Genomic DNA, 114,274 nt, shown 5'->3' with positions numbered 1-114,274 from the left:
CAGATAAAAGATTTTCCATCTTAAATTGCTTTCTAAATTGGTTCCATGTTCTGAGTGAGTGAAGCACAATTGGGTTATTAGTATATTTGCGATAACTTGCATTTGCATTTCTCCATTTAGCTTGTTACCATTTACACCTGTGTATATTTATTATGCCCTACTGGATTTCATTAACTACTTGGAAGGAAAGTGAAGAGAAAAAAGTGAAGGACTGAGAATTACTCATCCATTTTAGCCTTGAAATCATTTGGATGATATCCTTAGAAAATCTAGGATATGAGAATTACCTGACATAGCAGAGTTAAAGTATTAACAGGCCATGAAATTAAATTATTGGCAAGAATTGCTTTCTAATTAAGCAACTGGGTTAGAACAAAAACCTGCAGCCACTGCAACCCTCCAGGACTGTGATTGAGGACCCCTGCTTTAGAGTTTTCCAAACACAGAGTGATGCTTAGGCCAAAATACCATTATAAAAGTGCACAGGGTATTTGTGAATACAAGGGGTTGGGGGCAGAAATTACATATAAAAGAAAAGAAAGTCTGCCTTTAGTCTGGGTCTTCCTACAAAGGTGATCTTCCCCTACATATCACATAGGGTGGCTAGCCCAGTTGCCCCAGCACTAATTCACAAGGATACTCCTCTGCCTCACCTCTCACACCTTTCTCCTCACACCTTTCTCTGGAGCTGTTGAATTGGCATGGCACATGGGCAGAGAATAAGGGACAGGAAGATGGAACATAATCACTACACAAGCCAAGGTTGAAGCCAGGACATCAATAGCTAAAGTCATCTGAACAAAATTACAAAAACAAAGGCTGTCAAAAATTCAAGAGCCAGAAAACTGTTCATAAAAATACCCTCTAGGTTTGTTTATTGTTCAGGATCCTTCTATTGAGAAACACTAGTTTAAATACCATCACTTTGGTGATGTAATCATAGAACAATAGAGTACTGTGTTCTTGGAAGCTGTACTGAAAAATACAGCATGAAAAATGGCATAACAATCTTTTTTAAAATATGACAATAAAATAACTTTTAGAACAACAAAATGCGAGAAATAAATGACAACAACTGTAAGTTCTCCATTATTCTAAACCTTTACAAAATACTAAAATCCAGTAAAGAATTTCTAGAGTTCTGTAAAAATATTACAACAGCAGGCACAACAGATAACTTTGTAATAAAGTTTTGTCCAAAGGGGACTTTGAAGTCTTTTCTTGGGATCACTCCCTAACTATGTTCAGGGTTAGGAATATCATCTTGAACACCTAGAACTGTTCTCATATCATTCACTCTACTAGCCTCAGGTGTTCCAAAGGCTCTCCTTAAGGGCCTGAGCAAGACCCAGGTAGCATGTCAACTATAACATGGAGACATCCTGTGATATCCCATGTGGTGGGAAAGTAGCCCCCAGCCTACACTGTGGACATCTGATAGATCATGAGCTGAAGGGGATCAGAGGAGAGAAGAGACACAGACCAAAACTGAAAGGTGAAACGTGCAAGTTTATTTATAAGAGTGTTGTGACTTGTCAGGCAGACTTTGTTTCATAGTCCTTCATAGCTGACACTCCATCAAAAGCAAACAGAAACAAACACAAAAAAAAAACAGGACAAATGTGTGTGTTTACAGTAAGTACAGTGCACTGCTACAATCCTCTACACAAAAACTACACACACACGCACACGCACACACTAGAAGTAGTCAGTGTCCCTTCTCTGAACACGGCGCAGGAAGCTATTCAAAAGGGAACAATAGGAAAAAATATTTACAAGAAAAAGCGTGTGTATATAGATAATGAAAAACAATTGCACCAATTCCTGAAGAAAAAAATATCCTAAAGCCCAAATATGTCTAAATACCTCCACCAAAACTATCACTCGGTGATGTACACGTACAAAAAAAAATATTTACAAAGCCGTCAAGAATCAAAAACAACTGCTCCTTCTATAGCTCAGCAGTGCTTATCATAGACATAGAATTACTAGAAGCCGCATGACCATCAGCATCGCATGTCAATGTCGCCGCCATATTGTGAGTGGCACTGCTGTGGAGTGAAGAAATGGATAAAGATGCCTCACGCATGTGCTGCTTGGGATTGTACAAACCGCTGTACGTTCCAAACCAGATCCCGGGGGATTACATTTCATAGGTAAAGCTGAACAATTGTTTTGGTTATATTTGGCCTTTAGAAAATCCCATTTTATAATCTTAACTTTAGCAAGCTACCACTTGCTCACATTAAAAAACAAAGGAGGTCTGAGGGTACAGTCAAGGTGGTCAAAGTAGCTGAGCGTGTTATCCGACAGTCGACATTAGGGCAAGCTGTCAGTGTATCTTTGATCAGTCAGTTTGTTCAGTCTGAGATTGGTTCAGATGATGTGTTTTTTCTCAAGGAGCACATTGAGAAAACACAGTTTGAAATCAACAACCATCATTTTATGCTCATGTCTTTAGTTGTGTCTGTCTTCCACAGACTAAGGCTGCACCATATTGCCAGACTGAATACTCTCAAATTATAGAATGGCAACACACAGAAAAAGAAACGTAAGACAGTTCTGTTTCAAGGATTTTAGATCCCATCCTGTATATATTTAAGTAACCACATTGTGTGTGTGTGCGAGCGCGCGTGTGTGTGTGTGAGAGAGAGAGATTGAGAGAGGAATGAGTGAAATGTTTTCAGAAATTATTAAGCCAATTTGTATACAATGAAGTTGTTTATTTTTGTCATTGTGTGTATCATTTCACTGTTAAAAGAAAGACCAGACTGCCAGTTGCAGTCTTACTATTTTGACTTTCAGACATTGGTCAAGTTTTTGTCTCAATAATTAATAATAATAATAATACATTTTATTTAATAGGCGCTTTTCTTAGCACTCAAGGTCACCTTACAATAAAATTAAACAACATTAGTAAAATTAAAACAAGAGAATGATAAATCAAAAAGCAATAATTAGCAAACAAACAAAGATAACTGGCAGTAACGGTGCAAAATTCACAATTGGTATGCCAGTTTGAAAAGATACGTTTTGAGGGTAGTTTTAAAATGTGTTATTGAATCGAGCTGACGTATAAGAGAGGGAAGAGAATTCCAGAATTGAGGAGCACTATGAGAGACGCTCAAGCTCCCATAGAACAGAGTTTGATGTGCGGTACAGAAAGTAGAGCTGCAGATGAGGATCTGAGTGTAAGTCTGTAGGAGATCAGTGAGGTAGGGGGAGCTTTAAATGTTAACAACAGTATTTTGTATCGTATTCTGTAGTGAACAGGGAGCCAGTGAAGTTGAGAGAGAATAGGTGTAATATGTTCAGTGGATTTAGAACAGCAGGTTATTATTCTGGCCACAGAATTTTGAAGAAGTTGTAAGCGATGGATAGATTTTTTCATCAGAAAACCCGTTTTCCACGTCTACCTGTATTAGTTTAAATGGCACTTTTGCCACTCGCAATATGGCGGACGCGCTGATGTATCATGTTGACTGGGAAACACAATGAATGCGGCGTCTATATATACTGTATATGTCTATGGTGCTTACCCCTACCTCGCATTTAGGTACACTGATGACTCCTGTTGGCCGGCAACTACTTAATTATAACCAGGAAGATTATCCAGCCAATCCGCCACCCCCGTTTGCGCTACTCACCTATCAAGGCAGACGCTGGTGCATTCACACCGCACGAGCAACTTCTATTTGAAATCGGACAAACTGCCAATTGTGCGTGCAAGCCCCACGGATGGCTAACTGCTGTGCTGAGCTCACATACACCTTAGCCGTTGCTTAAGTAAGTAAACCCTTATTTACTTAAAATACGAGATCCCCTTCTCTTACTTACTACTTCATTTACAAATGCAAATGCCGGCATTTTCTTGCAGGCGCGCCACACCTCAAAACCATAAGGGCTATTCCTTTAAGCTGGCTCACTTTTACCTGTAAAGGTAGAAATGTTCTCGTTTAGCACTACATTAACTTACATTGGTAAAACTCAAGGCCGCACATTACCACACATCCTTACTGACGTTCTTTAACTTTACCTATTGACCACCATTGCTGTTCTGGAAAAACTACTTCTTAGGCTTTCTCACTATATGCAGGACCTACCCCATCCAGTTCTATATCATCTTCTCTGTTTCTGAGTCAAAGTGGATGGAAGATATTAACAGGACTAAAGGCAGAACCAGTGGGATGTTTTTTATCATTCTCCAATGGAATCATGGACCTTATCCGGCAATGTTTCTCTCGCTGTCGGTTTAACAGCCATTTCCTGGGTTAGCCCAGGTTGTCAGACTGACCACCAAATTTTTGGGGTATTAGAGCAGATGTTTTTGCAGCTGGTTGCCCTTCCTGACACCATTTTCATTTAATTGACTTTTATGAGATACAAGAACGGTGGACCTTATTCTAACCCCAGGTCACAAGGCCTGTCTCTAGCCTGCACTTTACTACACTATGGAATGTCCAAGAAAACCTTAACTGATTGGTTTTGGTTAGATAAACTTTGGCTTGCTTTTAGCTAATGATTATGGGTCACAGGGGCCGATTACCGGAGAAGGGTAACGTGTTACATGTTGGTCGGACGTGCAAGTATTACTTTCACTGTTCTCAGTACACATGACTACCACTTTACAGAAGTTTTCTTCTACTTTTTATATATATATTCTATTGTTGTGGTATTCTACTGAAATTCATTCCAGTCTCCTCATGCTTCAGTGCTTTGGTTCATGATAATCTCCATAATCCTTTCAGTCATGTCTGCTCTGAGTTGAGCTCCTTTTTTGTCTTGAAAGTGAAAGAAATCAGAGAAGAATTATTTCAGAAAGATAAAGAAGATAAAGGTTAAGATAATGCTGTCTTGCAGTAAGGAGGCCTGGGTTCATGTCCCAGGTCCTCCCCGTGTGGAGCTTGCATGTTCTCTCTGTCTCTCTCTCTTTCTCTCTCTGTGTTTCAACTGGGTACTCTGATTTCCTTCCACTGCCCAAAAAGATGCAGGTTAGGTGAATTAGCGATGTTAAACTGGCCATAGTGTGTGTTTGGTGTGTATATGTGTTGTAACAAGAAAAACCCAAAGACATTGGGAAGGTTTGGGGAAGCCACCCGTATAATATTTCCTGGCTGCAAAATCTGTCCAAATACAAAGACATGTTCACACAATCGAGTCCAAAACAGAACTGAGTATCATCTTAAGATGGCGGCTTATAAACCTTCGCAGGGGAAGTGATGTCATCAGGACCAAAAGTGACGTCGTTGGCTGTCCCAGAACAGGGTGGGATTTCCCTAGAATGGTCTGCAAGGAATTGAAAGAGAGAATTAGTGCACTTTGCCACCCCGTGGTCCGGCGTGAAACTACATTTATTCAGGCCCTTCGGTTGTCCCCTAAACACATGTGTGTGACAGTGTATATGTTCACCCTGCGGTGGACAGGCACCCCTGTCCAGGGTATGCTTTTGCCTTACGCCCAATGCCAGACTCTACCCAACCCCACTGCGACCCTGGTCTGGATTAAGAGGGTTAGAAGATGACATAACCTATAGCCATAAATATAGAAGTAGGTAATTTCCATCAATCCATTCTTTTTCCATCATTTATTGAATTATGGGATGATGGAAGATGAAACATATCTTTAGAACATCTGGCACAAAGCAGAAAGCAACCTTGCATGGCATACCAATCTGAAGCCACAACATTCAGACACACTTCTTAATTTACAGTTGGTAATTCAGTTGTGTAGACTGAAACAGGCTATTGTGGGACACTAAAATGATCTGACTGTTCTGTCCAGGAGGGGTTCTCAAAAATTTTGTTACAAGAATCTAGTAACCCATCTAGGAAACAATTTGGAATGCCTCCTACATGGGATGCCCATTTAAAAGCAGCAAAGAAGACTTGGATAGCACAAGTCATCTAGGTAAGCAGGAGGCAGATTTTGCCATTTTCCACACTCCCTTATGGTTGCCATGGAGTTGTAGCTAGAAGAATTATCTGGGGTCATTTGGAGGAGCTCCTAGGATTCTTTCTCAGTACGTTTCTGGGCTTTCAACTGACCTGTAGAATGCAATGCAATGGTGGAAGTAATTCATATGAATCTAGATTGTGGAGCACACTGGCTCAACTGGCAGAGTAGAGCAGGAAGGACAGAAGGCCAGAGTATTACAAGGAACCTATGGGAGATGTGTAGGAGTGGAGGAGACATGAGGGGGGCATGTTCGTACTTCTAGTAAGGTTATAGTTGTGGAAAGTAAGGCCCAGAAGGTCACCATGTTTCAGTTGTGTTTACCCCTTTGTCTCATACCTTTCTTTATATCCTTTCTTGTACTCCTCATTTTCCTAAATATATATGAAGATCTGGATGAGTCTAATTGTGTTCTTTATTCAGGAGTGGCTCACAAACACCCCTGCAAACCACAAGTGACATACATATCTTTGGGATGTGAGAGAAAAACAAAGAGAATACTAAGAAAAGCCCACACACGATGGCTAGCTGAATTAACTTTTAGAAATATCTTAAAGTGAATTTTAAGGTAACATGAAATAAACATCTCTGTTCATGACTTAAAATGAAATATACAATCTGAAAATAAGTCTGTTTCAAGATATCTTATATGCATTTTCAGATATCTCAAATATATTTGAAGACATTTTATAATGACACTTAGTTACATTCATATATCTGAAATTAATTTATAAAATCCAAAATGCATTCTATACTGTAATCCCTTGAAATAGCTTTCTGCCAGCCTGTGAAATACTCCAAGGTTCCTGCCAGTGCTTCAGGATTGACTGAACACTAAAATCGTATTCCAGTACTATGGAATACAATAAATTAGCTATGAAATGCTATCAGTTAGGATATGCATATTTTACGAAGACATCATGTTGTACAAGGGTGCAAAATCGGCAAACACAAGCCGCATCACCTTGTACTTATTTTTTATGATTTTATTTATTTAAGGAACAGATCATACTAACAAAACACAACCTAATCAAATGAAAAGAACACACATATACTGTAAAATGATATGTTTCAAAGACAATCCTATAAAACTCAGAACTACAACTAGAGAGCTCCTTCACCATCTTGTACTTCTGAAAGGCATCATGCAAAATGGCAACTCTTCATGAGACTTGCACACGTGGACACTGCATGGGCAAAGCGAAAACTGCCATTTCACTGTGTGGATTTAAATAATTGTATTGACTCTGAATTGTATCAATTCACCACTCTGGCACAGACCAATACTGCATATCTAGTTTACAACATAGAAGACAAAAGCAAAATGTTTCAAGAGTAATTCAGGGTTCTCCTGCAATGTGAACACTGTCAGTGTCACAAAGTCAGCAGTCTCTGTTACTTTCTGTTATCCACCTTCACTCTCTTCAGCATTACTAAGACCAAGAAAATCACTAACAGCTGCAGTTTTTCTCTGAAAGTCTCTGTCCGCCTCACAAGGCTTCTCTAAAGAGGTGCTTCCCTTCCTTGCATGGCTGGTTTCTTGACAATTAAGCCCCTAGCCTCGCCAGCCCATGAAGTGTTTGTAGATTCCTGCCTTCCTATCCTGCCAAGTGAAGAGCTGTCAACTGGCTGCTTCAACGCAACCCTATAATTGTTATGGAATAGCAATGGTGTTTCCCTGGCCCAGATGCCTTTCCTTTTTACTTGTCATTGTTTAAATATAATTTTATCATTGACTATACTGCATGTTTGTCTTCTGGTTTATATTATTGTGTTAAATATTATACTATTATGATTGTGTCAAGTAGGTATACAGTATGTTTCCTGTGTCCTTTGTCTTTTATATACTGAGCCCAAGGAGGTGGGCCCCCAGTCGCAGGACCACACTGCTTCTCAAATTTGGGGTAAGGCTGACTTTGGTTTTAGTCCTTTATGTAGCCATAAGGCCTACTTTTGGAAGTGAAGCCTTATTTTGCGTTTGTGGAGCCTAATAGATCATAACAATAATAACCATTAGATAATTTATAATGTGGGCGTCATGGTGGCGCAGTGGGTAGCGCTGCTGCCTCGCAGTTGGGAGATCTGGGGACCTGGGTTCGCTTCCCGGGTCCTCCCTGCGTGGAGTTTGCATGTTCTCCCTGTGTCTGTGTGGGTTTCCTCCGGGCGCTCCGGTTTCCTCCCACAGTCCAAAGACATGCTGGTTAGGTGGATTGGCGATTCTAAATTGGCCCTAGTGTGTGCTTAGTGTGTGGGTGTGTTTGTGTGTGTCCTGCGGTGGGTTGGCACCCTGCCCGGGATTGGTTCCTGCCTTGTGCCCTGTGTTGGCTGGGATTGGCTCCAGCAGACCCCTGTAACCCTGTGTTCGGATTCAGCGGGTTGGATGATGGATGGATGGATAATTTATAATGGTATAACATTGAAAATATTATTAATATTTTCAGAGATATCCCATAGTTTTTTTTATTTTCAAGCTTTCAGTGAGTCTAAAGAGTTGATAAGGAGGTTCTCCCATATTTTGCACCTTCTTTTCCACACATTTTGAAGCATCTCAGATACATTTCTGTGTATCTTAAAAAAAAGCCATGTGAGGCATTTTGAGATTTCTGAAATGCAGTTTAGTATAATCTTAAAAGAATACTACACCTAAAAATCTTATTTTTTATATGTTACTTACCCTAAGTAGTTTGTAGTGGTGGTCGAAAAAAAAAATTTTGTGGAGAAAAGACATCATAATGTTTCTAATAGAATGGGACCCTATTGCAACCAATGGTGGACACCATCAAATGACATATAAAATGTCCATGGAAAAAAAAAATGTCATGCTACTCCTGTCACATAATCTAGGAGGGTCTTCACTTCAAAAAGTGACTCATGAGGCTTTTAGTTTCCTCTTTAATGTTTGCTCTGTTTAAGTAACTAACACTATCTTAGCAAGAAAGCATGCATTTTGCACATTTTGAGCATAGGACTAGATGACTGACATGTTGAGTATGTGACATGACTAATGTGACATCTTTGTTTTCTTTTTTCCACGGATGTTTTATACATTGTTTGACATTGTCCAGCATTGGTTACTATAGAGTCTTGTTCAATCAGAAATGTTATGATGTCTTTCCGTCATGAAACCATGAGAATAAAAATTTCTCTCAGCCACCAATACAAGCTACATGGGGTAAGTAATATATGAAAAATAGTTGTTTTGGGTGGAGTATTTCTTTAAAATAAACAAGTCAGATGGACACCGTAGGAGATTTTACAGGACTACATTGTCAATTTGAGATATCTTGAAGTGCCCAGGAAGTTATTTTGATATATTTTAAAATGTGCTACAGAAATCTTAACATATAAAGGAACTTATTTTGATATTTCTTGAAATGAGTTTCAGATATGCAAAAAAATGAGCTGCATTTAAAGATATCTGAAATTTGGTCTTAGATACAGCATCTCTACCATAAATGTTCATTTGATTTGCCATACAAAGAGTTATACCAAACCATCTCATAAAAAACCTGAAGCAAAATACTAAATCAATACCAAAGAGGCACAGCAGATTATTTTACACAATGCAATAGTTTCAAACCAGAGCCCATAGGCTTAGGGCTATTAGGGATACAATCAACTGTAGAAACATCAGCTTAAAAAACAAGATGTAAACAGGGAACAAAATCAGAACTTTCCATCTGAGAATTAGTCCTTGCCATCGTTTAAGCCAATTTGTTTTGGAAACATTTTCCTTCAACTGGGCCTGTTGATCAAATCCTCTTTAAAAACAGACTACCATTTTTTACAAAGCCATTATAAAGGAAAGTTCTTTCAGAGTACTTACATGGGAGACAAAGCCTAGTCTGAATGTCATCATTTAGGGCTTGGGGGGGTTCTTAAGAAATACAATGTCTCTCAGTCTTCAAGCATTTACAGTATGTACTGCTAGATTTACTTCCTAAGACCAATTAAGGTCATATTAATCTACTATAATTAGGTCAAATGAAGCCAATAAACTACACTGAAATCTCTCCAGATCTAAATACCTTGAATATGTAACAATTATACCCAATCAGAGCTTTTTTATCTATATAAATAAATCAAGTGCCCCAAGTATTAATTACAAGCAAAACAATGAAGAGACAGTCATAAGGGCTAGAACATAAAGTTACACCAAACCATACAGATGGTAGTCCTCAGGAATATTGAGTTAACAGTCACCATGCAGCTTGAAATCCAGTCAAATAGGGTATTTGTAAATTATTCATTCTAAATATTATATAATTAATTGTTGAAAAGTAAAAGTAGCACCTGTTAATGTCTACCATGTCTGAATTCAGTAACCCTGTTAATGGTCTTCCAGCCTCTTTGCTTATCGATGGCTCCTCCTTTACTCTTTTTAGGCTGCATCTTTCTTACAGTATGGGCCTTATATTTTATGAGTCTCAATTGCCACCTAGGTGGGCTTTAAATACTTATATTAAACAACTTAGTAAACACATCACTCCCTGTGCTGTGGAAAAATTGAATTTAATTTCTCTGTTTTCCCTTTTTATTTAAAATTTAACAAATTCCAATTGTGCTTTTTTTACAGTGATTCAGTGGGGAAAACCAAACATCATGCTGGCTTTTGAGTGTAAAAGAGCTCCAGATTGTTTCCTGACAAACATCATACCAGGTGCACTAAAATGTTTTCCTTGATTTTTGACCAACATCTTATTTTCAGTTATTAAACTAGCAACCTCATTTTGAGGAAAACATAGCCAAGAAAAAAATAAAGTTAAAAATAGATGTTCACTCTAAATGCAGAATATTTTATGGGCGGGAGTTTGGAGAACAAGCAGCGACTTTCTGGCTCAGACATACTTGGAACAACACCTGTGGAAAGAAGGCAGTCACAGAGCACACTGAGTAATGGCCACCCTCCTTTGACTTTATTCACATATTTTTGGATGCTTGTTCATGTTGTCATTTTTTAAAATCAGCCAAAATGCTCAACTGAAAGCTAACAGTATCAACTATTCACATTACAGATAAGCTGCCTGGGAACTCAATGTAAGCAAAGAAAGGCAAATTTAAAATACAGGCAATTATCTGAGGTTCAAAAAGAGCTCTACCCCTTTACCACTTTACCCCTATTCCTGTTACTTCTTTTCCCTTTGGACCATTCCAATTGTACAAATGCCAAAAAATGCTGCATTACAATGAGGACAAAACAGATCATTTGCACCTTTGGCATTCATTCTCTTTAACTCTTTGACGGCTGAATATTTATTTCAAAAAACAGTTTCTGAAAAGCAATGGTTTCACACAGAAATCAACATAAAACGTCTGTTGCTGCATGCTGTGGCTACCAGTTTGCCAAGAATGTGCAGCAGGTTTGCTGCCAGGCGGTCTTTGTGTGACTGGGACAAAGTTGTGGTGCATTGCAATCTGTTTTCTACCTCTTATCATTGTTAAGTGGCAGTCCTCCCTGGCAAACATTGTCAATACAACGATTAGCTGGGGACCAATCAGCTGAAACTGGAACCTCACACTCGTTTTCAATCACTTGTACTAACAAGTCATAGTTCAGTTCAAAGATAATAGGCAAAACGTCGTCAATGCAGCATTTTGCTTTATGCATTCGCTTTGATCTCTCACAAAATGACAGTGCCATTTTTGCCGTTGTTTGCGCCTTGCTACTCACACGAGCGCAGGAAATCTCGGTCAAACCAATGAATCTAACTTTCCTTCTAGCAACAAGAGTTAAACTAAAACATAACGGTTGGTTTTGTCACAGTTTACAGTCAATTACTATCGTCAACTCCTCCTTTTGACAAAAGTCGACATCAGCCCTGAAAGCGTTAATGACAGAATAACTCATGCAAGACCTTTCAATGATTAACTACTTCAAATTAAATTTATATACATGAAATGATGAGACAATCTGAGCTCCTGGATGATTTTTTTTGAAAAGTTCCTTGCAAAAATGTGTCAGCACAGTGGTTAGTGCTGCAGCTTGACAACTTTAGAGTTCTGTGCCCAGATCTCAGCATGGGCATTGTATATGTGAAGTTTATATGTCATCCCTGTGCCTATGTGTTTTTTTTTCAGGTATTTTTTTCCTTCCGCATTCCAAAAACATAATTCTTAGGTTAATTGGTGACTCTAAATTGGCCCCATGTGAGTGTGCCATGCAGTAGATTGGCACCTCTCCATTGGCACCTGAGGCCATTATGACTGCATCAGGCCCACCAAACTCTGAACCAAATTAAGTGGTTTTGATATTGGGAAAATGGAAATCTATTGTTTTTCAATATTATTTTTTACTCTGCATTGCTGAATGTGTTTTCTTTCTGTTTATTGTCCAACTTCTTTCTTCTTGTTACTGGTATTTACTTCTTAATCATATGACCACATTAATTTTCAAGTGTTAAACTGTTGAGTTTACATTGATCTTCACCTCATGCTTAAGGCAATTTGGGATGCAATAAAAAAATGTCATATTTACATAATAAAATGAAATTTGTCATCTGACACAACTAATGGGTGGCGCTAATTTCTGACAGCATGGAAATACAAGCATTAGTAAATACTGTACCATGAGACAAATTGTCCATAAACAACTCTTGGCTCATTGTAAACTGAAAGGTGTTTTAACTTAGGAGTATTAGAAGGTATTTTAAAGACTCCATGTCTAAGTGAAAGAGAATTTTATACCAAGATGAGAAACTGATTTTTCTTTTCTCAGCATTGTGTTTTATGAATGCAAACATAATGCTGCTCATCATCCTAACAGTACCTACCCTGCCATAAAGCATGATGGTGCCATCATGAGGCCATGGAGATGTTTCTCCGTGTCAGGGTCTGAAGACTTGATTTTAATACACAAAGTACTGAAAAATCTGGAGTAAAACCTGTTACATTCTTCAAGATATTTTGGGTTTGGCTTAAAAGTTACTTTACACCAGGATGTATCAATATATAGTTTTAGAGTCAATTTAGTGTTGGGTTTTCTTGACAAAAACGCAGTGGCCTAGTTAAGGTCCCCATTTAATAATATGTGACAAGAGTACAAAATTGCACTACACTGAACACGATCAGTCAGTCATTCCCATTTGCTTATTTTTCCTGATGTCCATTAAGGTTGGAGCTTGGAATAGCATCTCGATGTAGACAGGAGACTTAAACATGGTCAGTAACAGACCTTTGTCATTTCCAGTCTGAATTGCTTGAGGCACCAAAACTGGATTTCCTTAGTGTGATCACCTAAGAAGAAATACTAGATGGTTTCAGAACCAAGCGGGCAAAAACATCATAATTTGTGTTTGCAGCCTGAACTTTTGACTGTGAGGAGTGCAATTTATCAGAGAAAGTTTGAGCTTCAGTATTCTGACTTGAAGTATCACAAGAATATTAACAATTGCTCAGGACTCACTTATAAACAGGTCTCAGTTTCTGTTCAGTCTTGTGTATCAGTTGTGTTCTAGAAGTACATACCCTATGATACTCATGAACCACTTGAGGATTCTGCTATCATATATATGATAATTTTAATTTTAGTGTTGCACAGTGGTGTTGTTGTTAATGCTGTTGCCTCACAGATCCACCACCTTGTGTATGAATCACTTGAATGTCTTTGTGGAGTCTTCACACTCTCTTCATATCTCTGTGGGATTCTCATTACAACTTCAAAGATGTACAGTACTGTGCACAAGTCTTAGGCACTCTAGATCAAGGATGTCCAGCTCCGGTCCTGGTGGGCTGCAGTGGCTACAGGTTTTCATTGTAACTGTCTTCTTAATTAGTGAGCCGTTTTCGCTGCTGATTAACTTGTTTTGCCTTAGTTTTAATTAACATGACTCAGGCTACTTAGTTGTTTCTTTTTCCTTAATGAGCAGCCAAACAATAATGAGACACAAAACAAGCCGCCACATGGCCAGCTAACCTGAAAATAAAGAAAGGTGAAGGTCTCGGTCATGCTGGTCCGCTCAGGTCACCAAAATATCTTGACGCTGGTCTTAGAAAAAAATCAGTAAATCAACAGTCTGTTGTGGCAGAATGAGAGCAGCAACAAGTCCTGATATTTAGTAACAGCTTTAAATAACAGCAAGAATTGGCTTCTCATTAAGAAACTGGTTGGAGTGAAATTGGCTGGAGTTTGACGTTCCAATTTAGCTGGTCATCTGTTGGCTCGTTTCACATCTCATTTCTGTTTGGCTACCATTTAGTGAAGAAACAAATCAATTCAGAGGACTTAATCTTTAAAAACAAGGATATTAAAATGAAGGGAAAAGGAGTTAATTAGCAGTGAAAACTGCTCGCTGATTAGGACAAGAGTTAGAATGAAAACCTGCAGCCACTGCGACACAACAGGACGGGAGTTGGACATCTCTGCTTTCGATAGTTCACAAAAATAATTGTCTTAGACAGATATCTTCTGGTCTAGTGTGTCAATAAAAGGAGCATATGCTAGAGTTCCAAACTCTCCTTTCACAAAAAGTGAAGCAACGCAACAACATATTTGAGTGTCCTTAAAGAAATACATTTAAATAGTAATAGACCATTTTTCAGTTAAAAAAACAAAATCTTTGTACGTATGAAGCACAGTGTTTGATTAAGCAAATATAACAAACAGGTGCTAATGATCAACGACACTAGGTGGAACCAAAGTTATTAACTGAAAAAGAAAAAGCTGTGTAGAGGGAATAAAACTGGACAAGAGACTGACATACTAAAGAGGTGAGGTAGATGTAGCACTGCAGATCTTACACCATGGCAAAAGTGAGCACAGCAACATGACACAAATTTCTCCCAAGTATGAATTTCATGGAAAAGAGGTGTTTTCAGATGTGCTGCCCAAGCTCTTTTGCAGAAGCACAAACAAATGGGCAAGGCTAAGGACTGGAAACACAACGGTCAACCATGGAAACTGAGCGCAGCAATTGAGAAATAAATCAAACTTACTTCCCTTCAAAATTGGAAGATGTCAAGTTGGCTCCGAACCACTGGGACCCTGGTACACAATATCTATAGTCTGGACAAGTTTTATCAAACCTGGTCTTCATTGAAGAGCCGTGACTAAATGGTCATTCCTCCGCTGTGGAAATAAAGCCAAATATCTCATCAACAATACACACAAAAACACAAGTACTGGGGTGCTGAAAAATGACAGCAGATGCTCTGGACTGAGGACTCAAAATTTGAGATTTTTGGCTTTAACAGAAAGAAGGTTATCTAACTGAAGGAGTGGAAAATGGTACATGGCAGGCAACAGTGAAGCATGGTGATGGTTCCCTGCTAGTTTGGGGCTGCATTTCCACAAACTAAGTTAGTCATGGATCACGGCTGAGATGTACAGGCAGATTTTTATCCATCATTCAGTACCATCAAGGAGGTATCAGATCGGCCCCATATTAATTATGCAGTATGACAATAACCCAAAAAAAGCACATCCAAAATAGTAAAACCTATCTACTGTAAAAAGAGAAACAGAGAATTCAGCAACTGATGGTATGACCCCCAAAAACCGAAATCATCGACTCAGTTTGGGGTTACTTGCAGAGGAAGTAGACAGCCAAAATCTGCAGTGAAAGTGTGTCAGGTTCTCTATGATGTTTAGAGCAGACAGCCACGTGAGTAAGAAACTGCATGCAAAATGCTGGCCATCCCCCAAATTTTCTTCTGTTTACTGAACTTTCTAGGACGTTTATTGAGTAGAGAAAACTATTTATGACATTAATTTTAAAAGCATTCCCACTTTACCGGACCTTTTCACAAGCGCCTAAGCCTTTGCACAGTGCTAGTCATGATAAGTGAAGTGTTGCCTCTGATGGCCCGTGAGTGTGCCCAGTGATACAAAACAGCGGTTGAAATGTTATGACAAAGCGTGCGGTACTGAGACAGCAGTGCTTGGCTTTAGTCGAATCCACAGGTCCGGGTCTGATTATTTCGTCAGCTTAATGACATGCTGAGTATGTTTAATGAATTATACGGAGGACTTTTGGTATGTAATAAAACATTAAAGTCGTACATTAATACAATCTCATCCCCACTTAATATAATTCGTGGCCGTAGCGGAGTACGAGCCCACAAAACGGGGCGTTAAGCGGAAAAAGTCCCGCACTTCAAGCAAAACTGTGACATCGGGAAAAGAGCTCATAATACAGTACGTGCAGTACAAGACATACACAACCAGCAAATTTTAATGTCACACGTGGCAAAACAATACTGCGAGAAGTTTTACACAAAATAAGATTAATGTGTTTTTGCTATATTTCACAGGTTAGTGCTGGCGAAATTATGTGGCCAGTGATTTCGTTTTACATAAACCAATGGCGCCCTCAATAGCCCACTCGTAGGATAGACGCTGTTTGGAAGCAGATTAACTGCTGACATTGCATTTTACCTTCTCAGTAGTTGCAAACACGTTAATGAGCTTAACTTTGTGATCGTCAGTGCTATGAAAATAGAAATGCGGTTTAGAGCAGCCAGTTTAACCGGCCAGAGTTAAGACTACAAGAAGGGTCGCCGCCGAGCCTATCGGGTCAATCTGTAGCCGAGCAGGTCGTCGCTCTCGAGCTCAGGAATCGGGTAAGTTTGAATGATGGTTTTGGTTTAAATGATGCGTATTGAGGCACCGGAACTATGACAGAAGACACTTCCCTCATATGGCTACTTATTCATTGTTAACAAATACAATTTATTTGAAACTATACATTATATTACGTAAATAAAATTTACAATTCGAGAAGGAAATATTCCACATACACTAATGAGATTTCATGGCACACTTGGCACACATTTCTGTAGCACAGGATTCACAATGATGACTAACAGTGAATTTAAATAGTGTACCTGCATTGGCACCAACCAGTGTATACTTTTTAAAGCACTGAATCATCCTATTAATTTTAAAACGATAGAAGTTAGCTTGATAGCGACTAAGTTAATTGCTAACTTTGACTTCATGGATCGTTTGGATCCTCCGAAGTTTCACTCCTTATCAGGAACTATATAGAATTTTGAAGGCATTGTTAAAAAATGTAGCCGAAAGGTAATTTTTTTATAAGAAAATAACACGAGTCAGTTTCAGCTAATAATTATGTAACGCCTAAGTTATTAATATGACAAGAAGCTAATGCAAAACTAGATAGATAGATAGATAGATAGATAGATAGATAGATAGATAGATAGATAGATAGATAGATAGATAGATAGATAGATAGATAGATAGATACTTTATTAATCCCAATGGGAAATTCACATAACTATGTTAGTGTCTTCTGTAACCTGACAGTACTTGAGTTGCAATGAAAACAGGATATTATCTATCTATCTATCTATCTATCTATCTATCTATCTATCTATCTATCTATCTATCTATCTATCTATCTATCTATCTATCTATCTATCTAATGAAATAATTTAATTTCTTGGAGGGCTGACTATCCTCATTTTTTGTTGTACTTCAGCGACATGGGTAGATTTATTTGGGTGATTTACATTTTTCTTAATTGATTGTCAACATTTTACCAGCTACACTTAAGTGGAACACTGTATTAATTTGCAAAATCATATATATAAGCTGTTTGACCAACAAACTGGAAAATTAGCCATGGAATAATTCCAGAAGGTAAAAAATCCTGTCCATTTTATGTTTTTCATTTTTGCTGGAATGCAAAGAAAATCTGAATTGGTAGCAAATGCTGAGAAAATGTAGGCATAACAAATGTATTGGTTTTGTTAGAGAATTCCAAAATTAGTGCACTAAATGGATAAAAGATATCATCAAACTCTGATAATTGAACAGTTTAGTGTAATTTTTCTCCTCAAAGACTTATCCAATTCTAGTTGCTTAAGTGATCTTTGAGCAGATGAATAGCAAATCATCATCAGTCAGTAAGAACTTGTGTAAAAAGATAATCCTATGATTAAAACATAACCCTTTTACTGAACATACACACTGGTAGTTATCATAAAGGAATCAAGAATAAAATCACTAGAAATGGTATACACATCGCCATCTATTAGCTATTGCTTTTTTCCATGTTTGAAATCTATGGTAGTACAATGTATCAAAATATAAACTAGCAAAAAGGATATGCTGTACTGTATGACGGTTCTTAATAATGAGTTCAGCATTATCTAAAAAGGCTTTCAGCTGCACCGATTGTTAACAGGTTCATACATTCAAGTGCATACCCATACAGTCTCCATTGGCAGTACAATGGAATTGAAGAGCTCAGTAACCTCTAAACATGACACTATTGTGGGATGCCCCGGTCAACTGTAAATGCTATTTTTGTGAAGTGGAAATGTCTGGGAACAACAACTTCTCAGCTACAAAGTAGATCATGCAGACAAAAAAGGACATGGAGAAACTCAAGTGGCCTGCACAGAGCACTGACCTCAATCCTACTGAGCACCTTTGGGAAGAACTGGAACAGATTGTGAGCCAGGTCTTCTTGTCCAACATCAGTACCTGACCTCACAAATGCTCTTTTGGCTGAACAGGCACAAATTCCCAAAGGGCAAACTTCAAATCTTTTGGAAAGCCTTTCTAGAAGAGTGGAGACTGTTATTGTTACACAGGAGGAACAACTCCATAGTAATGGCTATGGGTTTGGAATGGGATGTCCAACAAGCTCATAGGTGTGACAGTCAGGTATCCACAAAACTTATATAGTGCATGTTGCATGTGTTTTATTTAAAAAATGTATGTATACAGTAGAGGGCAGCATGGTGGTGCAGTGGTAGCGCTACTGCCTCGCAGTTAGAAGACCCGGGTTCGCTTCCCGGGTCCTCCCTGCGTTGAGTTTGCATGTTCTCCCCGTGTCTGCACGGGTTTCCTCCCACAGTCCAAAGACATGCAGGTTAGGTGCATTGGCGATCCTAAATTGTCCCCAGTGTGTGCTTGGCATGTGGGTGTGTGTGGGTGTGCCCTGCGGTTGGCTGGCGTCATGCCAAGGGTTTGTTTCCTGCCTTGTGCCCTGTGTTGGCTGGGATTGGCTCCAGCAGACCCCTGTGACCCTGTAGTTAGGATATAGCAGGTTGGATAATGGATGGATGGATGTATACAGTAGGAATGTAAATAATATATATCTAAACAACAGCTTTTGAGCATATTATTCTACTTTATTTACACAAGAAAACTACCAGTTCTATAAGCTGAATTTGTATGTAAAAAGTAATTCCTATAATTCCAATTCCCCTTGGGGATTATTAAAGTATCTATCTATCTATCTATCTATCTATCTATCTATCTATCTATCTATCTATCTATCTATCTATCTATCTATCTATCTATCTATCTATCTATCTATCTATCTATCTATCTATCTATCTATCTACAATTGTGAATGGACATGTGTGACGAAGTACATGTGTGAATGGAATGTATGACAGAGTGGCAAACTGTCTGGGGATGATTCCCGCCTTGTGGCCAATGCTGCCGTGATAGACTCTGACCTCCTGCAACCCTGAATAGGATTAAGCAGGACTGACAGTCATCTGATGTGATTTTAAACTCGAATGTAATCTTACCTGTATATAGCACAACACATTTCTACACTAACTCTGAATCAGTATTGCTTCATCGTAACCATAACAGGTAGAAATAATATTTACTTGCAGATTGCAAATATATTTTGTATACATCGCTTAAGAATATGTCCATTACTGTTGTAAATTGTGCTCATGCTGTTCAAATCCCTGAAATTTCAATATCTTTTGCATGAAAATCGTTGTTTTAATATATCCTAAGGAAAATGAATGAATAGTAATAATGAATGTCCGCATAAAGAATTCTTTTTATAGAAGAATCAAATCACGTGGTAATCCAGCTCAATATTACACATATATTTTATCCTGTGAATTAATATATCTAATTGACACACAAGGTCCCCAGCATAGCATCAGCAACACACATTTAATGCAGTCTTCAAAGAGATCTTCCAGACCTTTTGACAACAGAAGGGTCTAATCAGAAACAAGATTTTTAATGCAAGAAGCTTTAATAAGGGTATCAATTTTGCTGTCATCTTTGGTGTTCACGTCTATCAGAATTAGAGGAGATAGCTGTAGCTGTTTATGCAAGGTTGTTTAGAGTTTTTCCTATAGCTATTCCCATCAATTTTAACTGTGTTTCTATTTTTATTACTTCAGTATCATCTGAAGGTGACCAGAAATGAACAATAAAATATTTATTTTTTGCAGTTAGAATGGAGACATATAGATTCAAATATTTCTTTATGTGTCTTCCATAAAAGTAGTGATCATTTTGATGGTTTATAGATGCAATGAGAAGTAAAGCAAAATGAGACCTTTTATTGGCTAACTAAAAAAGATTACAATATGCAAGCTTTCAAGGCAGGCCCCTTCTTCGGGCAAAATGTAATCATAATGCTTTATATACAGTATATACCAGTAACAGCAAACTGCACGATAACGTGCAGTGAATACACTTGACTTGAGCATTCATAGTTTTCATACTTTTTCTCTTTATTTTTTTTCATTCGTTTGCTCAGAGGTTGATGTGCTTGCCGCTTCCTGAGCAGCTCTTCTTTTCTCCACCCTAACGGCCCGCTTCTTCTCTTCTTTCGTCGGCATCTTTTCTCATTAAAACTGATTAAGTCAGTATTTGTGCTGCAATTACTTAGTACGTTTTCCTTAATTTTTTACTTAAGATGGCACTTAAGTCTTCAATCTGCCTCAAGAATGATTTAAGATATGAAGAGGTAGGGGAAGTAACGGCGAAGGTGGTAGAGATGAGAATGGCGCCTGTACACATGCGCCACACGGCCACCCTGCTACGCACTGCCGAGAGTTGATTTTACAATAAAATAAAATAAAAATAAAAAGAGGAATAACCTTGGAGGTCAATCATCACCCCGAAAGCGGACAGTAGAGGTCACATAGTATATGTGTATCAAATTTCAGGTCAATAGGTCAAATGGTATGCGAGCTACAGGTGATTTAAAATCCTGGACAGACAAACAGACAGCCATGGTAGCGTATTATATATAAAGATTAGTAAATGTAGAGATATTAGTAAATTGAAATTTTCTTACTTCTTACATGTGTCAAATAATACATATTGGAGCAATACTGTATAACAGTAAGTGTGCTGGTAACATGCATATTTCAACTTTAGATATTCCATATTCACAAGGAGCATGTCAGCTTGTTTTCTCACACAACTACTGTAAAACAGTTTTTGGAGTGTTAATTGTCCAGTAGGCAACAAGCATAATCTAATCAATAGAGAACATCTTGTAAGGTAATTGTAAAACTGAAAAATGATGTGGTGTTCACTTCGATAATATTGAATAAAGTGAAGCATCTAGGAGAAAAACAGAAACGTTGAGTCCTTGTGTTGGTTTTGTCTTTTTATCATTTATTTTCTTTGCTTTTCCATTTTGCTTCGGAGACCCATGTCCACCAGGGCCATGACTTATGATATTACAGGGTGTTTATGTGGTGGGAGCGGCCACATGGCTAGAAATATAAGGTTACAACATTTCATTCCTCTCAATGATCACTTTTCAATTTCCTTTTAATACTCATACTGTATTTGTTGAAGAATATTTTCTGTCTGACCTGATGCATTGTATACATTGTTTTTGCCAACTAAGGGCAAATCAGTTTTATTTCAGACCTTACTTCATTTGTGTATTTCAGTATTATGGTGGTTGATATGGACAGCTGCCTACACTGACTGTATAGCTTCCATTGGGTGAAATGAACTCTTGCAAACTTTACATAAGACCATCATATTTGGCTTCATTTTGATATTAGGGTTAAAATTTTGGTGACTTAGTAGTATCTATTATTATTATTATTATAGTATCATTTTGGCAAAACATTTTTTAAGCCTGTTGATTGTATGGCCACCTTAACAATAGTAGTTTCATACACTGCGCATTACTCCTTAATAAAAATAATTCTCTTGCAATACTTTGAGTAAGTACTTTGAGAAAAGCACTCCAACAGAAATCAATAAATTTTGGAAGGCCTACTCGCCAGCCTGAAATAAAAAGTGGCATTTCTTCGGCAGTGACTAATGGTGCCCATGCCAAGGCCAAAAAAGTGCCCAGTCACCCTGGGCAAATATATCTGCTTATTTGTTAATATGGATAGTGAGAGGTTCAATAGCAGTGGCAAATAACTTTGATGACAAAGGGCTGATCAATTTTTCTTCTGCATTCTAAAGCAAAATATTTGCATTTCATATTTACACAAATAGATACTTCTGGTTTGGAGTATAATAGTTTAACTCATGCACATAATTTGGGTACAATTGGGATTTACTTACTTTTACTACTTGATATTCTAGTTTGTCTTTAATGTAATCATGATTGTGTTATTTTTTTCTGTATGTGAATTGTGGGTTCATATGGTGTACATTTTAACTACATTTAATCAATCCTCTTTTGCTGAAAATGGCTAATAAACAACTGATTCACTAGATATTATCATAACAGTAAGGAGAATGTTTGGCTGTTGGACAAAATTATCTGACCTGCCCAAGAGGATGGTAAGAAAGTTTGATATAATCAATAGGAACCCATAGGAAATGCCATTCTTATTAGATATAAATATCTCCTAACCGTCACATAGTTTGGTAACTAGCAATCAGACAGAAACTAAAGAGCAAAAAGTGAAGTTAAAGTAACAAAAAGTGCATTCTTTTTCTTTTCTCTCAGATGTTTTGAATGGCCTATTAGGAACCTGAGGAAAATGAAGTTACTCTTTACTATCATAGTTTACTTGACTTGGCTGGGTGCGTCCTGGTTCATTCATGCTCAAAATGAAGACAACTTTGTTCAGGAAACTCTAAAACGTATGTATCATAAACCTTGAACTCTACACAATATAAAGTTCCCTAAGGCACAAATAAAGTTACATGCAGGCATCTACTGTGAGCATTTCCAGATTTAAACATAAGCTAAACAAGCTACAACTTAGAGCCTCGAATAATTTTAGATTTTTTTTTTGACTTTTAAAAGTTTATCTGTCTTTTTATGTGTACTGTGGCTGTAAATATGTAATCAGTAAATGCATTCATTTAAAATTATATGTAAATGAATATAGTAAATGCTGTACTATTAAATCATTAAAAGGCATACATATTTTCACATTTTTGTGGCAATCCAAGGTCTTGTTTTGGTATGTATCTTCTTGTGTAACTTTTTAACAAGGGCCTTCAAACTTTGTATGGCTTAGGGCCTCACCAAGTCTAAATTCGGAACTACCTGTACAATTGCTGCTGCTGTCTCCCAGCTTCCATTCTTCTTCATGTTTATAAAAGGAAAAGGCTAAAATCGTCTCAGAATTCAGACTGCCACTTAGAATCTGATGAGGAGGGAAGCTAAGGTTGTTTTGTTAATCATTCACTTACCACAAATACTCATTTAATCAATTAGTTACACAAGAATATTAACAGTGATAGTCAAGACTACTGATGTACAGCATATTTTATGTTGGTCTCATTAAGAAAAATGTGTGGATAGTGGTAAAAGGTATGTGTTGTATTATACCCAGAGTACTGGGATAAAAATCAGTACTGGTACTGGAGATTGTGGAGGATTCAGTTCAGCTCAGTCTTATAAAATACACTTCAACATATAGCACTAAATCACTTTACACAATTATAAATATAATATATAACCTAACAAGACAATGACTAGATGCAGAATTCAAGCCCATATACCAAATCTTTGAGAAAATAGCTCTAAACTGTGCCACCATGTTATCCTATTTATAAACACAGTATAAAACTACTTGCCAAAGAAATATAATATTGAACACAAAAAATTACATATATGCCTGCATTATCAAACTTACTTAATTCAGTCAAGGATCAGAGGTTGTAGACAGTAACATAAAAATTAATTTGTCCATTCTTGATTTCCTGTGTAATTACCAATTATTGACAATAAATGTCTTCAGGTCAAAACATAAGGTAAGTAGAACATGAGTGAACAAATAATGTTTATTGTTTTTAATGTATTTCACTTATCTAATGTACAGAGTTAGCCAACATCATACAGATCTAAAAAAAAGTAATTGCTCCCTGGTTAAATGGGTTGAGCCAACCGGTTGAACATAGGCAGGATAGTTTATTGCCAGCCCTACTCAATATCAGCCTCACTAATTTTAACCTTTAACATCTGATTCAAGTTGCTAGCACAAAGACCCAACAAGTACATAATGTCACAAAGGAGGAGAATATCAAAAACAAAAGATGATAAAAATGTTGCTGATACCTATCGGGAAGAAGCAACAAAGCCCTTTCTAAGGGGTTGGGTCGCCACCCAAAATAGTGATAGACATAATCTCTAAAAGGAAAACAGCTGAACAGTACTCAACTTTCCCAGAAGTGGCCAACCTACTCAAATGACTCACTGTTCAAGACTGATAGTCAGAAAGACACTAGACAAAATGAGTTTCATGGGAGAGCAGCAAGGAAGAAATCATTGCTAACAAAAGAAAACATAAATTGTCACCTCTGAGGAAGTACTGGAATGATCTCCAAAACCTTTGGGAGGATGTTCTAAGGACAAATGAGACCAAGGTGTAACTTTTTATATCACCTTGGTCCTATTATGTCTAGTGCAAACACAACACTGCACTCTGGAGTAGAAATATAATAGTAACAATCAAATATGGAGGTGTTAGTATGGTGTGAAAATTCTTTACCGCAATAGGACACGAGCAACATGGTATAACTGAATAAGCCATGAATTCAGCTCTGTATCACATATTTTTTAAGGAGAACCATCTCTGAGCTGTGAACGTAACTGGGTCTTGCAGGAAGACGATAATTGAAAAACAGCAGCTGTAAACATCAGAATGGCTTAAAAGAAGAAAAATGAAAGTTTTGTACTGGCCTAGTCAATGTCCAGACCTTAAACCCAATACAGATTCTGTTGTACTTCATACTGAAGTACCTTTTTTTTTTTTAAATTTAAGCTGTTCTGCAAAAAAAGGTGAGCTAAAAGTTTTCCACAATGATTAAAAAAATTATGGAAAATACTTGGTTGTAGTTTTTAGAGGTGGAACAATCAGCTATTAAGTGTAAGGGTGCTGATTACTTATTCATGATGAGCTAGTTGGTGTAAGATAACTTTGTTCATTCAGTAAATGAACTCAGTAAAAATGTTATTTGTTCACTCAATTGCTTTTTGTCCAATATCAGATTTTGGCTTAAAATCTGAAAACATGAAACCATCAAAGAGTTGCACTAACAGAGGAAATTACCATATACATAGTTCACAACACTGTAAGTGTATAGGTTTAAAAGATTCTGCTTTCAAGTTCCAATTGTCCTAATTTAACTGACTATTCAGCCACACTATGGTTTATGAAAATGATGAGTTGTAAATTTTCAATGCAGTCATTTTTCTTTGCTTGTTAATTAGAGTGGCATTCCTGTGCAAATTAAATTAGTTACTGACCTGTTTCTTTATTCTTCTTGGGAATCAATCTTATGTTCTTCTTTTGAAAGAATTCTTGTTGAGTGTGTCTTTCATCTGCAGACTGTAGTTCAAATAACTGAATTGTGTCTTCATGACCTGCTTTTTAAAAGCACTCTTTTGTTTAAAACATTCCTCAAAAGTTTAAGAATTCCAATGAGTAGTCATGGATGCAATTAAGGATCTGTCTTAAGCATAGGAATGTATAATTCATCTTCATTCTCCCCTTTGGTGTGTGGCATTGCAAGCTGATTGGTTTTAAAAGGTCATGTAGAAAAAAAAATGCAATACTAAGAACAAGTTGGAGAGAGAATATACACCAGTGGAATAAAATCCTCAATATACATCTTTTTATTTATTAAACAATGCTGATCCAACCCAGCCACAGGGGATGCACAAACCAGTGTGTTTCTTCGAGCCAGTCCCAAACCCGGATAAATGGGGAGGGTTACGTCAGGAAGGGCATCCGGTGTAAAATTTTGCCAAATCAATATGCGGACGACAATACAAATTTCCATACCGGATTGGTCGAGCCCCGGGTTAACAACGACCGCCACCAGTACTGTTAGTCAACAGGGTGCTGGTGGAAATTGGGCTACTGTTGGCTGAAGAAGAAGAAGAAGGAGAAGAAGAGGGGGGAGACATGTCCAGAGGCAGGAGGAGAGGAGGAAGGTAAAGAGAGTGGAACTGAGGGTAGGAACTTTGAATGTTGGCAGTATGACTGGTAAGGGGAGAGAGTTAGCAGATATGATGGAGAGAAGGACGTCTGATATATTGTGAGTGCAAGAGACTAAATGGAAGGGGAGTAAGGCCAGGTGGATCAGAGGTGGATTCAAATTGTTCTATCATGGTGTGGATAGGAGGAGAAATGGAGTAGGGGTTAATCTGAAAGAACAGTATGTCAAGCATGTTCTGGAGATGAAAAGAGTGTCAGACAGAGTAATGATTATGAAGTTGGAAATTGGAGGTGTGATGATTAATGTTGTTAGTGCATATGCCCTGCAAGTTGGGTGTGCAATTTTTGGAGTAAGTTGGATGAAGTGATGAACAGTGTACCCAAGGGACAGAAAGTGGTGATTGAAGTGGATTTCAATGGACATGTGGGTGAAGGGAACAGAGGAGACAAGGAGGTGATGGGTAGGTATGGCGTCAAGGAGAGGAATGAAGAAGGTCAGAGGATAGTGGATTTTGCCAAAAGGATGGACATGGCTGTGGTGAATATGTATTTTAAGAAGAGGGAGGAACATAGGGTGGCGTACAAGAGTGGAGGAAGATGCACACAGGTAGGTTACATACTATGCAGAAGAGTCAGTCTGAAGGAGATTGAAGACTGCAAAGTTGTGGCAGAGGAAAGTGTAGTTAAGCAGCATAGGTCTGTAGGATGATGTTGGAGATCAAGAAGAGGAAGAGAGTGAGGGCAGAGCCAAGGATCAAATGGTGGAATTTGAAAAAGGAAAACTGCAAGGTTCAGTTTAGGGAGAAGGTGAGACAGGCACTGGGTGGTAGTGAAGAATTACCAGACAGTTGGGAAACTACAGCAGATGTAGTAAGGGTGACAGCAAGAAGGGTGCTTGGCGTGACATCTGGACAGAGTAAGGAGGAAAAGGAAACCTGGTGATGGAATGAGGAAGTACAGGAGAGTATACAGAGGAAGAGGATGGCAAAGAAGAAGTGGGATAGTCAGAGAGATGCAGAAAGTAGACAAGAGTACAAGGAGATAAGGCGCAAGGTGAAGAGAGAGGTGGCGAAGTCTAAAGAAAAAGCGTATGATGAGTTGTATGAGAGATTGGACACTAAAGAGTGAGAAAAGGACCTGTACCGATTGGCTTGACAGAGGGACCGAGCTGGGAAAGATGTGCAGCAGGTTAGGGTGATAAAGGATAAAGATGGAAACGTACTCACAAGCGAGGACAGTGTGTTGAGCAGATGGAAAGAGTACTTTGAAAGGCTTATGAATGAAGAGAACAAGAGAGAGAAGAGGTTGGATAATGTGGAGATAGTGAATCAGGAAGTGCAACGATTAGCAAGGAGGAAGTAAGAACAGCTATGAAGAGGATGAAGAATGGAAAAGCCGTTGGTCCAGATGACATACCTGTGGAAGCATGGAGGTGTTTAGGAGAGATGGCAGTGGAGTTTTTAACCAGATTGTTTAATGGAATCTTGGAAAGTGAGAGGATACCTGAGGAGTGGAGAAGAAGTGCACTGGTGCCGATATTTAAGAATAAGGGGGATGTGCAGAACTGTAGTAACTACAGGGGGATAAAATTGATGAGCCACAGAATTAAGTTATGGGAAAGAGTAGTGGAAGCTAGGTTAAGAAGTGAGGTGATGATTAGTGAGCAGCAGTATGGTTTCATGCCAAGAAAGAGCACCACAGCTGCGATGTTTGCTCTGAGGGTGTTGATGGAGAGGTATAGAGAAGGCCAGTAGGAGTTGCACTGCATCTTTGTGGACCTGGAGAAAGCATATGACAGGGTGCCTCGAGAGGAGTTGTGGTATTGTATGAGGAAGTCGGGAGTGACAGAGAAGTATGTAAGAGTTGTACAGGATACGCACAAGGGAAGTGTGACAGTGGTGAGGTCTGCGGTAGGAGTGATGGATGCATTCAAGTTGGAGGTGGGATTACATCAGGGATCGGCTCTGAGCCCTTTCTTATTTGCAATGGTGATGGACAGGTTGACAGACGAGATTAGACAGGAGTCCCCATGGACTATGATGTTTGCTGATGACATTGTGATCTGTAGTGAGAGTAGGGAGTAGGTTGAGGAGACCCTGGAGAGGTGGAGATATGCTCTAAAGAGGAGAGGAATGAAGGTCAGTAGGAACAAGACAGAATACATGTGTGTAAATGAGAGGGAGGTCAGTGGAATGGTGAGGATGCAAGGAGTAGAGTTGGCAAAGGTGGATGAGTTTAAATACTTGGGATCAACAGTACAAAGTAATGGGGATTGTGGAAGAGAGGTGAAAAAAAAGTGCAGGCAGGGTGGAATGGGTGGAGAAGAGTTTCAGGAGTGATTTGTGACAGACGGATATCAGCAAGAGTGAAGGGGACGGTCTACAGGACGGTAGTGAGACCAGCTATATTATATGGGTTGGAGACGGTGGCACTGACCAGAAAGCAGGAGACAGAGCTGGAGGTGGCAGAGTTAAAGATGCTAAGATTTGCATTGGGTGTGACAAGGATGGACAGGATTAGAAATGAGTACATTAGAGGGTCAGCTCAAGTTGGACGGTTGGGAGACAAAGTCAGAGAGGCGAGATTGCGTTGGTTTGGACATGTGCAGAGGAGAGATTCTGAGTATATTGGGAGAAGGGTGCTAAGGATAGAGCTGCCAGGCAAGAGAAAAAGAGGAAGACCTAAGAGAAGGTTTATAGATGTGTATGAGAGAGGACATGCAGGTGATGAGTGTAACAGAACAAGATGCAGAGGACAGAAATATATGGAAGAAGATGATCCGCTGTGGCAACCCCTAATGGGAGCAGCCGAAAGAAGAAGAAACACTGCTGATCTAATTTGATGCCACAAACTCAGTGATAAGTGGAAGAACAGCTGATTAAATCAGACATGAGAATTAATGTCCAATTAGGAGATGATGAACTCCGCCGTGGACAGTCTTAAGCTTGGCTGAGAAAGGAGGAGGGTTGGGCATAGAGCTAGCTACCCACCCTGTTAAACTAAACCTGGAAAAAAAAAACGCCAACAAGAGATCAACAGGACTCAGTACTGGGAAGAGATGGGTCTTCGACAAGAAGATTTATGACGCCATGTGATGGAAGCCTGAAGTCTTGGGAAGTCACAAGACCGACAACACTTCTTTTGACCAGGGCAGCCAATTCTAGAATGTGAGAACCATGTATTAGACAGGGAACACTTTTCAAGTAGAGGTTGGAGATGAAAAACTACAACTTCACCCTGCTTGAAATCAGTGAGACCAAATGGACACAGTCTGGACAGAGTCTAACAAGAGAGGATAATATACTCCTGACATGAAATGGATAATGTTCCCCACACTCAAGGAGTAGCACTGATGTTGTCCAAAGTAACTCAGAGAGCTCTTATAGGATGGGAAGCACATGGCAAAGGATCATCACAGCATCCTTCTAAACCAAGAAGAATAAGAAGATCAATATGAATATTGTACAGTGCTACATGCCTACCAACTACAGAGAGTAGGCAGACAAAGACCAGTTTTACCCCAGACTACAGTCCATCATTGAGAAGTACCCAGAGAGATAGAGACGTTAATATCCTGATGGAGGACTTCAGTGCCAAGATCAGAAAAGACAACACTTAGTACAAAGACATCATAGAAGGCCATGGACTAGGGAACATGAACGAGATTGGTGAGAAGTTGGTAGATCTGTGTGCACTGAGCAACTCTGTTATCAGTGGCAGCATTTTTCCCCACAAAAACATCCACAAAACCAATTGTGTATCGCCAGTGCAAAGTTCAGAAGATCAATGCAGGATGTGAGAGTAAAGAAAGGAACGGACATGACATTAGATCACCACCTCATTGTGGCCAAGTTGAAGCTGAAGAAAAGCTGGATGATGGCACACACAACACAACATAAGTATAACACAGCTCTCTTGAGAGAGACTAGCAAGCAGGAAGAATTCAGCGCTGCACTCAGCAGCAGGTTTCAAGTCCTACAACACCTACTGGAAGAGGAGGAGAGTACCCTGGAGAATAAATGGAAAGAGATAAAGCATACAGTGATGTCAACATGTCAGGAAGTGCTTGGCTCCAAGAAGTACCAGCGCAAGGAGTGGATCTCAGTGGACAGCCTGTGCAAGATCCAGGAGAGGAAAGTGAAGAGGACGGTGTTCAACAGTAGTTGGACAAGAGCAGAGAAGGCCAAGGCACTAGCAGAGTACACAGAAGCGAACAGGCAAGCAAAGAAAGAGGTCCACAGTGGGCACCTCACAAAGGCATTCGAAGTGAGGACCTGCGTCAGACAAGGCTGTCTACTCTCACCATTTCTCTTTCTACTGGTGATTGACTGGATCATGAAGACCACCACACCACAGAGAAGACGGGATACGGTGGACACCTAGGACACAATTGGACAATTTGGACTTTGCTGATGACTTAGTACTATTTTCACACACTCAACAGCAGATGTAGGAGAAGACTAACAACATAACAGCCACCTCTGTGCAAGTGGGGCTTAGTATACACAAGGGCAAGAGCAAGATCCTCAAAATAAACACAGTCAGCACCAACCCAGTCATAATGGATGGTGACGCATTAGAGGAGGTGGATTCCTTTATTTACTTGGGCAGTGTCATTGACAAGCAGGGCGGCACAGATGCTGAAGTCAGATCACAAATCAGGAAAGCACAAGCAGCAACTATGGAACATCTGGAGTTCCAAAGGAACTTCCAGTCAACACCAAAGTCCAGCTATTCAACACCAACATTAAGGTAGTCCTTTTACATGGAGCAGAGACATGGAGAACTACAGACAACACCACCAAGAAAGTGCAGGTTTTCATTAACAGCTGCCTGCAAAATATTTTCTGCATTCACTGGCCAGACACAATCAGCAACAGTAACCTCTGGCAGAGAACAAACCAGATACACATAGAAGAAGAAATCAAGAAATGGTTTTGGGGCTGGATAGGACACACCCTGCAAAAGCCTGCAAGTAACATCATCAGACAAGCCCTAACATGGAAAACCCAGGGAAATTGGAAAAGAGGCTGACCGAAGAACACCTGGCCAAGAGATTTGGAAGCAGATATGAAGACCATGAGGATCACCAGGAACCAGCTGGACAGAAAAGCCCAGGACAGAGATGCTTGGTGATCCATTGTCAGTGATCTATGTCTCAGGAGGGATAGTAGGCGAAAGTAAGTAAGTAAGTAAGTAAGTAAGTAAGTAAGTAAGTAAGTAAGTAAGTAAGTAAGTAAATAGGTAAGGAGATGATGAAGAACTGCAGCCAATGCAGCACTCCATGACCAGGCTTAATGCTCCCTATTAATAAGAGAGTTTGCTTTTTTGTTTCTCTTGCTTATCAAACACAACAAAACTATTTTCTAATTTTATTCTGATTTTTGTTCTATATGTATTCTAATTTTATTCTAGTTTTTAATTTTATCACAATTTTTTTATTGTATGGGTTGCACAGTTTCTTGTGGTGGAGTGTAAGCTACAAAATGAAAATAAATTACTCAGTTACATGGTACATGTAATGATGCACCTTAATAAAAGGATGTCTTTGTGTTCTCTGTGTGTTTGTATAGTTGCTATGTTTATGCCATTCCAAAAGATCGCACATCACAAACATTTTTATAAAATGCATTGCATTTGTCTTTCAAAAAGATGGTGCATCACAGACATTATCACTGCTTTTACAAATCCCATACTGAATGACATATAAGAGAGACATATGCATTTAATGGTGCACCTGAAATGTTAACTCTGAAGTCTACATTGATTACTTAGATTTCAGTGTGTCTTAGACAGGTAGCAAATCTACTACATTATATTCTCCAAAGTGCTGAAATGACATTTGAGAATAATGATTGGACAAAATAAGAATAATTTAAAAGTGTTGCGTTCATTCTCACATGTAGTCCACAAACATTAGTTAAAGTGGCTTGCAAAAAGACAGTCATCATATCTGAGCAAAGTGACATTTAAGTGTATTATGTATTTTACTTATATAGTTATTTTTAATAACAATTTGCCCTCCAGTCTACAAACATCTAAATAAACTTGCCTTCCACCAAAGTTTCTTGTGAACAAAAATTTTTCTTAAATTCCACTCCTTCCCAAGTCATTCCTGTTCAATTGTATGATCAAGTCTCCTAACTGCGAGGCAGCAGCACTACCACTGCGCCACTGTGCCGCCTGGGCATATTTGTGGTAGAAGAAATCTAAAATAAGTTAATGTAAAATATTATACACCTAGAAAGTAAAAATGTTAGATTTGAATTCACAATGGAAGGTCTGTACATTGAAAGTACATCTTATGAGAAGGATTTAGGACTCATAGTGAATGGCCTGTTCTTCTGTAGATTGTTCTAATATTCTGATAAAGAATTTACACTAAGAAATGTCTGTTGCTTGCCTGTGGTCTGACATACAGTATCATTGACTTTGGCCCATGGTGGTTTGAGAACCACAGTAACTTGCTCCTTCAGGACCAATTCTAATGTATTTTGGATTTTAATAATTTTCTGCATGCATCCTGTAATTTTTTTCTTTCTCAGAGTGCAAATTTGACTAGATATTTCATTGTACTTCACTCCTTCAACTTCAGTGTAGAGATAGCTTGTCATATCAGCATTTAGAGATGCACTAGTCATAGGGCTACATGTGGATCTTGGAGTATGTGTATTACTTATCTTTAATTTAAAAATGTTTTCCAAGCATCCATGATTAAAAGAGAAAAACACACGCAGACTGAAACAGATGAATGGACTGAAGAATATAATTATTTCCTGAGAGTGTGGGATACATAAAGGTAAGAACAAAGAAAACAGATACATTGCTTTTTTATTTTCTTCCTTAGAATTGTCCACTAGAGGAGAGAAATATGTAAATGAGGAACTGCAGCGAGCTTTATCTGGTGTAAAGCATATGAAGAAAGTTATAGATCAAAATGCAGAAAAGCATGAACATCTCATTTTGTCATTGAAGCACAGCAGTGAAAAGAAGCAGGTAAAGCCATGGAGCATATGTGCGCGTTTTTGTGTATGTATGTATGCACAATGTATAGTGTTAAGAATGCAGTAATACAGCATACGTTTTGTGACAGTTCCTATTAGTTTGCTATGGCTTGCTTAATCTTATTCAAATCAATAAATATCAATACCCTTTTCAAAACATTTGGGTTCATCATGTAAAGTCATAACAAACTTCCCTCTTATAAGTTTTGTACTCCTTTCAAGATAGTTGCCTTGAATTTTTCCTCTTCTTTAATTACACTAAACAAGCTACTGCCAATAATTTCAAACTATTGCTCATCTCATGGCATTACACCAAGTACAATTTCATAATTTAGCTGTTTGGTGATAGATAGATAGATAGATAGATAGATAGATAGATAGATAGATAGATAGATACTAATACTTCATTTGTTCCTAAGAGAAAATAAAAACCTTACAGAAGCTCAAGAAAAATAAAAATATTAAAATAAATAACAGCCTTCCAAACATACATAAGATAATAAGAGAGCTGCTAATGTCCAGACTTGGACAGGGCAAGGCTGGTTGGAATATAAACTAGAATATAAATTAGAGAAAATGGGAGCACCAGGGCTAGGCAAGAATATAGGATGTTAATCAAGAGCAAAATGTGAAATGGATCAAAGGAAAAGGCAATGGAGCAGTCTGAGTAATGAAGGAAGGAGGTTAAAGAACAGAGCAACAAACAAACCAAGAGATGCCAGAAAAAAGGCATAGTATGAAATATACAGTATATTGTATAATTAAATTTGTAAATGGAAGGCAAAAATAAATCTCTGTGCAGAGATGAAATATTGCCAGCATTACAGTATAGGAGAGTTCACCTATTTATATATAGTATAGTCAGCAAAAGCTGAAAGAAATGTCTAAAACAGACTGAACACAGAGGTGTGGCAAAATATTATTGGGTTATAGGTCAATTTTTGACTGTTCACTGTTAGTAAACAGCTTAACTGTGCTGTTCATTGTAGTTTTCCAACCACAATATCCTTTCTTGAGTGTTATCATGTCTCCCAAGCGTTAAGACTCTTGTCATGTCAATTTGTGGATCCATGCATATTACATACAGTATTTCGGATGTCATTTACAAATGGCCTCTTCTTTTATTGGATGGAAAACAAGATATGAGGATCCGTCAATAGTGTTTTACTTTGGTCCTTTGTCATGTTTTGTTACTGTGGCTGAACACTGAGGTTCTTATTCCCATAAATTCAGAATAAATCTTCATATTAGCATTTAATCAAAGGCCATTTTTTAAGATTTGGTATTCTATTGAGACAATAGAATGAAAGTAATTTACAAATTTAAAAACTCTTAAATATATTCTTTATAAATTTTGGAATGCACAATTTCCATTCCTTTGTTTTATTTGTAGATGCATCATGCAAAAATGTAGTGTGATTTATCATCACAGTCTCCTGCAATGAAGGATAGAAAAAGTCAAAATAACACATTGTCTTTCTCTAAGGCTTCTTTTTATTTATATTAGAGAGCACTTCAGCTTGCTAATGATGTTCAACAAAAGTTGCAAGACGCAGAGGATCAGTGCAAGGAAGCCTTACAAAATTCTTGGGACGACTGCAAGCCTTGTCTTAAAGATACCTGCCAAACATTCTTTACATCAAATTGTCGTAGAGGCTTTTTTTCATTTTCTGCCAAGGTAAGTGAGTTTAAGGTGGAGAAAATGACATTTTAAAGAATCTGAAGTCGAATGATATAAAATAAATATAAGTAACATTTTCAAATGCATATGTATGCTTGTGTTAGACTTTTAAGAGCTTATTTATGAGTAGGTCACAGAAAAGAGGGGTTTATTTTTCATTCATTCAAGATGTGCTTAGGGACCTGGCATGGGACAGCAAAACACATACATTTGTGAAGGTCCTGGAACAAGATTACAGTGGGGCAAAAAAGTATTTAGTCAGCCACCAATTGTGCAAGTTCTCCCACTTAAAAAGATGAGAGAGGCCTGTAATTTTCATCATAGGTATACCTCAAATATGAGAGACAAAATGAGAAAAAAAAATCCAGAAAATCACATTGTCTGATTTTTAAAGAATTTATTTGCAAATTATGGTGGAAAAAAAGTATTTGGTCACCTACAAACAAGCAAGATTTCTGCCTCTCACAGACCTGTAACTTCTCCTGTAAGAGGCTCCTCTGTCCTCCACTCGTTACCTGTATTAATGGCACCTGTTTGAACTCGTTATCAATATAAAAGACACCTGTCCACAACCTCAAACAGTCACACTCCAAACTCCACTATGGCCAAGACCAAAGAGCTGTCAAAGGACACCAGAAACAAAATTGTATACCTGCACCAGGCTGGGAAGACTGAATCTGCAATAGGTAAGCAGCTTGGTGTGAAGAAATCAACTGTGGGAGCAATTATTAGAAAATGGAAGACACACAAGACCACTGATAATCTCCCTCGATCTGGGGCTCCACGCAAGATCTCACCCTGTGGGGTCAAAATGATCACAAGAACGGTGAGCAAAAATCCCAGAACCACACGGGGGGACCTAGTGAATGACCTGCAGAGAGCTGGGACCAAAGTAACAAAGGCTACCATCAGTAACACACTACGCCGCCAGGGACTCAAATCCTGCAGTGCCAGACGTGTCCCCCTGCTTAAGCCAGTACATGTGCAGGCCCGTCTGAAGTTTGCTAGAGAGCATTTGGATGATCCAGAAGAGGAATGAAACCAAAATAGAACTTTTTGGTAAAAACTCTACTCATCACGTTTGGAGGAGAAAGAATGCTGAGTTGCATCCAAAGAACACCATACCTACTGTAAAGCATGGGGGTGGAAACATCATGATTTGGGGCTGTTTTTCTGCAAAGGGACCAGGACGACTGATCCGTGTAAAGGAAAGAATGAATGGGGCCATGTATCGTCAGATTTTGAGTGAAAACCTCCTTCCATCAGCAAGGGCAATGAAGATGAAACGGTGGCTGGGTCTTTCAGCATGACAATGATCCCAAACACACCGCCCGGGTAACGAAGGAGTGGCTTCGTAAGAAGCATTTCAAGGTCCTGGAGTGGCCTAGCCAGTCTCCAGATCTCAACCCCATAGAAAATCTTTGGAGGGAGTTGAAAGTCCGTGTTGCCCAGCGACAGCCCCAAAACATCACTGCTCTAGAGGAGATCTGCATGGAGGAATGGGCCGAAATACCAGCAACAATGTGTGAAAACCTTGTGAAGACTTACAGAAAACGTTTGACCTCTGTCATTGCCAACAAAGAGTATATAACAAAGTATTGAGATGAACTTTTGTTACTGACCAAATACTTTTTTTCCACCATAATTTGCAAATAAATTCTTCAAAAATCAGACAATGTGATTTTCTGGATTTTTTTTTCTCATTTCGTCTTTCATAGTTGAGGTATACCTATGATGAAAATTACAGGCCTCTCTCATCTTTTTAAGTGGGAGAACTTGCACAATTGGTGGCTGACTAAATACTTTTTTGCCCCACTTTACATACAGTATGTACCCACCATAGGTTAGTACCCTGCTGGATTCAAATCTTCAACCTTGCACTTATCAGTCAAGCAACCTGGTGTAAAAACAAATGGCTTAGCTTCCTAGGCTAAAAAAGGTAAAACACAAAATCCTAGTTTGTGAAACTACATCCACTCTTCTTCTGAGTGACACCCAATATCACAGACTTTCTGTATTTTTGCAGCCACAAAATTAAATAACATTATGAAAAAAGTGCTTGCTAGGCTTTTACATTTTTTCTATAATAGTTCAAAGTTGGCAAGCACTTTATTAATGGTCATCTCAAGGACATCTCACGTGTCAGGGTTTGCATTTAGTTTGTCTTTTCTTCTTTGAAAATTTTTTCTCATGTTTAGATTCATCATACCTTTCATGTTATATTTGTCTCCTGTCAGAATTTTGAATTACATTAAAGAAAAGCCCTGTCTTTACTTAAGAAAGAAATAATGATTTCAAAGAATTTCAGGTCCATGACTTTGCTCCCTTACATCTATAAATTGAAATGTTCACCTTACCAAGCTGTAAAACAACACAGCAACTCTAGAGGCAACTCACAATTGTCAAATCTCTTGTATTCTTATAATTACAAGAAAATCCCCACACGTTATAACATAGTCTTCTGTTTTATAATGCACAGTGTGGTATTATTCAAACCCTGTTTTATATTAAAATTCTGTTTTTTTTCTGCATTTATTTATTAATATAAGAATTGTAGATTAGATGAAGTCTGTATTAATTATGCAGTATTTTAAGAAGAATAATCCTGGAACTGGCCCGTTATCTTGAGCTCATGGACTCTATATCCATTCACAGGTGGAGAATTTTTTTCAAGAGTTTTCACCTTTCCTTAGCACCTTTGACAACCAAGACATTTTAGTGAATCAGAATGAAGAAAGTGGTGATAACGTGCTGGCACATATGGAAGATTCTTTTAAAGAAATGGTTTCTGAAGTGAGCATGTTGTTTGACAGAAGCGTGTCTCTCTTTTATAAACTGCATGAAGAATTTGATCAGTCTTTTCAAGCTGCCTTTATTTCAGGCCTAAATGTGGAGGGTGCACAGAAGAAAAAGATACCACTTAATGATGTTGATTCTACTCAGGGATTCCTTGAAGGTTTGACACTGGAAAATGTGATGGAGTCTTTCTTTGATTTTGGAAAAGCAATTTTTGAAGAGTTTAGCTCTGTGGTTACAGAAGTGCTTGATGAATTTAATGATACTGTGACTGAAGAAGAAGAACACGAAGAAGGCAAGTTTCTAGTGGGTTATGTTAAAATTATTTAGGAATAATATTTTGCCTGAAGGAGAAGGTAAGTGAATTTTTATCATCTTTCATTTCTCTCCAAATGCTAAATTAGAAGCTAATTTGAATATCTTTTTTTTGTTCATTTTAGTATAACGTCTGTTCTGAAGCTTGGATAATAGAAAAACTAAAGCTAACAATCAGATCCTAGCTACTTCAACCAAGAAAGTGTATTAAATAAATTAGCTGCTCACAGCCTAAGTACTATATATCCAGATTTGTAATCTCTTCTTTTTTGGCTATGTTTTGTTTAGACTAAATTTCTTTCACTAAATTTTGTTTTAACATAATCAGAATTTGGCAACCTTTATTACACAACATATTATTATTATTTATTTATTACAGATCCAGAAAAGGAAAATCTTTCTTCTAGGATAATGATCAGACCAAACAAGAACCTGTGCAGAGCCCTCCGCAGAAATATCTCAGAGTGCTGGCACTTGCAAAGCAAATGTTATTTATGTCAGGAGCCTTTGTCACAAGGTAAGTAGAATCTGGTTGGCTATAATGCTTTTAGTGCTTTTAGGAAAATTAGATAAAACGTTGTTTCCTCCCTGAAAAAATAAAAAGAAGGTTAGAGGCACAACTTTGCAGTGGTATAAGTTTCATCAGGTGATCAAAGCTCATGGCTCATGCCATTTGACTCTACTGTATATAAGCCATTTTTCCTTTTAATGAGGGAATATCTTTTCTTGGGTAGGCCTCCTGAGAGACAGAAAAATAAATTCTGCATATCTACTGTCTAGATTGGACAGCATTTAATTCTATGACCTGGCCACCTCTATTCCTGCAAGCTATGCAACCTTATCTCAGGTTAACCAATTAAAAGGTTACTGAGCAAGGTATCCTGTCCCACTATGTATTAATACTCCCCAAACACTCTTATTCAATGTGCTTTGTTTCTATCTGAAAAGAAATATAGTAGTGTCACCCTAGAATAAGCAAGAATCCTCTTTATTCCCTTTTTGTTTTTAATTAATTTATTGAGTTTAAGGTTCCACTATAATACATATATTACAGATCAGTAAGACATATAGTACCACATCTCATTTAAGTTCAATGCTTATCTAGAGGGAAGAGTAAGAAAATCATTTAAAAAAATAAAATATGAAATAGGTTAGCAATAATTCATCATGTTTAATTAATTGCGGACAACTTTAAAAAATGCCTGCCAATCTCAAAAACATTTGGAATTGATCTATATAAATTTATTTAACTCTAATTTCAGGTAAGGGGATTGATTGCTGTTCTAGCCAACAAGTTAACATTTGTACTTACTAATGTGAAGAATTTTTTTTCTCCATGAAGAATGCTCCAGTGTTCCTGAGTTGCGTTCCAAGCTCAGTGAAATCTCACAGCTTATGAACATCTCTATTCAGCAATACGAGGAAGTACTTCAGATAGTCCAACAGCATGCTGAGAACACGGGTAGCTGGTTCAAGCACATGGCAGACAGTTTTGGCTGGGTGGCTGAACTTGTTAATGCTTCAGTGGATTCTGACAACATGTTCAACATCACAACTGTAAGTTCTGATTATTAACTCTAACTAGGCAGTGTTCTCTTGTATTATTTGTTTATTTACATTGCTATTAATAATATTTAAACAAATGCATTTTTGCATAATAATAAATATACTTTTTGTCTTTTCAGGTGAAAATAAAAAACATCTTTGTAAAAAAATGGTAAAAAATATACATTTGTTTCGCAGTTCTGATTCTCTTGATTGTATTATCATCTGAACTGTAAAAAACATACATTTTAGGTATAAAAAGAGATCAATACTCTTAATTATATTTTCTGATGATTAGTCAAAAATCTTTTAAAGATTATTTTTAACGTGTGTCACGCCTCACTCCTTTAGATCTTTTTTTTTTTTTTTTTTTTACACAGGATATATTTTTATTAAAAAAAGTGAGGCTTCAAAGGTTGAAAACTACTTATGCCAACTGAATATTTGTAGTGAACAATACAAATAAAAGTAATCTGCAGCACCTCACTACTGCATTTATAGTTCACTTTTAAAAATTTACAATTACTTAACCACTGTAATTCACAATAGTCAAATTTCAGGCACAATCATTCGTTAAGCTGTACATCATTTATCACTTAACTTCTAAAGTCACCTTTTGAATATCACACTTCATCCCACTTTGAGTCTAAAATCAGTCCTCACCATTGACTGAGTGAAATGTCATGCCAGAGATCAAGTATCACACTTCAATAAGCTGTACTTTTATTGCATGGGGCATCAACCTTCATTGAGTCCCAAGACAGGCTTTGGAGTTGTGTTAGTCTTGACAACTGTAAGTAATTACATAAGTATGTAAGTAGGTAGGTAACTAAGTACTGTACATACTGTAGTTAGATACAGTAAGTAGGTCAGACAGTCTACAACATACTGTATTCTCTGTTTTGATGATAGGTAAAATGTTATCCCTTCTCCTGCTATCTAGTCCACAGACCTACGTGCAGCTTTGGCTCTGCATAGTGCTGCAAATGTTACACAGTTTTTATTTATAATGTGTGTTAGTTATAGTACCATATTGTTAAATATCTGTGTGGCAAGTTCATGTGTTAACACTAGCTTAGCATGTGGAAAAAAGGCATTTTAAAGCAATGAATTGTTTTCATATTTACTTTTTATAAAATTTGATTGAATATGTATCCAAAATACCTGGTAATAAGTTAATAATAACTGCTGATTTACTAATACAGTATATACAAGATATTATCTTCATGTTTTCCTTCTTACCAGCCCATTTACTATAAGTCAATGCTCAATTTCTTCAAAGAACATCATTAAGGGTAAAAACTGCATATTACTAAGAAACCCTGAACCATAGTTAGAAGAAATATATTAAGTGTAATTATACCACAAATGCTAAACTGATGACTTTAAAGTGGAAAGAGAAGAAATAGACATAAGTGACAAAAAAGCAAACATTACAAATGGAGTTAGAATTATGCTGTAAATACAACAGTCTAACATTGCTAAAACCAAGAAAATGGATGTCATAAAGGTACTTACACAAAAGCAGAAAGTTTAAAAAGAAAAATATTTGAAGAGGATGCAGCCAAAAACTTCACCAAGTCAATCATATTGACTTAAAAAAGCTAGTGGGAGGATTGTGTAGACCAGAGAACACTGATTTTGCCTTCAAGAAATCAAATATATTGATCCACTACTTAAGGGAATATAAAAAAGACATGCTGATTTATTAATAAATGTAAAAAGAAAGGCCTCTTGAACCTATTGATCACAAATGTATTTCTTCATCACGTCATAGAAACTGACAAAGTGTACAGCAGCAATGGCTGGGGAATGTGGGCTTAGAACATAGGCACTTGTCGGGAGACACTAAAGAAATAAATCTGCTTTGTGAGAAGGAGGAAGTTGTGGGTTTGCAAGTTGCTTAAAATAAGCTGTCACTCCAGAAGTCACAAGATGACATTTCAACCTATTATTAAAACAAAAGGCAACCTCCGTAAGAGACAAAATGGTAGACAAATAAGATGTTAAAAATAATACAAACGTGCCAAAACTTAATGTGCCAAAATTATTCAAACCCAGAATTATAACACCTACATATTAAAGACAAACTAGATAGTTGAAGTATTTCTGCTTACTGTGTGTTTAAAACTAGAATAAAGGATGTTTATCCCTCTGTTCATACATTTCCCTCACTTTATAGTGTATGAATGAGGTACAATTTAAAACTATTGTCACTTGCGAATTCATGTACCAATAAATATTTTGTAATGTCTAGGGAAGGGGTGGCCAATCCTGATCCTGGAGAGCCGTAATGCCAGCAGGTTTTTGTTCCAACCCAGATGCTTAATTAGAAGCCAATCTGCACCAATAAAAGATTTTATTTAATTTCATAGCTTGTCAAAGGTTAATCTATACTATGTCAGTTCACTTTTAAATCATAGATTTTTTCCTTGCTAATGATACATGTATCATCCAAGTGATTTGAAGGCTAAAATGGATGAGTAATTTTCAGTTCTTCACTTTCTCTTCAGACAGTCCTTCTGACTACTTATTTAAACCAAATAGTGAATGGTGAATACACACAGGTGGAAATGGAAACAAACTACATGTAGAACTGCTGGTTCCTTTGTCATTTGCATCTTATTGCTAAATAAGGACTAGTAAAAACATTCTATACAGCTGTTTAAGACTAAAATAAGCAATTAAGGGTTCGAAATCTTAACAAGCGAGACAACTAAAATGAAACAGAAAATTTTCAGTTGAGCAATAAGTGCTTCCTCAGCATCCTGAGGCTACCACAGCTCTCCAGGACCAACATTGCTCCGTCCTGATTTAAAGGATCTGAGTCTTAAATAGCAAACAAATTAAACGAGGTTAATAAGTAGCAAGAACTAGTCATTAATTAAGAAAATGGTTAGAATGAAAACCTGAGCCACTGTTGCTCTCCAGGATCAGAGTTGGCCACCCCTGGATAGGGCATCTTGATAAATGAAGCAATATGTGTGATACCTCATTCTTTCTTTAAAATGTTATAAACACAAAAAAAATATCCTTTGATGCACTCAGAGACAATAAAGCAGCTGCACTTTATTTTGACAAATGGGCAGAGACCTGCTTAAGTTGTATGCACAGAAGCTTTATATAAGGCAGACTTGGAATCTGGATGACAGATTAAAAAAGTGACTTTGGTCAGAATCCATGTTGCTAATAACAAAATATCACTTAAAACAGTTTTTTTTTTTCATAGGTGTATAAAATGTTTACCTGATTGTTATATGAATTTAATGACAGGCACAAATTGGCCAAGTGTTAATTTTATCTGTGAGCATCATTTTTGTTTTGTCATTTTGAACTTTGTCAGGGATCTTTTTGAAATTTAAGCTTCTTGAATTGTAATGTGTTATAATCCCTTGCTTTGTGTTTTTTGATAAATTATATAAAATACTACCATATTTTATAGTAAAAGAGCAATATTATAGTAATTTTATGTAATTATTACACCAGTAACTGAAAAAATTAAAGTGACAATTCTAATATGCTTGTTACAAAAGGAAAAAAAAACATTGAACTTTAATATAATGTATATAAAAATACACGGGTTATTACTTGTTTAGAACACAGTAAATTGACATAAATATTATTTTAACTACATTAAGTGATTTCAGCCATTTGTTGGCTCATACCATGTACAGTATGTGAAAAATATAACACAGAAATATTGTCCTGTAGGTTTTGCCTCAAGGAGATGAGACGGATCCAATGAGCACTTCAGATACCACAGTGGAAGTGAACCTGTTAAGCTCCCCCACTTTCACCTTTACTGTGCCTGGTGGATTAAAAGTACAAGACCCTGCTTTTGTCAAATATGTGGCTGGAGAAGCTTTGGAACACTACAGAAAGCTATTTAAGTTAGTTTTCCTAAATATTTTTCATATTGTATTTAAACTGTATAACAGAAATGCACAAGACCTTAAATTATTGCAATATAACAGTCTTATACAGAGGAAATTAATTAAATCAAACATCAAAACTATACAGACATGTCACCCTCCCTGCTGCCAAGACTGGCTGTCCACTTAGCACATCCTTGCAGTGACTCCTAAGCTCCCTTGCACCATCATGCTCCTCCCACTTCCTGGCTATTTTTCCTTCCATGATTTGACCTGTTATTATGTTCCTCTTAACTTTGGTGGCTATTAGTATGTTATCTAGGGCTTTACTTCCAAAACTGGTCAAGTTTGGTCCATCAAATTATTCACTCCCACAGACCACACTGCTCTCTAGCAGCTCTTGCAGACTATTCTGTCTCTGCTTCTTAAAAAAGTATAGAAACTTCTGTGAATAACCACAGCCCCAGGTACTCAATATCATCTCAATATCTTCAATAACATGTATGTGTACAATGCCTTCAGAAGGTATTTAGACTCCCATCACTTTTTACACATTTTGTTATGTTGCAGCCTTATGCTAATAGCGTTTAAATGCACTTTTCCAGCATCAAACAACTCTCAATACCATAGAAAGAAAAAGCAATTAATTGATTTTAATTTAGCTGAATTTTTGAAAATGTATTAAAAATTGAGAAAAAAAAACCCCTAAAATTTCCCAATGACACAAGCATTCAGACCCTTTTCTCAGTATTTTGTGGAAGCACCTTTGGCAGCAATTACAGCTTGCAAATCTTCTTGTATATGATGCAATAAGTATTGCGCCCATGGATTTGGAAATTTTCTGCCTTTCTGCTCTGCAGATCCTGTTAAGCTCTGTCACATTGGATGGCGAGTATTGGTAGACAGCTATTTTCAGGTCTCCCCAGAGATGTTCGATTGGGCTCAAGTTTGGGCTCTTTGCTGGGCCACTCAAGAACATTCACAGAATAGGCCCTTAATGACTCCTGTGTTGTCTTTCCTTTGTGCTTAGCGTCAACCTTCAGCCCAGTCTGAGGTCCAGAGCTCCACCAGGTCAGGTTTTTAATATGGATATCTCTGTACTTTTCTCCATTCAGCTTCCCTCAACACTGACTAATCTCCCAGACCCTGCCCCTCAAAAATAACCCAACAGCATGATGCGGTCATCACCATGCTTTACCATTAAAATGGTACTGCACATGTGAAGAGTAGTGCCTGCTTTCCTCCAGTCTTGGCACTTGTAATTGAGGCCAAACAGTTCAATCTTGGTTCCATCAGACCAGAGAATCTTGTTTCTCTTAGTTTGAGAGTCCTTTAGGTGTCTTTTTGCAAACTCCAGGCAGGCTGTCATGTGTTGCCTGGACACTCTGCCATAATGCCCAGATTAGTTGATGTACGTATTGCAATAGTGGTTGTCCTTCTAGAAGGTTTTCCCATTTCCACACACGCTCTCTGAAGCTCAGCCAGAGTAGCTATCAGGTTCTTGGTCTCCCTTCTTACATTGTCCTTCTCCTCTGACTGCTCAGTTTGGACAGGCAGCCAGCTCTAAGAAAAGGCTTGGCTGTTATAAACTTATTCCTTTCAAGAATTATTGGGGCCATTGTGCTCTTGTGAAGTTTCATTGCAGATATTTTTTTCCATAGCCTTCCCTAAGTCTGTGCCTCAAGGCAATCCTGTCTCTAAGCTTTGTAGACATTTCCTTTGACATCGTGGCTTGGTTTTTGATCAGATACACATTGTCAACTGTGGGACGTTATATAGACAGGTGTGTGCCTTTCCTAATCATGTGCAATCAATTAAATCTACCACAGGTGGACTTCAAATAAGGTGTAGAAACATTTTAACCATGATCAGTACAATGGGATATGCCTGAGCCAGATGTCAAGTGCCATAGCAAGCATCTGAATACTTGTGTCAATGTATTATTTCAGTTTATTTTTAATAGATGTGCAAACATTTCTAAAATCCTGTTTTCATTTTGTCATTCTAGCGTACTGTTTGATGAGGAAAAAATAAATAAAAACAATTTTAGCATAAAGCTACATCATAGGAAAATTAATAAAAAGTGAAGGGGTCTGAATACTTTCTGAAGGCACTGTATACACAGTACTATTGTTTGATACCTCAGTATTAACAGCTTGAAGATGCTGACTGTACCCAATTAAACCATTGCTTCTAGCAGCAACTCAAAAAGATCATATTCTGTCAATACCTCTTTTCACCTGGTGTTTGATAGTTCTTGGGGGTTTTGTGTTCTCATATTTATCCAGCATTTTGGCATTCCTTCCTAAATCCACTATTTATGTCTTAATGCTTATTGCTGGTCATGTCTGTTGGGGATTATGTCCCATGTATACCATATTTATAATCATCTATTTTCAAACCCACTTAATCCACTTTGGGATCATGATCATATCCGCATGCTATATATATATATATATATATATATATATATATATATATATATATATATATATATATATATACAGTCCATATACTGTTCATACATAAACACTTACATAATACCTACTTTAGCTAATATTAAATGAAAAGCTCTTTCAGCTCCGGAGAACTAAGTTTGAATCCTGCACCAGTCACTGTTTTTGTAGTAACTGCTGTATGTGTTCTACCCATGTTCACATATATTTTCTTCAGGTACTATGTCTACCTCTCACACACTAAAACATATACTGTACCTTTAGATTCAACAGCCTTGATCAGTATAATTGTGTGAGTGAGTGTGAACATGTGATGAACTGGCACCCTAATTGGTTTGCTTTTGCTTTGTGGCCAGTGCTAATGAGAAAGGCTTCCACATTCTTCAAATATAAATTGGAACAAGCAAGTTAAAAAATGGATGAACAAAAGAATTGATGGATGGGTTAGGAAAATGATAGGCATAAATACTGTATGTTATTGCTGAGTATGTCAGGTAAAATCTTAACCAAACAGTTTATTATTTGTTATGAAAAGATGAATAACATAATTTATTAGAAGACATGATCACTAGCTGGACCCAAAAACATTAATATGTTTGTGAAACTCTGTAATAAACTTTAAATAGACTTTTAGCAGACTTTATTTGTTTTGTAAGTGTATGTTTCGTGAAATCCCTTTTATAGTGTCTGTCACAAGACAAAAAGTAAGAGATGAAACAAGATCATAGGCAGTTTCATTAAGTTCCCACAGCACATACTAAGAGTAAATCATTTTGTACCTACCCTAGGGTGATTCCACAAAGAACTGTAAGAAAGCCAGTACAGTACTCTTGTGCCCTTCTGATATTAGCAGCATAAATTTGATTTTCTTTTAGGGGAAAAGGCATGAAGGACAATTGAGAATTGTATCCCTTTAAGGTCAACTGAACAATCAGGGATGCAGAGACACAAGGCACCAGTAGAGGGGGTTCTATCCTAGCATCCCTAGAACCAAAGATCGGCCATGCCCGACAGTAGTGGTAATGGGTCTTTGGCTTAAAGTGACTCTGGAGGGGGACTTAACGCCACCTCACAGAAAAGGAAATTGATAATTTAGATTTGAGACTCACATTGTAGCAAGGGATCACCAACATGAGTAACAGGGGCCAGGATTGAGAGATAACGAGGGTGAGGGTGGGGATAGGTAAGTAAGAAAACTAAGTGGGTTAAGGTAAATGAGTGAAATATATTATCTGGTACTTGGAAATGGAAACAAAAAAGAAGGCACAGTGAAGCTGCAGGCTTGATGTTTTTATGCTAGCTATTTCTCTTTCTCATGTTTATTTTGTTAATAAGCACAGTTTTGTATATTTAGAAGTTCTTAGTGTCATTTAGATACATGGGGATGCTACATGAGCATTCACTTATTTTATATTATGTTTACAAAAAAACATTTAAACCTCAGACAGCATTTTTACTAAAGTATGTTAGAGTCCTGAATGCAAATGTAAAGCTGGGCAACAGTTCACTTCTTAAACATGTTTTTGTGTTGCAGGCATGATGTTCCTTGAAGAAGCAAGGATTGGAAGTGTATCTTATTTATTGCTAAGAAAAAAATATTTTCAATGTATTGCAACATAAAACAGACATTTAAGGTAATAAGTACTGTATTCAATAATTTGTTACAAATGTATAATGTAGCTTACAAAAACTTACATTAATGCAGTTAATATTTTAAAGTATTAGGACAAGTTATGCTGCCCAGCTGGTCTGTTGATGGGCATAATCATCATTAAACTAATAAATGTGCTTTGTGAAAAACTTGTGTTTTAATTAATTGATTTATTTTCATAAACTGCTTTACCATATTAGCTGTGCTTAAACACACAAAAATACAATTCATTGCTGAATAAATAATTTTCCTTGCACAAAATATGCAACTTGGAGAATTGTGTTTTTGCATGCAATCATATGCAGGTACTAAAAATCAACCCAACAGTTTTACAGAAAAGCTAAAATAACTAACATCAAGGTAACCAGATGTGATGCCACCTCACAGCACTTGGAGCCTGTTGAGGTGGCTCCTGCATGGAACTTGAAAATTCTTTTCTCTTCACTCTGTTCACCTCAGACTATAAATAAAACACCAGGTCATGCCACTTGCAAAAATTCTCAGATCACTCTGCAATTATGGGGTGTACTGATAAGGGGGATGAGACAGTGTATAGAAGTCAGGTGGAGAACTTTGTTTCTTGGTGAAGAAAGAATTGTCTGAAACTTAACAACAGCAAAACCAAGGAACTGGTTATTGACTTTCGCCACACCAAAGAGAGTCTACAGTATGTCCAGTCACTTTTCAGGGAATGAATGTAGAGTCGCTCTACTCCTACAAGTACTCAGGAGTCCACATCAATGACAAGTTGGACTGGTTTCTGAACACAGAGGAACTATATAAGAAAGGGTAAAAGCAGGCTCTTTTTTCTTATGAAACTACATTCCATTAATGTGAGTAGTGACATCCTTCCCATCTTCTGGAACTTTGTGATGACCAGTGTGATTTTGTATGCCGTGATGTGCAGGGCTGGTAACATCACTTCCAAAGAGACCCACCAAATCAACAAACTAATTAAAAGGACAGGCTCAGTGGTGGGGTGCACTCTGTACCCTCTGTAGGTAGTAGTGAAGGATGGAATTAAAATAAAACTGCATTTTATTATGAACACTGCTACACATTCTTTCCGACAGGCTAACACTGAGAACTTTCAGCCAATTAATTATTCAACAGAGGTGTGCCAGATTTAAAGAGATTCTCTAAAAAACCAACCCTATGAACAAATAAAGTTCTATCAATGTATTCTGTCTATTGTGTGCTAGGAATTCCATGAGATATTTCTGCCTCCTGTTACAGTTCAAAGACAAAATGGTTAGGCTAACTGGCAAGTGTGCATCCCATCCAGTGTTGGTTGCTGGCTTGAGTCCAGTTATACACTAACAGGCTCTCGTGGTCAGATTGGCTATACTTTACAAGGCAAGTTCAGAAAAAAAGACAGATCATTATTTAATAGGACTTCACATTCCAGTTTTTGGTGACATCTCCAGGTTAATAAATGTAACAAGTAATGGTTACTGCCTAAAACAGATTCAAAAACAACATTTACAATTTGATTGCTTGAATAACTACAGTATACCTTTTATTACCTTTTTAGTCTTTTATTCAGTGAAAAAAAAGTTGAAGAGGCTCTAAAAATATTATAAAATGCTTAAAGCAAACTGTCATATTCTTTGGGGAAAATAATTTCAAATGTGCTGGGAAGTATGAAATATTTTATGATTTTGGAGTCTGTTGATGTTATCTTAACACACAATGAATCAGTATCCTGTTTATTAGAATGGCCAACAATAAGGTGAAATACAGAGCAAGGCAAAGCCAAGCTCTGCAGACAAAGCATTTTCATAATAGCCAATTCACTATTTAACTAATGAACAATATTCATCTATTGGTCTCATGATTGAATGATGCATTCTAATTGACTATTTCCTCCCTTGCACGCAGTGCTTTTGGAATAGTTTCCTGTCTCCACAACCCTAGGCTGGACTGAGTGGGTTTGGGAATTTTATGTTACTCACAAACATATACCACAGGATGGCAAATCAAAAATTTTATAAAAGGCTAAGAAGAAGATTGTGATGAGTTTGAACTTCGCCTACCCCTCCTCAAAAGATTAAACCTGTAATCTGAAGACTGCCAGACCAGCAAAACACAGGAAGAACAAACAGTAGTTTGGTTGAGCTGAAGAAAAGTTGTGTAAACTTGAGAAATGTGGTGGGAACATATTACAAGCCTTTTGTAACAAGTTTTTACTTTAAGAATGAATCCCTGCTAACAGCTACATAATAGCTACATATTTGTATAAAGCACAATTTACGTGTTTTTAAGCTTTTGGGACACAGAATCCTCTTTAGTCAGTCTTACATTTATTCATCTATTGTCTAATCCGCTTTTCTTGACCATATAATTCAACCCACATTTCAGTAAAACCTTACACTGAAAAATCTGGAGCATTGTCAAAGTGCAGGAATGAGAATAGCATTAGTACATGTAATCCTGTGGGGTATGTTGATAAAAGTAACTGCTGCCAATTTTCACACAGACACTCAATTGTGAAAGTTTAGTTTTATATTTTTGTTATGCATATATATATATATATATACCATCAAACCTGCTTATTGAAGTTCAGAATGGTGTAAGTATTTTGGCCGTAATGGGCAAAAGGTGGGAAACAAGGATCCCACTCATGCACGATTCAACATGGGACTAATTAGGACTCTGCAATTAAATGAATACACAATAATTGAACACAGGATTTAAACCCATGAATGGGGAATGTGTACTAACTAACTATGCTTCCACTGATGGTAGATATGGGATAAAAAAAATCAAAATGACATTTTACTTAAAAAAATGTTCTTTTAGTTTACAGGATTATCATACTGGTATGAGAGGGATAGCAGTGTGGGAGATCCAAATTCAAGACTGGACTGATACCATAACTCAATGCTTACCAACGAAAGTGACAGCATCATCCTTTTTTATTTATCTCCAACTCCAGTCTGTTATCAGGTCTTGTGGTATTTCTCTGTCTTTTACATTCCCTTCTCATCCTCTTAACTTTTTTGTCATTCTCTGTCCACTCAGACAAAATTGGTCACTGTTACTTATTTATGTCTTTTTACATAAGGCTGCCTTCAGGTCCTTGTCCATTTAGTCAGTCTGGGAAAGGCATATATTACTGTCTGCTCCTCTTAAATCGGGTTCAGATTTTTAAGAACATTGCTTTTGCCTCTTGAAATCCCAATCATCAGCATACACAACTTAAAGTTGTGCATTACCTGTATACAGTATATCTCCCCATGAATGGTTTACTATGGGCCCTTCTAATGATCCTTGTTGTTCTTTTTGCTCTTCTGCACTGCAAGTACCCTTTACCAGGTACCTGTTGTTTTCAAAATAACTAAAACAAAACTTCAAATTGACTTCACAGTATTAATTTATAACAAACTGAACAATTCTCCTTTCTTGGTCATCTTATGATGATCTGTCCTTATCCGAAATGCATATTCATCCTGTACCACACAGAAATTGGCTGTGTGAATGTGGGTGTCTATACGTCAGTGGGCACCTACACACACTAGCAGGTATGGTGGCTCCTTTCTTTTACGCCACGGGCATTAAACTGCAGCCCTGGTTTTCATTCTAACCATCTTCTTCATTAGTGACCAGTTTTTGCTACTAATTAACATCTTTTGCCATAGTTTTAATTAACTTGACTCAGGCCCCTTAACAGCCAAACAATAATGTGACACAAAACAAGCCACCACATGACCAGCGCACCCGTTCCCCTCAAACAATATATGAAAATAAAGAAAGGTGATGGTCTTGGTAAGGTTGATCTCTCAGGTCACCAAAACATTTTGACAGTGTTCTTAGAAAAAACAGAAAAATCAATAGTTTTGGAAATGTCTGCTGTGACAGAATGACAGCAGCAACAAGCCATGGAATTAAATAACGGATTTAATTAACAGCAAGAATCAGCTTCTAATTAAGAGTTGGGAGTTTGAAATCCCAGTTCATCACATTTCGTTTTGGCTGTCATTTAAAGATGAAAGGAATAAATTAAGAGGTCTGAATCTTTAAAAACAAGGCCATTAAAATGAAGGGAAAAAAGGGTTCATTAGCAGTGAAAACTGATCACTGATTAGGAAAAGGGTAAAAAAGAAAACCTGCAGCCACTGCGGACCTCCACGCCCGGAGTTCGACAATACGCTCTACCTTCTCGAAAACCTGACTTTGCGAATGTTACGAGTGCGGCTTACGTCCCATGCAGAATTAGATTCATCCTTGCCCTCTACAACAGCAGCACTGGATCCCAGAGGCGTAGCTAGGGTTTTCAGCGCCCGGGGACATGTGAAGATTTCGCGCCCCCTCCTGTTTGCCAAAATGCAATGGGAAACATAAATTCGGCGCCCCCTGGATGCTGCGCCCGGGTACAGATGTCCCCAAACCCGCTGGCTTTGGTACTTGCACTCGCGTCTTGGTATAAACAGGTTAAAACAATCGATGGATGCAATACAAATACACGAAATGCCGCATTATTGACGTGTAGTGGTAACAAAAACAAAATCTGCCGTCACTTTGTTTTTCGGCGGAACTGACGACGACAACAGCGTAAGCAGTTGACCTATACCGTATTATTTAAAAAGGCACGTGCTCTTCTTGGGCGTCTCTTTCTCCTTTCTCACTAGCCCGCCATCTCCTGATTGGTGGATATTATTGAAAGGGCCCGCCTATCCAGAACTTACACTTCCCGCTCTTCTGAGTTGCTTGAATATTTTGGGCGCCGTTTTTGTTTGTCCTGCCAGTACACGCCACTGCCTCTGACAAGTGAGGGGGTTCAAGCTGGATAGGCATCTTTGGCTAATGTAACGCGCTTCAGTTCGTCTTTTTTATTTCTACTACCATGCCTGCAACTTCAGAGCTTAGTGCGTGTGAGGCAACCCTGCAACCTAAAGCCGCTCAACAGCCACAACCCAGGGAAAGCTTTGGCATGTTCTGTGACGAGCCTGGTTATCTCGGTCAGGTGGATTACATTGTAAAACACGGGGCCAAAAAGGGCGATCGCACTGGCACTGGAGTGCTGTCGGTATTTGGCATGCAGGCGCGATACAGCCTGAGAGGTGAGTGCAGCAGAGTTGTGTTTGACTAGTGGGGTGGCGGGAATGCTTAGGAGAGACAGAGAATGACGGTTTCTTTTTCCGTAAGGATGCATTCTAAATATAGTGAAATGTTTGTCGTTCAAGTACTTTATACATATTTTTAAATGCAGTAGATTGTACACGTTAAATGTTAATATAGCTTTATGCCATGTTAGTCGTGAATGCTATTACGATTATCGTCCAATTAGTTTTACAGTGGGATTCATTTTGTGGGGTAGTAAGTTGCCGCAGCTGCTAGTGCTACTGCCTCGCTGAGCCGAGCACGTTTGGGTAGCTCTTCGAGTACCCTGGTATCCTAATCCAAAAGATTTGCGTTTGAAGTTAATAGGCGACTGAAGTCTCGGCTAGTATTCGTGAGGGTGCGAGGCATTGCGTCGCCGTACTCCGTTTTCGTACCTCCTTTGCCTCGAGTGATGCTGGAACAATGCTTTTAACTGAGGCCACGGAAAGGATTTATTAATCTCGGGTTACTTAATGTGAATGAACGTTTTTTTCAGACAGTTGTAGGCAAGTGCGTGCTTTTGGCATTTATAATAAAGTGTATAACTTTACAGTCATTTCTCTATACAGATCAGTTCCCTCTGTTGACAACCAAGAGAGTGTTCTGGAAGGGTATACTCGAAGAACTGCTGTGGTTTATCAAGGTAATGATTATTAAAATTAAAGTTAATTTAGTACCAAGTGTTAGTATTGAGCCGCCTAAACTCTGCACACACTGAAGGCTTTAAAACCTTGAACCCCGTGCTTCATAATATTATTATTATTATTATTTATTATAAGGGTATAAACATAAAACAACCCTAATGAAAGTCAAAATAGACACATTAACATTTTATACATTAAGGTGTCTGGTATGCAATGCCAGTGTATAAAATATGACAAAAATTGCTTAAAAAATTATCCTAGACTACTTTGATTACATGTGTAGTCATTGCTAGTGATTTCAAATTCCCATTTCCTTTTCAGGGTTCAACAAATTCCAAAGAACTATCAGAGAAGGGTGTGAAAATATGGGATGCAAATGGCTCCAGGGAGTTTTTAGATAAAAGTGGTTTCACATCCAGGGATGAAGGTGACCTTGGACCCGTCTATGGTTTTCAGTGGCGACATTTTGGGGCAGAGTACAAAGACATGCATGCAGGTATGCCAAATACAACTTCACTTCTTAAATGATTGTTGAATCTCTTAAAACAGCATTTACTGCACTGTAGCCTTGTGGGAAACTCATTCACCATTTTTTTTGAGCATTTCACTCTGATATAAAACCTACAGGGGAATTACAAGATGGGTGTAGCTGCACCTAAGAAGAAAGCTGTTTCATGTAACAACACAAGAGAAGCTTTAAGACCTGTAAAGAATAGAAATTAAGTGGTGTGTGCTATATATGCAATGCTTATGTGGTTGAGTGATTGCACCTTAGGGTTTTAAATCAGACTAAATGTGGACAGTTGCTTATATCTCAGATTTGTTTTTTGATAGATGTTCTCCACTTGTTCATAAGACATTAGGGGAGCAGTAGGAGTGCATATTGAATAAGATGTCCATCAGTGACAATCGTACAAGTGCAAAGTAATCTGTAGTCTACCATTTTAAGTTATTACTATGGAGGGAGCTGAAGTTGAATTTGTATTAGACATTTGTAGCTGCTGCAGTACAAATTCTTACTCATGTTTGTTCTGACAATAACACATACAGGAAGCTGTAGCCGTAAAATGCACCAAACAACTTTGGAAAAAAAATTGTTTTCCTATTCAAAAACAGGATTCCCAGAGGGACACGGTCGAATGCCTTTTCCAAGTCCACAAAACACATATAGACTGGCTGGGCAAACTCCCATGCACCCTCCAGGACCCTGCTAAGGGTATAGAGCTGGTCCACTGTTCCGCGACCAGGACGAAAACCACACTGTTCCTCCTGAATCCGAGGCTCGACTATCCGATGGACCCTCCTCTCCAGGACCCCTGAATAGATTTTTCCAGGGAGGCTGAGGAGTGTGATCCCTCTGTAGTTGGAACACACCCTCCGATCCCCCTTCTTAAAGAGGGGGACTACCACCCCGGTCTGCCAATCCAGAGGCACAGTCCCTGATGTCCATGCGATGTTGCAGAGGCGTGTCAACCAAGACCGTCCTACAACATCCAGAGCCTTGAGGAACTCCGGGCGTATCTCATCCACCCCCGGGGCCCTGCCACCAAGGAGTTTTTTGACCACCTCGGTGACCTCAGTCCCAGAGATGGGGGAGCCCACCTCTGAGTCCCCAGGCTCTGCTTCCTCATTGGAAGGCATGTTAATGGGATTGAGGAGGTCTTTGAAGTACTCCCCCCACCGACCCACAACGCCCCGAGTCGAGGTCAGCAGCGCACCATCCCCACCATATACAGTGTTGACACTGCACTGCTTCCCCTTCCTGAGACGCCGGATGGTGGACCAGAGTCTCCTCGAAGCCATCCGAAAGTCGTTCTCCATGGCCTCCCCAAACTCCTCCCACGCCCGAGTTTTTGCCTCAGCAACCACCAAAGCCGCATTCCGCTTGGCCTGCCGGTACCTATTAGCTGCCTCCAGAGTCCACAGGACAAAAGGGTCCTGTAGGACTCCTTCTTCAGCTTGACGGCATCCTTCACCGCCGGTGTCCACCAACGGATTCGGGGATTGCTGCCACGACAGGCACCGACTACCTTACAGCCACAGCTCCGGTCAGCCGCCTCAACAATAGAGGTACGGAACATGGCCCATTTGGACTCAATGTCCCCCACCTCCCTCGGGATGTGGTCGAAGTTCTGCCGGAGGTGGGAGTTGAAGCTACTTCTGACAGGGGGCTCTGCCAGACGTTCCCAGCAGACCCTCACAACACGTTTGGGCCTACCACACCTGACCGGCATCCTTCCCCACCATCGAAGCCAACTCACCACCAGGTGGTGATCAGTTGACAGCTCCGCCCCTCTCTTCACCCGAGTGTCCAAGACATGTGGCCGCAAGTCCAATGACACGACCACAAAGTCGATCATCGAACGGAGGCCTAAGGTGTACTGGTGCCAAGTGCACATATGAACACCCCTATGCTTGAACATAGTGTTCGTTATGGACAATCCGTGACGAGCACAGAAGTCCAATAACAAAACACCGCTCGGGTTCAGATCGGGGGGGCCATTCCTCCCAATCATGCCCTTCCAGGTCTCACTGTCCTTGCCCACGTGAGCATTGAAGTCTCCCAGCAGAACGAGGGAGTCCCCAGAAGGTATGCCCTCTAGCACCCCCTCCAGGGACTCCAAAAAGGGTGGGTACTCTGAACTGCTGTTCGGTGCATACGCACAAACAACAGTTAGGACCCGTCCCCCCACCCGAAGGCGAAGGGAGGCTACCCTCTCGTCCACCGAGGTAAACCCCAATGTACAGGCTCCAAGTTGGGGGGCAATAAGTATACCCACACCCGCTCGGCGCCTCTCACCGGGGGCAACTCCAGAGTGGTACAGAGTCCAGCCCCTCTCAAGGAGATTGGTTCCAGAGTCCAAGCTGTGCGTCGAGGTGAGTCCGACTATATCTAGCCGGAACCTCTCAACTTCGCGCACTAGCTCAGGCTCCTTCCCCTTCAGAGAGGTGACATTCCACGTCCCAAGAGCCAGCTTCTGTAGCCGAGGATCGGACTGCCAAGGTCCCCGCCTTCGGCCACCACCCAAAAAAACTCAAAACTTTAATGGTTGTTGTAGAATAAGACTAAAGCTCCACCGTTGTTGATTCAGTGTCATTTTTCCTTTAATCTTTGTTAATCCTTTTCTGCCTGTCTCTTGCTACCAGTGCAGATACCTGGGTAACAACTACAGATATGTGCAAGTTCTAATTGTGTGGAAACTATTTGATACCTTTCAACTCCTAAAGATGGAAAATTTGCTGCACAATACCTTCATTCAAATACCTATTAAAATTTATTTTACCTTTACACATTTTCCAGTACTTGCTGTATTAGATGCAACCTTGCAATATACCGAATCTACCACCAAAGTAATTTTTTTTTTATTTTATATTTTTATGAATTGTCCAGATTATACAGGAAAAGGAATTGATCAGTTACAAAATGTCATCGACACTATTAAAAAAAAATCCTGAAGATAGAAGGATCATTATGTGTGCCTGGAATCCAAAAGGTATGTGCTTTATCACACTTGTGGAAAATATCAGTAAATGCATAAACACTTTGGAACAGGTTTATGTTATGAAAATGGATGCTGCATTCTAGAGACCATTAATAATAGCATGCAAAGATAGTGATTCCTTGGGACAGTCACAACCCCCCTAACAAATTTACTTAAACAAATACTAAATATGTAATATCTAATAACTTATGGCTTCTTGGTAATGAAAAAGTTAAATTTGTGCAACAAGACTGATATATTTTGTAAATTGGCAGCACACAGCAGCCGTTGTTCAAGGGTTTGATGAAAATACATTATTAGCAATACTGATGTTCTTTTATCTCCTAAAATTAAGGTACCTAGACAGGTTGTAAGAAACGTTTCAAAACCTTCCTATTTTCCACAGTTTTGGGTGCAGTTCTGTACATGTATGGTTCAAGAGATCAACTGTAACCACACATACAAAAGTTCAACTTCTGAACACCTAATGTCATGTAGAGGAAATTACATTTTGTAAATAAGTTAATCCAACTCACAAGTAACATAGTATGGAGTAGCATTAACTGATTAAAAATTAAAACCAAAGAATGTGCACAGACATTTTTTTATTGTAAAAATATATTATGTATTTTTGCATACAAATAAGCACTCAATTAGAACAGGAATTTCCATCATAATGCAAAATTCTACATCCTGCACTAGTGAACTGCTGTCCCAATACCCAAAGTTTGGATGGATCTGGAGGATCCATATTTTTTACATTATATAGGCTCTGTAGAAAACTCTTGTTTCCTTCAAAATGGTTCAAAGCTTGTAGTACTAAGATGGAATACACTGCTCCTGCTGAGTGAAAACAAGATAGTAAACAGTTACAGTTAGTAGCATCACAGTGAAAACTGCAATGGACTGTATGTTGAGACGTTGAGTATTAAAAGGTGTGAAAGTGATCAAAATCTTAGTGAACACCTCTTTCTCCATAATTATAAGATCACCCAATGTTATTGTACAGTTGCACTGTATACAGCTGGCAGACATTTTGCCTAGATGCAAAAATAGCTAGCTTAATTAAACTGCCCATACATATCACTGCTAAATGGCTAAACCAATTTGAAATAATTTATATGATTGGGAAACTTACAAAATACTGTTTCTACATTTGACACTACACTGCTTTTCTAAATTTGTAAACAAAAAGAGAGGAGTTTTATTGTAGCAAGTGCATTTTAAATCTTTAAAGATGGTTACTTTATTGCATATACCTATGAAATACTGAAAATGCATTTCCTGTTACTAGATTCTGACTGAAGTAGAAGTATTTTTTTTATCTATATAAATATCCTTATATTGTGTTGCAGAGAACTTAAATCCTATTTGGTTTTTTATTTCTTCCCCACTTTCTTATTCATTAAAAAAGATTTACCTCAGATGGCCCTTCCTCCCTGCCACGCACTTTGCCAGTTCTATGTGTGCAATGGTGAACTGTCATGTCAGCTCTACCAGAGATCTGGGGATATGGGTCTTGGAGTTCCCTTCAACATTGCCAGCTATGCGCTTCTGACCTATATGATTGCACACATTACAGGACTTAAGGTAATTTGAACTTTAATATGGCCAGTGAACTGTTATAAAATACAAATTCTTTAAATATTTTAACTGTATTTGGTTGATGGCACTCTCCAAGCCCACTTAAGAATTCACACGTTACATCATAGTGGTCTCTGTAGATTTATTTATTTTTAACAAGTGGAACCCTGGCAGATAGAGAGACCTTTTGTAAAGTCCAAGGCCTTAGCCACGTCTTCACTTATAATGCAGACTATTCTCAATTGTTTTTAGACAGGTGACTTTGTGCACACTTTGGGAGATGCTCATATCTACATAAACCACATTGAACCTTTAAAATTACAGGTAGGTGAAGTTTGTGTGAATTATAACCATGTTTGCTGCAGTATTTCCTAATATGTATACTGAATAATTTAGTAATTGATTATTTCATGTACATACAGAACTTTAAATTAACATTCATTAAGACAGGAGCTATTTTCTATACAAATGTAACCTGTTAAATAAGTCTTGTTAAAAAGCAAATGCACAGGTTTCATATCCTGTATATAAAAACAATGTTTCTCTAGATGTTTTATATATTTTTTTTTTTTGGTTTGGTTTCTACAGCTTCAGAGAGAACCCAGGCCTTTTCCTAAGTTAAAGATTTTGCGACAAGTGGACAAAATTGATGAATTCCGGGCAGAAGACTTTGAAATTTATGACTATAATCCTCACCCTGCTATTAAAATGCAGATGGCGGTGTAATATATTTTAAGCACTTTTATTGACTTTGACAGTAATGAGAATTTTTTTTTATATATCCAGGTTTTGTATAAATAAAGACTGCACCTTTTTTTTTCTAGTAATTTTGTAAGTAGCACTTACATTGACCTTTTTTTTTTTTTTTTTTTTCTTTTTCTAAACTGTTTCTGGAAAAATGTTTGCTACCTTGCATCTACATCTCTGATTGGGACTACTGGTTTACTGTGACTGGGGAAAATGCAAAAACTTTTAAAAATATTTTCTCAAACAGTTTTAAAATATTTTTCAAATGTGGTAGTCTGTTGCTATGTACAGGATCCTCACACTGTCTTGTTACCTTAGATTGTATTGTCTAGTTAACATTTGTTTGAGTTATTTTACTCAGCCTGTTTATAGTTTTAAGATATGCTTGTGGGAATCCAGCCTGCTATCAGACCTAAATCATGTGACCAAACTTCCATTGCCTTACTGTACCATGATGGGTAGATGGGTCAGTGTGAATAGGAGGCAGAGGTGAGAATAGCTTCTTTCTGAGCATACTGGGACAAAACTTCAGTTGTTATGTGGTGAAGGTTGAAATAAGTTTCACTGTTAGGAAGTGTTAAGTATGAGTACATTGCAGTACAATGTATGATTTTGTTTCCACCTTAAAATTTTCTTCAAAGTTCTGTATTGGTCTGTGGATCTAGAAATAGTAAACTGCTTTTGAAAACTTTATTTTTGCATTTGTTTTCAGTAGTTCTGCAATTATATGTTTGTAATAAATTTGAAAATACATTGTTTTAGTTAACATACAGTTGCCTGAGATGTAAATGAGGCTGTTCAATAGAACTACTAAAATTAAGGAAAATACTTGCACTACCAGGAACACAGGATAGTAGTTTAAAAATGACTGATAACCAGGCATATCAAATTGCCCTTTTATACTCCACATACCATCACAATGACTCTGGTTACTGCAATTGCCTTTGATGCAAGTAAAACACCACCACAATCTATTCTCTGGTCTAATTTAATAAAAGGTACATCATTCTTCTCCAGTGAAACAAGACTGTTCTCATGCAGGTTTAGTCTATTTATACTCTAAGGCATACTCTTCTTGCCTGAAGAAGGGGCCCGAGTTGCCTCGAAAGCTTGCATATTGTAATCTTTTTAGTTAGTCAATAAAAGGTGTCATTTTGCTTGGCTTTTCTCAATACTCTAAGGCAGAAAGAGAGGAGAGAGTGGCTTGGCTGCTGCTATGTGCTTCATAAATTTATACCTAAGAAACATTTACTGAACCGCTACCAAAACTTTGGTATGTTATAAAAGAAAAAAAAAAAGCCGTTCTCAATGCAGCTGTAGCACTCATATTTTAAAAGTAGTGCAGCCCAGCATGAGCTTTTAAAAGACTGCTGTCGCATGTAGTATTTCATTTAACAGCATAACTTAGCAAGAGCAGCCTGGGCTACTCTTATTTTGTAATGACCAGACATTAACTTATTTTTTTTTTCTTTTTACTATATTATTAACTTAATGTTTTATTCTTTTATAGCAGAGTGAGGTCTGGACCCCATCCTAACAGTATGGGTTAAGGGAAAGCAGTAACTAGGAACAGGGTGCAGTCCCAACTTGGGATATACTTGTGCACACAACAGGCCAGCTGTAGAGATAGTTAAATGTATTTGTGGGTAGGGATTCTTAAAAACCTACAAAGACCTAACATAGGTTAGTGTGTTACAATAGAAAAGACAGGAATTAAACTCATGCCCCCAGAGACCAATGGATCAACATGTTCTCCTGCTAATTTAAAAAAAAAGTCTTAAAGAAACTGGCATGTAACAGGACAATTACTAGCTCAACTAGACAATCGTGCACAGTTGTCATGCTGCACATTCTGTAAAACAATTCATGTTAACTGGCAACTACACTGGTCATACATATAGTTCAGTCAATAGGTATTTGGACAGTAGCACAATTTGTCATTTTAACTCTACACCACAATGGATATGAAATAAAGTGATCAGTACGTGATTAAAGTGTAGATTTTTTAGCTTTGAGGGTTTCTTCCAAAACTATGAGCTGTTTAGGAATAACTATTTTTCTGAGCCCCCCGTTTCCAGGGTCTCAAAAGTATTTGGACAAACTAACAATCATAAATATAATGATCATTTTCAATATTTGGTTGAAAATCATTTAGAGTCTGACTGCCTGAAGTCTGAAACCCAGGCTGTCTCCAAGTCTAACAGCTGGGTACTTCTACTCTAGTGATGCTTTTCCAGGCCTTTATTGCAACTGCTTCAGTTGCTGCTTGTATGTTAGACTTTCTACAATCAGGGTTGTCTTCAGTAAGTGAAATGCATGGTCAGTTGATTGACTTGGCCTTTGAAGAACATTCAATAACTTTGCGTTGAAAAGCAAACGGTTTGCTTTCACAGTCTGTTTTGGCTCATTGTCCATCTGTACCATGAAATATTGTCCTGTCTGTTTTGCAGCATTTTGCTGAATCTGCGCATATAGCCCTATACACTTCAGAATTCATCCTGCTACTTCTGCCAGCAGTTATATCATCAATAAACACTAATGACTGACTTCCAGTTGCAGCCATGCATGATCATGCCATAAAACTGCTTCCACCATGTTTCACAGATGATGTGGTATTCATTGGATCATAAGCCATTTCTTCCATACTGTTCTCTCTCCAACATTATGGTATATGTTGATCGTAGTTTTCTTTGTCCAAACAATTGTTCCAGAACTGGACAGGCTTTTTAACAACGTTTTCTGGCAAAGTGTATTCTGTCCTTCCTATGCTTGAGATTTATCAGTGGTTGCATTTTGTGATAAACACTGTCTTTACTTTCATGAAGTATTCTCTCGATTGTAGACTTTGGTGAGTGTTCTTGGTTTGGCTAAAAATGTTCTGATGGGGTTCATCTTCACCAAAGACAAGATTCTGCTGTCATCCAAAACGGGTGTCTTCTGTGATTTTTCCAGACCTTCTGCTGTTGCTGAGTTCACCAGTGTGTACCTTCTTTTAAGAATGTACCAGATGGTTGATTTCTGGTTTGGACATGTGCAGAGGAGAGATGCTGGGTATATTGGGAGAAGGATGCTATGGATAGAGCTGCCAGGCAAGAGAAAAAGAGGAAGGCCTAAGAGAAGGTTTATGGATGTGGTGAGAGAGGACATGCAGGTGATGGGTGTAACAGAACAAGATACACAGGACACAAAGATATGGATGGAGATGATCTGTTATGGCGACCCCTAACTGCAGCAGCTGAAAGAAGAAGACGACCAGATGGTTGATTTGAACACTCCCTGTGTTTCTGCTATCTCTCTAAAGGTTCTGTTTTGTTTTCTCAGCCTAATGAACTCTTTTTACTTGCATGGGCAGCTCTTTGGTCCTCACATTGAGTGTTCACAGTAACAGCTTTCAAATGAAATTGCACAGTTGGAATGATTTCAGACTTTTTACATTATTAATAATTAAGGAACTGCTCCAACCTGGCTGTGGAACAGCTTATCAGTCAACTGTCCAAATACATTTGAGCCTCAGGAAAATGTAGGGGGTTTGGGTCTGTGCAGAAAAAATGGCTGCCATTGCTAAATGGCCCATACAATATTTTTGGTAAAGCCCTTAAAGCTGAGAAAATTATAACAGTTGTGTCACTGTCTAAATAATTAGACTTAACTGTAAGTGGCTGTGCCCTGAGGTGCACTAGCATCCTGTCCTGAGTTGGTTCCTATAATGCATCTGTATTTGCCATGATAGACTCGTACCCCTGTAACCTTGAACTGGATGAGAGGAATTAATTTGGAGAGAACAAATTATGAAAATGTACGAGTATCTCAAAGTTACATAAAAATGCATGTTATTATCTACTGTAAGTTATTTTTCTTGTGAAATGTAATTTTCCAGATTATAAAATATATTCTCCCTCTTTTTAAGAACACACGTCAAATGTCAGCAATAACCTTTACTGCTGGTTAATTCCAGCAAATTGAGAAATTGTCAGACACTAAACAAGACATGGATGTTGGTAAATGGAGCGATGTAAAGCCAGCCATAAAAACCAAATTTGCTGACTGTTGGTTGTTGCCTTTTGTAAAATTATTTTTTGCATAGTGGTGGATTGTTCTAGGATGTGTAGTGCCTGGAGCAATCGTGAAACTTTTTATCTTTCCTCTTGCAAGATTTGGGTTATTTAGGAACACTACACAATACTGTATATACTGAAGGTTTTCTGTTTCTTTTTTTTTAGTTCAGATTGAAAATCCAAGCGCACTGCTATATTTATGAATGCAATTTACATGGTCATATTCTTACAGTTCAGCATGTTATCTATCTATACATACATACATTAAGACTGATCAAACTAAATACGATTCATCCAAGCTTTGAACGGTAAAACTATAAATTTTCTATCACCCTTAGTAACCATTTTCAACTACTGGCAGATTGCGACAACAAATGAGAAAGAAATAATTCATTCACCTTGGCATCAAACATGGACATAGTTGTATGATTTGAGTGCCAAATCTTGCTCCAAGACTGAAGGGTGCAGAACAATAAATTGACCCAGACATACTAAAAACAGGATCCAGAAACAGTAGGTCTAAGTGGAATACAAAGGAGAGGGTATAACTATTAAGAGAAGCATGCAAAGAGATAAAAGGAAAGGGTTAAGCAATTTATCATTCAAAGCAGAAAAAGTTGCCAAAAAACAAACCTATTTTCAAAAAGCTTTCAGGCAGGAAGACTAACAACAAGTGTATTAAATGGAAATGTTCTTAGCAAGTTGCTTGAACAACAGGACTGGTGGAAAGAACATTTTAGTAAATTATCCAGTGGTTAACTAGTCAGTAATCACCATAACAACAAGCAAGGGGGACATGGAAGTCAAACTGGATAATATCAAAAATGAAGTCATTCAGACAGTCAAGAAGATAAAAACTAAGAAAGCAAAATAACCGAGTCTTAAATGCAGATACTGGAATGACCACAGATATGAGTAAGTTGGGGTATGTGATTCAAAACAAGAAATTGTAAATGGCAAATAAAGTATATTCTTCTTATATAATATGCTACTGTGAATGTCCGTTTGTCTGTCCAGGATTTTAAATCACCTGTAGCTCACAAACCGTTTGACCTATTGGCTTGAAATTTGTTACACATATACTACATAATGTCTACTATCCACTTTTGGGGTGATGATTGAACTCCAAGGTTATTCCTCTTTTTATTTATTTTATTGTAGAATCAACTCTTGGCAGCGGCCAGCAGGGCGGCTGTGCAGCACAATTGTACAGGCGCCATTCTCATCCCTACCACCTTCGCCGTCACTTCCCTTACCTCTTCATATCTTAAATCATTCTTGAGGCATGTTGAAGACTTAAGTGCCAGCTTAAGTGAAAAATTAAAGATAACATACTAAGTAATTGCAACACAAACACTGGCTTAAATCAGTTTTAACGAAAAAAGATGCAGACAAAAGAAAAGAAGAAGCGGGCTGCTAGAGTGGAGAAAAGAAGAGCTGCTCAGGAAGCAGCAAGCGCATCAACCTCTGAGCAAATGAATGCTAAACGTACAGAGAAAGAGTATGAAAACGATGAATGCTCAAGTCACGTGCAGTGTGCCGTTACTGGTATTATGATAAACAAGTAACCATTACTGTAAAAAAGGAAATCTTGGAGGCAGTCAAACCAGTTCATATACCTTACCAGAAGCGCTGTAAAAAGTTCTCAGAAATTATACTTAAGTAAATGTCAAAGTACTTTCTCAAATTTTTACTTTCACTGATGTAAGACATATTCCAATTAAAAAATACTTAAGTAAAAAAGTATCTGCTTTCAAAGTAGATATGCACTACAGAGTAATGAATCATGCAAATGCAAGCACGCTTTTGGTCAGTACAAAACTGAAGTGTGGTACTAGTGAGTGTGGATATGACTTGCATTGTGCTTTCCCAGTAGAATACCTACCAGCAGTAGATGAGGCACCCCTACTCTAGAGAGAGGAATAATAAAATAAAAATAAAGAATTATTAATAAAATACAAATATAAGAATACAAAATTCACTTGAATATATATACAGTATAAAAAATGAGTGAAAATCAACACTGATTGGGTTTATTATACTTCACTGAAGTAAAGAAGGATTCTGTAAGGGCAAGTATTACATTAAACAGTAATAACAACTTCAGAATTCTAAGAAAGTTGTGGTTTCCTTTGATCAATTTGGTACCCAATTTTATCTTTAAAATTACACACTCGAGCACTCATGCAAATTATTGAATTAACCACAAACTCAACGCATATTATTATTAACTTTCCAGCATAGCCAGACATATACCAATTGGTTGTCTCTAAATAAACATTCATGTTTTAATGCACTCCTATAGATTTCAATTCTACAGAACATTTTCCCACAAATACAAGCATTAAACCAACTTGCATTAATAGTATACTACAATCATTCAACTTCAATACAACACAATAAAATGGCAATTTCAAACCTGACAGTTAATGTTCTGCTAAAGAATGCTGTGAACATGGGTCAATTTTCTGAAATTTAAATATTTTCTCATGAATCATGTAAAAGACTAATAAAAAGGGCAGCTCTGAGAAAATAAAATTCATACATTTTGCAGTTGGTCATGGTGAATGCCAGCAGTAAAGGGAGCTGTCAAACTGAAGGAGTCCTTTCAATCTTGGGTAGCTTCTGGAGTGTGGCAAAGGCAGTGGCGGAAGGAAATTTTCAGGTATGGAAGGAGTTCGGTGAAGCCATAAAAAATAACTTTCCATTGGTCTCAAAGTAATTCTGGCTAACTGTTAAGCAACTCAGGGGAAGAAGAGGTGCACCATCCGTGTGGTTTATAGCAGGAATGGAATGCAAGTAAAAGCTTGGTTCACATTGCCGTTCCTGGTGTGTGTGAGGCTCTACCAGGGATGGCCTTTGTCTCCCACTCCGTTCATAATTTTTTATGGGCAGAATTTCTAGGCGCAGCTAAGGAGAGGAGGATGTCCAGTTCAGTGGCATCAGGATCAAAACTACGCTTTCTGCAGATGATGTGATCATACTGGCTTCATTGGGCTGTGTCCTTTGGCACGAACTGAGGCAGTTTACAGCCAAGTGTGAAGTGGCTGTGTTGAGGTTCAGCACCTCCATGCCTGAGGTTAGGACTCTCAGCTGGAAAAGGGTAGCATGTCCTCTCCAGGTTGGGGATGTAGCTGCTTTAAGTGGAGGAAGTGAAGTATCTCGGGATCTTGTTCTTGAGTGATGAAAGAAGGGAACAGGAGATCATCAGGGGATGGGAGCAGTGTCCGCAGTAATGAGAATGTTGTACTGGTCAGTCGTGGTGAAGACAGAGCTGAGCTGAAAGGTGAAGTTCTCAATTTACTGGTCAATCTATGTTTCCGCCCTCACATATGGTCACAAGCTGTGGGCAGTGACTGGAAGAACCAGATCACAGATACAAGCAGCAGAAATGAGTTTCCTTCGTAGAGTGCCTGGGTTCAAAATTTGAGACAGAGTGATAAATACACATATTTGGGAGGAGCTCAAAGTATAGCCACTGCTCCTTCACATCAAAAGGAGCAAGCTGAGTTGGTTTGGGCAACTGATTAGGATGCCTTCTTGGTAAGATGTTTTTGGTCATGTCCAAACAGGAGCTGGAGATTGAATATGTCAGCTAGCCTGGGAAGCATCAGTATGCTCTGGGAGGATTTCGTGGAGGTGGAGAAGAAAACGGGTGTTAAGGCATCTTTGCTTAGACTGCTGCCAGCACCACCCAGACCTGGATAGATGGTCATTCTGCAATTCAGTGGAAGACTTAATAACAGATGTGGAGTAATTATCCAATATTTGACCAAAACAAAATAAATCACTAGTCAAAGTTCACCCTTGCACTCAAAACTAGAATATTCACTTAATAAGCCACCTACATTTTCCTTTTCCTAAGTTGACAATGCACCTGATAGGTGTCTTTTATGTATTTACAATACTTTGGTCTGTGTAATGACTAATGAGTACTTGCTGAAAAATGTAATGAAGTAAAAAGTATACTATTTGATCTAAAAATGTAGTAGGGAAAAAAGTAGCCCTAAATGAAATTTACTCAAGTAAAGTACAAATAGCTGAAAAATGCACTTAAGTAATGAAGTAGTTGTACTTTTGTTATTTTACACCTCTGCTTATCAGTATTGTTAACAAGTCCGGAGGTACACATGGAGATGTTAAAGCTGGAATCATTAAGGCCTGACATGCTTTTACCATGTAGAATCCATAATGGAGAGATGAAAACCGTAGCAGACACTCTAAAATAAGGATCTTCAATGCCAAAGTCAAGTCTGTACTACTATTTGGAAACCTAGTATCAATCCAAGGTACCTCTCCCACAATCAGCTAGTCTTCATGAACACTTGTCTCCAACAAGTCTTGCAATTTCAATGACCTTAAAAGATTTCTGAGTTGAGATGAACATAACATGAGCCTCTCACAAGAATCATTAAGTCCAGAAAAAGGAGTGGGCCAAACAGTAACCCATGTCGAGTGTTTGACTGGAACCCCAGGAGAAGACAAAAAGAGGAAGACGAGGTATGACAGGGTGTTGCACAAGCTATAGAGAGCTAAGGAAGATCCATATGTCATGGGGAGGATTAGAAACAATGGCATAAGACTAAGATTGATGGATACTTACAGTAAATGGCATAGGCTTCATCTACAGTGCAGTGGTGAGCAATAAGCAAAGTACACTGGCAAGATGTTTAATTAAATGGTAAGCACAACTAAAAAAAATTTGTTTCTAATTACAGATGAGGACTAGGTACACTCCGCACAGAGTTTGGATACCATTAATCTTAAACACCAGAAATAATTTACAGAAAGTGTTAACTAATGCACAATTTATATACAACCCAGTCTTGGTTGCGAAACATTGTTACTGACAATGGGAAGTGATTGCTTATGGCCCATGTACTAAGAGTGAAAGAATTAGTTGAATGTTTCACTATTGAAGTGACAAACCCTCTCAACAAAGGAAGTAAGCATCAAAAACTGCTGTGTTTTACTGAATCTGATACTACATTGAATTATTTTATTGACTGAGTGTAGCACAGAGAGTAATACCTCTACCTCCTCAAAGCTCCCTAGTGTGTTTTAATCTTAGCCCAATCACTGTCTGTGTGGAATTTTTTTTGCAGATTTTTCACTTTTCTTCCCACATCACAAAAACTGCAGAATGCAAATTCAGCAGTACGATGTTTCCATGGCACTGTTAATTATGTAAAATCAGAGCTATTAGTCACCCTTATGCACTGTCCAGGGTTGGGTTCTGCTGTTTACGGTTCTCTGTTATACTTGAGCTGAAGTATACCACCCTTTATTTTACAAAATAATAAATTATGTATCTGTTTCAGACAGACAGAAAAGGATGGCTTTGAAACATTAAGATAACAGCACAGGCCTCTATGGTTACTATGATGCAAATAATATCAAAATAGTAAAACTCAAACAGGAAGTTTAATATTACAGAAGCCATTTAATATATGCTTCCTGAAACTTGGAATTCTGTATGCCAAGATTTCAATAAAATTACAAAATTACATTGATTTTCACAGCAAATACTTTGACCTGCTCACTTCTTTTAAGCACATGGTGTGGTTATTTGAATCTTTGAGAATGTTGTGCAAGGCAACTCACTATCCCAGATGACAAGCCACCTCTATATTCAAGTCAGACATTTCATTTGAGAGGATAGTTCCTGCCAGATTTCCCCATCAGGAAATTGATATTTCTTCACTGAATCCTCCTTCATTTCCGTAGAATATCCTGCATCCTGACAAGAGATTAAAACAGTAAATATTATGAGAAACATCTCCAATGAATTTAATTTATAAGTGCCTGTATTCCTTCAAACTGCATGCAACACGCTTTGGGACAAACAACAGGACTGATGTGTTCAGTAAAGGCTACAGAGATACTATTGGTGCAGACATGCTTAAGCAGTTTAGCAGCAATGTTGTTTTCAGTTCATAAATCATAAAAGACTAATTAAAAATAAATACCATGCTAATAGTATTAAGATCAATAAGACAGTAATACATGAAATTAGATAAAATTCACCCTGAAAAAATGCCAAGTATTCCATTTTGCAAAACAAATTAAAAATTGCAATGCCATACAGCAAGTTATATGACACCCGAGTTTTATGACGTTTGGAAACAGGCATCTTTTAACTACCAACTCATTTTATGGGATTGTTCTCTTAAATTCATATATTTGTCTTCATGGTCTTTAGAGGATTCTGTGATGTTTGTTTCTTGCTCTGACAAATGATTCTTGAAGTGCTCCAGAACTACACAGTATCAAAACTACTAGTACAGGTGGTACAGACTACTGGCAGGTAGTGACCACTGGACCAGTGGTAATATGTAGCTGTGTGGAGGAGTGGCAAGGGTACATTTGCAGAGACCATTGACAGGGAGAGTTCAAAAGGACCACTGACTCCAGGTGGTTACAGAACTCCTAGAAGGTAATACTTGTCTCTCACCTTTACGTGCCGAGTTACATTGAAAATAAGTATAATGGATCACAAATGGGAACAAACGTAAACTTTCTTCATTTGTGCAAGATATATTATACAGTATATACATACACAGGTGTATAAATATCTTCTTACTTAATATGCTACCGTGACTGTTCGTTTGTCTGTCCAGGATTTTAAATTGCCTGTAGCTCGCAAACCGTTTGAACTATTGACCTGAAATTTGGTACACACATACTGTGTGATGTCTACTATCTGAGTTCGGGGTGATGATTAACCTCCAAGGTTATTCCTCTTTTTATTTTATTGTAGAATCAACTCTCGCAGCTGGTGAGGCGCATGCGTACGGGCGCCATTCTCATCCCTACCACCTTCGCCATCACTTTCTCTACCTTTTCATAGATGCCAACGAAAGAAGAGAAGAAGCGGGCCACTAGAGTGGAGAAAAGAAGAGCTGCTCAGGAAGCAGCAAGCGCATCAACCTCTGAGCAAATGAATGATAACGTATCCATATTACTAACCGAGAATGCTAAACCGGATGATGGACGCAGGCACATCCGGCCATGGGCCGTAGCTGCAAAAAGACGTACTGCGCAGGCGCAAAAAGAGTCCGCGAGAGGCGGATGAGGAGCCGCGAGAGGGGGACAAAAGAGGCCGCGAGAGGCGGATGAGGGGCCGCGAGAGACGGACAAGACCACAGAAAAAAGGAGTGAGCACAGAAAAAAGACAAAAAAGGAGAAATGACGCGCAACGAGCACCGAAAAAAGGAAAAGGCACATAAAAAAGTAGTCAAACGCCGGCAAAGCACGAAACACATTGCACACGAAACTAGACCCAAAAAAAAAAAAAAAAAGAGGCTCGCGCACAACAGCAAGGCAACCCCCCCCCCCCCCACAGGCACCGGATGGGACACACACCAAGAGGGGGATTCAACAAGGCCCATGGAACACAAAAAAAAGAACACAAAACCCCCCCCACAGACCCTACAAGCAAGGGACGGGACACACACAAAGAGGGGGATTCAACAAGACACAGGGACACAAAAAGAAAGAAGACGCTCGCGCAACAACAATCCTCACCCCCCCCCCCCCACACACACATCCATAAGAAGTGACACCCAAAGACACATATTCTAAAGTGAACGTCAACACCTTCACACTAGACAGCATAGGTGTCAGCATAGGTGGATCTCCTTACAATAAAGCACTATTAACCGTTCAACTGCAGAAAAGGAAACATATTAACAGTGACTGCGATCCTCCTTATTACTTATCCATATTTCGCATGCTGAGAAAGAAACAAGTCATGAATACACGGTCACGGGTACAAAACGAAAAGGAAAGGATAACAGGAACAAACACACGAACACGAAAGAAACAACAAAATAGACGGCTATGCAGCATAGGTGGATCTCATTACAATAAGGCACTATTAACCGTTCAACCGCAGAAAAGGCTCCATATTAACAGTGAGTGCAATACTCCTTATTACTTATCCATATTTCTAAAAGAAAAAATGTCTCGACTCCAAAAACGCAAAGCTCAACTAAAGCTTCTAACTAACGATGTACCTAAAAGTAAAAACTTTATGAACTGCATTAGATCCTACAATAGTTCATTTGCACTGCATCGCATTGGAAAATTACAACCTGAAACAAATCAACAACACAAATATGCACAAATCTACATCCTAGATCCACATGACGCAAGCTATCAATCAAAGTGCTGCATCGCAACAGTCACGGATTCAAAACGAAACACCTCCCGTCTCAGACATACGTTAACGGCAAGGAAGGCTACAACAGGCTTCTCACACAGCACAGGCAAATCGATTACAGCTCCAAAACAACACGTCCCAAATACTACACATGCAACAACGCGCCTCTCAAACGGCACAAGCAAAACATACACAAGGAAAATTCATTCGGATTAATGAATGTCATTTGCAATCATTGTCATTCAGTTCACTTCCCTGAAGAAACAACTGGCAATACAAGTAATACATTTACACGTTGTTGTCAAAAGGGTCAAATTAGACTGCCTTCTTTACATTCATATACTGAATATCTACAAAAGATTCTAACTAACGATGTACCTGAAAGTGAAATCTTTATCAACTGCATTAGATCCTACAAATCGGTATCCACTATGAACATTAACGGTGGCACTGCACGTGACATCCGTCTTGCAAAAATGTTAATTATTGATGAATGTACAATGGCATTAAGTCACTTACTCAACACCATTCATAAACTTCTACAAACGTTTATGAATAATAATATTCGATTTGGATGAAAGGTACTTTTATTAGGAGGAGATTTTAGACAGTGCTTAGCTATTCTTCCAGATGCCATGCACTCAGCTATTGTTCAGTGCACTTTAAAATACGCAGACAATTGGCATTGCTTTCAAAAGATACAGTTAGTAAAAAAGATACGATGTCCAGAACCAAATCATAACAATTACTTATTACAACTGACAGATGGTACACTCACCAATACAGATGGACTTCACCCACATATTATTACAATTCCTCAAGCCTTTATCTGCGACAACTTAGTTACAGAGAGATTTGAAACAGCAATCTCATTAGACCAAATGCCCCTTTTAACACAACGCACTATATTAGGTCAAAAAAAAATATTAATGTGCAAAACATAAATACCCAAGTCATTCCATTACTTCCTGGAGAGACACAACTCTTTCTAAGCTCTGACAAACTTGACTCTGATCACAACAATAACCATCTTCATTTACCTTACAAGTTCTGAGCTGGAATTACCTTTTACACTTAAACGACGTGTACAAAGAAATTTTCAAATAAACCTTTACACTGTGCCACACACTTTATTGTTTGCTTTCTATTTGCATCATCTACACCGTCACACTATTCTATATCTCATTCATACATCACGCTCTTTGTCATTCCCAACACCAGGGGTTGGCGAGCGAAGCGAGCAGGGGGCAGAGCCCCCTAGTAGAGAAAGAGTATGAAAACTATGAATGCTCAAGTGTATTCAATGCATGTTATCGTGCAGTGCACCGTTACTGGTATATACTGTATACAGTACTGTGCAAAAGCTTAGGCAGGTGTGAAAAAATGCTGTAAACAAAGAATGCTTTCAAAAATGGAAGTGTTAATCATTTATTTTCATCAATCAACAAAATGCTGTGAATGAACAAAAGAGAAATCTAAATCAAATCAATATTTGGTGTGACCACCCTTTGCCTTCAAAACAGCATCAATTCTTCTTGGTACACCTGCACACAGTTTTTGAAGGAACTCGGCTGGTAGGTTGTTCCAAACATCTTGGAGAGCTAACCACAGATCTTCTGTGGATGTAGGCTTCCTCATATCCTTCTGTCTCTTCATGTAATCCCAGACACACTCAATGATGTTGAGATCAGGGCTCTGTGGGGGGCCATACCATCACTTCCAGGACTTCTTGTTCTTTTTTACGCTGAAGATACTTCTTAATGACTTTGGCTGTATGTTTGGGGTCGTTGTCCTGCTGCAGAATAAATTTGGGGCCAATCATACGCCTCCTTGATGGTATTGCATGATGGATAAGTATCTGCCTGTATATCTCAGCATTGAGAACACCATTAATCTTGACCAAATCTCCAACTCCATTTGCAGAAATGCAGCCCCAAACGTTCAAGGAACCTCCACCATGTTTCACTGTTGCCTGCAGACACTCATTATTGTACTGCTCTCCAGCCCTTCGACGAACAAACTGCCTTCTGGTACAACCAAATATTTCAAATTTTGACTCATAAGTCCAGAGCACTTGCTGCCATTTTTCTGCACCCCAGTTCCTATGTTTTTGTGCATACTTGAGTCGCTTGGCCTTGTTTCCATGTCGGAGGTATGGCTTTTTGGCTGCAGCTCTTCCATGAAGACCACTTCTGGCCAGACTTCTCCGGACAGTAGATGGGTGTACCTGGGTCCCACCGGTTTCTGCCAGTTCTGAGCTGATGGCACTGCTGGACATCTTCCGATTTCGAAGGGTAATAAGCTTGATGTGTCTTTCATCTGCTGCACTAAGTTTCCTTGGCCGACCACTGCGTCTACGATCCTCAACGTTGCCCGTTTCTTTGTGCTTCTTCAAAAGAGCTTGAACAGCACATCTTGAAACCCCAGTCTGCTTTGAAATCTTTGTCTGGGAGAGACCTTGCTGATGCAGTATAACTACCTTGTCTCTTGTTGTTGTGCTCAATCTTGCCATGACATGAAACGGTCTTCCACAACCTCACCTTGGTAGCAGAGTTTGGCTGTTCCTCACCAGTTTTAAGCCTCCTACACAGCTGTTACTGTTTCAGTTAATGACTGTGTTTCAACCTATGTGTGACATTGATGATCATTAGCACCTGTTTGGTATAATTGGTTGATCATACACCTGACTATAATCCTACAAACTCCCTGACTTTGTGCAAGTGTACCTATAAGAATTGATGCTGGTTTGAAGGCAAAAGGTAGTAACACCAAATATTGATTTGATTTAGATTTTTCTTTTGTTCGCTCACTTTGCGTTTTGTAAATTGATAACAATAAGCAATCATTATTTATATTTCTGAAAGCATTCGTTGTTTACACCATTTTTTCACACCTGCCTAAAATTTTTGCACAGTACTGTATATGAATGTATTTGTGTGTGTGTGTATGTATAGTGTTTTAGCTGGAGTTAAGTAGATCCACAAATATTTAATTAGGCTCATTATAACAGTAATTCCTATGTTTGTTTTGGATATTTGTTGTGTGTCATCTTTCTCTGTGCGTGTGTGTGTGTGTGTTTGAAGGATGTAATTGCATTATTACTGAGGAAGGAATATATAGTATTATGCTTTGCACACTTACTTCTCATCCCCAATCTGCCAGAGACCACAAGCACATAACAGACACGCAGATAAGATATGCACCTGAGATAGGAATGTTACAAGCATAGCAGAGAGTGTCACAAGTGGACAGTAATAAAAATTTATTCATAATAGTATAAGTAAAACTAATTATCAGGAATCCAATTATTCACAAAATTCATAACATGTTTCACAAAACAATGTGTGTCACTTCACTCTCCAAACAAAAAACATATAAAGATATGGTTAAAACATAATTACTAGTAGTGTAACAGTTTGGTTCACACTACGGTTTGGACATCATGGTTCAGTACAAGAAGATTTAGGCAACAAAAAATTCAAAAGCAGTAAATGTTACCATCCACCAACCCCTACAGCCTGTAGTGTTTAAGCAGTAAACGCATAACACACATTCTTGCATATATATTTTTATGTATGGCTGGATAAAACACAAAAGGAAATAAGTTACAAACTGAAACATCTTGTGTGTTTAAAAGAAAACACCCTTAAATAGCAGAGAGTTATTGAGATTGCAGGTATAGTCAGGCAAAAATATAAGCTGCCATTGTGCTTCAATGAAAAAAAGAAAACAGCTCTTCTGATTTTTCGCAGAAGTTGAGATACCTGGTTAACTGCCACTGCTTCTTGTATGCTATGTTTAAAGTATGGGCAAAGCATCCTATATGTGGACCCAGTCCTGCTTCACTGATGGCATTGACAATGTTTTTCGCATTGTCTGTGGTTACTTTGATCAAGGTTCTAGGCCTTTGTAGTTTCCACTCTACTACTGCCTCTTGTAGCTTCTCAGCTACTGTAGGTGATTGCTAGTTTGCTGTTCATACACAGGACATATTTGAAGAACTGAATTTTTCATTCCCACTCAGAGTTGATAAATTGGGCAGTCACTGTCAGACAGCTTTCAATAGTAGCATGAAAGATGATGCTTCCTGGGTGCAGCGAACAACTCATGATCAATCACTGCTCGTGTATGACAGAAAAGTGCAGGGAACACTGGCTGGCTTATGTGCTCACGGGATGGAATGTTGCAAAGAGGCTCAAGCACTTTTAATAAATACCTGAAGCTGGGGTCTTCTACCACTGCATATTGCTGCATAGCTTATGAAATTAAAATAGTGATCCCCCGCCTATTGCGGAAGTTATGTTCCAGACCCATCAGCGATGGGTGAAAATCTGCAATATAGAAAGACCATATAAATAAAGGGTTTTTTTTTTTTGTAGTTTAATCCTTAAAATACCCCTCCCACTCACTTTAAACACATGTAAAAACTTATGTGGATGTCGGGCTAAGGATCTGAGTAACATCTCTCTATTATAAAAAAAAAATCTTGGAAGGGAGACCAGGAAGACAAGGAGTGATCTTTTCTGAAGACAATTTGACATCGCGCGAGAGACATTTTAACTTCACGCAAGACACGGCAGTGAGACAGAAGGACAGCTGCTGTATAGGCTTTTAAATTACAAACATGCAGAGCGATAAGCAGAACACACATCTCGGCAGAAGCAGCACAAAGCCAGTAGCTGATCCGTCCGCTTCTCCTTAGCATGTGTTCAGCTCAACCCCCCCCCCCCCCCCCAACAACGTGAATGGAAGAGACGCGAAGTGGCAGGAGCATAGCGTACCTCCGGGGGGGTTAAGCGAAGCAATCGAGGCCAGATCATCTCGGAGAGACACTTTGACGACACGCGAGACTAGACATTACAACCTTAGGAAGCCAAACCCATGAGACAGTCCCCCCCCTTCAGAACACTAGCAGCAGAACACACAGCTGGCCAGCAGCAGCAGCAAGACAGCAGCTGAACCGATCGCATCTCTTTAGCGTGTGTTCAGACCCTTCATTCACAACGCGAGCAGCATTATAAGTCCTGCGAGAAAGAGATTTAACCACGCCCAGGGCAGGTAATAAAGGAAAAATATTGTTTTTACAAAAGTTTAAAGTAAAAATTAAAATAATGCATATGTTACAATTCCCATGAAAATAATCTCTTTAAATTGTTTATGTGGTAAACCAAACCCAGGGGTGGGCGAACGAAGCCCCTTAGTAATAATAATAATAATAATAAATCAGCAATGTAGCGGAGGCGCGAATGCTGATATTGCAGGGGATCACTGTACCAACTGTTTCTGTAATTATTTTGGTTCTGTCTGCAGTCGCATTTAGAGGCTGCTTAAAAAGTGGGGATCAGTAGTTAGATTGGTTTTTTTTGCCTAGCTCCAGTGACTGGAACATCTGGGTGATGCCGCTGAATATGTGCTGACATGTTTCCGCGCAAATGCCCTACAACTGCTAAACAATGCAAACACACAGTCCTTATCCAACCTACTGCTTGCTCTCCATTGCTATTGTAATTCACTGGGAACCCAAAATGGTCCCACAGAGCTAATTTAAGAATAGCAGGTGGGTCTTCCAGATCATCTGTAGCATTTACACTCACCATAGTATGACTGATTTCATGAGACGGCAATCAGATTGTGGCTAAACTTGCTAAGGGCTTACAGTTTTAAGGTTTCCATGTGGAACTCACACTTATAAATTAGATTCAGCATTACGTTAATCAATCTTTGCACTTTCACCGCATATTCTCTGTATGACTGACTGTATGTACTGAACTGTAGCGCCCATACAGTGACGGTTCAGTACAAATACATGTACGGTTACAGTCCTAATAATTACCGAAACATTTTTGAGCTAGCATGATGGTTGCTTTACAGCTCCAGAATCCTGATTTTGAACCTTGGCCTGGTCACTATATTTGAAGAGTTTGCACTTTATCATGAAGTCTACATGGGTTACGTTGTGTTCCTATTTTCCTCCCACATTCAAAAGACATGTATGTTAATTTAACTAGCAGTTCTAAACTGGCCTGCCATAGTTGAGTGTGAGTGTGCTGCATTGAAATGGCACCCCATCTAGGTTTGGTTCCTGCCTTGCATCCAATTCTCCAGCCTCTGCAACTCTATACTTAATTAACTGGACTTGATAATGGAAGGAAGCCCACATTGCTCTTACAGATAATTATCTATCATTGTCAAAGTGGACAGACTCTAACTCTCCATGCAGCTAGTTACTAACAGCATCAAAAAAGTAGCGAACAGAGATTCAGGGATGTCAGCTTAACTTAAACAACTCTTAACTAACTGGCAACTGTCGTATTTTAGGAAAATAAGAATAAATTGGAAATGCGACTGTCTAATATAGAAGTTTGATATGACACATTGTGAAATTTATTCACTCAAGAGACTGCAGTTATCTTCAATTACTTTAATTATTGTTTTGTACACATTACATTTAGTCTTGTTGTTTTATGACAATATTTGGTTATTTTGTTGTCATGACTACTTACAGCTACAGAGTCACATTTACTGTATAATATAACACTGAAACGGATAAGTTTTGATTTACATATAATTTTGTAAAACTGACTCTAAAAGTAGTTTCACTGGTGATTCTGCAATTGCGAAACCCACTATAAAGAGCTTTTTAGGAGGGCTTTATTGTTTTTTTGGAGTGGAAAACAGGGAAGAGTTCTCCCTAAAGCCTCATTCACATTTGTTTACCTGTAGTTTTTTTCAGTAGCTGTGTAATGCAGGTTATTGGCAGCACTCAATTAAATAAATTCTATTCATAACTCATGGTAAAATTGCCAAGGAGAAACGCATTTGTTTTTTTGTTTTTTTTTTAAATGTGACATGCTCTCATATTTTCCCCACAAACACAAGCCAAAACGCACCATCAAACCCATTACTGTGTCTTATCTGCAGGAAACGTCAGTACACAAAAAGTTGGCCGCACCGCACACTCCCAGGTGTTACTTAGCAATTGCCTATTTGCCGTTTCTTCAATCTTACAGATGGGGACTTACATACCTCATGTATTGTGGATCTCCAAGTTTCTGCTTCCCCTACAAACTATAAAACTGAAAATTGGCACAATGGGTGTCCTCTTCCCAGAACAAATACAACGCACATCTGATGGCTCAAAAAAGTGTGTATATGTGGCAGTAAAGGTAGAATCTGGTGATATTTTTTTAACAGCAGCTGTTTATTTAAAAACTAAATGAAAGACAAAAATATGTCAAACTTATGCATAAAAATGCTTCCAGACAGAATAAAAACTTCTTTCTTCTTGTGTCAAAGACATAATTTTCACTGGAAGTGAAATACTGTTTGTTTCATAAATTTGTTTTAAGAAGTAAAATACTGAAGGGTTCCTACTATGCTCAGATATCTATTTTAAAGAAAATCAGGATAACATCATTTAAATTTAACACTAGCTCCCAACTTTAAGTCTTTAGATATGTCATTAGTGACAGTATTAACCAGCTTTTGTATGAGTGTCAGAAGATATCCAAATCATCATCTATTCCTTTCCTTAGTCTGATTAACCCAATAAGTGTAATTCAGAGTTAGAAGAAACAGGCATCCACATCAGCTGCACTGGACACAAAGCAGGAACAAAGAATGGATGGGGCACTCATACACACCCCTTAGTTGGTTAAAGTGTAAAATTAATCTTGGATGTGGAAAGTATTTAGAAAATTAAAGGAAAACTCACACAGCAACCTGCTCTCTTTAAATACACAATGAATATACTGGGAGATAATCCAGGTACACTAGAGTGCTAGCCACTGGGCCACCATCTTTCCGCACATGACCATCTTCTCTCATTAACTAAAATAAATAAATAAGAGTAACATCATACTAATGAGGCACAGGTTTTAGGTTAGTGTTTGATACAACCTATTAGGTTTGACAAACGTGTAATTCCACTAATTATTTTAAAGTTGACTGCCTTCCCATTAAATTAAACTAATCATGTAGGTTTTGAAAACAAATTGATTACAAATTTATTTTCAAAATTAATTACTGGGTACTACATTAAAGAATCAATTCATTCCCCACACAAGCTTCATCCAATTTAGCTTTGTAAACAGCTAGAGCCTAGCATGGCAGTATCTAGCACAAAGTAAGAATGATTTGTGGATTAGGTGCTATTTCACTACAGGTCATACTCACTTATGCACCCAAATTTACTCACACAGGCCAATATACTGTTACCAATTAAACTAACAAACACATCTTTCAGATGTGAGAGGAAAACCCACATATATGAGCATGGCGACATGTTCCATATTAGCACATACAGGTAAGATTTTCACGGTACTCTGTAAACTTAAAAACAACTTAAGAATGTACAAATTCCACACACAGACTTTGGAGCTATGAGTAGGGGCCACCACGCCAATATGTATTGAATATAAAACAGAAAGAGAAAATAACGACACAGCTGACGGCAATGTGGCCGAAAAACATTGTGTTTCTTGTTAATTAGTACACTGTATTTACTAATGTCGCTCGAGTCGGAACAGTAAGCTGTATGTAGTATTATAACGTTCTGCCGTAATGAGAATATCATGGGCTGCCACTTGGTTTTCAAGTTACGGACACGCGCATATAGAAGCGTGTCATGAGCATGAGGTGGCTATGCAGTGTCCGCAACGGATGTGGCCATCCACCGTGCTTAAGATACCATATTGACATTGGCGTGTGAAGGGGCCACCGATTCTTTCTCTACCCAGGGCTGCCACGCTGCCCCTACTATGAGGCAGAAGCATGGACTACTATACTATACCACCATGCTGCCCAAACCTGGATCTAACTTCCTTGAAATGTTCTGAAACAAAAATATACTTAAAAATTAAACAATAATTAGTTCATCTGTTCATTCAATATCATTAATATACAGAATTTCTACTGAAAAGAAAAAAAATCAAGGCTTTAGTTTAAACTTAACTATTTGCAAAGTCAAATAAAGCTGAATACCTGTGGTGGTATATAGTGTGCATCTTTGATGATCACTGGGCTTTTAAAATGCTCATGTAAATGATCCACATATTCACACATCCTGCAACAAACACAAAAATTTATTCAAATTATTTTCTATATTCAATCACCTGCTGAAGAGTTTTCTAAACCATATTTTCAGGCATATGTCACCCTTGGAGTAGCATAATATGAGCTCACCAATGTCCTGGCCAACAAATGTGAAAGGAAAGGTTTATGTACAACTTGTACATTCACTGTGTTCCCAGAGAGATGAATAAAAGGACACGTAGGTGTTGGATCTGAGTCACTGTCACTTTCAATACTTTCCAGTTGACTGCATAGGTACTGTTCTATCAGTTCTTAATAAACTAAAAATAACTGATTTGTTTGGTTGTTTTACTGTTCTTAGTTTTTGAAAGCTATAGAAAAATGTGTAACATTCATTAACATATCAATGACTTCAGAGGATGTTTTGTGATTTGTGTTTGATATGCCTTTTTTTTATTTTTCATTTTCAAATTCTTATGACTAAATATGGTAATATGCAGGGCTAGATTAAGAATGGTTGAAAACCCAGGGCTTGAGGTATTTTTATGGTCCTACCTACACAAAATAGTGTAGTGTTAAGTGTACATGAACTTCTAGGTCTCAGAGATGACGTAAATGACTACTACAGAGTCTTAGCTTTAAAATGAACATCAAAAATCTAAACACCACAAAAAATTATGGGCTTACTCTCTAAGATTATGTGAGATACAGTATGCTGTATCAAAGCTTATATCTTTAATTAGCCATTGCTACACAGATGACAAGTAACCATCATAAACCCAGGTTTGAAAACCCATCTATAGAAACATATGCAAATGCCTACAAAAACAAGAATATCAAATAGTGCAATGACCACTGCATATTAACACAGACAAATGTTTGCTTTTTAAAATTGTACTTTTCTGGATATCTTTGCAGCTAATCCCTTGATCAGATCACTAATATGCAGTTTCCAAAACTGAGTCACTCTCATTTGAAATCAGAGTCAAATGATTCAGTCTTTCATGTCCCGTTGTGGCTGTGAGCTTACTCTTCACTAGCCTGAGCATGGAAAAAGATTACTCATAACTTGCAATTGTGACAAGTAATGCCAGGTAAAGCCTGAAAGTGATGTCTGCATTTGAGAAGATGTCCCGAAAGTTGTTTTCTCTGAGACATTGTGAAAGCTCTAGAGCAGATGAAATGCCTTCAGCGCTTGTGAATTCTCTGAACTGGAATGTCTGCTAACCACTGTGCCACTGTAACGCAAACAATAAAAGACAGACAGAACAAAAACCACAAGCAAAATATAACAAATGTCCACAAAGTATCAATAAACGGAGAAATATATATATACACACAACTATGAAAACTAAATCATAAAAGAAATCCTTCATCTATTAGACTGAAAAGCAAAGGATCAAGTCAAGTCAGGGTCAGCCTTATTATTATGATTATCAGTCTTTATTTATGTTTTGTAGCTTTTCCTGAATGGATTTTCAGTAAGTATTAGGGCTGTCAGAATGAAAATCATTATTTAAATATAATTCAAATCTGTATGAAAAAATTCTTATTGGAAGGCAAATGCTGACAAATCTTCTGTGCTTTGCATTTGTTTTGTGCACCACTAGCACAAGTCAGTGTTTCTTACAATTTTTAATTAGTATGTATTGTCATTTAGAAAATGGACAAATTTTCCTATTGCATTGTTCTACTTTTTGGTTATATTATGTACTGGAAACAAATTGTCTCCAGAACCCTAAAAATAAATTTTGCCTCTGATCCGGCTCTGTTTCACTCTTGAACCAGAGATCCCTGATTTGATGTTGTTTTATATTAAAACTATTAGGAATTCATTATCGCAAACAAAAGCTGGTTTTCTTTCTCATTAAACATAATGGAAAATATCTGTCATATTCGTGATGTTCCTTTTATTATAATAACAGATTTAAAATAAATCATTTAAAGAGCACTTTCAGTACCATGTAGGCATCCTCAACCAGCCGGTGTCTTTTGGTACCTGCTGACTTGACACATTATCTAAAACAAAGGCAAAATAAAAAATAAGTATTGAGGTTTCATGTGCTATACATTGCTCAAAAAATTATGGGAACACTTAAAACATCATAGTCTAACATCAAATAAATTAAGCTTCAGGGATATCAATCTGTCTAGTTAGGAAGCATTAGCAATTGTGAATCATCTTCGCCTGCCCTGGTGCAGAAGAAAATGACAACAGGTGCACTGGAGAGGCAACAGCAAAGACAACCCCGTAAAAGGGAATGGTGGTGGTCAAAGACAATTGCTCTTTCCTTATCCTTCTTGCATGATTCTCCTCTACTTTTGCGTTTTTCTAGTGTCTTTGTCACTACTGGTAGCATGAGGTGTTACCTGCAGCCGATTCAGGTTGCACAGGTAGTCCAGCTTCTCCAGGATGGCACATCCATACTTGTCATTGCAAGAAGGTTAGCTGTATCTCCCAGCACAGTCTCAAGAGCATGGAGGAGATACCAGTATATGGGTCGTTGCACAAGGAGAGCTGGACAGGGCCATAGGAGGGCATCAACCCAGCAGCAAGCGCGGTATCTGCTCCTTTGTGTGAGGTGGAACAGGATGAGCACTACCAGAGCCATACAAAGTGACCTCCAGCTGGCTACTGGTGTGCATGTGTCTGACCAGACTGTCAGAAACAGACTCCATATGAGTGGCATGAGGGCCCAACGGCCTCTAGTGGGATCTGTGCTCATAGCTCCTCACTGTGCAGCTCGATTGGCATCCACCAGAAAATACCACAGTTGGCATCTCTGCCAATGGTGCCTGTTTCTCTTCACAGATGAGAGCAGGTTCACACTAATCACATGTGACAGACAGAGAGTCTGGAGATGCCATGGTAAATGTTATGTAGCCTGCAACTTCATCCATCATGACCGGTTTGGTGGTGGGTTACTGATGGTCTGGGGAGGCATATCTTTGGAGGGTCACACTGACCCCATTGTGATAGGCAATGGTACCTTGACTACTGGTAGGTATCGGGATGAAATCCTAACACTGTCTGACTTTATCTTGGTGCAGTGGGCCCAGGGTTCCTCCTGGTGCAGGACAATGCCCGGCCTCATGTGGCCAGAGTGTGTAGGCAGTTCCTGAATAACTAAGGCACTGATGCCACTGATTGGCCCTCACATTCTCCATACCTGAATCCAACCGAGATTCTGTGGAACGTTATGTATCGGTGCATCTGATACAGCCAAGTAGCGCCTCAGACTGTCCAGGAGCTCACTGATGCTCTGATTCAGGTCTGGGAGGAGATCCCCCAGGACAACATCTGCAGTCTCAGCAGGACCATGCCCAGACGTTGTCAGGAGTACATATGGGCAGATGGGCACCACATTCACTATGAAGTCTCATTATGAGTTGCCGTAATGAAATTAACACAAGTAGGATTAGCCTGGGATTTCAATTTTTGACTTTGATTTTCATTGTGATGTTGAATACAGCCCTCCAAGTGTTGGTGATTTTGGGGTCGACTGACCATTGTTACATCATTTTGTTCTCAATGAATTACAGAGTATTACTCAGTAAAGATTTTCCACTAGAATATTTTGTTCTTTGAGATCTGATGTGTGATTTAAGTGTTCCCTTAATTTTTTGAGCAATGTATTTTTGAAGCACCTGCAAGGGAGGAAAAGAATTCCATTTAATTTAATCCTGTCGTGTTATTCTTTGACCACTCAACTGGCACCCTTCTCCACAGGGAAGGGCAAGACATGATTCTTAGATGAGAAAACACATCTGGGACTAACCCATTTAAAAGTGTGTAGTGAAAAACGGTGAAATCCTGCGTTGAAAAAGCTTCATCCACTAGACTTCTTCCTAAAACACCCACCTGAAATTCCTCCACTCTTTGCTTTTTAAATTGTGCTGTGGTTTTTCAGTAACAGAGAAAAAGATACTGAACAAAAGACTTAACACTAAGAGAAAATGAAAAGCTTAAATTGCTGTTAGCAATTCAAGAACTCATTAGCCAAGCCAAGGTAACTGAAGCTTAATAATCAATTTGCATAATCACTGTACTGAGCACTGAAATAGTGGGGACAGACAGATACACAAACATGTACACCACCTTAGCTACTGAGCTCCACATGTTTCAAAAGTCCCTCTGTTTGCTATGAAATCTTTCTGTCAATTCAACCAGTGCGTCACTATATGAAATAGCAACAGCAAATACAGTTTAGATAAGCATTGTGGTCTATGGGTATACAATGTGTTAAAACACTGCAGTTATTCTGTCATGGCATATTTGTATTTCTAATTAGACAGTAATGTTAAATTACTTTAGTTATTTGTTTAGCTGTGCAGTCGGAAGGTGGATGTTGATCCTGTGTTGTTTCATTATCAGCCCTCTTAACGGCAGTCCTTTTGATGAAGTTTTATGCTTACTTCAAATGCATATTTTACAGTTCATATTTTCATGACTATAGCTGCCAGTTCTTTCAAGACTATATTGACTCCTACACTATCGTTATAAGGCTGGCACTATGCCAATGTACAATTTGATGCTATACAGTAGAAAGGTTTTTCCTTTGCAATAGGTTAATTTTTAAAACAGGTTATATATTTTTTTTAAATGTGCATTTTGCTCTCTGTACACATAACACATTAGTATGTCTAATAATGTTTTTTAAGGGGACTTTTTGACTGTAGACCAGTGTTTCCTAACCTTGGTCCTGTGGCCCACCTGTGGCTGCAGGTTTTTATTCCAACCAGGTTCTGTTTTTAATTGGACACCTTGGCTAATTAAGTGACGTGTTATTTCACAGGTTCTGTGTTTTGGGAACAATATAGAAATTAGAAAACTAAGTTTGGTAAAATATATATATATATATATATATATATATATATATATATATATATATATATATATATATATATATATATATATATATTAAAATGTACCAAGCAGTTATATGGGAATAATGTATTTTTTTACATTTTTAACAATATCTTCATCTTGATTTCTCATTCTACTTTTCTAGGTGTACTGATTGTTTAATTAATCCATTATTTACTAATTAGTGGGTCTAATGCTAAAGTAGTTGCAGCCTTTGATTATTCAGTGTTGTTTGTCAGCGTGTCTGCTCTGCTCATTTTTAATTGTTATTAATTTGATACAATGAAAGGGAAAACTGCACAGAGAAAGGGCAAAATATAATGAAATCAACAAAAGAGAGTTAAGCATTTAAATCTATAGCAAAAGCAGAAATATTTCTAAATGTCTTATAAATGTAAAAATCATGCTGCTGTGCTTTTCTGGATGTAGAATAAATGAAAAATAATACCAGCTAATTAAATGAGATCAGTGCTATCAGGTGTTGTCACTGATTAGGAATCTGGTTGGAACAAAAACCTGCAGTCACAGGGGGGCCATAGGACCGAGGTTGGGAAACACTGCTGTAGACGGATCACTCTTAACAGAAGATTGCTCTCTGTTGGAGCAGGTTAATGAGAGCACATCTGATCTTTGTAGTTGAAAATCAATGCCCTTACTTTAAGTATCACCTTCATAAGGTGTTGGATTGGTCTAGAAATGTGACACTCAGTGAACCATCTAATTGTTCCCATCCAGCTTTAAGCAAAATACATACATGGTTGTCTCCTGATGTGTATATTATACATTGAGCTTCAACAAGACTACCCTGCACACTTGATCTGCCTTCCACGAGTTACTTTTTATAAACTATTTTAATATTTTAGATTTTGAAAAATACGATTTAAAGGGTACTCATATTCCCCCTCCAACCGCCATTAAGTTTGGGTACAATATATGATTTACTAACCGGTTTTCTAGGCTTCCAGATACAGTTATGTAATCAAACAGAATAAGATGCTGTACAAGCTCACAAAGCCCAACTCCTCCAGCATGGGGGCAGACAGGAACTGGAAAAGGCACACAGGAAACAGCACTTAACTCTCCGTATCAAATTGGCCAAATTAGTACACTAACCTAAACGCACTGGGTGTTATATTATTTCACTCCTACCTTTGAATTTATTTGCCATTAACAGAACAGAGATGTTTTCATTGACGCTACCAAGCCTGCAGCTGTCAATCTGGACAAATTGTACTGCCTTTGCCTGTAGCAGCTGTTTAAACATTACTTTGTTATGGCACTGAAAGAAAAAAGATTTATCACATTAAGTGGGTAAGTAGCCATTATGGTATTCAACATGTGTCATTATCAAATGTTCTATAACATTACTTACTAAGAGCTGTAAATTACATCAAGTATATTGCATAATTTATGACATTACACTATTTGTTATAACACCATGATTAAACCAATTGCTCACTGCTATACAGTATATCTCATATTAAAAAAAAACTATTTTCTGAACTAAACAGCCACTATAACTCAAATAAAGTATCACAGAACTTATAGCTTGGTTTAAGTTATTTATATATGACATACAGTATATGATCAAATACTATATATACTATACTGTATATGCATTATATATGATGAAAATAATGGATGTTAATCTGTTTTATTATTTCTAAAAGAACAATGTTTTGTAAGATTAACTTTCAAAGGATGAACAATCCAAGGGTTTTTCTTATTAATGTGGCTTCCTTTAAACATGTCCATTAGGGGTGTCAGATCAAATGTCGCTATTTGAATATAATCCTAATTTTTTTTTTTTTTTTTTTTTTTTAAAAAGGTGTCTTTCAAAGGCAAAAGCTGACATTCAATTGTAAAAGAATGGTTGTTTATTTTAGCCACACTAATTTTGGCATTCTTAGAGAGTCAAGGCTGGGGGGCTGTCAAGAGGCAGGGCCTGTTAAAGCCCATTGCGGCACTTCCTGTGTGATTTTGGGCTATACAAAAATAAACTGTATTGTATTGTATTGTATTGTAAGTTACTCCCGATGTGCGATGCAAAGCTGCAGTATTTTACAGATGTGTTTTTGCACTTCACTTCCATTATCAGCAATTTTTTTTTTTTACTTTGAATGGTAAGCTTATCTTTATTAGCCAAACTTTCAGTGACACCTCATAACAAATTAGTTTCATTTTTTTTCTAGTCTGCACTTTGATGTACAAGTGTACTCTGAGCAGTTTTTCTAAACATGTTTCTGGTTTCCTAAAAGCATCATTTTGTATCTGATTCTCTCCCATTTACTCTTAATCCTGAGATCCCTGACTGCTGTTTACTGCAAAGAACTCCTCATTAAAGCAAATGGAAAATAACTTTCATAATTCAGATTTTCCTTTTACTACAATGCTTTAAAATCCCCACTTTAAAGAGCCAACATGCTGTGTCCCATAATTAGTCTCCATCTTAGATGGTTGCTGGTTTGACACATAATGCCTAAAACAATGAGGTGTAATTAAAATATTCGGGCTACCTTTACTAAAATATTACTGTAAAGGAGAAACAAAAAAGTAGGCAGATTGTACAAACCCTGACTTGATACTGTAATGATCCCATAAGCCAGGAGCTGCTTTTCTGAGTCCACAGGTGTCGACTGGCTTTTTATTTTGAATGACGCAATATAAACTGTTACCCTGCTGCTGCCCTCCGGACACCTCCAAAATAATAAGTCCACATCTCTGCTCTTTTTACTTCACCAACTATTTTCACTGTGTGGTGCTCTTACTAACTGATCCTTATTCCTTTTGGTCCTTGTCAGCACGTATATAAATCAGCCACGAAAAGGAGTTTAAATCCTTATGAGGTACACACTCCGGCACTGTACTTACTCCTGTACATTATTATCATCTTTTTTGTTTTTCACTCGTCAAGCCTCAACAAAGCAAGACACACTTATGACAATATTGTATGTATCCCATTTGCAGCACTCAGTTGGTTGTAGCACTCAGCTGGTGAGTACTACAAACATTTTAACATGAATTATGTAACAGTTTCCAAGTACTGCTAGGATTTTTCTTCTTTTATATTGATGTTTTTTCTTGATGTTACCATAATAATAAGGTATAAAAAAGTAAATGTAATGCCCAAAATTATAAACCTAAGTTTGTATAAGTTCAAATATTTACTTATTTTTAACTGAAATGTTCAAACATCGTTTTTTTTGCTAATTTGACAGCCTTAGTGTCCCTGTAAAAACCCATCCACCAGAGTCCAGAATTCTCAGGAATGTGTTTTTTCCCTAGACATCTTTAACAAAAAATGAGAACTTAGCAACACAAGCATGAAAAGATTTGGAAAAAGGGAATATATCTATTTTTGTATAGATGCTTTCTTTTCTGCATCCTTTTTGCCCTATGTACCTCTGGCTATTCTATATAAAAAAATAGCCTTGCCTTTACCACTGATAAAACTGTTTAAGCTGCATGAATGCAACCAAAAATTGATTTCCAGCATTAGACACATATGCAGTTGTGTATTTTATGTACACATATTTACATATGGATAGCTGGCAGCTGCAGTATTATTTATCCAGTTAAGCTGTTAATTGTGTGAGCAGCACTACAGATCTGCACACAATATTGATTATTCACTTAAAATGCAGTTTTCCAGAATACTGTGGTATTGTTTTGGGCTCTATCACACAGCACAACTGCATGCAATAAACTTATTAAAGTTAATGTGTGTAAATATTAATGTTACAAAACAAAACATGCAAGTCTAACATCCAACTCACCTGTTCACCAGTGGCGACTCCAATTCCTAAGTGGGCCAATGCCTAAAAATGACAAGATGCATATGTAAAAAATGCACAAGCTCAAATGAAGTTCATCATATACTGCTATATGCAAGCGAGTTCAACTGCACTTCCTATTGACTATAAACACTGGTATTTCCTAACCAAATAATGTTTAAATGAAATGTATAAACACCTCTTTAGTTCTTTGAGTTGAACTCACAAAATATATTTTAATAATTTTGTTCTTGACAATTACTACCATACTACAAAATCATCAACATATTTATTTCAAGTTTCCTTGGAGGCAAAAAAAACACACACATTTTGTTTTTTTTAATTTCAGAATCCCTTTTACACACTATGGAAGTTATTTCTAGATATACAGTATAATATTGGCTCTAATGTATTCAGATAATTGCATGCCCCTATGTTTAGCCAAAAAACACTGCAATTTTGCCCCAAAAGCCCAGTTTTTTGTTAAAATTAATAATTAGTCTGTTCCATTTCCAGGCAACTAGCTAAATTCACAGGCAAAGCATTGGGAAGTGAAGCACCAAATTATGTTTTGGAATGCTAAACTGCTGTCTGTTTTGTGCCAGAGCATACTTTCAAATTCATATTATTATAGCTCCAAAGTGAATAAAACATTGTCAACTGTGTCTTAAAATAACATGAACGACCAACTAGTGCGCAGTTTCCAGCCTTTAGGTGTTGATATATCAAACAAAAACTGGTGTCATTTGTGTTTTCAGGTGATTACAAGAGAAACCTCCTATCCACAAAACCATACAGACTGAAAACAAAGTGATTATTGTTAATCGCAAGTGTGATTTCATTAGTACTACAGGCAGTGAAATCTTACCCATTTGTATCATTTATCTCTTTCACAACATGTGTGCCTAGACATTGGTCAGACATGCAAGTAAGAATTTCATTGTAAACAATATGCCACTAACCTTGAACTTGAACCGACATGTTTGTTTCTAAACATATTATAATATGCCAACCTATCAAAATAGTCCACTAAGCAAATTAGTAACATGGAACAAATTCAATGTAACAGCATTATTAGGAGGGTTTTGAAATGTAAAAGTTTTATGTGTGCTTTATTTTACCATACTATTTAATGATACATAGTTATTCTATGTTTAGTTCATACCATATACGGAGTAGTTTACTTAATAAAAAACTAACTTTAGGACTGATAATAGTGATCTATATTATATGTAAAAAAGGTTATTTGTACTGAGATCACATTACTCAGAATGCATTTATTTACTTTGTTTTGGGTTCTCATTTAATCCCACTAGCTGACATACCATTCAATACATCACTAGTTAAAAAAAACCCTATATAAGAAAACACCCCCTTTCATCTGCATTAGCTAATGAAAATCTAAATTATTTCCTTTAGTTAAAAGTTATTAAAACTTGTTGATGCCATGGCCAAGTAGCCTTGTCAAGCAATAATTAAAATTGAACATTTTTATTTATCCTAAGAAACTAACAATTCCTTTCTAGGCAGCTGGTAAATGTCTTGTCATATCTATGTTAAATATATAAACCTTTGAGAGTCAAGTACTGAAATGAAACAGTTTTTTTGGTTTGTCAAATACTATACTTCTAGTTCTGTTTTAATGTTCAAGTATTTTTACAACTGCAGGATCTTTTAATATCATTTCTGACAGATGGTGGTGGCTGTTGGTTTAGTAATGCCTTCTGAAGTCGAAAAAATGCAGCCAAATGCAGTGGGGAAAAATAACCGAGTCTTAGTTCAGATGTGACTTAGGGACAAACAAAGTGAACAATTCTACAGATTTTGAAAGCAGGGCCAACTATCAAGTAGTGGAAGTTGAAAAAGGAAGGCTGCAAGGCTGAGTTCAGGGAGGAGGTAAGACAGGCACTGGGTGGCAGTGAAGAGTTACCAGACAGTTGGGCAACTACAGTACGAAGTAGTAAGGGTGACAGCAAGAAGGGGGCTTGGCATGACATCTGGACAGAGGAAGGAGGAAAAGGAAACCTGGGGAAGTACAGGAGAGTATGCCAAGGAAGAGGTTGGTGAATAAGAAGTGGGATAGTCAGAGAGATGCAGAAAGAGTGAAGAGAGAGGTGGCAAAGGCTAAAGAAAAGGTGTATGAGTTGTATGAGAGGTTGGACACTAAGGAGGGAGAAAAGGACCTTTACCAATTGGCTACACAGAGGGACCGAACTTGGAAAGATATGCAGCAGGCTAGGGTGATAAAGGATAAAGATGGAAACATACTCACAAGCGAGGAGTGTGTGTTGAGCAGATGGAAAGAGTACTTTGAGAGGCTGAAGAGAATGAGAGAGAGAGAAGGTTGGATGATGTGGTGATAGTGAATCAGGAAGTGCAACAGATTAGCAAGGACAGCTATGTAAAGCATGAAGCATGGAGGTGTTTAGGAGAGATGGCAGTGGAGTTTTTAACCAGATTGTTTAATGGAATCTTAGACAGTTAAAGGATGCCTGAGGTGTACAGAAGTGTACTGGAACTGATTTTTAAGAATAAGGGAAATGTGCAGAGCTGTAGTAACTACAGGGGAATGAAATTGATGAGCCACAGCATGCCGTTATGGGAAATAGAAGTGGAAGCTTGGTTAAAAAGGTAGGTTATGATTAGTGAACAGCAGTATGGTTTCATACCAGGAAAGAGCACCACAAATGTGATGTTTTCTCTGAGGGTGCTGATGGAGAAGTATAGAGAAGGCCAGAAGGAGTTGCATTGTGTTTTTGTGGACCTGCAGAAAGCATCTGACAGAGTGCCACGAGAGGAGTTGTGGTATTGTATGAGGAAGTCGGAAGGGGCAGAGAAGTATGTAAGAGTTATACAAAATATGTACAAGGGAAGTGACAGATGCATTCAACGTGGAGGTGGGATTACATTAGGGATTGGCTCTGAGCCCTTTCTCATTTGCAATGGTGATGGACAGGTTGATAGACAAGATTAGACAGCAGTCCCCGTGGACAATGTTGTTTGCTGATAACATTGTGATCTGTAGCGAGAGTAGGGAGCAGGTTGAGGAGACCCTGGAGAGGTTGATACATGCTCTAGAGAGGAGAAGAATGAGGGTTCAGGGAGCAGCCAAAGGAAGAAGAAGAAGAAAATGTTTAGCCTGAAGCCCAATGTGTAGTAATTTTTTTCAGTATATCCATGAATACCTTGGAAATGGTAGCATGCCCAAGGATGTCATCAGGTGAAGTTGGCTCTTCTATCCATAGAGGTTTAAATTCAGCTAGTGATAAAACCCATTTAATAGCCTCATCAACATTCCATCGTTGATTGGCATCAATCATCTGTCAATTGGAAAGTGAAGCAGTTTTGGAGTACTGTTTGCTTTACATGAGAAATAGGAAACAATTAATTCATTAAATGCACATGATCAGTTATGAATGCACAAATGACTTGTCCTTGTTTAAAACCAACCAATAACTATAATAAAGATAATACCATAGTTCACTGTTTTTAACTCATTTTACATGAAATAATGTAAATAGTAGAGAGACTGGACTTTTTATATATGAGTATTGGTTTATAAGTTTCTTCTTCAAAAACAAACTAATATCATTTTTGTACTACAATACAGTGAAAAAAGGTATAATTTTTACTTAAGTATGTTTCTGTCCTTGACCAAACAGGGCCTTGTGTTTGCTTCGTAATAGCAGCTGGAACAATACAGGTATCTACAATTTGTGGAGTGTGTTTTTATACATATGAATTGCTTGTACTTGCATTCCATACCATAGGTGTTTGTCTTTTAATCCAATATTATTAAAGCAAAAGGCATATGGTATTGATAATTAAAAAGTAAATTAATTTTATTATTCATATATTTTCTGTAACAACAGTTAAATTCAAATAAAAATGGTAAAATACAACAGAAATCAAATGCCTCTTAAATAAAAAAAAAGAAATTCTGTTAAATGTAAAATACCAGCAGAGGGCACCATTTCCACAACCTGTCACTGAAAAAAAATATTTCAAATATAGCATATGTATATAAAAATGTACCGAAATGTTATTTTATTTATTTTTACCAGGGTATTGTTAGGTCCTATTATTTCTCTGATAAGTTTGCATCTTCGGATATCATCTTGAAGGTCTGCACCAACTTTTACTTTAAACCTTTAAAATATGTGAAAGACAAAATTCACAAAAGCCTTAAATTAATGTTTGGGTATGAAAATGTCACTTTCAGTAAACAACTGAACACAAAGCAAAGTTAATATTAAAATGTTCATGTATTAAAAAGATTATTAATTATTCAAATAAAATTACATTCACCTTAAACAAGAACTTTTAAACTGTTTTTAAATTGTACCCACCTAGTCCAGCCTTCCTCCAGTGCTTTCACACAGAGCTAAAAGCAAAAGCACATAATAACAGTGACAATAAATGTAAAACAAATGATAGAAAAATTCCTTTAATTAGAACTTGTTTTACTTGTCTATGACTACTTGTATTTCTCTATCCATTTTTCTGAGCTCACTTTTTCTCCTATAGACTTGCTGGAAGGCTGCTCCATTCCTAAATACTAATTTCCTTTCCTTTTAACCATTATGATGAACACTTGCTTGTATGTTTTTAATTCACAGCTAAATTACCTGACATTCTCCTAAAGAATCCTCTAATACAAAGGACTCATGTTTTTTTAAATGACCACAAATTACTCAGATCATGATGCAATCAAGCATCTTCAGACATGACATTGTAACAATCATATTTTCTTATTGGTATGAAGTACTTAAAGTGGTATGCAGAGTTGTTTTCCCTCCTGATGTAACAAGCATTATGTTGACAAAAAAAGTTAAATTTTTAGGTCATGAAAATGGTCAGATCAGATTCACTCTGGAAAAAATGTATTAGTGACATTGTTACTGTATGTAAATGATTATATCTTTCATTTTTTTGGTAAACAAGGAAATGAAAGTGAAAAGCAATCAAATACAACATCAAAAATCCATACATATAAACATTACATTTGTGTTTTCCCCACTGTATTCTTTCTTTAACCCAGTTCAATTTCATTTTCACAAGAGTGTGATAAATTTGTTCAAGTGAACTGAAAAACAGCACAAGTCATACAATGTTTGGGGAAAACGCATTGACAAATTGGTACTTCTCTGCAAGCAAGTGGATAGACAGGTGTCCATAAGGGTAGTGCGCCCAGTGAAAACAGGTTGTGCCTATTAAATGAAGCTATGCGGAACTGATAGACAGTCAGCACTGTCTACTCCTGCTACCAGGAGGAAGCAAAAGTCCTCCAATGGGAAACTGTGACACTGTTGCTTAAAGGAAGTTATGATTACAAAGAAAAATGTCAAAAATGTTTAGCCCACGGCAGTCCCATATTATTTCCAACTTCAGTTGATATTTCAGTTTATAATCACCTATCAAATATGGAAAATTAAGGGTAGACTGTGGTAAAATTAGTTCTGAGATTTTTCAGGTAAGGAAGGAACACAATAATCAGGAACACAGATATAATCATTAATCATGGTGCTGAAGAGTAATGATGTGTTGCATGTTGATTAGCACATGCAAATAAGAATTTTACTGTACTCCATACAACTGACAATAATGACCCCATAAACTTATAAAAACCAGAGGGCAGGAAGCTAAAAAAAATAATATACCTTCTTCAACTGTCAGGCATCAAGACTGAAATATACGATGAACCATTAAAAAGTATAGTATCCTAATGGAATTTCAAAGGATGTTCTTATTTCCAGAAATAGGCTCTGTGGTGGGTTGTATCTGCCTGTTCCCTTTCAGATGATAACAGAGTGCAGCATTAGCTACTTCACAAAGAAACAGAGATTGAATTTTACAATATTTTTAAGTGAGTGGTTCTAAAACTTGTATGGAGCTATCCCCAGTGAGGCACATTTTTTGTTTTATATTAAACTTTATTATACCCTTTATATTCCTCATTTATTGTTTACATGTGTGATTATTTGGTGTTTCCATGATAGTATGGGACACAGAAGTACCACCTACTTTACAGATTATTTACAATTGCTTCAAAGAGTGCATATTATTTCTGAACATACAGTATATTACGGCCACATTTCTTTAAAAGTAATATTTCAACATTTTTGCAAACACTCACTAAATATTTAAACATTTGTTACATCTAGAAATCCAATTATTAACTATAATTTATTTTTACAGACCTGACCAAGCCCCTTTCACAGTTAAACATACCAATGTAGCATTAACAGCGTGTTGTGTTGGTAATGGGTTTCCACAGTAAACTACAGGTCATGAAAGTCTAAAAGTTGATATAATCTTGTTGGTGTTTTTCTTTTTTTGTGGAAAATCTTACCAATTTTGAGATCTACATGTTTGAAGTTTCACCACTTGCAGCAATCCCTTCACAATTCGAAACCAAAAAAAATATATATATACCACTGGTAAGTACAGTATATACATATCAAGAGTGCTGGATCAATCAGCAAATCAGCTGTACTCATGAAAACATACTGTACTTGACTCACTTGTTTGTGTTCAGCCTCTCATAGTACAGTACTCAGGCGTATCATGTTATTGTCTTTTTTTAAGAGCAAAAATACCTAAATTGTTTAATATGACATAATTAGGGTTATTTTTTATGATTTGTTATAATTGAAGACAAGTATTAAGAGGTTTAAAATATGCTGATTATTTTCCTGTTCACTGTCATTTTTTAATGAGCTAAATTGTCAATATTTAATGCATTCTCAATGCTCAACAGAAATGGACAAATTCCGAAATTCACTTTGTAATAGTTTGAAGAAATAGGGACAGGTTATTGTTGGATTGTTTATTCAAGAGGAACAAGAAGGAAGCAAGACATGAACAAGATTAATATACCATATTATGCTAGCATACTGTTGTATCTAAAGCATAAACCTCTCACCATAACTCACAGTGAGATGTGATCTATATCACAATAATTGAAGTGTTTTAGTTATTGACCAAATAATTTTTAAAAAATCATTAGACTAGAAACTGAAAAGACATTAACTTGAAAAGTAGACTTGTATGAGCAATAATGTCAGTAATCAATAACAGACTGCTTTTTTTGAAAAAAGGATCACTGAAATCTTTGGATTATTCACAGCGATAGCCAACCTTTCTCAAATGGTCATCGGAGTATCCAAGCCAAGCACATGAAGTTGTATAAGCAGGGTAGCCATTCTTCAACATTTGCTCTTCTGGAAAGAAATAAAAGGGCATAAAAAAGTGTTTCATGCCTCTGCATGCAATTACACAGCTTGCTCTCCTTATGGCTTCTTGTTTTTTTGCTTTGCGCCCTCCCCCCACCATAACTTTTTGTATATGAGGGAGAAGCGCAAGCTTTAGATTCAGTAAAAATTTCAATCTCTGGTTTTCGACGGATCTCGACGTTTTAGCTTCCCCGGATACCGAAAACATCAATATTTCGATGATGGGTGTGCGTCTGTCTGTGTCTGTGTCACGGTTACTTGAAGACAGTCTTGAGCTAAAACAGCTGAATGGAAAAATACCAAACTGGAAACTTAAGCCTGTTATGAGATGACAATGTGCTGATTCGTATTTGAGCTAAATCATGCAAGAGAAAAAGGCACTTTAGAGGAACCCTCATATACCGTAATTCTGCAATTAATTATTAGTTCTTCTCATCAATTGCTATTGTAATGACCTATTTTATGATCAGAAAGATCAGGATTAGAGTGGTAAATAATTACTGAAATGTTATAGAATAGTTTGTGTAACTCTGCTCACTTCCACATTTTTACTGTTACATTTTGTATGGCTCTTCTGTGATTTGCTTCAGTGAAGAAACACAAAAGGTTTGTACTTATTTTGGTGTATTTCATATTGACTAGCAATAAAGACAGCAAAGTACGGTAAAATATCATCACATTATTGTCATTATATAGATGGAAAAAACATGCCTGTATGAATTTTGTTCTAAGTATAACAAGATTTACTCTAACAAACCTCAAACTGAAGCAGCAGAGATTTATAGTGTGGAAAAAAAATAAATACTTGTAATTCTGGAGATTCTCATTATTTCTCAATTCAGAATCCCCTCAGAAATACTCTCAGATAATACTGTGATAATACACGGATTTTCAGATTTGAAATCTAATTCTCATAATACATTACCTCTTTGTTCCTTTCCACTTTGAGCTTTCCTAAGAATATCTAAAAAATAAAGCAAAAGGAAAATAGATCTTACACATATAATACAAACTGGAAAATACAAGAGTCCTGTATAAGGAGACTTTCTACTGGAATCATATCTGTATATCTCCAAGAATCTAAATCTGACTGGCAAGAGACGAGAACGACAATCAATTTTGCCACTATTTTATAATGGAGACTCTAATAACTTGATATGAGAAGTGAATGAAAAGTGACTGCTAAAGAAATGTTTACAAATATCTTGACTAAATACTCCACAGATATGGATCAATAGCTATAGGTTCTTATACATGTTTCATAAAGCTTGGAAGCTCTTATCAATTTAAGTATTCAAAAGTGCCTAGGATTTAAGATAGGCAAAGTGTTCTCTTTAAAACCAGGCAAAAACACCTAACCATCCCACAGTAAAGATTCTCAAAAAAGTGTTTTTATTAGTCACCAAGACTTGACCGAATGGAAATAAATAAAATAAAAAAATTACTTTCCAATAACAGTCTGCTGTAACAGAAACAGAAGCTATCTAAATTAAAATAATAAAAAAACAGAAAATACAATCATCTGCAATGAAACCTACTGCCACGAAAACAAACAACCGAAGTCCAAAGGGGTGTGCATACAAATACAGCAGGCAACCAAATGTTGCATTTAACTGGTGTAACTCTGGTTTAGCAAGCAAGCCGACCAATGAAAAACTATTTTCTACCACATTTCTGAACTTCAAATGTCATTACATTACTTACGTATATCTCAATAAGGATAAAAGATTTCACATTCAATTTTTTAACTTAAATCAGTGATAAAATCAGTGATAAAAGTGTTTATATTCAATGAAACCCTCACAAGCAAGGTGGGGTTGTAAGCCTACATTTGGGAGCCAAGTGTTAAAAGATGGTCCAATTATGTTAATAACATACTGCTGCAGAGTTCACACAGGTATTTCCTAGATTTGGTATCTTGAACAGCTAAACAGAAACATTTTCACTGGCTTCACATCTTTACATTAGTGATTCAGTGTTTTTTGCTTCACACTTTCTATTCAATTGGATGAAGTGCTATTTTCCACCAGCCATTTTCAAAAGACAGATTATCATTTTTAAATATATTAATTAAAACAGCAATTCTAAGATTTTTCACACTTTTTCAATGTTTGAAGTGCAATAATAATTCAGACTAATTCTCAATCCAAAAGATTCTAATTGCAAAGAATGGCTCAATCAAGGTTCCTTGTAAGGCCCAGGCTAGCATAAGCAATCATTTTTCTTGTAAGCAAAAATTTTTAGTTACATTAACCAATGAGCACTACTTGCTCTTATGCAATATAACTACCTATTTATGTGTAATTTGTTTGCTTTATGTGGGCAATTTAGTTGTGTACCCTTTTTGAATAGTGCAACACATACTAGATTATTACATGTTTGTTGAGGGAAATGATTTCTACTTGTTTGAAGGCTGCAGTGGAGTTTTCACATGCTTCTTTTTTGAAACAGTGCATGTGTAATATATACTTTAATAACTGGTTTCTGGAAGCTGTACAATTTTCTGTCTGCCCTGTGTACACATTTGGCAGGTAAGGAGAATTCCTTGAATTGCTTCTTGATCAGTTCAGGATACTGACCTAGTGGTGCAATGTCAAGTTTGTCCCCTAATCCTTAATAGATCAGACACGGTTCAAAAGAACATGGATGAAGCAATTGAGCAGATCCTCTGTCAGAAAATTGAGAAATTAATAAAGATAAAAAAGCACTTTAAATACATTATTTATTTTACATCTTCAATCAACGACATGCTGGATGACTGGCAACTTTAAGTGTGGTAGTGTAAGTCAATGAGTCCTGCAATGAACCAATGTAACCTGAAACACTTGTGTCTGACTTCCACTTCATGCTGCTTGGATCGGCTCTGGCTGCTGCAGCCCTGAATTAGACTGAATGGGCACAGAACAAAGATGAATGGATCATTGTATGATTACAAAATTATTGTATGATTTTTCTACAGGAAAGCAAAGTTTCTCAAAATGTTGAATATTATTATTTTTAATACGTCTTTTGCTAAATTGCTTTTGCAACTTTTCAAGCAATAGTATTTGCTAGACTATTATTTCCTGCTGAGATGAACAGTGATGCATGTGTTGCCTGAAGCCAGGGGAAGGTAAGGAAGGGAATAGATTTCAGTTCTCTCTTCAACCTTTGACAGGGAACCTCAGGGAACTCATGATAATTCTATGTGTGAAATAGCTGCAGTACATAAACTTTTAGATGAAGCTTCACTGTTGTTCACATATAGTCATCTTACTGAGTCAAGCTAATACCACAACAATCACTTGCAGCAAAAATACTCATCAACAAAAATGTTAAAAAAAAGGAAGGATGGAACAATGACATTAATAGAATAATATAAAAAAAATTATTATCTCACACTTACTGACGTATTAAGTACTGAAATTCTAGCCAGTTCTACAGCATCTGGCATTTTGATCAACTTCGATTTTAACTTTATCTACAAAAATAAATTGTAATAAGGTGATTTAGCTGTGGCCAAACAGGATTTACTGCAATGACAGAATAAACAAGAAGATCAAATGTTCATAAAATCACTAGTGATTCTGTCACACAGCTTTTTGTCTACACCATGGAAAAAATGAAAGACAGGCTGGTGCCTTGAGACAAAGTGTTACCATTTGAATTATACAGCATAGTGAATGTAAACAAAAAAGCTCACCCACAGCTTCTTTTTCTGTCAGCACATCAGTGATGTATCTGAAATCTATGCAGGACACTAGCTGCTCAGGTTGCTGTTAAAAAACACAATTTTGGCAAATGTAATAGTATGACAAATGTAATAATGTAATTTATCAAAAATGTAAAAAAAACAAATGTGATTACATAAAAACATGAAACGCAGAAGGAAGGTTATGAACTTACCATATCAACCAATAACTTCCAGAGAGGCTAGAATGATATAAAAACAAAGAATGTCTAGTATATATTATTTTTTTACAAACAAACATTACATCAATGAAGAGCAAAGGTATTGATGAGTCCAAAGGATTGTACAAAAACATTTTAACATAGACTTAATCTTGCTCAGAGTGCATACCATATAATCTGACAACCTAAAATAATAAAATTACTTTTTATAAAATAAGAAAAAACTGTCAAAAATAAATTATAAATAGAAATCCATTAATTTATTCTAATCATGAAAGATCAGTCAGGTAGCCTTAATAAATCAGTAAAATTTCTCACTGCTCCACACTGTTCCTACCAAGATGTAGACCTGTCACCTGTCATTACTGCTCTTAATTGAATGGGCAGTTCATACTTTTATTTTGATATAATTAACTAGATTAGACAGAAACAAGTAACAGGCCATAGCAGACTGCCTCAGTTGGGTGTATTGTCTTCCACCTTGTTATTCATTCATTCATTTAAGAATCATTGGTAATCTGTTTTACTTGGTAAAAAAACAGGGAGATTTTTTCTTGCTCCAGCATATTCAGTAATATGTTTGCAATTCTGTCATTTTTGCTGTGTGACCTGCAGATAAACTTGTATATAATTTATATAGCATTTTAAAATGTGTATATGTATTAAAGAAATAGGCACCTATTTCTTTAACTACAAACTTATAAGTAGCAAATGAAAAACTCAAAAATGAAAACTACTGTCAAATATGGTTAAAAAACAACATGATGATGGATAGAAAACAGTGTAATAAAAGTTCATACTAACTGTTTCTAACTATACAGGCAGGCATTTTAAAATTGCAGAACTCGTGGATGAGAATTTAAAATGACAATTGAAATTAAAGACAGAAGTAAGTCTATGTGCTTAGACCCGTTTGTGGCAGACTACAGCAACAGGAAATCCATCCACACCTCTGGCACAGGTATTAAACATGGTGTGCTTTTATGTCTTTTCATAAACCAGCCAAGGAAAGATTACACAAAAAACACAAAGAGCAATACATTTGCCCAAAAAGAAAGCCTGGTAATCTGAGTCTTATCAAAATATATATTGATCCTTGTCTAATACTGTAGGTGAAGAATCATTCACCCTTTTCTTCAACATCACCAAAATGCATCATACTTATTTTAATAAAAACCTTTCCTTTCCATCTACCTGTTAGTTTCTGCCTCAAAATCTACAACCATCACACCTATACAGTGGCATATGGGGGTAAATTCTCAGAATCACCTCCAGGATCAGGTGGATGGCCTGCTTTTACTACAGCAATACCTGGCTAGAAGTACACCTTGTGAGTCCAGAGTCTCACGTAGTAATCAGGTAGCCTCCAGGTTGCCAACAACCAAAGCTATTCTTTAAAAGCAAAAGAAAAGAAGAGTATCTTTTTCCCCCCGAAATGGAAGGTTATTCTAAAATGTTCTTGATTAGTTCCTGCCATATTTTTAAAAAAGTTCTGAACAGATCCTCTATGTGAGAATTTGATTTTTTCCAAATTCAAATAATATAGAACATCAACAACACTGACATGAAAGTGGTGGGGTTGGATTCTTTCATTTGAGCAAGATAAGTATAAGTGCTAGTAGTGAAGAAAAGACAATTAAAGTTTGCTTGTTCTTCTCCACATTAGGCATGTCTGGGAATACACCAAAAATGGCTGTTAATGGGTTTAAAGTGAATGTGATACCAAAGCTGTCTGATAGGCTTTCAAATATTGTTGTCCAAAATGTTGTTAATTTGATGCAGGCCCAGTGAAGCTGGAGCTAGATTACAATGTTCATAGGTTGAATCTTGCCCTGGAAAAATTTTGGACAATTTTAAATGAGACACATGTGCTTCATAGAAAATTCTAAGTTGAATAATTGAATGCTTTGAGCATATGGAGCTAGAGTGTATTCTGTGCATGGCTGCCTTTCACTTTTTTTCTGATATATTAAGTGACAGATCCTTTCCCCAATGTACTGTGGGGTCTTTGAATGGAAGGGACTTGAAAATATTTTTATAAATTTTAGAGATGCCATCTGAGACTTCAAGACTGATCATTATTTCTTCAGGAAATTAACTAGGTGGAAGAATTGTAATTGTTCATAGGATGGAAAGATATTATCTAAGTACAAGTCTCTGAGTGTTTTAATCCCAGACATTTTCCAAACATTAAATACTGTATATGTTTGAGAGGGTGGGAAAAGGTGGTTGTCATGTAGAGGTGCAACAGAAAAAATCTTCTCTCTCTTAAATTGCTTCCAGCACTGGTTCCATATTCTGAGAGAATGAAGGGCAATGGGATTATTGACAATCATTTGTATTAACTGGGGCACAGAGCAGAAAATATGAAGAACTACAGAAGATTTTATTTCAATTGCTGACTAGGTTCATGCATATTCATTGATTTCTGTCGATGTCCAGGTCTTTATAACTTGTATATCTACCACCCAATAATAAAACTGAAAGTTAGGTCGTGCCATGCCCCCTTCTGCTTTAAGTCATTGTAGAGTCGTAATTTGGATGTGTGGATGTTTCAAATTCCAAATAAATGAGGTTATGATTCTATCTAATTACATTAACAAATCATTTTTTAAGAAAAGTATATGGGGATGATTTGATATAGGAAAAGAAGCTTGGGAAGGATTGTAATCCTAACAATATTGATTCTCCCTGCTAATTAATGTAAGATGGAGAGTAGCTTCAAGTCTGTAATTTTTTCCAAGCAGGCAGCAAACTTTTGTTGAAAAAGAGCTTTATATTTACCCTGTCATTCTTTACTGTGTAATTAGTATGGTGCTGACAATGAAATGACCACAGCTTCTCATGCAAATGAAGATAATTTCACATTCTAACATGTCCAGGAAGACAACTCTCCAATGCACACAGTTATTTTGAAACAAAATGCCATCACTGGAGGGACTCAATTATCACTATTTCCTTTCACTATTTTATTATTACCACATTTATTTTTTAACTTCACCTGTTTGTTGTCTGGTACAAATCTTGTAGTCGATATTTAACCCACTTCCTATTGCCCAAATTACTTGAAATTTTGCACACTTACTCACTTCCAATGACAATACATGAATTAATAATCAGTTTCACTAATTGATCAATTAATCCATGTTAATTAAGAAATGATAGACACATATGAAGAATAGTTAAAGATTTCACCAATAGATGGTGATAGTAACGGATAGAAATATTAAAGGAAGTGTTAAAATATTGATTACAAAATTATACTAAAACAAACCCAAGACTAAAAACTTGAAAATAATATATATATTAAAAAATACTTTTTAAAAACTACACTTATATTAACTTAAAAAGTGTGATAAAAAGTAAAAAATAAGTCTTGCTTTTATTTCACAAGTGATGTATGAGACTTATTTTTTAGTAACTTTCAGTTTTAGTAAGTTTTAGTTTACTTTTTAGTACACTTTTTAACTTAATATAAGTGTGGTATATATATTTTATGGTTAGTTTCTGATATCTGTCAAAAAAGACAAAAACAAAAAAAAAAGAAGAATTTACCTTGCATTCCATCTTGGCCCAAAGATCCCAAACAGCATTAAGCACTGCTGAAGTGGCAAGATGTATGACACCTTTCTCTGGTCCAATCTGTTATAGAACATCAATATGTGTCAATTCACCATTTGGCAAATTAAATTAAATCCGAAACATTATCTCCTTTAGCAATACACATATGCTCTTTATATGTGACAAACTAATTTTATTTGCATAAAATTTATTACAACATTACAAAGCTGCTTTCATCTGCCAATACAACAGCTGTGTCTCCAAGTTTAAATCCATTGAACCATACTTAGGGACTACCATGAAGCACATAAAGCTGTTTAGTGAAGAAATTTATTTCTAAAATTAAATCAAGAGGCTTCATGTAAAACTAGGAAACTTCAGGCATGTTTGATGAAGAAGGGTGTTATACAGTATAAACCTAAACAATGTGCTTCTTGCCATCTGGCAGGGTATTAGACAAAGAGCAATGACTAAATATGAAAAAATCTAAAGGTATATTAAATATATAAATACTTGTGTGAAATCTATATGACATATTAAGTTACTAATTAACAAAGGGAGTGTGTCATACTAGCCTTGTGTCCATTTTCTACAAATGCAAATTTTTCCTTCAGTTTTTTTTCAGTCCAGTTATTTTTTTCTTTTTAAATTTTGTAATTTATATATTGATAAAGTGAGAACTGCAGCAGAAGAATCCTAGTTAATAAATGTCACATTTTCAGCTATTAAAATTTTAATAAATCTCTTACAGAACAAAAATGCTCGATCACTGGGTCTATTATCCTACATACTAAAAAAAGCAAGATGGTGAAGGGAAATATTCTTATTTCAGACTAATTTTTGAACACTTTCTGAAACTTTTTTAACACTTTTAATAAAATATTAAAATCAGAAACTAGTTAAACTGTTAGAGCCAGTTCAGTAATTATTGTTTAAATTCTGCCAGCTACATCTTATTAGTGTAGCTTCCATCCCAGTCAGGTACAGCTTTTGCCTCATGCACAATTAAAGGGCCACAGAACCTAAACTTATAAGTATATATGAAAATATACTGGTGCATACTTTTCTCATTCAGAGCGGGATAAAACTTGTCATAAAAAGTAGCAAAGGGAATATGTCTACTGGTTCATACTTATAAATCTAGTACTTCAGTAACGTGTTACTTTCTAAAAGGATGCAAAATAACTTTTCTTACAATTTTGCACTCCAGATTCATTGTAAACATCAGATACCTCCTATGTGAATTTAATCAGTTTTGTATTTCAATCAAATTTGAGAATATGCTAAGATATAAAATCTGTACCCATCCATTTGTTTTCTAAATATACTTCATTCAGTTCAAGGTGGCCAAGGATCAAGAACCAGGGCTAGAGCCTGTTTATTGTTTATATGAGTGTGGAGTGGAGGGTGCTTTGTGCACATTATAATAACAAAATAAATAGTTGTTATATTTTCACCTGGTCTGAAGAGTGGTACCTGAGGGTTCGAGAGGTGGACAAAAGCATTAACTGCTACACACATTATACATTTTTTGTTTTTTGAGAACATTATCCACTTGTTTTGTGGTCCAGAACATATTTATATGACTGTGTTTTATACTGGTTTTACCTTTGGATTATTTATTTTAACCCACAGATTATCACTTGGGATTTTATGTATAATTTATTGACTATTCATTTAATGGAAGAAGATGATCTGCTCTGGCGACTCCTAACGGGAGCAGCCGAAAGAAGAAGAAGAAGATTTAATGAAGATCTTGCACTGCACTTTTGAAACCTTTCTATTTGTTTTACTAAAAGCACTTGGTACATTTGTACCAACCCCTTGCTGACCATGTGTGTCCTCATTTGCCTGGCTGATCTCAGTTTATGACTACTGACAGTTCCAAGTTCAAGAAGCTCCCGGAAGCAACTAGTGAAAGTGGAGTCAACCCAGACCACCACAGGACCACATGTGGCAACAGGCTTTGTTACAACCAGTTTCATAATTAGTGAATCATTTTAGCTCTAATTGATCTACAGTAATCCCTCGCTATATCGCGCTTCATCTTTCGCGGCTTCACTCTATCGCGGATTTTATATGTAAGCATATCTAAATATATAACGCGGGTTTTTCGCTGCTCCGCGGGTTTCTGCAGACAATGGGTCTTTTTACTTCTGGTACTTGCTTCCTCAGTTGGTTTGCCCTGTTGATTTCATACAAGAGATGCTATTGGCGGATGGCTGAGAAGCTACCCAATCAGAGCACGCAGTTAAGTTCCTGTGTGCTGCTGATTGGCTCAGCGACGGAGTGCTGCATTAACCAGGAAGTCTAATCTCACTCATTCAGCATTAACGTGCCCCTGCTACTGCTTCAGGAGCCGTGTCCAAGCAGCAACAGAAGATGCAAATGATTGCAGAAAAGGTAAAAGTTTTGGATATGTTGAAGGAAGGAAACAGCTACACCGCTGCAGGACACCATTACAGCATCAATGAGTCCATGATTCTTTTTATTTAAAAAGGAGGAAAAGCATATAAGATCTACGGCCGCAGTGTCCTTTAACCAGGACGCAAAACGAGTTGCAAGTGGACGTGATAAGGCAGTAGTCTGGATGGAATCTGCTTTAGGGATTTGGATTGAAGAGTGCTGGAAGAAGAACAACGGCGGTGCTAAACAGTCGCCTGAAGAGGCTCCTTTAGAAGAGCTGTAACGCTATCCTTTGTTGAGCAGTAAAATTAAACTCATCGTTATCGGACAAGTCGTCGTGTCATTGTTGGTGAGTAACCATAATTAATTATCTACGTACAGTACTTATTACATGTACATAGTTTAGTGTCACTGTACACACATTTTACTGTATACAATTTTTCTTGCATTGTACGTATTTATTGCTGGTGGCCTGTCTGTCGTAATGGCTGTAACATATGTGATATCGGAGACGCTCAATATCTTTAAAATAATATTTAGGGTTTACTACATAATTTCAACGAATCTTACCTAATATCTAAGAGAATACAAAGGGTTTATGCTGTATAATTGTGCGTGAAATGCTTATTATAGTGTGGGAGTGTTCATAAGGGCTTAAAATATATAAAAATAACCATATAAACATATGGTTTCTACTTCTTGGATTTTCTTATTTCGCGGGTGGCTCTGGAACGCAACCCTCGCAATGGAGGAGGGATTACTGTAATTTCATTAGTTGTAATTTCTTTCTTCTTGTTCACGAGTGAGGGAAGAATGGAGCGTGAGATCGACAGGCAGATAGGTGCGGCATCCGCAATAATGCGGGCGCTGCATCGGTCTGTCGTGGTGAAAAAGGAGCTGAGCCACAAGGCGAAGCTCTCAATTTACCAGTCGATCTATGTCCCTACCCTCACCTATGGTCATGAGCTATGGATAGTGAGCTATGGATGGAGATCGCGAATACAAGCGGCTGAAATGAGTTTCCTCCGCAGGGTGTCTGGGCTTTCCCTTAAAGATAGGGTGAGAAGCTCAGTCATCCGGGAGGGGCTCAGAGTAGAGCCGCTGCTCCTCCGCATCGAGAGGAATCAGATGAGGTGGCTCGGGCATCTGATCAGGATGCATCCTGGACGCCTCCCTGGTGAGGTGTTCCGGGCACGTCTAACCGGGAGGAGGCCCCGGGGAAGACCCAGGACACGTTGGAGGGACTATGTCTGTCGACTGGCCTGGGAACGCCTTTGGATTCTCCCGGAAGAGCTAGAAGAAGTGGCCGGGGAGAGGGAAGTCTGGGCATCTCTGCTCAAGCTGCTGCCCCCGCGACCCGACCTCGGATAAGCGGGAGACAATGGATGGATGGATGGATGGATTTCTTTCTTGTCACATATTCTACATTTAGAAAAGCACAGCAGTGTGATATTTACAACACATTTAGATATATTTGAATTGTTATAATTTTAAATGTGCAACTCTTTTGTTGTTTTCCTATTATTTACAATTTGTGAGCAAAATGCACAGACGATGCAACTTAATAACATTTTAACAACAAGCAGACCAGACATCTGGGCAAACAACACTGAACACTGAATGGCTGTGACTACTTCAGCATCAGACACACTAATGTGCCCATTAGTAAATAATCTTTAAAAAAAGAACTAAATTATTCTCATGTAATAAATGCTTGGTTAACTGTTAATCCCAAAACACACAAACTGGGAAATAACAACTTGCTTATTTAGTCTAGGTGTCAAATTAAAAACAGACTGTTACAGCCTGGGTTGGCTACAGCTTGCACACTCCCTTGAACCTGGGGCCATTGATAGTCATGTCTGTGGATGAGTTGGACAATAAGGACAAACAACAGAGGTAGGTGCAAATGTGCAAATAATGCTATTATTTACAATACAATAAACTGTATTTTTGAAAATACATTGCACATTCAACTTTAGATGAGTAAGTTAATAAAAAAAAAAACCAAACAAACAGTGTCACTGGTGGAAGTTAAAATTCATTAAATACGTAAATAAATCTGAAAACAGGTTAACACACAGACCTTCACTTTAAAAACCATCACAAGCTTTGGTGCCTCCTATTTACTGTGACATTTCCTCTGCTATCCTTTGTAGGTCTTCTCAATGGGAACTGGCTTGTGTCTTGGCCGCCACCCTTTGGGAACTGCACAGACTCTAAGCCCTGCCCCTTTCCATGCCATCATTTTTCACGGCCTTCAGCAGGTGCACACTCAGAGCAACTGGTTGCTACTGCTCTTTGATTGCTCAGCAGGAGCAACATGGCCCCTTGAGCACCATCCACTCTCTCACCTCGGGGCCTCATTCCCTACCGTTTGCAATCAACCCATGCAGCACTGCCCCTGACGATTCCTTGTCCCCCATCTTTTCTTTCTAGTTCTTTTCCATTTTTCTGTTTGATTCTCCTTTACCTGCTTTGGCTTGTCTTAAAAACTCCCATGGGTGTAGGTGCCTTATAAAGCACCCCAGCATGCTAATGAGGGAATTGGCCGAACTGTGTGCATCTGCACGAGAAAGCATGTTCTACTAACCCCTCCCCCCCAAAGGGTGCCACCGCCATGCTACCATTTACACTTTTGTCTGCAAACATTAAAAACTTACGCACCCCTCACAGATACCTATCTCATCTTACACTCAGGTATTGACAGGAATAAAAATTTGCACCCACAGGACTGAGTTTGAAAACCACTGGTCTAACCACTAAACTAGGAATAAATTATAAGCTCACAGTCACCTCCAGTAGTAGATTGTGAATATATTGACTGACTCAGTTTATAACTGTAAGAATTCCAATACACTATTAATCAATAAGGAAGCAACATTTTATACTGTTTTATCTACCTTTAGAAATAAATTTTCATTGCATTGACCAGTGTAGTTTATTCAGACTCTAATTACTAATGTTATTCAAAGTAAGATTACACGGCTTCTGCCTTGTTTTGTACCTGGTATTTTAATCTATAGAAATTATTTCATAATAGGCATTCTATTTTCCAAAACCCCATTAAGGCCAGATTTATTGATTAAAGGTATCTTAAACTTATATATACATATATATACTGTAATACTCCTTAAAGGCAGTATAATCATATTAAGGGGATTCACTTTATCACTTTATCAAACATCTACTTGGTTTTTTTTGTGGAGCAAAATAAGAACAGTAATCACAAAAAGCACAGACAGAAATGTAATCATAACCTTTGTGCCCATCTTAACCCACTGCTTCTGTCACTGTAAAACAGCAGTGCCATGCAAGATTACAAAAAAAAAATTTCTTTGCAATCTCCACCTTCTTTTTCAGTGAAGTAATGTATAATTTGAGCATATTATTTCAGTCTCATTGTAATTTACAGGTGATATATCCTTTCAAATCAAGTGTCAAAACCCTTCCGTTTGTAGACAACATAGTATTTTGTAACCAAACAAAAAAGGTCAACAGAAGTGATCCATACATTACTCTCTTTCACGACCTGCAAATGTGGGAGTGGGGTTTGCAATAAAAAAAGTATAAGTGATTCAGCAGGATAAAACCTTTAGATACCATCTACTCTTAAACATTCATTGGAGGTGATCTAAATACACATAAATGGGTTAATAAGGGGGGAAAATTAACTACAGTGCTTTGATTTTTTTTCTGTTTAGCTACCCAATACTTTGACAATCTACAGTATTTATTGAACTACATAAATACCCATCTCATTTGCCCATCACTTGTAAGAAGTCTGTAAAAACCTCGGAAGTCGTTCACAATGTCTCCAAAACGTTTTCCAAGCACAAGTGGGGTAAGGGCCTTCACTGCACACACCACTGTAAAAACAAGAAATATGGTTAAAAAGTAACTACTTGCTTTATGTCAATTTTCTTCCATTAGGAATAATTTATGCTACATACCTGGTATCTCTCTACACTTGTTAGTCAATTTTTTCTTTTACTTCAGGTTTTGGGGCACTTTTATGCATTCAAACCTGAGGACTAACATTAAGATTGACAAGTTTTTTTTTTTGCAAGTATAAAAGATTACACAGTGATTGTTGATGAACCAGGCACATATACGTTTTGTGCTGTATGTACTGTAGCACCACATAGTATCTCACTCAACTGCAAATTTCCCACCTAGGACGTAGGCCACGGGTTCATTTTCATGTTAAATTTTACAAAGGTAGGTCAAATTTCATTATGTCAATATTAAAACATAACTCATATTTTCCCAATTTTAAATAATTTTTATTCAATTTGTTTTCTACACTTTACACATTTACGTGACAGCAGTCCTAAGCAGAGATGTTTAAAATAGGATTTGTACAGCAAATTTAAAATGGCAATAATTTTTTCTCTTTCCTCATTTCAAAAAATGTCCCAACAAAAAGGGTGGCATGGTAATTTCAGATGGTGCTTTTTAAATTTTCAAATAAATTTGCAGTGTAAAAATTTAATGTTTCATGACTCAGCATTGTACAAAAAAACAACATTGTACAAAAACGCATCCTAGATGGAGTATATCATGTCTAAATTTGCTGAATTTGTTAACTGAAACAGGAAAAAGGTCATCTAAAATAATTAGATTCTATTACACTTGGACATTTTTTACAAATTCAGTTCCAAGTGTAAATAGAAATGCTCTTTAAATGTACCTTAGATATAAAACTGCATATTAAAGTAACTTACTGTTATAACCTCTATGAATTGTAATGTATCATAACAAAATAAATGTAGAAAAGGGTATAATAGCGTTTTGATAATATATAGTCAACATGACTTTAATGAACAATAATGCTTAATATAGTGGTTGAGGTTTGAGGAAATTGTATTAACATTTTAAACTTTACAACTTCAAATATATATTATTAATCTGACTAGCCTTCCCAAAACATTTTATTAAACCTCACTTGAATATGAAATACCAAACAAACATTTGTGTAAGATATGTATTCCCTAACTAGGAGAATGATAGAATTTGACATTCTCTGAGAGGCAACTATTCATGTATTCAAATTAGAAACTATTGTCTACTTATAAAATAATTTAAAAAGGCAAAAAATCTTGTAAAATGTAGATGAGACATAAGGCTTACGATTGGTACAAACATATGAAGAACATATGAAGAATTAAACAAGCATCTGCCACTTACTTTGGAAAAATACATTAAAAAGACAAGTTGAAACATTAAAAGGCACCAATTCAGATGACTTTACATGAAGACCCATGGTTAAACAACTTACCTATCCTTCAATACTACTGTTGCATAATAATTAGCATCTTCATTTGTATACATGCTTTTCATTAAACAGGCCTAAACTGTAGTAGGAATTGTAGATTTCACATGATTAAAGCAAGCAAATTTCAAATAAAAAAATGAACAGGAAATCTGGCTATGTCTCTCCTTTTATAAACACACTTAGAATGTTTAACGAAGAAAAGCAAGATGAGGAAGAAGTAATGAAGAACTTAATTGCTTTTAAGGAGATTTTCATGTCTTAACCTGCTATGGGTTTTTATACCAGTTAGTATAGCTTTATTAAATGAACAACCTTAATCGCCAGTCTTTTATGCAGAATAGTAATTTGTACCTTAAATATTGACACTTTAAGAAACATATTAGTATTTTAAAAATATGTAACAAACTAAATAAAATAAATAATCTGCAACCTCTCTATGCTTTATGGGCGGGGTGGTGGCTTTGAGGCTAGGGATCTACACTGGCGATCAGAAGGTTGGCGGTTCGAATCCCGCAAATGCCAAAAGGGACTCCGCTCTGTAGGGCTGAGCAAGGCCCTTAACCTGCAATTGCGCCTTCCTGGGCATCCCTGCATGTAGGGGAAAGGGAAAAACTTGGGGGTTGGTGGCAGAATTGGCACTCCAGCCACCATGTTCCACTCCATCTGAACTTGTGTGATGCTGAGGTGTGCAACGGCTGCACTTGGGTCCTAATCTAGGATCCTGAGTTGGTTTGTCGTGTGATGGGTGCGGCAATGCGCTCGATCAGCGCGTGCTCCTAACCTCTCTCTATGCTTTACTAAGTGGCCATCATATTATAGTATCTAGAATGACTGTTATTGTTTTTGAGAAATGAATGTGAAGGTGAAAAAAATGCATTTTTACTGCAGAGAAAAACTCAGTAACACAAAGTATGAAATAAAAGGAGAATAACAAACCTACTGTCTATCCCAAAGTGCCTCGCTCGCAGACACTGAAACACTAATCAATGGAGTGTCTGTCAGCACTAGCACCTATCCAAAACAGTACTTCTATCATGAACTCTGCTGCCCACTTCCAATCACTGCCCCTTCCTCCTACCAGTAATATGTTCGCCAAGTTTCTTCTTGAATCGAAACAAGTGTGTTAACTAAAATAAAGAACAAAAGCGTTGCTAGAGCCGTACAGTAACTGCTTCAGCGGTAATCATTGGCATCAGAATTTTACAACATCAACAACACATCGACTGAGGTTCTCCAGGACTCAGCTTGGGTATCTATGCATTTAAGAGTATTCTTTATCTTTTAAAGCAGAACCGTCCGTTGGAGTGGAATAGTTGAATGGAACTTCCACAAGTATTCAATTGGACCTGTGACAACTTCTTTCACTTTATTTGCGGAGCTAATCTTTGTGAATCTTACCGATCTCGGTGCCTCGGCCCAGGGTGAAGGTCAGCCCATAGCCTTTGAAGCCATTTTCAGCGTCAGTCTCAAGAACAACGTATGCAGCGGAGTAATCGGGGTCAGAATGCTGTAAAGAGGTTAAAATTCAAAATAGATTTGTTGACATAATGTTTTGCATAAACATATGATTGCTAAATAGGAATTAAATGTTTCAGTGTATTCACGTATTGGACAGTAACCTTAAGGTAACGAAGTGTTGACCGTACTGAGATAGCAGAGGGTTTGAATAAATGTATCGCTTGCCTCCGTTCACAATAAACGAATAAATGTTATAAAGTATCCATAATACAAAAACACAAATATGGGTATCTCGGCAGTCGATTTAATGAAATACTTCTAAACCACCACATAAGAAGTCGAAAAACTGACCATTGCATCTGAACCATGATGCTCGAAAGACGTCGGAAACCGTACGTCGCTGACAGTCAGTTTGGTAATTTTTACATCCAACATTTTTATTTGTAAAATACGCAGCGAGACTCCGAGCCACTGAAAGGTATGCGTGAGTGTATGTTATGCAGCATTCTATTGGCCAACGGCATTCCGTGTTCCCTCCTTTTTTAAATATAACAAATATGATTGGCTTATAGATAGCAAACTGGAGGAACCTGAGTGTGTGCGGTCATGTGACTGTTTTCACGGACGTTGTCCTAACAAAGTTGGTTGGGGCTAGCGCTTCACTTTTTGACAGACTTTGGAAGTGGGATCTCGTGGGGAAGATACAGTTAAAGGCACGGTGAACTGGCAAAGTAGAATGAGTGAAAGGAGATCCAGCGGACATATTCAGTATCATAATTAATAGCTTTTTTATACAAGAAAAAAATACGTTTTTGACTTAATTACACTACTGTTGTAAATTGAAAAATCTTCTTCGTGTACTGATTTAATAATGTTAGGAAAACATATAGAAAATAGGAAAATTTAGCAGTCTGTTAATGAATTTAAATGGTTTCAAGGTTTGACACAAATTCCTTTATTACTTAGGGTGTTTTCAGGATTATTAAAATACTTAAATATTTAATCCATTCACATATGTACAAACCGCTTTCCATTTTTTTACATATTCAAAATACAGTAGTACACCCAACACATTTCACGGTGTTTCATATGAGACTATTCTCGAACCTGCTCAATCCAATGTACTGTATGGTCTCAGTGTGAAGAGCCAAAGGAGGCCATTACAGGGTGCATTCAGTCACACATCGTCACTGGTCCAATATATTTACAATCACCAGTTAAATTAACCAGCACATATTTAGACATGTGTAAAGAAAACTCTAACTGACGCGGGAAGATCATGAAAATCATACAAGGATGGTTCAAGCTCAGGGTGTTGGGGGCATGAAGTAGTTGCACTAATCATTATGCTACCCAGCATATTTCAGTAAATAGGCTAATTTAACATCTAGATGCATTAGATAATGCAATTCTTACCTTATCTTTATTGTTGATATAAAGGATGCATTAATGGCAAATATTGTCACTTTTATTTCTACCTTAAATAGTCAGTTACAAGATCCTATTGAAATATAACGCAGCAGTTTTAGGAAAAAAATATATGAATAACAAATTAAATTAAAATACAACCACCCTTTGACTCATACTTGTTGGAAGCACCTTT

General features: G+C 37.5%; 3 protein-coding genes across 6 annotated transcripts; 2 read left to right on the top strand and 1 right to left on the bottom strand.

Moving 5' to 3' along the window:
• Positions 1-16,324: 16,324 nt before the first annotated feature.
• clul1 (clusterin-like 1 (retinal)) lies at positions 16,325-47,539 on the top strand. Its single transcript, XM_051928754.1, has 9 exons — positions 16,325-16,509; positions 22,623-22,759; positions 32,918-33,066; positions 34,582-34,752; positions 37,411-37,857; positions 38,191-38,383; positions 39,209-39,423; positions 43,123-43,301; positions 47,274-47,539. The coding sequence occupies exons 2-9, from the start codon at positions 22,657-22,659 to the stop codon at positions 47,287-47,289; spliced, it is 1,473 nt and encodes a 490-aa protein (XP_051784714.1). The 5' UTR covers positions 16,325-16,509; positions 22,623-22,656; the 3' UTR covers positions 47,290-47,539.
• Positions 47,540-52,066: 4,527 nt separating this feature from the next.
• On the top strand, positions 52,067-59,643 carry tyms (thymidylate synthetase). Its single transcript, XM_028803777.2, is given in 8 exon segments — positions 52,067-52,453; positions 53,063-53,136; positions 53,459-53,633; positions 56,529-56,578; positions 56,580-56,631; positions 58,034-58,209; positions 58,456-58,527; positions 58,792-59,643. Coding segments are annotated over 8 exon segments (954 nt in total). The 5' UTR covers positions 52,067-52,236; the 3' UTR covers positions 58,930-59,643.
• An 8,791-nt stretch (positions 59,644-68,434) lies between these two features.
• enosf1 (enolase superfamily member 1) lies at positions 68,435-113,249 on the bottom strand. 4 transcript variants are annotated; one of them, XM_028803774.2, is made up of 16 exons: positions 113,023-113,188; positions 112,612-112,720; positions 109,689-109,804; positions 103,524-103,610; positions 99,963-99,989; positions 99,760-99,832; positions 97,003-97,041; positions 95,983-96,065; positions 93,192-93,226; positions 92,904-92,991; positions 92,028-92,162; positions 88,846-88,887; positions 86,219-86,348; positions 86,016-86,115; positions 80,152-80,233; positions 68,435-68,745 (listed from the first exon to the last, which is right to left on the bottom strand). In XM_028803774.2, the coding sequence occupies exons 1-16, from the start codon at positions 113,104-113,106 to the stop codon at positions 68,638-68,640; spliced, it is 1,338 nt and encodes a 445-aa protein (XP_028659607.1). In that variant the 5' UTR covers positions 113,107-113,188; the 3' UTR covers positions 68,435-68,637. The 4 variants fall into 4 exon arrangements, with proteins under 4 accessions (XP_028659607.1, XP_051784843.1, XP_051784841.1 ...); XM_051928883.1 differs by lacking the exon at positions 112,612-112,720 and having other exon boundaries at positions 113,023-113,249; XM_051928881.1 differs by lacking the exon at positions 99,963-99,989 and having other exon boundaries at positions 103,497-103,610.
• Between the last annotated feature and the right edge of the window lie 1,025 nt (positions 113,250-114,274).

This window comes from Erpetoichthys calabaricus, chromosome 6, assembly GCF_900747795.2.
Source record: "Erpetoichthys calabaricus chromosome 6, fErpCal1.3, whole genome shotgun sequence".
NCBI classification, from domain to species: domain Eukaryota; kingdom Metazoa; phylum Chordata; class Cladistia; order Polypteriformes; family Polypteridae; genus Erpetoichthys; species Erpetoichthys calabaricus.
Note: the sequence above shows the minus strand (reverse complement) of the source record. Positions and strands in the feature narration are given on the sequence as shown.

Excerpts from the sequence above, each read along its gene's own strand:
- clul1 (XM_051928754.1), top strand. The coding sequence starts at position 22,657 with ATGAAGTTACTCTTTACTATCATAGTTTACTTGACTTGGCTGGGTGCG. Across the intron at positions 22,760-32,917 it reads TGTTCAGGAAACTCTAAAAC|AATTGTCCACTAGAGGAGAG; the intron begins GTATGTATCATA and ends TTTCTTCCTTAG. Across the intron at positions 34,753-37,410 it reads TTTTTTCATTTTCTGCCAAG|GTGGAGAATTTTTTTCAAGA; the intron begins GTAAGTGAGTTT and ends ATCCATTCACAG.
- enosf1 (XM_051928881.1), bottom strand. The coding sequence starts at position 113,106 with ATGTTGGATGTAAAAATTACCAAACTGACTGTCAGCGACGTACGGTTT. Across the intron at positions 109,805-112,611 it reads GGGCCGAGGCACCGAGATCG|TGGTGTGTGCAGTGAAGGCC; the intron begins GTAAGATTCACA and ends TTGTTTTTACAG. Across the intron at positions 99,833-103,496 it reads CTTCTTTTTTTTTTGTTTTT|CAACCTGAGCAGCTAGTGTC; the intron begins GTCTTTTTTGAC and ends GTTTTTTAACAG.